Source organism: Corapipo altera, unplaced genomic scaffold (assembly GCF_003945725.1).
Source record: "Corapipo altera isolate COAL_440 unplaced genomic scaffold, ASM394572v1 78, whole genome shotgun sequence".
NCBI classification, from domain to species: domain Eukaryota; kingdom Metazoa; phylum Chordata; class Aves; order Passeriformes; family Pipridae; genus Corapipo; species Corapipo altera.
Window position 1 is genome coordinate 6,868,246 of NW_020884904.1, and position 144,179 is coordinate 7,012,424.

Consider the following 144,179-nt stretch of genomic DNA (forward strand, 5'->3'; position numbering starts at 1 on the left):
TTCCACCCTGCCTGCCCACAGCCAGAGGACACAAAGTATTACAACATTCTTGAGAATATCTGTTTATGTATATAATACATTCTTGAGAATATCTGTTTTACCTGTTTATCCCAGCTGCTAAGTTCCTGATCATTCGTCCTCAGGGAAAGGAGCTTTCAAGACCCTTCTTGTGTCCCTCAGCTCACATGAAGTCCCGTAGATTGTCACATTCCTAGGAAGATTCCCAGATCCCTTTACACTGGACAAATATGGCTTTGTGTAGTGTAAAATTTAAATACATACTGGCCTCTTGTGGGCTATGTTGTTACATCCTTTACAATGGCCTCAGCAGTTTGCCATTTTTGGAATAACAAAACAATAAAACTTCAAGCATGAGGTTAATAGGAATAAACCTTCTGTAGGTCAAAAGGATACCTTTTTATTTAAAAATAAACATTACCTTCTAGATTTTCTTGTGATTAATTTTGACACCATTTCTAAACTTTGTTCAAAAGCAGACTATTTAACAATTTACCAGTCTTGTTTTTCATATTAAAAACAAAACATGTGGGTCCAGGTTTCAAACAGTTAAACATCCAAGAAATCCTGCTGTGGTGTTCAAGTCATTCCCCAATGCTCCTTTCACACCTCCAGGCTTTAGTTTTTTTTATTTTATAGCTGCACATGCAGCAATTTTTATCATTTCCAAGTCCAGCCAGTTCATCCAGTTACTGAAGCAGAGATTAGGTGTTTTAGAAAATCAGTTCATAACTTTAGATTACAGAGGTAATTTTTCAATCAGTTCCCTTCCATTCCTTAATAAGTCAGTTTCTGTTACCTTTCTTCCTATGGAGAAGGACTTCATTCCCAATGTGCAAGGTACTTTCTCCAGGATGGAATGAATTACAGATCTCAGCCTGTGTATTTAGATCTCTTTCACTTTACTAGTGTTAATCACAGCAGTGCTGACATAGTGCAGGTACAGGAGATTGTTTTTCATGTACACAAGCCTATCCATTCTGAAGGACACAAACCACATATCTTGTTTGCCACAAAGGCTCAAAAATATAGTGGCAATTAACTGCTTAACTGCTCACATTTGATTTCTTTTTGGAGCAGAATACTGTTATCTATTCCATATTTATGTTAAATTCATTTGAAAAGGGAGTCTAGTGCAGTAGGCACTTGGGTTATGCTTTGCAAAACACAGGAACTTATAAACCCAAGGAACATAAAAATCTAGCCAAATTCCATAGGCTGATGGGAATGATTACAGGGGTAAATTCTAGAAAAAGCAATGGCCACCCAACCCTTCCACCCCCTCCAGGAACATATCACCTTTTTTGGATGATTTTAAGGGGATTTCTGCTAGTCTACAAAAGAAAGAGGTAGGTGAAAAGTTTCACAAAAAAACAAGGAAAAACATCCAGAGTTTGAAACATTGTCAACTTTTCCAGTGAGCAAAAAATACCACATACAGACAGCCAAAATAAACACATGCTGTAGTTCACAGGCTAAAGAAGGAATCCAGCAAGACAGACACTCTGCTCCCTTGCCTAGAAGCTCATGTTCTTATTAACACAGACCAAATCAGAAGTCTGTGGAAATGGGATTTGTCATGTTGTAAAGTGGATAAAGTATTATTAATTGCTTGTCTAATAAATGTATCAAGAAACCAACCTGCATTTACCTCTTCAGTATTCTAATTCAGCCAAAAGAGCCCGACTTAGAAATAGAGAAACCAAGTATCTGGGCTGAAAGTCGTATTTTCCCCAACAAAAACAAAACACTGCCAACCCAATTCAGTTCCTCCCACCTATTCAAACTGACTCAAAAACCAGGCACTGCCCTTCTACGTTCACTTCACAGGGCTCGTGAATCCTCCTTCATGCATCTGTTCTTACATCAGCTACCGTGGCACGTTGAGCAGGCGTCTGCTTATGCACACACACCACTGTGGGGAAAAACCAATGCACATGAATGAGAAGATCTTTCAGTTTTGGCCACACTGCCACACACAGGCCTCCAAAAGGGGAGGAGCGATTCTGAATGATCTCTTCATTACCTTTGCATCACTTGAGTGTTTGCTTTCTGTATTCCTCACAACAGCCTAAAGACCAAGAAGACAAGATTGGATGTAGTGAAATTAATTGTATCTGGTTTTCCTTCTTTTGAGATAGAAGGAGTCAAAACTAATTTACAGGAGGAGGTTTCTGTTGTGTTTTATTAGTTTTGACTTTATTCCTGACCGTCTTCTTTGTGTCCACTTCAGAGGCAAACAAACTAAACATGCAAAGGAGAAAGAGCAAAAGGATCTATGCAGGATTTTTCCCCTCTGGTCCCTGGAGAGAAGTATTGCCTTTGCCTTTCCAAAGGAAAGCAGACACCTTGCAGCTGCTATTGGGACTAGGGCAGTTCAGGTCAAACATAATAAGAAAACTTTGACTCAGTCAAATGCTACTGTTTCTAAAAGAAGAAACTCCTTTAGTAAGGTGCACATAGCTGCAGACTTCTGTCCCCAGAATTCTGGGACGACAAAGTAGGCAGAACAAGCTGAGCCCTCTGAAGACAGTCTAGCAAGACAGGCGACAGGCTCTCTCTAAGGGAAGAGACGATTTCTGGAAAACACAGGCTATCAATATATTGGATTAAAACTAGTGCAATACAGTAGCACATTTAATTCTATTTTAAGCTTAAGCAGCAACAGGCAGATAACAGATAAAACAGCAATAGGGAACACTGAAGTTGAGTAGCATGGTCCAGCAGAGAGAAATGGTCAGGAATTGCAATACCTGAATCCTTTGCCAGACTGTTTAAGCTTTATCTTCTCAAATGCTCTGAGCCATATTGCCAGCCCTGGTGCCAACACGGCTTTTAATTCTGAGTAAGTAATTCAGTCTTTCTCTTCATTCAGCTTCGCTATCAACTGAGTAAACCTGACACTGCTGCCCTGCTGGGAACTATATGGTACACAAGCTTGGGCAGATCTGATTGTAACCCCTTCTGTGACTTTCACACCAGGCCAAGAGAATGTAGCATCTGCTGTGTTCAGGTGCTGGAACCTGATCTGTGTCAGTGCTCAAAGGAGAGTGGACTTTTCTCTTTCCCTCCATGTAAGGAATTAACCTCTTTGAATATGTGAAATTCACTTTGAGACACTTGAAAATAACATTTGTGTTGCCTAGAGCATGTGACTGCCTGTACCTTATGCACAAAGCTGCAAATGCTGCTTTCATTCACATATTTCTTCTGTGCTTTTGAATGGAGCATTTTTTTTCCTTGCAGGACTCCTGAGCTGCCCTACATTATCCTAAGTTGATAATCACTCTTGCAGACACAGCAAATGTACATCTACAGACTTGGTAGAAGAAACAAGGTTATTCCCCATATATCTCAGAAAAAGTGCTTTGCTTTTTCTCCATAGCAAATCTATAAAACATACTTCATGTCAAAAATAGAGTGACATGGTTATGATTAACAAACTGTAGATTTATCATATCCCTTTGTTTAAACTGGCTTCCAGGGAAAGAGCACATGAAAACGTAATAGTTCAGGTCCACTTCTAAAACCTGCCAACTCACAACCAACAGACATACACTTTCTAAGGCCACCTATGCGCAAGCTGCATGATTTTTCCACTGAAGAGACAGCAGGGAAGTGACAAGAAGCAAGGTCTTGTTTAGTGATGTCTTCATTCTCAAGCTCATTTTGCAACTGCAAATTCACAGGTTAAGATTTTTCAAAGTAGATTAATTAGAGAGGAAAAGTCCAGAATAAACAGATACTTTTGAAAATCTTGCAAGGAATGCAGTTCTCTACTCTATATGACTGCTGGGTAGTTGACATTTCAGAAAAACTTGACCAAGTCATCTTTATCTTGATCCGTCAGGGAGTGAAATGTACTTTATCTGGGGACAGGTCTTATGCTCAAGTGCGTCTAAGTTTTTGTTTTTACATAACTCTGATATCTGCTGATCTCAGACTACCCACAAAAGGATGGAATGTGCCATTAGTCTGTTACCATGACAGAAGTATAAACAAGATAATAAAACTGCTTAAGTGTGATGACCAATGACCAAATGAACAGCGAAAAAGCAGGGCATTGAGCTGGGGTCTGCCCTGTTCACAAAGTGTGAAAAAGCTTATGAAACAGAAGAGATCACAGCTGGTTCTAAATAAAACCATCTCATGTTTGTTATATGCTTACCCACCTGCAGAGAGGAATTCAGTTCTCTGGGAAACAACTGTGTTGTAGGTATTAGTGCTGTAGTCTTCAGTTCACAGAGGCCTGGACAGTGAGCTGGAGAGGGTGGATGATGTATGCTTGGAATTTTCATTTAACAGAGAAAGAGTGCCCAATGAAAAGACAAGTCTAGCAAGACGCGTAGCTTAGCTTAGTTCCTATTGTCAGCTCGGTTTCAAACACACTGATTACAGAAGCAGCAGCCCCACTCATCTCAAGTGCTTGTGCACGGCCAGAGCTCCTTTCTGCTAATCTTAAGCGCTTCTTAAGACTACCTCTGCTGTCAGAAGATATCAGAACAGCTGATAAAAGGTCCTTCAGACCTCAAATTCTATTTAAAAAACAGTAAAGAAAAAAAGAGACAGAAATACGTTAATTATAATAAGGTCGAAGAGCAAATAGGAGGATTAGCTCCAAATCTGTTAGACAAAATAACGTTTCAAGAGGCATTTGAATATTTTGATCCTGGCAAGTGGTATGCTCTTGCCTGGTATGAGATGGCAGCAGTGCAACCCTCCTAACCAGACTGTGCAACTAGGCTGACATGTGCTTTGTAGCAGTGAATTGATGAAAAACAGTTAATTTATCAATTAACACTCTCTCAGGGCATTCCACACATGTAGAATGGGAGTGAACATCAGGCTGGATTTCCTTCAGTATAAATTTTTCACTTCTACTCAAGTCAGTGAAGCACTGCCAACTAACACCTGCTGAGGATCTGTGCAAGGACCTCAAGGTCAGTATCTTAGAGCCCTTCATACCTCATTTGCCATAAAGTTATTCTCCTCTAGAAAGTCTCCTTGTGCAGGAGGCAACTTACACATTGAACTTAGTTCCTGTATGCACACTCCTATAAATCATCCACAAATATTCTTTAGCAGATGCATGGGAAGCTGATGACAGAGCAAGTAATTTTATTCATTGAGCCAGTTTTGACACTGAAGGGCACTGAACAGCTGAAAATATTTATAAGGAGTTCCACTTACAATGTTATTTAGAACATCAGTGGTGGTTTTGTTATTTCTAAGGAGTGCTTAGATGTAATAGTGTTACCCCTTTGAAGAAATCAGTAGCAGTGGGGAGAATATAGCTATCAAGATTTACATAAAACTAACAGTCATGTTATGCTCAAAAGCTTAAGTTTATTGCTCTATTTAATGACTACCACCAGTATTTTAAAAAAGAATGCCAGTTCTTCCTGCTAGCTTCTCACTGAAGGAAATATTTTAAATACAGCAATAAAATCAAGAGGTTTAAAGATAACACATTTTGCCACACATTCATGCAAACCCTGCAGACAGGATTTTTACAGGTTCATGGATACAGAATAAACACAAAGATGTGTACTGAAATAATGGGAAACTTTCCCCACAGTGAAGAAGTTTTAGGCATAACATTTCGGGCCCTACCCTGCACCTGCTGACGTCAATGGCAAAACATCAGTGGGAGCAGGATCAGCCCTTATTGTTCTGAGAGCTGCTTTACCTTCTCCTGATTAGGAAGTGCAGTAAATTCGCAGAATCTCCTGCACTAATATAAGCAGTGGGTTTTGGTTATTGTTACAATAAAGAGAAGCAAAAATATTTTTAGTAGGTCATTACAGCTTCTATTCATAAAACAGTCACCTTTCATGTCAAGGATCCTGCATACCTCCATTTTTCTCTGCTCTTAATGAAGCACTTAAACACGTGCTTACCTGTAAGCATTAAACACAAAATACGGTCTTCACAGCCTGATTGAGTTCTGAAACAAAAAACCTGGGCAGCAGGCTGTATTACTGAAAAGGAAATACTGCTGCCTGGACTAGTGGTTAGAATGGGCTAATGATTGTCTAAATTTGGTTTGAGGGCAAATTTATCAAAAAGCAGCCAACAAGTTCAGATTGATTTTTTTTTTAAAGGTGCCTATAGAATTTGCATTAATTTTAATAAGCACTGGGCACCTGGTCACCTTCAAAGCTTTGAGAGACGTTTAAATTCATAGATTACAAGTGATTTTATTATTAGATTTTTAATAAATACGAACTCACAAAATTCCTCACCTGATTTTGAATCTCAGATTTCAGGGGAAATTGTATTCAGATTGTGATCTGACAGTGTAAAAATAGAAACTATTTGTAAAAATCAAATCTGTTTGCCAGATGACTGAAATGCCAAAATATTGACAAAGAAAAGGTAAAGTGTGAAGAATTTATGTTCAGATTTATTTCTACTATTTGTCTCATATTCAGCCAGCTGTCAAAGGTACTGGGGTATAGTGCTGGTAAGAATTCAAGGTAAGAATTTGACTCGCATAATTGAAATATTTTTTCCCCTTTAGTACTGATAACACTGGTGGTGGACTGCTTTAGAAAAAATAAACAAGCAAACATGATGTGTGAAACATCATTTCAATGTGAATCTACTTGAATCTTTCAATGCAGAGGCTCAGAAAGTTTACGATATACACAGTATTCGGTAATTTTATATGTAAAAACAATCAGAAAGAGGCAAAAAGTTACTTTCAAGCTTAGTCAACATACGGCACATTTCAGCATGACAATTTGAAAAGTTTCACACTGTATTTGGATATATTAGCAATGATCTTTTAAAAAGTAGCAAACCGAAGACAGTGGAATTTTTTCTGATTTTTTTTCTTGCTTTTGTTACAAATGAAGCTACTATTCTTATTTACAGTATAAATAAGCCTTTTTTGGTGAAGATTATGTCCTGTCACGTAGTTTAAGACAAGGTGTACCTCAGCTCTTAAATGTCAATGCAAACAAGAGCATAAAAGCAATATCAAAGTAAAATAATATATCTTTCCAGCTAAGACAACCAGGTTACCATGTGTCTCTTATCAGATCTGAAATATATCTGAATGCAGTCAAAAGTTCTCTTGGCTTTAGCCTTTAGGAATATAATGGATACTTATTCTTCTGCTGTTCTAGAAAGCTGTTTTCCGTACAAGCTCATGACATGATGGACAAATTGATACTGTTCACAAGTCTGGATCATTCCTCCCCTGAAAAGGAAAGAAAAAAAGGGGAGGGAAATAGCAGTCTTATTACATGCAAGCACACGAGGAAATAGCACAGCTAACGTAAAGCCTGTGCACCAAACCAAAGGTCTATTCCAAAGTTTCCTGAAATGGGTGAGGAGTGCCCCTTGATTGCAACTAGCTTGCAGTCTGACCTGGAGCTCCATTTTAAAAGTCTCTGTTAAGCTAGGAACAGAAGGCAGTGAGAAAAGGAATGGGCTTTATGTTCATTTTCCTTGTCAGAGGCCTTCATCCCATAAGGCAACATCATTGTCATTTACATTCATATTACCTGAGCACCTGCACTCCAATAACCACTTTAAACACCGTGAAAAGCAATCCCCATCCTAAAGCTCTAGAGAGAGAGATGGGAGCAGAGGAAATAAAGAGGGGAAGTAGCTTATCCAAGACTTCGCAGCTGTACTAGGGACTGAATTTGGGACTATAGAGAGCTAGGCCAGGCCAGTCCAGCCCAGACAACTGATACAAATTTCTCATTCTGCAATGAGGATTCTTCCCTCTGTGCCATCCCACATCATGCTTTTGGCAAGTTCACCAGGGAGCTCTAGGGATGGCTAGCAGGATTTTGGAACAGATAATGTAACTTTTCTAAAGTTACTCAGATTTGTAGCTGAGTTGACTGCTGGTGCACACCTTGATAGTAAAAGACTCCCAGCACAGTAATCTATTTTGGTTCAGCTTGTTTTTCAGCTTTTACTGTTCTCTTTAAAGCTGCAAAACTGAAAGGAAATGCAAGTAAGAGCAAAAACAGTTTGATTTTCCATGTATCATTAACCTGTGTGCTTCTGCAAGTAGTGTATTAAGCAACACATGGGCACTAGAGGGGGAGAAAGAAATGAACAAAAATAATCAGGATGAAGTTGTTAATTTTAAGCAGATTTAATAAACATTTAAAATTCTGCGAAGAATACCCCATCAAAGGTGATATGACCTCTTGGTAATGCATTAGAAAACAATTGAAACCCATGGTTCAAACTCACAAAAAGTGTATGCAGAATTGTGCCACCACTGGTGCTGTAGCACAGATCCTGGGGGCACTGTGCCAAAAGGAGGCTGAAATGACCAGTGGGGTTGAGCAACATGGGAACCTGTGGGTGAGCAGAGCCGTGTCAGTCTGAGGAAGTGCCTAAGTGGTGCATTCCCTCAGAAACCTTCACCAGAGGAAATTAATGAAAGTTCCTTCCTCTGAGCCAAATGGACAGCAGACACTCTCCTTGGGAACTGCCCTCTTCTGTGGGGTCCAGCTTCACAATTATGGGTCACGCAGTAACCACAGAAGTAAGGGGGAGCTGAGCGGGCAAGACGACATTCTCCTCCAGCCTCTTGCGCTTATTTTGTTAAGACACTCCTTGAAACAACAATGAGCAGGGAAGGGCAGGGACTCACACTCCAACTCTCATCAATCAGCAAAGGTGAAAAACACCCACTGTGTTTCCAAAAAATATATTTCCTAGCTGAGTATCTCTCCCCCCACCTGCTCTACTTAATACAAGCTCACAGTTGATCTATTTCCGAGTCCCTCTGTGCCGCACAGAGCATTGAAATACATCTACGTCAGTCTGTGACACACGAGGAACGTTAGTCATATCTGACAATTAATTCCCAAGCAATTCCATTAACAGTGGGGTTGCACCCTGAAGTTGTAGCAACACAGGTACTAAGGTGGTCATTGAATTTCAGACCACAGGAAATTATTTTCCTCTTTATCTGATTCCCTGCTATGTGATGGCTTCCTCCCTTCCCACACATATGCATGCCATGACATGTGCTTGCTGTCCAGGCTTTGGCACAGAATAGATGAATTATATTTTCACCCCCTTTTGCCACAGAAACCTTTCAAATCTGAGTTGCTTTGTGGGCAATGACAGCAAATGTCTCTCAGCACTGTGGGAAGGATGCAGGAATGATTACTTCCTCTCCTTAGTCATAATAGGTTATTTTAGGATCAGCTGTTGGCCACTGATACAAAGCCCAGTGCACAGGATTTTTCCAAGGGATCTGTGAGAGAATGAAAGGAAAGAAACACTTGTTCTCTCCCCACCCATGGCAACGTCAAAGGTTGTTCTTAGGGCTAATGTCAACCTCTATACTCCTGTGTGAACCAGTGAGGGGTATTCCTTTACACATCTACTCAGGTCTGCATGCAATCCTCTTTTCCTGTGTACCTGGTGACTCCTTCCCATTCACCCTGTTTTCTCTAGCCAGTAAATGACCAGGTAAGAGGAGGAGACAGAGACAGTCTTCCTTCCTGTAGCTGCTTAGACACTGTCTCATCATCTCATGCTACTTTTGAAGTCACATGGAGTTTTTGTGGGGGTTTAGTGAAAATGAGAGTGGATGGCAGCATGACTTCCAAGAGACTACGAGCCCTATTTTTCAGTCCTTGAAGAAATCATGCTATTCAGTAGGAAGGATGGTGATATGCTTTCTGTCTTGAGTATTTTAGCCCATAACATTTAAATGGCTTTTTTCTATCCCATTCCACTCCTGAGAGGTATGTGACAGCTACAGAGGTCCCTGCAGTCTTTCTTTCCCTCCATGGTGTCCTATAAGTGTGATTTCCCTTCTTCAGCCTCTAAAAATGACTGCCAGTTCTCCTCTGCCTCCCCCTTGTATTTTTAATTGGCTTTCTGTATCACACTCATTTGTAAGCAGGCATCTTCAACCTTAATTTGTATGGCTATTTTCCTGTGTAACATTAGTCACAGACACAAGATATTTCACATCCAGACAGATATTTCACTGGTCTGTGGATGATCAGCATTCACTATTCATATTCTGGTTTTCTTTTTCTCAAGAAGCCTTTCCTTGTCTGGTCTGAAATCCATTGAAATAGCCAAATCTCTAAGCCCCTGCAGGTCCTTGTCTATCAGAGCCTCAGCAGGGCAGCAAGCATTTCATTTTCTCCCTCCCACTGAGCATAATTTCTCCTCTGAAATAAAGTTCAGCGTGGGGTTGAGGTTCTTTTTTTCCCCTCAGAAAAATCTTTGGTATGTTTTTCGTGACATCTCTTCCCCCGACTACATTTATCATTATCATTAGAGAGAGCACTGAGACATGTTTTGATGGCACTTGAAACCAGTGGGAGAGGAAAAATAACATCTCTGGTGCAAAATTCAAGTCTGTTTACTTCATAATCAAACTCAAGGTGGTGTGTTAAGAAATGCTTAACTGGAAACTATTGAATTTGTGGGAAATTTTCACAGCTCCTTTCATATGCCTCCAAACACTTCAGATTGTCTCCGTCTCCAAGCAATGTCTCTCCCAACATGGCTCACAGCTCCCAGTATGTGAGACCAGTTTTATTTACTCCACCTGGGAGGAAAGTCGTGATCCATGGCTCTGAACAGAGCAGCAGAGATCTGTACAGCAGATCTGTACAGCAGATCTTCGAGCCTTTGCTTCTGTATGAATATGGGGCTAACTTCTCAGCTAGTAAAAGGCCATCCCTTGCTGCATGGAGATTTTGATGCAACTATGCAGATTTTGATGCCAGTTGTGAGTCTAGCTCAGTTCTATGGCTGTTCATTAGGTTTACTGTTCATAAAATAGGCAAAGATTACAAGTCAGAACAGTTTAGAACATGAAAACTTCCTTCAAGGACATTCTCTCTTGACCTCCACTTGCCTTTGTTTTTCTCCTCTTCCCATTTGTTTCTCTTTAAATAAAGGGAAATGTTACCATTTTTCTTCTTATTTTTCTGGAAAGGAAACAGGCTTTCTTACCTGTCTAACCGTAACTGGCAGGCTGTTCGCAATATGTCAACTATGCCCTCATTCTTCAGCTGTTTACAGCACACACTGGTTGCAATAAAGCAGCCAGTCCTCCCGATGCCTGCACTGAGGAAGGGAAAAGCAAAGAGAGGTGGTGGAGATGTCAGAATGACTTTGGAACTTCCTTGCTAAACAAGTACCATTAAACCAGTACAAACCCCATTATCCTTTTTGCCTCTCCAACCTTTGCCAGGTGAGCGCTTCCAGACAGAAAGCCCAAACTAGGAAAAGATACTAACTTCAGTGGGATAACACGATTAAGTGTGAGCCACTCATAGCAAAAGGGTGAACATTGAACATACAGTGCTAAAAATGGACTATTAGATACCACTTGACCCAATATGTTGTTGAACCTGCCATTGAACCATTGAAAAAAAGCAGTTAAACTGTATTTCTTAGTTAGATTTGGTTTGACAGCAACCCTTACTTTGAAGGCAAACTTTGCTCTGATATTCTTAATTCTAACAGCTTCTTTGAAAGTTATTTTCATTCACAAGTGCATCAAAAAATGTAACCCTTGGTTAAATTATGAGAGCTAGCAGCAATATAGTAAGTGTGATGCCATTTGCTGATCAGATCTACAATCTAGTAATTATCTGAATTAGAGCAGGATACAACAAATTTGCTAATAAAGAAATATGTTTGTCTTTCCTTTGTATCTGATTCAGTCCTTGGTTAATGACCAGAACTGAATTTATTCTCAAAGGCACAGTGCTGTAGAAGCTGTGAATTCTTCTTATCACCTAATAAACTAGCAGCAAATGCTGGAAGCCCTTCTTATCCATGAAATAATTAAGTGAGCACACTCAGGAATAATTACTTGACACAACAACAAGAAATCCTGCTTTCATTTACATTGTGAGAAAGTCATAATGCAAAACCACTGGCAACAAATGTACAAGAAACAGTGGAATTCATGGTTCACTGCTGCTCACAAGGTCCTTCATCTTCTAGTTGCCCATAACCAAACAGACCACAGCACAGAGCCAGAGCTCCTGACACATAGATTCCAGAGTGTTTTGGAAAGAAAGGGAAAACCACTCATTTTTAGACAAAGCAAACAGCACTGAGAGAGCACTTGTCCCAGGGGAAGCTGCAGGTCTCTCAGTGGTCCAGACAAGGTCATAATCCCTCCGAGACTGCACAAGGGTGGCACATTATCCACATAAAATACTTTATAATTCTTTCACCATGCCTCCTAGTAGTTATTTTCAAATAAAAGTACCCCATTTCTCCCCACATTATTACTTTGTCCTGAGGATGAACCTTACAAGAGGACAAAACAAATATGCATAGAAAGAGTGACATGGTGACCAGCAGCTTCACCTGCAGCAAATACCATAATGCTTCAAGGAGCTCTTATACAGTCACAGGTTTCCAAGGGCAAAGAGGACCTTCTTAAAAAACAGTTCTTATTTTTATCTGAACTCTTCCCAATTTGTTAACATCTGTTTAAAAACATAGGCAGAAAAACTGCACATGTGGTATCATACAAACTTTTTACTAGGGTTTACTCCATATTAGCCTATACATGGATCTTTGATGACACCAAGCTAACCAATCATTCATGTCAACAGGCTCTTTAAAAACATTCTCATTGTATAATATCCATTTACTATGGATTTTGGAGAGCAACCATCTGCTGTTTCCTAGAAAATTTTATGCAAAATGAAGTAAAATTCCTTACAAAAATCTATTTGGTAAAATGTATTTTATTGAAATTATGGAAGATTACCCTGGCAAGATAACTGCACCTCTTATCAGTCTTTCTGCTATTAACCTGAAATAACTGCTTTGACGACTGACTTGTAGTTTCGAAGTAATCACATTTAACCTTTCTAAGCACTGGCAAAACAGGACTTGCTTTTAGACCTCTGGAACTTCTCAAATTTTCCGAGAACTACATTCAACTACACTAAACTTTAATGGTTTAGAGTCTGTAAACCAACTTTTTAAAATACCCTTGGATGAAAATCATTCAGCATTTCTGATTTAATGACGGTCGGTAGTCGTTGCTTCATACACTCCCTAGTTAGCAGCACAGAAGAACATACTTCATCACATCTACAAGTGCTAAGTATATCATCCTACTTATTTCTGAAGACAGAAGTATCTATCTTCATCTATTTTTATTCTGCTCTGATTGATAATTACAATTTTCTCATCAGGCTTCAAACCACTGGAAGGATTTTGTTCCTTCCATACAAGAAGTTTTCATCTTTGCCAGGGCTTTTTACTGATACTTCAGTTTTACTATCAATTGCATAAATTTCCTGACTGTTGGATAGTACTTGCTGCAATCAGCTTTGCTGATTTGTCACTGTTTCATTTATGTGCTATACTTAAATTATTGTCTTTGGCCTAATAATGATTTTTTTTTTTAAAGCAAAGGAGGAATCTAAAAAAAGGGGGTTTGAAGTTTAAAGTTCAATATTTTTATTTTTCTGCTTGCATGTGTCTTCCTACTCAATTTCATCAAAACTATGTCAATCTTTGCAAACTTTGCCCTTTAAAGATCATTAAAGGCATATAATACTTGTAAGGAAAATGAAATGAAGGCATTCTTACAGGTAACTGAGCCTCCACCAGCTTCTGTGTTCATCTCAATCTGTATCCGAATGCAACACTGGGTAAATAGACAACTATTGTCATTAAATATTTGAAGTTGCAAGCATATTTCAGAAGCAGTTGGACAAGATCTCCAGTGTCTGACTTATGGCCTACATGATAGTATCTGCACTATGCCATGAAAAGAAGCCCTTAGAATTTATGTACAACACTTATTTACCTGCAGTGAACAATCACTGGGGCATTCTTCTCCTCTGCACTCTGCATGGCCTCTTCCACTTCCAGTACTAGCTGTAACAGAGGAGGGGCTTGATCTGGTGTCTTCTGGTCTGGCCAAGACGTGTACCAGTAATGTTTCAGGTTTCTGACTTCTTCTCCTTTCTGCAATCCAGTTAAGACAAACACCACAAAGTTTTAAAAGAACTTCTCGTTGTAAATTGATACTGAAACATGGCCTTCCCTTTCAGAGTGAGATGATTGAATCAATCTGCTGGAAAGACAACACAGCTGGATGCACACGGTCCAGGAGATTGCTGCAGAGCACTTTTTGACACAGGTGGTGGAAGAGACAAAGACGAGAGGTGTGCTGCTGGACTTTGTATTAACAAAGAGGGACTGGTTGGGCACATGAAGGTTGGGGGCAGCCTTGGCTGCAGTGACCAAGATAGGGTAGAATTCAGGATCCTGCTCAGAAGAAGCAAGGGCAGTAAGTAGGATTACAAGCCTGAACTTTAGGAGAGCTAACTTTGCTTTCTTCAAGAAATTAACTGGAGGAATCGCCTGGGTTAGAGCCCTAGAAGATGTAACCAATACAGCTGGTTAATATTCAAGGATCACTTCCTCAAAGCTCAAGATTGGTGCATTCTTCTGGGTAAGAAATCAAGCAAAAAGGGTGTCACCCCAATCTTAAAAAAGGGCAAAGAGGACCCAGGGAGCTACAGGCCAGTCAGCCTCAGCTCCATCCCCGGAAAGGTGATTGAATAGTTCACTCTGGATGTCATCTCTAAACACGAGGAGGAAAAGAAGGTTATCTGGAGTATTCAACATGAATTTACTGAGGGGTAATCACGCTTGACCAATCTGACAGCTTTCTGTGATGGTGTGACTGTCTGGGTAGATGAAGGGACAGCAGTGGACAGATGAAGGGACAGTGACTTTTGACACTGTCTCCCATAACATTCCCATAGGTAAGCTCAGGAAGCACGGGTTAGATGAGTCAACACTGATGTGGATTGAGAACTGACTGAACGGCAGAGCTCAGAGGGTTGTGAACAGTGTTGAAGAGTCAGCTGGAGGCCTGTAGCTAGCATTGTTCCCCAAAGGTCAGCACTGGGTCCAGTAGTGTTCATTTTACTCATCAATGACAGGGATAGAGTGTACCCTCAGTATGTTTGCTGGTGATACAAAACCAAGAGGAGTGGCTGATACACCAGAAGGCTGTGCTGCCATTCTGTGACACCTGGACAGGCTGGAGAGTTGGGCAGAGAGAAACTTGATGAAGTTCAACACAGGCAAGTACAAGGTCCTTCACCTGGGGAGGAATAACCCCTTGCACCAGCACAGGCTGGGGACTGACCTGCTGGGAAGCAGCTCTGTGGGGAAGGACCTGGGGGTCCTGGTGGACAACAATGCGTTGATGAGCCAGCAGTGTGCCCTTGGGACCAAGAAGGCCAAGGGTATCCTGAGGTGGATTAGGAAGAGTACTGACAGTGGGTTGTGGGGGTTGACCCTGCCCCAGCCTCAGTGAAGTCTCACCTGGAGTGCTGTGTCCAGTTCTGGGCTCCTCAGATCAAGGGAAACAAGGCACTGCTGGAGAGGGTCCAGTGGAAGGCCACAAAGATGATTAGGGCACTGGAGCACCCCACTGCTAAGGAAAGGCTGAGGGAGCTGGGCCTGTTTAGCCTGGAGAAGAGATGACTGAGAGAGGACCTTACTGATGTCTATAAGTATCTGAAGGGAGGGTGTTAGAAGGGTGGAGCCAGACTCTTTTCAGTAGTGCCCAACAACAGGATAAGGGGCAACAGGCACAACCTGAAAGATGTTCACATGGAATACAGGAAGTTCCATCTGAACATGAGGAAAACCTTTTTTACTTTAAGGGTGACAGAGCACTGGGACAAGCTGCCCAGAGAGGTTGTGGAGTCTCTTTCTTGGGAGATATTCAGAACTCACCTGGATGAAATCCCATGAAACCTGCTTCAGGTGAACCTGCTCTAGAGCAGGGGGCTTGAACTAGATGATCTTTAGTGGTCCCTTCCAACCCAACCATTATGTGAATGTTAATGGAGAGATCCATATTGGAAGCCACACAACACAGAAATCTGGACTTCAAATATCATGTCTGCATTTCAGTATACTGCCTTAAAAAAAAAAAAAATCCTCCCTCCTAAAGTATTCTGCTCTTTTAGTGCCAAGAGCCATGTGCAAAACACTCCAGGCAGTCTGTTCCCTCTTGACAGATTCATTCAGCAAAGCCAGAGCTGTGCTTGTGACATAATTGCTTTCATAATGTATTTGACAGACAGAGAGCCAGGAGCCATATCTCTGTCTCTGATAGCTAGATAAATAGATGAGGGAGAGAGATGGGAGCTTATTTTTCTATCTCTTCTGACAGACAGACTTACATCAGTTTCCTGTCAATTCTACTCTTCTCTTAGACACTGTGAGAAATTCAGAGACTCTATGGAAGGTTGGAATTGTCTCTAGCTGCAGTTCATGGCTTTTTCAGAGACACAAATTCTGATTCTCTGTCTCAGCATGGCTATGAAATAGCAAATATGCCATTTCCTTTTCCGAGTGCCAAGTAGCAGTGTGCGCTTCTGATTTTGTGTGTTCAAAGTGATCCTTCTGTCTGATTTCTAAAGGTGCAAAATAGTAACATGGTGCTCAGGCAACTGGCCTTAGCCTACAGCCATTACATAAGCCAGCTGGCACAGGGCTAAATAAATGTTTTCAAAAGGTCCAGGAACAGAAATGTTATCTTCCACAACCCTCCCTTCAACACAACGCTGTCTGAGTTGAAGAGGGGAGGGAAAAAAAAAAAAAGACAAATTTGGCTCTTCTAAAGAACAAGGCACAAAAACCTGAAAACAGTTTCTGTCATCTATATTCCCAAGTCCCTCCCTATGACTGTCAGTGACTGAATGTTAAGAGTGCTCTGTGACTGTGCCATTTTCCATCCTTCTCTTTGGTTGACAGAGCTTTTGCACAGCTTCACAGTGAATTAGATTGGGAAAGTGATCCAGTTAAATCTTTTTACTTTCTTGAGATGGATTAATTTTCAGATGGATTTATTGGTTTCCCCCTTTGGCTTACCACACAGTCATATAAATGCTTGTGAGGGAACATGGGAGAGATGGCACAAAGGTAGGAACAAGGGAGCTGGGCAACGGGAGGCTTGGCTTCATTGAGATGCTGTTCCATCTTACACTGGGTTTAAAATGCTCATTGAAGAACAGTCATAGGAACCTTAAAGCTACATCTAACTCACTTTAGGAAAAGAGAATCTTACTATTGTAGCACAAAGCCTGGCCTTAGGTTATTTACACTAATAAGAAAATATTTTGTTTAAGAGAGCATTACCAGTTATCATGAATAGTACTTGAGCTCAAGTAAATCCAATCAACACTCCTCTGAAACAGGAACATAGACAGTTGCACTTGAATGTGACTATGTGTGAGCCACAGAAGTTATGAACACCTGATTCTTAGCTCAGTTGTGAAAAATTATAATACAAATGTTGTCAATAACACAGAGAAAAAAGTAAAAGATGAAAGTCATCCGAAGAAAGACATGAATCACTACATAAAGTCGCTTAGTTGACAGCAATGGAAAACAGCCAAAGTTCTAATGATGAACTCTGGATGTCTTTAGTTTTGTCTACGGTGATAAAAGTTTTGTGCTTCTGCTTAGAGAATTCTAACTTTTGTGGTTCTGCTTTGACTTTAACAAAATATTCTCTATTGGTGGTTCCTTGAGACTGAGAAGACATAGGAACACTTAGGAGGAAGCAAAATTTAAGTGATGGTTTGAAGTCTACTATCACGTATGCTGTAGCTGAGGTCATGAATCAGTGACTAGGCACTGGTAGGTTTCTCTGAGAAGGGAAAACAAACCATGCCTATTGTCTGAGCTTTCTATAAATTCCTGAAGCTTGTCAAATCCTGTCCTCTATACTGAGAGAAGTATGACAGTCCACTCTGTAAAACATGAAGTAATCATATATTGCTGGTGGTGGTGTCGTATATTTCTGACCACTCCTGTTTAAGGGAAAACAGAAGTCTATTCATGGCTTCTCCAGTTTTCGCTACCAAGTCACTTAATGTACGCATGGTTTGGAGCTCCTACTCCACTATTGCTATTAAATGATAAATGTACAGCTCTAGGCAATGGTAACTTAACAAACGGAATCTTTATTTCAGCTTTAGAATTCAACAGTTCACATCCTGATGCTTGGGGTGGGGAGAAAGAGACATTGCCACACTAGTACTGAAAACAAAAAGCATTGTTTAACTCCGATGAAGCTGCAACTCTGCAACATGTCACTTCCCACTTGTCAGGGAGTGTGATTTTCTCCTTGCTGCCTTAGCCAAAAGCATGAGTGACAGACTTTCCACACTCCGAACATCCCAGACATGGGATATCATATGCTGGCTTTCTGCCTATTAGCATATGGCTGAAGAGACTTGAAACTGGTTGGATACAAGAAGAGTTTTTCCAGCTTGGAAAGAAATTGTGGTGTTATACTGAGGTCAGGGATAGATCTGGTAGATGAAAGATGTATGAAGTTTATGTAAATAGACTGTTCTCATTAAAACATGTAGCTCGATATTCTAGAACCTAGCAATGAAAACAGCTGTAAAATAGGACCCCGGTAGTTTAGACCAAGTAGTATCTAAGTACTTAGAAAATCAAACCCATGTTTAAGTTTTCTACCAACAAGATGACAGAATGGTTACTGGTCTATAAAAATACATATACAGTTAGTTGGAAAGACACTAATATTTAGAAATGTAAGAATGTTGTGGAGAAAATATTTTTAAGAGTCATCAACAGTTTTAGTGTCTTGGAGCAGAATGATCCCTTAAAGTATCTTTGAAGTCAAGTCAGACAAATTACTCAAAAAATAAATTAGCACAGTACCTATTGAAAGGGGTTTAGACTTAGGGAACAGAAGTGGTGCTACCATACCACTGACAAGTGCCAAGCAAACCAGTAGTCCCAGTGCTGAGAGAAACTGAAAATAGGTAAGCAAAATTAAAACATCTTTTGCTCAGTACTCAACTCCTCCAATTCTTGCTAGTAGCACAAGTCAACTTAAGTATAAACAGCTCAGTCTGACAGCATCCTAATAATGACCATAAAAAGACAAGAATATTTCTTAGGAGTCTACCCATACATATTACAAATTATGTAAGATACCATGCATGTTAAAAATTCCCTGTTAGTAATTAGTAGCCCTTTGCCCAAGTCCACGGCCCTATGAATAAACAAGCCTTTGAATTCCACGGAACATCACCACAGAGGTTGGTGTGTTACTCCACAAGTGCTGTCTGTAGTATGACTTGCAAAGGCTAGTAAGAAGCTCTCCGTGAACTACCACATCATTCTAAATTATCAGTGAACTCAGAGGACACAGGTACAGAATGAGTCACTGGTTTCTTACCAAGTGAACGCCATCCTGCTACAACTGGTCTGGTAGCTTTCAGACTGTACACATGCAGCCTAAATCTCTGACTGCTTATTTCATTGTAGTCTTCATATCAACGAGCCGAGCAAAGCTTCGACAACTTCAGCAATGAAAAGTGGTATTTGTACAGCAGTACACCTCACAGAAGATTTCTACATGACTCTCCATGAACATCTCAATGTATACGTTTAGATTTCTAAACTACTGTAAGCACATTGGAGTGATTTACCTTGAGGGTGATGAGCCTTAAACGGTAATCGTCTGCTTGTATGACTCTGTTAACTGTGATTTCTATGCCTTCATAGGTGACCTGTTCCTCTGGCCAATATTCTGTGCATTTCTGTGTGCAATATAAAATAAATCTAGTTAAGCAGGTATCAAGGGAGGTTCATTTTTGCTCCTCTGAAACTGGATACAGCACATGCATAGATGAATATGAATAAACTTTGTTTCTATAACAAGTACAAGTTTTCACTTTCTGAACAGGGACTACATTTCAGCTGATTTTTGCTGCACTTATAATAGCCTGATTGCTTGATTAAAAATGCACAAATCAAGTAATTACTAACCAAATCTTTTAAATACACACATCCTTATTTATCTTTGTGCGGCTGATGTGCATTTTGAAGGTTCATTAGGGAGACCAGTGGCAATGTGCTTGTGTTTTTGATTAATCCCTTTCTTAAGATAATAATGATTAGTATAATACACACTAGTTACCAATATGGAAACACAAAATACAGCTTTCCTATTTTTTTATAAAGACTCAGTGCTCTCTGAATATAAAATGATCATTTGCATAAGTTTTTGTATAAAATAACATGACTAGGAATGTTTTGGGAAACAGATTGCATATCAAAATCCACTCAAAAATGTCAGTGAGAATCTTTCAAAGCTAAGGAACTAAAAGGAAGCAATAGCAGTGAGAGATATAAGACTTCTACGTTTGATTTTGCCCAAAACCAGTCAGAGATGCAGCCAGCACAATCTGACAACTAGAGATTCAGAAACTATAGTCCAGTTGCAAATCCACTTTGTGGTACCAATATACTAAAGATAAGCTAAAAATCTGTAAGCACTCCCATCCTGTAAGGAGGACTAAAAAAGACTGGGTTTTGTATGCAGCTTCCTAGAACTGATCCATATGCAAAGGCAGAGACAGGCATTTCAAGATGGTGCACAAATTACTTCGTGTACAAGGAATGATGTGAACGAGGCAGAATCTGAGAAAAAGGCTCCCTTGTGATAATGCAAGAGGCAATCTTGTTATCACAGGAGAGTAGGTACCTACTATTCAACAAACTTCGGTAAAGATGATGCCTGTAAGATTCCTCTCTCACATAGCTGCACATAATCTTGAAGGAAGCAAGTTGAATCACTGTGCTCTCCCCCACCAAAAATAATCGTGCTTCAGGAGAAAGACTAACATCAGAAAAGTACCTTGCAAAGTTATTGAGTAAAAATTTTTGTGTAGGAGAATCAGTGTTCCATCTGCACGGTGCCTCAGTTAATAACCCACTGGGAGTGGGGCCCACTGTGTCTCTGCAAAGTTATTTACGCAGATTGTGTTTTTTCTCATAAACTGCAGAATCCACTGTAAAAATTGTCAAGAGCTCCAGCAGCTATCAATAGCACAGACATCGCTCTGCTTAAAGGAGTGGAGTAAGATGGCCCACTCATTTCTGTGGGCTGTCTGTCAGTTCAGATTGGAAGTGACAGAGGGCTGAGGTACAGAGCTTTTAATACTCACATTAGTGAAGTCATTGCACTGAGGAGGAATGCAAAGCTCCTCTTATGAGCATCACTGCTGAACAAAGGTTTTGGCTTTGAATCTAGGTACTTCTGAATCCTGTTATTCATATTTTAATATATATGTTATGGAAATAGGAAATTAATATAGAAGTCATTTACATGACAAGACCCTGTATTTATGGATGAGATTCCTGACACCATTTAATTTTTGACACAAAAGGTATCAGAAAAGACTCAGCAGCTCTGTTGTGACATATAGGCTGTAGCAAGCTCCAGTTACGTGGTGCATCAGTACTGCAGCACACTGCTTCCCAAGACTGATAGGAGGGGTAAAATACTTGGCCAGTACGCTTAAGAGGCAGTTCAGACATAAAAGTTATTTTGCATTCATGGTATCCAATCTTGCCATGAAAACTATAATGGAAGAACTTATCACCAGGTATGTCATTCAGGATCAGTATTTCCTCTTTAAATACTGAAAGTCCTCAAAAGATTCTAGTACACTTTGTCACGACATTTTAACATCCTACATGCCAGAAACTGGGAACTTAGATCAACAAGCAAGTTATTACTTCAGTGCTGCTGCTCAGACACAGGCATATGCAAGCTTAAAAATGTTAGTGAAAACAAAACTTTTAGATCAGCAGCATACTATATTTTGCATCAGCAATGCCTTGACAGTACATGTCCAATCAGCCAGCTATAATAACTGAACATTTTTCACTTGCAAAGCATGATAATTTTGTGTCCGTCTTGTTCATGTTTTTTTTTTTCAGCACAGTTCAAGGTTAAATTTATTTACTTTATAACTGTGAAAAGCTAAAGGTTTGTGCACGTGCCTGGTTATGGGCACTAAGCTTCCAGCAAGCAGGTAAGCCGTTATAACTCTGTGTGTATGCTGGATGTATGCCCATATACTTGGGTTTCTAAATATCTAAAGCCTCTTCTCCAAAGGAAACTCTCTCGCCTAAATAGTAATGGGTTCTCAAGGACAAGCTTGACATATACTGCTGCTGCAGTTTAAGAAACAACATTTGGATAACTCCACTACACATTGCTGCTAGTGGTGAGGGAAGATGCAGAGCACAACACATGCCCAGACCACTTTCTCACATCTTACACTGCCAATAAAGGCAGATGTAAGCTCAGCTACGCGTCTGTGAGCTGAAGCCCATGCACATAGTTCTTGCAACTCTGCCACGGGGCAAATATTTCAGCAGGTAAGTAATGAACAGCTGGAGGGCAGCAGTATTTTAAACTGAAAAAAAAATAAATTGCTTTAGGTGGATTAGAAGAAACACAATAACAATTTAATTTCTGGAAGTAGGTGACAAATAGACAATTTCAGCATTTCAGTATTTTAAAAACATTTCCTACGTGCACTCAGGAAAAGTTCCTCCACATCCAAGTCAGTTCTAATTGTTGATTGCTATAACTAGCATTTTTTCAGAAATCAGGTACAGCTTCAATGAAATGTGCATATAGATGCCAAATCATAATAAATGCAAGATAAAGCAGCAGCAACTCTACTTATTGAAGATATTCGACCTTAGTAGTTATGGGCTACTGTTGTTTTTGATTCCTTTACAGAAAACTTCAAAGACTGCCTGCAAATAGAGCTGGGTTAGGAGAGGTTTCAGGTCAGCTGAGAGATGAAAATGGCAAAACCAGCAGTAGGCTGAGTCAGGCAGCAAAACAGGACTTACAGTAAATGGAACTGAAAGAGAAGCCCACATCTTCTTTGAGCCCAAAGAATTTAATGCTGGCTCTGATTGCACAGGCCATTGAACTAACTTCTATTTGCTGGCTTAGTGTCTATGTCGAAAATATCTACTAGCGTACGGTTAAAAATCAGACTAAATGTAACACCATTACCTCATTCATCTCTTCTATATTGGTAATCATGACAATGATGGGAGAACGCTCTTGCCACACCATTCTCCAGAAGTCAGTGACAGTATTAACTATCGGTCCCTGAGTAGCAATATATACCTTTTCCTCTCCTCCATAGCCCTGCCAACAAAACAACAAGAGATCAATTTTAACAGAGATGTCCACCACAATCTTGAAGGTTTGGTCTTTAAAACAGAGAGCTATACTGGTTGAAATGGCATCAGTTTTGCGGCATCAGTTCTCCTCTCCATCTCTCTCCTGAATACGTGTACATGGAGTGAAGGCACAGTATGGACTCACGTAATTCCAGCAAAGAGTGTCCAACAGCCTTGTGGTGACTCTGGCTAGGTCAAAGCCTTATTCAGGCTGATTATCCAGTGCCTTGGTTAGGCCAGCTGACAAGGAATTTGCATCAAGAACTGCAGAAGTATGTTTCTGTCTGGTCTGAATCTGTACAGGTGCACTTTGAGATTTGGTTTTCAGCTAATGTAAGCAGGAGAGAAGAGCAATCAGATCAGCTAGGATGCCTTTAAAAGCCAGTGAATGTTGCAATTCTATTTACATCAACAGCAGCTGACAGAGGCTAGGCAGACACATCGGACTACTGAGCTCTTACCCTGATGTAGTTAGCATTGATGTAAGAGCTGAGGGGATCGTCCTGATCAGCTGAGGTAAGGCACACTCTGCTGTGAGGATCTGAAAGGTGTAAAGAGATAAGTAAGAATTTATCAGTTCCTCAGAGGAAAGAGACACACAAGATTATTTTGTACAGTGAGAAATTTACACGCACTCATGGCCATCACAACAGATGTCAGTGGCCTTGGAAAATTCCCATGTTAAAAAGTTACCACAAAAAAAAAAAAAAAAGCAAAGGATGGTTGGGGTAATTTGCCTTCTTCTGATAGTTTCCCCCCCTCTCTGAAGGCTGCTTAATTGGTCCTGTAGCAGAGTCAGTGTCTCAGTGTGACCACGGAAAAGCAGTCTTCTGCTTCAGGAAATTATTTCTTAGTATGTTAGGTCAACAGACTCATTCTGGCCTGAAAGACTTTTGAAATATTGTTTGTGAAATGACAGCAAACAGCTTTTCTCCCAAACCATAAGCACGCATTTCTTGTGCCCAGGCAAGCCAGATGACAATAACTCTTTTCCTGTTTCATCTTGCAATGAACCAAACTCCAAGATGTACTATTAACAAATATAACGGTAAAAGAGAAATTAAAGAATATTAACAGTCTCTTGTACTCTAAATCTCTCCAGTACTTGAGTCTCCTTCATTGAGGCTGTTTATGAAGCATTATTCTTGTTCTAATAAGATGACAAAAGAAAACATTATTTCACTTGAGCAGCTCAGTCCAACTCCCGCTGAAGTCAATGGCTGTTGCAATGATTTCAATGCAAACTGACACAGGCCCACATTTATGCTCTTTCACCAGTGCTACACAGTGTGTTACAATTGATAAGAAACAGCCTACTGCTGACAGAGGCCTCAGCAAAGAGCAACAGTGTATATCACCAGGATAATATTAAAACCAAACCGAAGATGACTTTTTCATAAGAAAATTCAGCCTGCTTAGAAACCAGACAAAAAAATATGTAAAAATTGTGCTTTACCCAATATCATATTAAGGACCGATCACACAGTAATTTCTACAGTACTACAAACACACACTCAGCATGAAACACTGTCCTCAGAGGGACCAGATTCATGTTTATTGGAATCCTTGACTTTGAAGCATAAAGTGAATGTTTAGTTCTCCTTGCTACCCACTTTACCACCAGCGCTAAGCCTTTTGAAATAGAGGTAGTAGGATAAGAGCAAACACTGCTCTCTTCCTTCCTCAGTAATATCAAGCCATCCTTTGGCCCCAGCCAGGGACAAAGTTGCACAGAGGTTACAAGTTTTCAAATTCATTCATAAAAAATACTCAGATCATAATTACCCTGGGATAAGGTTGTTCACCCTTAGAGAGATGGTAGGGTAGAAACCAGTTAGCTGAGATGGAGAGGTCAAAGTGACAACACTAGCTGCTAGCAGATATCCATGTCGCTGAGATGAAGCTTGCAGCAATTAGCCCACTGAGTGATCACTTTTAATAAAATATGGTAGTGGGCCATACTTAGTCATTTGATTACAATTCTGGAACAGTGTTTTCAAAATGGCAGCAATTCTGATGGCTCAGTTTAAACATCAAATATCACACATTTAAAATGGATCCTTCTCTCAAAGTACACATTAGATACCAAATTCAGAATACACAGATTACTTAGAAATCTGGCACTTGGGACATCTGAAATCATCAGCCACTTTTGCAATCTTCCCTTTCCAGCAAAAACAGTGAACTAATACTTGAAAAATTCACCTCAGTCATTAGCACAGCAACAGCGAAAGGTGGTTGAATGTTTTTATACTTCTTGTCTAAGGTATGAGTAAAGTCATCAGAAGCACTGCACACACTGAGCTGCAGCTACTGGAGTTTAAAGACAGATTAAAAAAATATCTTTTGAAACCATTTCCAGTCCAGGTTCATTGACTGAAATGTTAGGTATTTTTGACTTCTCTGCACTTATCTTTGTTAACCTGGCATTGAACCTTTTGGACTTTGCAAAAACAGTTACCATGGCTACTGGTGGCATCTTCCAGCAATGACTCAGAGCAAAAAAAGAGGCATGACATCCAATCGTTTCACTTTTCAAAATAACTTTAAGTATGAGAGAGGGGAAAATGATGACACTTGCAAAACTTCGTACCAAAATGCTTCTCAAAATTCCTATTCCTAGCTACAAATAAAATTAGTGTAATAGAAAAGAAAAATATTATTATTTTCTGTGTCATCTCAATGCCATCAGGCTCGTTCTCTATATTCTCAGTCTGCATTTGAGGCATGATTCTGAGAAAACGTTGGCAAGGAAAATAACATTGCTAGAGTTTAGTCCTTCTAAAGGAGTTTCAAAGAAACCACTAAGTAACATCTGAATGAACAGCAAGATCTTAGATAGAATTTTTAAGCAGTGCCAAATGATGCAATTCTAATAACTTAAAAGCCAAAGATTCAGGGAAAATCAGCAGCACTTAGATTCTTCATGCTCTGTACCTCTTTGCAAATTTGATTTATACTTTGAAGCCAGGTTCCTGCTTCATAAACATGACCTTTGGACGATACACTTCATGAAAAGCCCTCCAGCATGTGGAATAAACCACCCTACCTGAGTGACTTAAAAGAACAAACTTACTCGGGAGAATTGTTTTGTAGCGATTCTTACGCACTAAGCCTGGAATATCATATTCCTTTGGGTCAACAAAGTTCATTGGAATTTCCTGTTAAAAAAACAAACAAACAAAAAACCAAACAACAAAAATCACAAAAACATAAAAGACAGTAGGTGGTATTATTAGATTCACAAGAGGAATAAAAATCCCAAGCCCATTATGTCCTCACTGTGAGGGAGCAAAAATGATGAAGTTAACTGAGACATACGGTACAGTACTTCTAGCAATTTATCACCAAAGTATGATTGATGTTTCCTTTTACTGTCACTGGCTTTTTTTTCTGAAATCCTTAATATGAAAACACTTTTAGTGCCTAATTCATTGACTAACATGTGAGACAGCGTTATGTTCACTCCTAATACTATTAGAATTGCATTGCAAGTGTAGGCACAGAACTAAGCAAAAGGTGCTACTCAAGACACTGCTCCAAGAGCGATGGACCTCAGACACCATCCTTTCTGACTCACATTATTCCTCTCAGAGAGTGGAAGTCAATAATTTGGCTAGGGACTCACACCAGCAACATGTTATGGCATGTTGGCATATTGACCTGTCTCTATGGAGCTGGGGGAGCGTGACTGGTTTTGCTCATCATGCTGTCAAGCTCCATGGAGAAGGTCAGCAAATGGGTATTCAGGGATTACCTGCTCTCTACACTGCTGGTGCAAAGAACACACAAAGGTGGAGGGGTTTTGTAGTCTCCACTGCACATCTACTGCAATAAGCAGACAGTGCCAGGCAGAAACAAATGGGAACCTTCCACCAATTGTAGTCAGTAGGCGTGGGATGGGAAGAGATGTGTTAACCAGACTCAGTAGAGATATGGCTCATGGGAACTTGGAAGAAGAGCTGGTCCTCCCACCAGCTGCACACCGCATTTGAGACACCACTGCTGGACACAGTGGTAACAGCAATCAGGGTTGAGCAAGACAAGCCTCACTCTGGGAAAAAAAAATTAAGATGAGCAGATCTATGGACTACAGAAACATGGAATCGTTAAGATTGGAAATGACCTCTAAGATCATCGAGTCCAACCGTTCACCTAGCACCTGCATGGTCCCTTCTAAGCCATGCCCTTAAGCCTCACATCCTCATGTCTTTGAACACTTTCAGGGATGGTGATTCCACCGCTTCCTTGGGCAGCCTGTTAGAGTGTCTGAGCAACTTTCAGTGAGTAAATTTTTCCTAATATTCAATTTAAACCTGCCCTGGTGCAGCTTGAGGCCAATTCTGGAACCTTAGAAGACTATCTGTTCTCTCTCTCTCACACAGTACTGAGAATACTGTTGGGTTTAACCAGAGGCAATTAATGATAAAAACCATTTTGTTGAAGTACTTTTGTATCGATTTGGAGACCTGCATGGGAACAAAACCTTCATATTTTCTCAATTGTTACTTGGTTTTTAGTCACTCCAAACTCTTTCTGAGCAAAGCCCCATGATCTCGTTTTTGGGTCTTAAGTCATTCACTGTTCAAGCCAATTCGTGGTGAAATCAACAGGACTTCTATTTGAATAAAAATTCTAAATCTTGTAAGAATTTCAGGATTTAGCCCTGCAAATTTCCCCTCTGACTTTTCTTCCAAAGTGAAACAGAGCCGCTTGCTTCATCATGGATCTGGACTTTGAAAACCAAGCAGGTTAGACAGATTGAAAATACACAATGCAGAGCTGGCTGATGATAACTGTTTCATTAAAAAAAAAGAAAACTAGTTTACAGTATTTAATTACAGAAATGGCACTTTAATTACACTGCATTTTTATCTGTGCTTTTTCAGTTTTCATTAAAGAATGAAAATAACTTTGGATAGTTTGACTGCTAAGTGATTCTATGAACAGGAAAAAACTAATTCCAAATCTCTTAGAGAAATGAAGCATATTTTTTCCTCCTTCTAACATTATTTTCTTTGCTTGAAAGCTACAGTGTACCTCAGAGACTGATGAAACCGTATGTGGACCAGTTCAGCAGTCAGTTCACACACTAAGTGAAAATTTCCTCCCTAAAACAGGAATAGATGTTTTACCTTGAAAGAATCAGGGCATGCCTACAAAAAAGCTGCTTTTTTTCAACTTGGACAGCACTAAGTGAATTAAGGACCACAGATACCCGGTGTTCTATTTTAAAAGAGAAGCCCCGACCATACCTCTTTCTTGTAAAGAGAAAAACACCCTGAAATCGCACAAGGAGGGAGGACAGCAGGTGATACTCAGTGTTACTCCTTCCCTTTTAGACTCTTACAGGTCATGAAGAGGACAGCCTGAAAGGGCTGTTATGTTGTCAGACAATCTTCCTCCTGCTCTGCTGAGATTCCATGCTTAAGAGAATATTTGACTTCGCAGTATTAACTTCAGTAGCTCTTGATCGCATGCCCTGCAACACCTCAGTACGCAGTCTGTGCCCTGGTTACCTCCCATCTTGAGCAGGAATTTACAACCCTGTCTGGCAGACTTAATACAGCCACTGCAGCATTTTGCATACTACTGTTTTTGTCAGGTATAATAAACATGACAAACATGACAATCCCTATCTCATGGACATCCAAGTAAGTAGGGAACAGACTCAATAGCATTTAAAGATCTAAAAAGCTACAGTACTTGCTACACCAAAACGTATCTGACCTTTGTCCTAAACTACTCAGAAATCCAATTTTCAACTGCTTGTTTCATTTGTGTAAGTATATTTTCCCAAAATGAGGCAAAGAATCTTTCTGCCAAAGCATCAATGGATACAGTGAGCCAAGAAAACATATTTCAAAATCCTAAAAGCAATTGACAGACAAGCTTACAACTAGTAAATAATAGCCCTGTGTTAACCAGAGAACATTGAGTAGCTCCACATCAAGCATTAAGCAGTAAAGAGGGTGGATTAGGGGGGTTGGGCACTGGAAGAGGCACAATAGAGAAGTGGTCACAGCACCAAGCCTGACAGAGTTCAAGAAGCATTTGGACAATACTCTCGGGCACATGGTGTGATTCTTGGGGATGGTTCTGTGCAGGGCTAAGCATTGGAATCAACGATCCCTGTGGGTCCCTTCTAACTCAGCATACTCTGTGATTCTGTAATTTCATCCCTAGAGCAATTCCAGACACATTTCAAAAAGTTATGCCTACAGAAAACATGGCTTTTCTTCTGCACTCTAGTGAAAACTTTGATTTTTTTTTTTTAATAAAAAAGTAGCATGCCAGCAGCAAAAACCCAAAAACTTGTGAAAAATAAGATTTGCTGTTGTCATTGCCAGAACTAATTCTCTAGTTTTGAAGTGACAATATCAATGAAAGCTTTCAGATATTGTCATTCCAAGGGATGACAAATTTCAGAATTGCATTAAATGCTTGACTGGTGGAAGTGGAGTTTGTATGCACTACTTTTAGACTTGTATAAAATAATAGCAAGGTTCATAGGAGAGAGACATCATCTAATTTGTATTGATGCTCCTAAAAGAGAGAAGTCAGATACTCACAAAGAACTCTGCCTGGAGTATGAAAGAATCCAGTGCTTTCTTGTGCAGTTCCTCTTCAGTAAGAATATTTGATGCCGTCTGGAGGTATTCTCGGGCTGACTGTTCTCGTGGTGACATGACATAGCCAAAGCCTTGCTCAGAACAGCCTGGGGTACACATATCCAGTGTGAGTGAAACATTTGAACCTCTCCTGCAAAAACAGAGCAGTCAAAGTTTGCTTACAACAGAACAGAGTGACCCACCACTGTCAGTAATGGACGCAGTCCCAATGACAGATTAACAACTTCAGAAAAGCACCCAGCTGGTTCTCATGGGTACGGTTTGGTCACTGACTGTAAAAAATGGGTGATGCTTCTTGTGTAGACAAGACCAGAAGATGATTTTGTGCACTGAAACATGAAGGCCAACACTTTGATTGGTGGGGTAAGATCCTGGGATAAACTACCAGTTCAACATCAATAAAGATGTGAAAAGCCAACCACTGCAGCAAACAATTTTTATGTCTGAAAAATTTTCTTTCCACAAATTTACATAATGAGAAGGTTAAAATGAAGGTCCCGATATTTTAACAGTTACATTGAAAACCGAGATACTGTCCAGTTTAGAATTTTTAGTGGCTTTATTGTAAGTTAGCCACACAACAAAAAAACCCCCTCAAAATGCCTACATTGTTTATTGAGTACAGTTTTAATGTATTTCTGAGCTTCTGCCAATCTCACATATCATAGACAAAAGTAAGATTCAAAAGGCATCAGTGAATCTATATTTAAATATCTTTAACATAAAAATAAAGTCACACAATATGATGACTACTAGATAAGTGTTCTATACATCCACACAGTAAACCTATTTTTGATGAATCTCAACTGGTAAAATCTATTTAGGAGGTGTGTGCAGGAGCTGTTGAAAAATCACATTACCAGCTCATGAAGAAGATCACGGAAGTTGTTACTTGGGTCACAGCCCTTTCCTGGATTTAGGAGTTTTTCCAAAAGAATGTGCAGCCAGCCTCCTGCTATGATTCACAGCCATGGGGAAATGATTTGGAATGAAACATGACCACTAATGGCAGACATCAAATCTTTAGTTATATCTTTCAAAGGATTTTGACCTTACCTCCCTGTGCTATTAAACAGCTACCACATTTCTCCCCAGAAACAGATGCATGATAATGAATGCTTTTAGTTCTTTCAAGGTAGAAGAGGTTACATACATGAATAGCTCTTCATCATGAGGAAATGAGATTTCTTCTTTAACAACATTCAGTGTGTTTGAATTTAACTACTGACTACACCTCTAATGGAATAGGTAGTCAAAGAATGAGAGGGAAGTAAGACAGAGAAGCAGAATGGATTCCAAAGAGGGACAGGTAGCTAATTTAACACAACACCAAACAAAGGTAAAGTGTCCAATGCTTAATGTAAATGAAATTTGCCAGGGCACAGCTTAAACCTGAAATGATGTCTGTCTTCTCAAGCATACGTGTATGTTGAAAACAAGTTTATTTTACATCTTAAGTGTACACATAGTACACATTCTACCTAGTGTGAGAATTCCAAGCAAATGCTTTATTTTTCCCACCTCTAGTTCTTTGACAGGTTTTTAATTGTAATTCTTTACTTTACCAAATCGTTTACTCCCCAGTTGATATTCCCTAACTCTCTCAATACAGTGAGTATCTTCCCTGCAGGCTAGCAGTCACCTGAGAAGAAATGTCAGCATCTTTATAATGACTGAAATGGAATGAATCAAGGATAGTGAAGAACACAAATAATTCATGCTTTTCAAGCCCAATCTTGCCATAATGAAAGAAACAACAAAACTCACTGATAGCAGCAGGTTCAGGGACAAGCCCCAGAGGCTACTGCAATCTCATGTTAAAGGTAGAATATAGCAATAAAAGATAGGAAATTTTAGGACAAATGTTATAATAACATATAAAGTGAGAAAAAACATTCTAAGCTTATGGAGTGCAAACTGAAAGCCTCTTCTGTAACATCCCTTTTACTGTGTCCTGTGGAGATTTGGAAACTCAGCATCATACTCCTTAAAATCCAAGTTCTGCCCTTTGTTTTAAGTTTTAGGTATGAGAATTAACTATGGTTAGCAATCCAATTAAGCCTGAAAACCTAGAAATAAAGAAAGGTGATACTCTGCCATGTTGGGTCTTTCAGTAGCCTCGTTCTTATTTATAACATCATCACCTTTTCAGAATTTCTTCACAGGAATTCTTTCATCAAGACCTTTTTCTGATTTCACTAATAAAATGGAAAGAACACAAATCAGAAAAAAAAAAAATCTTCCTTTTATCTTGAAACTGCCTTTTACCAGCTGTGAATCTCTCTGAGAAGTTCCACTGCTCTGACAGTTCAAGCAGTGAACACCAGCTCACCTTGACATTTCATTACTGGGTTAATTTGAAACAAATTCATTTACTTTTGGACTAACTCATTTATACAAGAATTATTGCAGATGACCACTCCTCCTATGGTGTTCTTTTGGAGAACTCTCCTCCAGTGTGAGTGACATAAAAAAAATCTACAAGATCCTCCTCTTTCAGAGGTTGAAGTTTTCACCGCCTTATGGTGGATTTCATTCTACACAGTTGCCATAATGAGGAATGGCAAAAGCCTGATGAAACACAAAGAGATATATTCAAAAGAAAGAAATGATGCTTTAGAATAGCACTTGTTGACAGCTGCCTAGAAACTGTATGTTTTTTTTTAGCTAATATGCTTATATTTATGACTGGACTGAGAACAAGACAGGAAACAACTAAAAACATATATATATATGTAATAAAGCAGGCGTTTGACTTTAAACCCCATTTTAAAGTGACATTCACAAAGGCAATAAAGCTTCCTGGTTTGCATAGAACTCCTAAATCCACAAATTCTGGGACCAGACTTTCCCCTATTAGCCAAATCTACCCTACCTTTCTTGCAAGCCCACGGATTTAACCGTTAGAGTAGCTGGATCTGTCTCCGCTTTAATGTCCATTACGCAGTCAAAGACCGGAGTCTCCGGTACGGGATCCAAATCTAGGAAGTCATCCTCATTTTTATCCTCTGTCCACTCTGAGTACGTGAATGAAGGCTGCCGGCTCACAGATTGGCGTCTGTCCTCTTGTAGCGGGAAGGGGGGGTCTGGTCGGGCTCTGAGTAGATGCCAAAACTAAAGGAAACAAACATTTAAAAAAGCCTTCTGCTTGTTGCCAGCCTTTCCATACAGCCCAGAGGATGGGTCTTCAGGGTAGTATCCCAGTTCACTATAATGTATTAGAATTGGAGAGTACTGAAGAGGACAGGAATGTTCCATGCAGGAGTAGCTTTGTGGTGCATGCTATAAGGATTCACATCTACCCATTCAAACCTGCTTTCAGCCACAGAGGTTTCCACAGAGCTGGCCAGGCTTAACTCGGGGATACAGTAGAAGTGGAATGTGCTTGTGATCATCATATGCAAGCCAACGTGATATCACTGTCCTTTTGTTCAGTTTCTTATCCTTCCTAGGCTTGTTTACAAAATAAAAATTCATTGTAATATTCTACAAATCATACCTCTCCTGACTTAATGTGTTTCCATCTAAAATTTACAGGTGGCCGAGTTAAGAAAAGTAAATATAATTGGACTGAACAACTTTGATAACTTGGCACTATACCCAAAATTTATATATAAATCCATCATTTTTAAAAAGACCTCAGTTTTGATGTACCTGCTTCAGAGGCTCAGAATACCCTTATCAGTTTTTGGCAAAGACTGTTTTATAATCTAATTATCTGATTTGAACATGGTATAAATATTAAATAATAAATCTTGTGAAGGAAAATAAATGTAATATTAAAGGTTATGTTACAAATAAATGAAAGGTTTGAAATGGCATGAAGCTAAGAAATTTCTGCAACATATTGGTTTGCATAGATGCTGTGGTAGGCTATATGATTTGGAAATCAGATCAGTAGATTATTTAAATCCTTCACACAGGTCTCAGTTTAAAAATTTCAAGCCCAGTTGTGGACTCCAGGATCTGCAACCTTAGGCCAGCTTCATCCATCTAGCATTGAACTAGGAGTAGCATCACTTGAAATAAATGTCATACAAACTGTAACTGTACTGTCATGAATCCTTTTGAGGCTAAGAACAGGTCTTATTTTTCCAAAATAAAACCTCTTCTGTCCTTTTCTTACATGGTTTTTAAACGAACAGTTGAATTTGGAAAACGTGCCACTAAAGGTCAAATTTCTTTCTCTTCCTAGGCTGGTAAAGCACATTAGCCTATATAGGATTTGAAAGAACAGTTTTCTTGTGCCTGTCTTATTTTCATGTACTTTCATTTCTCTGAGCCTAAAGAATGAAAGGAAGTGAAGCAAGTTTTAATTTCTGTCCATATCTAGCTTTAGCCAATGTTAGACTCTCACAAAGCAGCAGTATTTATTTGAAAGTTACAAAATGCTTTTTTTGTTTCAATTAATCAGAGTACACAGGAATTACAAAAGCAAACATAGGAACACCATTACTAGACTTTTATTTTACACAAACTCAAGGCCAAGTCTGAACTGGGCCTGTCCTACATTCTTGGCCTGTTATATGACAAGCAAGAAGCTGGAGGTTCTATTTTCATTCCTCGACTACTAGAGTTTGGCAATTCCACGTGGCACTATCCATGATTCTTACCCATACTGCAAGACTGTGATAGCTGAGCAGGGATCAATAACTCTGTACTGCTGGAGAGTGTTGCTGTACCAAAATCAATGCTCGTGCTGAGGGCTAAGAGTAAAGTCTAGGTACCAATTCTCTGTTACAGATTCTAGGACTGGTATGGTCACACAGGGCTGATTCTACTGGTGATTCAACCCACTACAAATCTAAAGGAACAGAAAGTTCCCCCTAGAAACAAAACATCTTTTCTTTACATTGAAAGAAGTGTGTGGCAAATAAGGAGCTGCCCAAGACACTGGAAGAAATTAAGTTATACTTAAAAGTGACAAGGTTACAATAAATAATGAAAAACTACTCTGAAAACCTACTCAGAAAAACAGTTCAATGCTGGTTCTCTGCAGGTGCCTGAGTGTTAACACATTATTTTATGAGACAGAAGACAGACATCATCACTAATACAAGCCTCAAGCAGTCTATCCAGCCTTTTGTTTTCACCGTGATTACTAAACCACCCAACACATTCTGGTACCTGGGTGCTTCAAACGTTAACTGATGTCTGCTCTCCTGAAACATTTGCTCTACATGTATTAGAGTTACAAATTCCCCAATACAGGAATGAACTGGACTTCAGCACGTGCGCAGACCAGACAGGTATCACTTCTGAAAATCCGCTTAACCACATTTCTCACCCTTGCTACATGGCCCAACAGTTACTGTTCTGCATTAAGGCAACAAAATACCCATATAAACAGGCACATTTTCTCCCTTTCCTAGGGAAGTGCTAAAGTAGTACTGTAGATTACCATAGTTGCTGAATAAAAACAAAAATGCATAAACTGCTTTTCACTGGTTTGTGTTTAGTACATATCCCGGGGGGTTACAGGCCAATCAGTTTCACCTCAATGCCCGATGGAGCATTGAGGAGCATCCTGGAAACTATGTTAAAGCATATGGAAAATGAGGAGGTAATTGGTGACAGCCAACAGGGTTTCACTAAGTGCAAATTGTGTCTGACAAATCTGGCAGCCTTCCAGAGTAGGATTACAGTGACGGTGGGTAAGGGAAGTGCGACTGACATCATCTACCTGGACTTGTGCAATGCACTGTCCTGCATGACATCCTTGCCTCTAAATTGGAGACGCATGGATTTGATGAATGGACCACTTGGTGGACAAGGAAGTGGCTGGATGGTCACACTCAAAGAGTTGTGGTCAACGACTCGATATCCAGGTGTAGACCGGTGATGAGTGGCGTTTTTCAGGGGTCAGTACTGAGACCAGCATCGTTTAATGTATTTGTTGTTGACACGGACAGTGGGACAGTCTTCACTCTCGGCAAGGTTGAAGACGACACCAAGCTGTGTGGTGCAGTTGACACACCGGAGGGAAGGGATGCCATCCAGAGGGACCTGGATAGACTTTAGAGATAGGCCCACATGAACCTCATCAAGTTCAGTAAGGCCAAATGCAAGGTTCTGCATGTGTGTCAGGACAATCCCAAGCAAAAACACAGTCCAGGGGATGAATGGACTGATAGCAGGTCTGCCAAGAAGGACATGGGGGTGCAGTTGATGAGAAGTTCAATATAACCCAGCAATGTGCACTTTTAGCCCGGAAAAAAATCAACCTTATCATGGGCTGCATCGAAAATAGCGTGACCAGCAGGCTGGGGGAGGTGGTTCTCTGCCCTCCACTCTCATGAGATCCCACCTGGAGTACTGTGTCCAGCTCTAGGGCCCCCAGCATAAGAAAGACATGGATCTGTTGGAACAATTCCAGAGGAGGCCATGAAGTTGATCAAAGGGCTGGAGCACCACTCCTACAAAAAGAGGTTGAGAAAGTTGGGGCTATTCAGCCTTGAGAAGACGAGGCTCCAGGGAGACCTTAGAGCAGCCTTCCAGTAGCTAAAGGGGGCTTACAAGAAAGCTGGAGATGGACATTTTACAAGGGTATGTAATTATAGGACAAGAGGCAATGGCTTCAGACTGAAAGAAGGCAGGTTTAGATCAGATATTAGGAAGAAATTCTTTACTATGGGGGTGGCGAGGCATTGGAACAGGTTGCCCAGAGGAGGTGTGGATGCACCATCCCTGGAAATGTTCAAGATCAGGGTGGATGAGGCTCCGAGCAACCTGGTCCTGTGGAAGGTGTCCCTTCCCATGGTTGGGGAGTTGGAACAAGAGGGTCCTTGAGGTCCTTTACAACAGAAACCATTCTATAATTCCACGTAAATCAGAGTGGGACTGGTGTATCAGGTCCATCTATAAAGAGAGAAGGGTACATTTGGGAAAGAAAGATTTGATTATGAAGGCACTCCTTAAAGTAAAAGACCCCTCCAAGGTGCCTTCTAGGCAGTACATTGCTTAAAATCCATTTTAGAGGAGGAATGAGAAAGAGAGAGAGATATGACTCAGTCGAGAGTCATAGGAAAAATAAAGAAAAAAAAGGGAAAGATAAAGAAAACTATCTTCATGCAACTATCTGTTGTTCACCAGACTGGGATTCTAGAAACTCTTCCTGGTTCAATCATTATTTTCAATGTTCTGCTAATGACTATTTTATACCTTATTCCCTTCTTGTTAGAAGCAGATGTTTGCAAATTGCAAAGCAGCATGACCTGAGATATCTGAGAGTAAGGTAACAGGTAGACAGGAATGGACAAGGCTCATGTGCTCTCTCTCCTTCCTAATGTCCACATTAGAGAGAAAACATTGGCTAAGATGGACCATTGGTCTGAACTCACAGGACGTTTCTTTTACCCTGCTGCCTTGTGACTTATTCAGAGAGTCAGGTGACATAGCGTGTGACATTCGTGCCTCTACTCCAGCCAGAAGACTGTTAGCACAGACCACATGAACACAAACCAGTGCAAACTTGACTACAGGAAACTGTTATAAAACTCTTTTCTTTACAAAAGTTTTAGCCAACACTTAAAAATGGGCCAAAATCTGCTCTCATCTACACTAGTATTCATGTTCATCTGCAAGGAATTCAAATGTAAAGCAGTTAAAACTGAGATCAGAATTTTTGGGCACACAGAGCTTTCACTCTGTTACCTTCTGTGTTAAGAAGGGGTCAGTAATAAATGTTTCCATCCACTGAGAAACAGTTGAATATGCAGAAAAATCACACCCCTCCTATTCAGATTTTCAGCTCAGAATGTTTTGCTGCAAAATTACGTGGAACTCATAAAGTTCTTGAGAATTCTTAGATATCTCCATCTTTTTAAGTTTAATATTTGCAATTACAGAGTCATCAGAACTTTATTTTTGAGGATAAAATCAATCTGAATAAGGAATAGCAGCATCAAAAAAGTAGAAAATTGCATAAACCCTCCTAACTTCCTTGCCTGCATCAATGATCACAATAATGGAGAAATTAACTATAATTACTTTGTCTTGTGAATGGTTTTTAGAAAGTACATTCAGCTGACGCATTAAACGGAAGATTTTGCCAGTGTGCTGCCTCTGAGTGAACTTAACCATGGCATATAATATGACATACTTTCTAGCAGGGAGTGTGGCCAGTAAATCAAAGGAGGTGTTCCCCTTGTCTTGGCACTGACACAGCTGCACCTTGAATTCTGTTTACAAATTTTGGTCCTCCAGTTTGAGACAGATATGAAAAAACTGGAGTGGGGCCAGTAGAAGGTTGCAAAAGAGGTCAGGGGTGCAGAGTACAGCACCTTTGAAGAAGGTGGAGGGAATTGGGCTTGTTCAGCCTAGCAAAGAGGAGGCTCTTTTTCGTAGTGGCAGCTGATACCACAAGGGACAATGGCCACAAACTGCACAAATTCAGCTCAGACATTTAACTTTGTGAAATTCACATCAGACACTAGGAAAAAATTCTTCCCCAAAACTGCTGTACAACTCCTTCCATGAAGGTTTTCAAAACCTGTGTAGAAATATGCATCTAACTGAGTGTTGGCAACAGCCCTGCTTCAAGCAGGATGTTAGACTAGCAAGCTCAAGAGGTCCCTTCCCACCAACAGTCCCATAATTCTATAATGTACTTCATTGTACTGTGCATCACTCAAACAGCATATCAATAGTACAGCTTCAGCTTCCTGAGCTACCCGAGGGTGCACTTCTGTAAGGACAGGAGGTGATGCTCTACCTGTATCTTCAGTAACTGCATTCCCACTCTAAGAGAACAGCATACAGGGGTATGGAAAGCCACATTCAATTAGAGCTCCCTAAAAAGAGAGAATTTTTCATAGTTTTCCGTATCTACCACACAGCTTTGTGCCAGTTACACAATCAGTGGAGAAACATGATATTCTCCTCCTGTTCCCAAACAGCTGATAGCTAACTAGGTTAATTGTAGTCATGCCACTAAGCTTGTTCTGCAGCTGGGGTCTTGGTCTACATCTACAAGTGCTTTACATTCAGTATTACACTGATGTTCTGGAACAGCTCCACTGAAGTCAATGGATTAAGGTTCTATTACTGGACAACATCCCTTCTATTTAAGTGCAAATTTTTTGCCCATCTGTGGATGGAAAGAATAAAAACCATCAGTGTGATCCTCAATTAATCAAGAAACCGAGTAAGGTTAAGTGGTTCCTCTACATAAAGCAAGCAGATAGTTATATAGAAATAGCCCCAAAAATGTTGCTTTACAATCAACTTGGGTATAACACCAACAACTTCAGGTAAATTAGACATCTTATAAAAACTCATTGAAAAAGGGCATGAATATAGTTTGCACAGTATCATAACTTACCAGAGATCCTACAAATAGCAGTCCTAGAGAAGCTAAAGACAGCAGGATGTATGATACCACAATGCTCCCAATTGTAGTCAGGTTCTGTGAAACAACAGAATAGACAACGACTCATGAAATATTTAGGGACACAGTATAGTGTCTGCATGCATGTTCTTGGCAAACTGTGTATTATTTCCCATGAATATTTAGTCATACCATATTCACCTGTGGAAAAGCCACCACTACCAGAAAAAATGCCAGGCTTTGGAGAAGACTGAAACTGAAACCATCTCCAAGCCCCATCAACTCAGAAAGTCTAAACCCCAGGTTTTGCTCTGAAGGCAAAAAAGAATTCTGCTTCCTAACCTCATGCATTGCCAAAACTGAGATCTGGACCCACAATTCAGTTTTGCAGCCTGGACCCAACACTTCATTGCTGCAGTCAGTGCAATTTTATACTTTGGCAAAGGGCTTTGAACGAAGTTTAGTACTGTTCCCGTGTTTAGAGGTCCTTACATAAAATCCAGCCACAGAAGACTTTTCTCTGTTTTATACACATTCTGTGAAATACCATCAGGTTAATTCACACCACTGGAAGTGAAATTAATTCCAGTGTCTTAGCCATATTTAAGTAGTTTATAGTTTGGCCTATTCTCAGTAGTAGGTGCAAAATTCAGTTCTAATGGGCTTCAGTGGTCAAGGAACTGTACTCTGTTTCTGTCCCACTAGTACAGCTAAAGAAAAAGGTGGAGTTAAGAGCTTCCATTTGCTTATTTTAATGACAGAAGATTTCTTTGCCTTTACTGTTTTCAAGTCTAAATTTGCATGATAAACAGTGCTATAATAAACAGTCCTCAAAAATATGCATGAACATCTGCACAGTCATACTTGGGATGTTCTTGTAGTGTGTTCTAGGAATCAGTTTCCTCCATGCTGAATAATTATTTAAAGCCAAAATCACACAAATCAGTGATTTTCTGTAAGGAACAACAATTTGTTAATGATTCAGCCACTACAAATAAGACACAGGTAGTAGTCCATGAAGAGCTCTGTGCATAATAAATCCAATAGCAAAAGGGCAAAGAAAAAGTGCTTCTTTTGAAAAAAAAAAACGCAAAAGAGCAAGCGACATGCAGCTCATAAACATTGCTAAGAGGAAACAAAAAACAGTCGTCACTTTATTTCAGTCACAAGAGGCACAGAATCAGATTTTTTATTTGTACTGCATAGCCTCTGCTACAAAGATTATGTACAATGAATCTAAGCATTCTGATAACAAATATATTTCATCTGATTTTTGAAAGTAGCTGTTCACTATTTAATTAAGGTTCTGTCCACACTAGAAAAATCTGCACTGGGTATAATTACCACTAATTTATCAGATGAATCATTCTGGTGTACGTGTCATTATGTCATGGTGAGAAGCCAAGCAGTTTTACTGGTATAGCTTTGTAGATATAATTGAACCTGTACACCTAGTACACTTGAAATACATTTACTGCATAGAGGTATGTTCTAAACACTCAACAAAAATAGATTTTTGTGACTGAGTATGTTGTGATTTGCACCTTTTATATGAGTTGATCCATTCTTCCAGAATTAAGGCTTCTATTCATCCTAATAAATGAAGTTCCAGCTCTCCCTTTACTGTGAACTAAACCTTAGTGGGTTGGATTCTTATTGCTTGCTTCATTTGCAATTATTAGCACATTACAAAAAAATCTGCTGTGCTGACCTAACATCATAGCCAAAAATTCAGCACTATATGTCAAAGATAAAATATTGATCTGTTTTCAGAAAACTCTTTTAACCTTCTCAGGACAGACACACAATACATGTGTATTACACTTTTAATCAGAAGAGATATTAGAAGCACCATCCAAGGCTACTGACATCAACTACATAATCAGAGAGGAGTACAGGGACTTACCTCCCCTTGATCTGACAAAACCTGTTTAAATGGGGTAAGCAAGTACGAGAGCAGGTCAAAGGCATTCTGAGCTGCTGGGATGGTCCCATAAGTGCTGTACCACAGCATCATGCAGAGAAGCTGTGCAATCAATCAGAAAAGACATAATGAGCACCTCTCATTATACATTTCCATTTCAAGACTGCATAATTAGCTAATTTAGTTAGCATTGATTTCATCTTGATTATCATTTTTGCTTTAAAAAGTCAGGTATTTTCTAGGCTGTAGCTTAACAAGAATAAGAAGACTGAAGGCTACATGCTCAGTCACTATTAATTAGATATGCATCACTGAGTTATGCAGGCTTACTCTGATCCACACTAGAAAAAGGACTGCCCAGGTGTACATTGAAAGAGCACCAGATTCCTCTGACTTCTGAACTCTTCTAGATCAGAACTGGTAATTCAATGAAATTACTGTGTTATTAAAAGACTATTAAGACCTCTCTGAAATCTCTCACAAATAAGCAATGTTCGCATAGACATCACTATAAATAGACACATACACACAAACATACATGCATGGGAACTTTTCATTTGAACCACTTTTGGGTGCTGCGCACACCAGAGGTAACATAAGACTACAGAAGCAATGATGTTATACTTAATATACTCACAGAGAGGTATAATCTCATCTCCGACTGTGAAGGGCACACCACAACTTTACTGGGATACACCTCCTGATCCACTTGATAACAAAATGGGTATTTACCCCCATACATACCAGCTACAGAAAATGGATTTTGTGGGAGATCAGTCATTGGGCAAAGGAGGCATTTGCAGTGAGGCAGTAAATGGGATGGGAGTCTGGGACATCAAAACGCAGGGGCTGTTCGCAAGGCAAAGAGGTGGCTGCAGAAATGAGAGGACTGCACCTATGTCCACTGCTACATCTACAACAAATGAGGAGGAGACCTCCCAAGCCAACACAGCTTAGAAGGAGGGTCCCAGCATTTCAAAGCTATGGCAAACTGCCTTACCAGTATCTGTGAGAGGACAAACAGATACATGCTGTCTCCAGGCATTAATCCATTCCATCGGGGCGGCCAACCAAGCACTGCTGTTTTCTGAGAGGTTTTCAGGGACTGCTCCTTTCTGTTCAGCTCTCCTTGCTGTCCTTCAGCTTCATCCATCGACTCCATAACAGCTGGACTGGAACAACCTTCACGTGAAAATGACATGTGCAGGGGATGAATAGTGTGTGACCCTGCAGGCACCGCGGGGGCTGCGAGGGCTATTGTTTTCCTGGAGAGGATGGTTACCTCTCAGTTCCGCATCAGTAAGTGCAGCTCAGGATTGTGAGCGTCACACTCGATTAGTGCAGCTTTATTCACCTGCCTTCGTCAGAAAAAAGTGAGTGTGGGTGGATAAATTATTTTCCCTTTCTTTCCGGAGGTGCGGATTCTGGGCTTTGTTGTTAATAAATTCTCATCTACATTGCTGCACCTTTTCATTTTTACTTTTTAAAAGAAACTATCTGTGCTATTGCCTAGCTACACACTTCCCAGCTAAATGGTAGCACAGAACCCATTTTGTCCCTTCCTGCCTCAATTTCTCTCTTTACCCTTATTTGTCTACTTTGTCTAATTTGATTATAAATTTCTGAGGTAGAGATTGTTTCATGTTATGAGTCTGAATAGTGCTCAAGGGCTCTAGGTTTTGGCTGAGCATCCTAAGGCACTAATAAAATAGACTTTATTCTAATAACCTACTTCTTGGATGAATTCATACTCAAGAGCTATTTAATAATGTTGTAATGCTATTCTGTTTGGTGGAAATAACTGCTGGAGTGGCTAGTCCCTCAGTAACAATATTTTGAACAGAGTTTCTGTAGATATAAACTAATTTGTAAGCTAAAAGGAGTGAAAGATCAGACCCACTTGATGTAAGTATTACTGATTCACATTTTTCTACATAAGGAAAGCCTCAAGGTTGCCCTGTGTACAGCACTGCAGCCTTAAGCCTAAGACAGCACCTGTGTCCCAGAGAAAGGCCACATCATTGGTCCTTCCCTGGTTTCAGAGAATCACAGAACATGCTGGGTTGGAAGGGACCCACAAGGATCATCGAGTCCAACTCCTGACCCAGAGCAGGACCCTCCCCAGAGTCACACCATGTGCCTGAGGGCACCATCCAAACACTTCTTGAACTCTGTCAGGCTTGGTGCTGTGACCACTTCTCTGGGGAGCCTGTTCCAGTGCCCAACCACCTTCTGGGTAAAGAACCTTTTCCTAATATCCAACCTAAACCATTTGTTGAGGTCAAGTTTCTAAAAAAAGTTCTTTTCAACATACAGTTCTCTAAATGTCTCACAACAGTAACTCTAGGTCAGATAAGGACCCATAAAGTAACCACAGCTCTAATCAGACAAATGAAACATAAGGACCTGTGTATCAGCTGAGGGTCTCACCACAGTAAGAATTCATGAAAATATCCCATTCTGATTTCTATAATAGAAAAATGTGAGAGTAGGTAGGAACACGAGATGTTTATTCCCACTCTGCTACTGTTCTCCCTCCCCTCACTGAAACAAACCTTAGGACATCCATGTCTGCACATGAGAACAAGGTGCTTAGAAAAAACTGATAGCTTCATCTGCAAGGTTCTGCATTCCCACAGCTGCCCAGTAACAAGAGGGTCACCACCGGGTAATGACTGGGGAGACCCAGAGACACAAGAAGGTGCATCTACAGTGTACTACCAGGTGTTTCCCCAAGAGCTCAAGGTTACTGGCTTCTCATTTTCAAAATGTTCATGTCAGTTCATGATGAGTAATGGCCTCAGTAAGGCATCCTGGGTATAACCAGTTGTATGTAACTATTTCATTGTCTTTGCACAGATATTTCTCAGGAAACATGGAGAATGCGCACCTAAATAGACATAAACCCATGTATCTCATACCAGAGGTACACGCTGAAATCACCCATTTGCCAAGGCCAGGTTGAATGGGGCCCTGAGCAACCTGCTCTAGCAGAAAGTGCCCCTACTCATGGCAGGGCAGTTGGGACTAGACAACCTTTCAGGTCCCTTTCAACCAAAACCATTCTATGAAGGAGTCATTAATTTTTTTAAACACTACCAACATTTTATGTTAAATACAGGTCAATAAAACAGGGAAAAATATGGAATTAGAGGTAAAATCACAAGTATCAACAATCCCACCCTTCACTTTCACCAATGTGTCTTTTAATGCTGTCTTTTAATCACTTGAAAACAATGCTTTTCAAAGGAAAAGCAGAAAGTTTCTGGAATACTGCTCAAGAGATCATGGGAGCTCTACCTCTCAGTCCTTCAGGTTTCCAACCAGTGATCTACAGTCCTTGACAAACATCTCCAAGAAACTCAGAGAGGACAGACACAGTCCTTGGTGTCCAGGGACACTGACCATACATTTAACACCTGACTTCTGATACCACACTACATAGAGCTGGACTCAGAAGTTCTCCAGGAGGACAACACAGCAGCCACATTAAGCAGCCACAGTTAAGGCTGCCTAAATGCTTTAAATGCTGACCTTTTTTTTTATTTCTATAATGTGCCAAATCTTAACAGTTAAAGTTGCACATTTTCAAGCTTCTAAACTGCTTCATGTCTCACTGGATTCAAATAAGAATTGAGATGAAAATACTTGTTAATGATTGCCAATTTTTTTCCCCGCTATTTTTGTGTTTATGCTCTGTGTTTTGGAACAGGAATTTGAAATTTAGCAGGGACAGAATCTTGATGGTAGAAATTATTTTTGTCATCCCTGCAGAGAGACATGCACCTGTGGCTGAGAACTAAACATTCAGAAATATCTGTTTACATATAGTTTATTATTGTTTGCTCCTAAAGCCTCTAGCCTTCTATTTTCACTAAACATATTTTAAGTTCTACTTCTCTTTTATCTGCATGAAATAATACAACTCTGTCCCTAAGAATGGTTAATGAACATATTTACTGTTTTTCCAAATTCTGATGACTTCCTTTCTTGGATACTCCTCCCTAAAGCTCAAGATAAAATATACGCATGCAGAACTAAAATATCTTTGGGAAGACAATCCAACAAGAAGTCAGGGAATGCAGATTTCAAGCTCAGCTTTCAATTGTTTTTTATAAGTCATAATATTTCATATTTCAGAAGATTTCTTTTAACTGACCAAAGGCTCATTCACCTGCCTTATGTAGTAGGTAAACAGAATTTGTTTCATATCTGTAACAGCCTGAGATTTTACAAGGTCATTTGTGTCTAGGCTGGAAACAAAATCCTGACTCTAACATGACAATATGAAGGCCACTTAACCACATGCTCTCTGGAACAAAGATGTCAAAGTTAGGGGACTGCTCCGTGTCTGTAACCATGGGGATCTATGCCTCTCCACAGCCCAGAAGTCCAATTCCTGGAATTCCACTGTTGTACAGTATCATCTGTACAATCGGAGGAGTCAAATTCTCCTTCTTATGACTGCCCTATATGAAAGACAATAGATTACTTCTACTTTCAATTATTTCCACTACGTAAAGTCCTGGTCTATGGACCTGGGAGCCCAGGATTCCCGCTCTGCTGAATTGAAACTGTTATGAACAGGTATTTGCACTAATACAAGAAAAGACAAGAGGGACAAGAACCAAAATACCGGAGAACTGCCTGTATTCATATGTATAAAGGAACTGATTAAGATACATGTCTTGGATATATGAAGAAAAAGGCCTATATTAATTAAAGTTCACTCAAACATTTGCTCTTTCAAATCCTAAAAGATTAGATTCTAACAAACATAATGATTCCCACCTAGGGTTCTGTATTGATTTAACTATGTCAGATTTAAACAATACTGCAATTGCCACTCACTCTTCATCTTGCAATCCTATATTCCTATATTATTTGCCCTAATGGGGCTTGGATTCTTTCAGTGCGCAGATGAGGTAATAAAAGAGTGAGACATCAGTAAAGCTTTCTTGTCCCAAGGTGAATGCGAAGGTCTGGAGAGAGCTGGCAAGGATGACTACATCAAGAGTGAATCGTGCCTCTCCTCTGTTAGTGATTTGACTGACAGTTAAATGTAACATCCATGTGATATCCTCTTCTATTCCTGCATCATGAAAATTGGGATTCAGGTTCCACAAATACTTCTGCTTTGGTGCAGGACTATGGTTGCTAGAAGAAAAAAACCCTTTGGCAGAAGAATTAAAAAGGTCTCTGACATCTGTAGCAGCCATATGGCTTGTTAAAGCAACCAGACATTTCAAAACAGCACCATAAACTTAACCTCATCCTTGCTGTTCAGGGTAAGGAACTTTCTGGATCATGCCAGGGATCCATTAATCCTGTATTCCTTTCTTAAATGTTGCCACCAATACAAGCTACCAAAAATACAAGGAACAATGCTTTGCTATGGAATAATACATAGGGAAACATCTTTCTCCACTCAGGAGGTAAAAGCTGGCTTCTGTAACTCTGAAAATGGCCGTTTTAAAACCCCTGTGTCTCCATATCTTTGATTTTCTGACTTTATATGTGGGTACATAAAAGGCAGAGGAATGAAACAACACCTATATGCACTCTCAGAAAAACAAGTGCTTAGAGTACCAGGCTTAACTGAAATGTTAAAAGGCACTGTAGCAATGTCAACAAACCTCACAGTAACAAACATGCCACGATCCCATCAAATCCTGCTGTGGGTGAGGCATTAGCAGCTCTGGAACTCAACTGATTCATACTTAAAGCCTTCAGTGAAAAACAAAACAAAACAAAAAACAAGTCCCCAGAACCGCACATCGTGGCTGTTATTTCCTAATGAAATTAACACTTTAAAAGGAACTTGTGTCCTCTTTTGTGTATGGCTGCTAATGCTCACGGAATTGACACAACTCCATTGGCAGACTTAATTTAATAATGTATTTTTGAGCAACAGACTTGTTTCTCATCAAAATTGTTTTTATAACAGAAATAAAATATACCCCAGCAATGACAATATAGTGCTCTACAGTTATTAGACATTTATGTACATCCATCACACTGCCCCTGTGGAGGATTGGATGGTACTGCTTCTTCACTGAGAAATATAGATTTTGTCAGTGGTGGCTGCCTCTTCACTGGGGGTGGAATCCCCAGGCTTTGTGAATTACCTGCCAGACGCGCAAAACGAGGGAAAACCAGGCCTCACCTGTTCTGCCAACTCTCAAGCTGTAGCAGTCAACACACCACAGATACTCAGCTGCATTGTCCCACGACCGTTTAGGGTGTATAGAGATACATATCCCTCTGAACCTATCTTCATGATGGCTGTGAGTGGCAAGAATTTATAGGAATGGACCACAGCATAAAAGCATCACAAAGCATGAACACACCAGCCAAACTTCACATCCGTCAAGATTACCAACACTTCACACCAGAATCATAAATACATGTATAGCTTTTAGATCTTCAGATATCAAAAGACAACTGCCCACTGAAATCACTGTCTCCAATTTCCATCTAACTGCTAGGGAGACCTGCTATTGATGACAGAACAGTAGATGAATGTACACTACTGATATGGAGCTGCAAGTGCTTCTTTTGACATGCACCTAAACTGCATAAGCAGGACACAGCCCTTGGCATCACAGTTCACATATCTGGTCAATACCTTGTTAAAAACACACATCATAGGACATCCTGATTGCAGGCAACTCCAGGTACTGGCAAGACACACCAAAGCTGAATGAGTTGCCTCAGAGTGCACATGAACAAAAGGCAGCTTGTGCTGGAGGGTAAATAAAGCTTTAGGAGAAAGGTAACGTATGAGAAAACATTCTTTTCTTTGCTTGCCACTGCAGAATGATAAGGATGGAAACCAAGTAATTAGCTTCCTTTTGCACTGCAGTGGCATGGGAGGAAGTGGGTAAGAGGAAGAGGACCTTTCACACTTGGATAGCAACCACAACTTGTGTATTTTTTCCTCATTCTGCAGGAAACCAACTCATGGATCACTATTTTATAATTCTGAAACTTCTACTGAACTTCTTTATAATCTGCAATCTAATGTATTAGGTAGTAAACATGACAGAAGCTGCATCATTACTGTTTACAGACAGACAAAATTCACCACCAAGCTAAGTTTGTTTCTTCTTGATGCTCTCTTCACTCATAACTCACCTGTTAAGTTATGTCAAAAATTACACTAAAGACTTAATGATCTGTGTTGAAAGTGGGAAATGTTGGAAGCAGGGAATGTTTTTGCTGTTATCCTAAGAATGCATCTCCTCCATTATTAATTTTTTTGACCTTTCTGATCATGACAACTGTTACTGTGCTTAATCCCTGACCTGCTCTGTTTACAAGAGTTCAATACAATTATGTTTTCCAAATGGCTGAATAGAATACTGCTCAGGAGGAGAGCACCTAGTCCTTAAAAGTATCCAGATTAAGAGCTGCAAAGAAAAATATTCACAGATGCACCCTACAGCTACCTACTACTGGCTGACTGGAGATAGAAGGGATTTACAACAATGTAATAGCTTCAATACTTCCAATTTCACTCTGGATAAAGTCCAAGTTTTAGCTGCCAAGAACTTGTGTTTGGTAGATCTTGCATTTGTAATGCAAAACCACATAGAGAGCTACTTCAGGAGGTATCAAACAGTTTAATTCAAGCACTAGCAACAACCCCGAGAGATCCCTGTATCTCACTACATTTACCACTAAACACAGCCAGGCACCAAAGCAATTCTAAAATCAGTTTGATATCTAACTGGAAGCCAGTTAGATCAAACCAGTGGTCCTTTGTAGGACTGCAAACTGTAACTGCAGATTTCAGTGACCCCTGTGTAACAGAATTTAAAGAAGAAATAAGCCTGGGATACCATCAATTTAAGTAAGAGGTCCAAGAAACTGGAATTACCCTCTCTGACACATTAGAGGAATGGAAGCCTCTTCAGTCTACATGACCAGCAACCTAGTTATCAGTATCCTATATTACTTAATCTGAGATGAATTTCAGCTTACAATGCTTTTAGTTTGCACTAAGTGTATCTACCCTGGACTGTAAGAACAAGCTGGGCCAAGCTAGAGGTATTTATAGCTACGTGGAGAACAACTGAAATTCATAACATTTAAGGATTGCATTTGGGAAAGCTGAATATTTTCACTAAAATGATCACACTGGAAGTAGCCAAGAATATTTGTATTTCATTCACTCTAATTCCTGGATTGATATGCCCATCAAGAGGAATTCAGCTGCTCAACAGCTCTCAAGTGACATTGTTTCAGGCTCTCTGAAGATTTGAGAGAACACCACCTCATTCTTGCTTTTTTTGCACGTGTGTGTTGGGAAAACTGTGACAATGATGCACATTACAGCTTTAAAACTCAGCTTTTAGTAAGTACAATCACTGATATAAAATGTCTACCTGCTGTTGACTAGTCAGAGAAAATCTACTTCAATTCTCCTTTCTGAAGGACAGTCACTGAAACTGCTAATAAAACAACTTCTTGTATCATTACAGAACTGCTTAGAAATGGTCTTTCCCTCACCAGGGAAGGTTAATTTACCCTTGTGCAACTGAGGATAACACACAAATATTAATTCTCCTTCTCACTTGCTTTGTCCATGAGTGGCTGCTAGCATACCTAAATCCAGCAGCCTCCTTCTGAGGAAGACAAACGTTTTCTGTGGAGTTTTTTGAACAACCATGCAGAGAGGAAAAGGGGTGTCACCTACTAGCCAGGAAAACTACTGGAGACTTGCACTTTTAAAGCTCAAGTGGTAGAATCTGGCTGCTGCTTAAGCCAAACTTTGATTACCAAAAGGGAAAAACACATCAAGAGAAAAAGAAAGCAAGGAATAAAATCATGTATAAAATCTGTGAGCAAGACAGGCAGTGGGATCAAGGTCTATGTATTTCTAGCCTAATGCTTTTCCCCTTTCCCTGGCAAAACAAACTCAAAGAAGAAACTTTCCTCTCTACTTGAAATAAGTTCTACTGAAAAAATTTCACCGTGCTGGTGGGACACACAGCTCCATCTGTAAGTGGCCTGTTCTCATCTCTGAGGGAACAGGAACCTGATGCCAGTGTGCGAGGAGAATAGTTGCCTTTCCACTCAGCAGCTCCCTGATGAACTGCTGAGTCACACATTTTCTCTGCATTCATTTCACACTGCTCCCACTCAGTCCACCTGCCACTTCATCTGGGGTGGGTGGGAGGAGAGAAAGAGGTGAAGTCAAAAAAATGTTCATGTTCACCCAGGACCATTATTATGATACCGCAGGGTCACATATAAAAGCAAGCCTGCAAGCTGCTAGAGAGGAATGGAGAAGAGAAATATCAGATTGCAAGACAAACTGCCTCCCCCTACTCTTCAACAAGAGAAGACTGGCCAGCAAAGAAGTTGCAAACCTCATCTGATTCCCAATCAGTCACTGATGTTATGTGCTTGCTGATATGTTCTGAGAATTTAGGGTACAGATGAGGCCTTGAGGTTTTCCCTCTTTTCTGTGATTTATAAGAGCTTTCAAGTTGTTATGATTTTTTCAAAAGTCCAACAGGTACTGTGTAGTAACTGTTTGGCTGCCACAATGATAAGTGAAAATACCATCTGGATAGATTCCAGTTCCTAAGGGCATCTTCAGCTGAGTTGCTGCAGTGGAAATGTCCACCAGCTCCAACCTTCATCATTTGAGAAGATGAAGAAAAAAATTTTAGCCATTTTCTTGTAGGATCCATAAAACTCAAGCATAACAGGAATCAACATATCCTAATACCTATTAAATTCCTGCACAGAAAAGGGAGTCTGCTATCAATGGCAAGAAATATATTTATCATGGTTACAGAGGGTCCAGATTACTCTTAGGTTGGACTGTACATATAGAAACATACATTTAACTAAATTACCAAGGTAGTATTTTTTCTGTGATTAGATTTCTGGACAGTACAGTTTATAAGCCATGAAAAAAATGTCCAGGAGGTTCCTAATTTATTAAATCAATGTCTGAAAAAACACCTCTGAAACTAACTTTCCTACTAAACCAGGACAACTGTGATTAACTTTCAGACGAATTTTTTACCTACTGCTAGTCTTAGCATTCACTAGAAAAACCAAGGGCTTGTTAGGAGCTAAATAAGGATTTGTTTTATTAAGCAGAATTAGTGATTCAAAAAGTAAGCCCTGTGAGAAACAATCTGTTCTTAGGTAATGTTCAGTTTTGCTTCTTAGTGATTCTGGTGCAAATCTGTTTGATTGAAAACGTGCTTGTGCTCTGTAAACCTGATGCAAAGATAAAACCCAGTCTCAGAGAGTTTAATGACACAGCATTAACATGCCTTTTTATATCAACCCCCCCCCCCCCCCCCCCCCCCCCAGTGAGTGAGTGGTCTTGCTTAAGAAATAATTCATGAAAAAATGATAACTGAAGAGGAAAAGAAATATGGGAAAGAAAAAAGAAAAACTCAAAATCTTCTCAAATTCCCTTGTCTCCATACAGTTTTCTTTTTTTTTTTCCCCCAAATAATCAAAAGAATTTGCAAAAGGCAATTTTATAAGACAGGACTGGTATATGAAGTCATTCCTGAAGGGGGAAGGATGCAGCCTGACACCAGAGACAGTTTCACTGAAGTTTGTGTATGGGAGACTTCATTTGAGCTGTCATCTAACTCTTCCTGTCTGGAAGAAACAAGATGTTCCAGACAGCACCCCTCCCAGACCCGGAATCCCACACAGTGTTATAGACTGCTTTATAATATACCTAACCCACTTTAGTGCGTTAGTAAAGTAACTTACCTAATCATCTCACCAAATCTCTAGTCCATAATAACTCATATGAAACAGAGCTGCAAGGGAGGAGCAGCTCAGGATACACCCAGCTGACACCACTCCGAATCAGGGGTAAGCCTCACTTGGATTGGGAGTGAGAAGAAACAAAATCCTCAGGCTCTCTGCTCTAGAAAAACAGCAAAGATGAACTGCTAGGAGCCACCAGAAGCAGTAAGGGACTGTCAGATAAAGCAACCATATGGGAAGTATATGGGAGCCACTGTACCATCTGTAGGGTCTGAATGCTGGTGTCCAACACTCATTATAAACTGCTATGTTTCTACTAATAAGGGGGGAGTTGCTCTTAATTTCCGATGCAAGGCTAGTTATGCCCTTATCCACATCTAAATCATACTCCCACTGCTAAATCAAATACACAAGAGGTTTATTCTCAATGGCTCTCCTAATGCTTACAGGTCTTAAACACAAGATGTGTTGTTAAGCAGTGTCCTTTTTCCTTTTCTCCTGTGAAACGTCAAGTTAAAGGATATGCCATTTCTCATGGCAGCTAGGGCCCCTTGAGCAGTGTTTGCTTTGAAACAAAATATTAAATACGGTGTCAAAGTACGGCTCTTAAGTGAGCACAGACCCTCAACGGGCAGAGACAGTGAATATTAACTTGTATCACACCCACGCATATTAGCATTTGCCACCTTTCAATCAGGGCTCTGTTCAAAGCTTCTTTGGTTTGGTTTTAGTTTGGTTTTGCTTTTATTTTTTTTTTTTTTTTTGTGTAAGGCTCTTTCCTCCCTTCCTACTAACCCCCTTACAGGAGGTACATCTGGTTACCACTTAACAATTAGATTCAATTTTTAAAAATTGGGTTTTTTAAAATAAAGAATACATTTCTTTGTTATATTGTTTTCTTCAGTGAACATTTTCAAGTGCCTGGTGACAACTTGGAGGTGCCTTGAGCCTTTATAAACAGAATACTAGTTGAGTTTCAGTGGAGTTGCTTGTCCCAAATTAATTCCAGGCTGAAAACTTCCTTTTAACACTGAAAATAGAAACCCAAAAAGCAGCTCTGTAATTCCACAGTTGAAGAGGTAAGGCTTTGACTGCTCATGAATCAGCCTTGCACAGGCAACACAGCCAGGGACAACTGTCAGCAGCACAACAATGCAGATCGAAATGTACAGGCTTGAACTCTCTGAAACAGGATAACCAACTCTCCTCTTCCAAACCCTAATTATAATTGTTGTGCCTTTAGTCTTTAACTGCAGGATATACTTAAACATGCCTGAATGCCTAATCAGAAAATAGCAATAATTTAAACAGTCAAATGGCCTCTGCAATACAAGAGTGACTCTGAAAATTAAAAGAAACGAGCACATTCTGGTATCATACACTTTTGAAAGTGTTTACTACTCATACTACCATAATCTAAACTGGTGTTAGCACATTGGTACTGTTGACAAAAAAAAAAAAAAAAAAGGCATATTTCTCCTGATAAATGAGTAACTTCTACAGCTGTAATGCTAATACCACTGTGTGTTTCTAATTTCACCTCACTGACTTACTAGCCTGGCATTCTGTAGGTATTAGATCCGCTTTCTGCTCTGGTGAATGAGAAGGTTTGCACCTTGAAGCAGATGGGTGATACGCTGGCTTCCTGCCAGGTTCAAATGTGAACATTTTGATGTCATTCATTTGGGAATAGCCTGCTTTACTAAGTGACTCAAATCTTATGCCCTGGAGCCTTCACCAAAAACATTTAGGAAAGCCACTACCACATTCAATGTTTATTTCAAAGACATTCTCTTTCCTGAGCAAAGTAAATTATATCAAGACCAGCCTCAACAATCATCTTCAGTCACAAACCTGATACATGTCCCAAGGGTACTATGCCAAGTATAAAAGCATTTCACTTTCTTTCATGCATTTAAAAAGGCTATGCTTGCAGTGCTTTGCTTCCTCAGAAAGCAGCAGCCTCAGACACTATAACTTAGGCTTCAGAATAAGCACTTGTACAGCTAGGGCATGGACATCCAGAAACAGGACATCCACACTCAATTTTATCTCCTTATTAGAGCCCTATTTCCATCCAGGGCTACTGCATTAATGCAAACCCTGCACAATTAAATATCATTGCTTCCAGTTCAGTGCTTTGCTACTCCTGTAACTGCAGTCCCTTCACGTTAGGGGCATTCTTAGGTTAATAAAATGCGGTAAACATAACAGTTTCAACCTCTCCTTCTCCCTAGCTATCCATACAGGAGCACAAAAAGGGAACAGTGCATGTAGGAGGTGGTAACAGTCCACTTCGTTTACCTGTGCCTAGTCTATCTGGGTTCCTATACTCTGCTTCTCAACATGGATACACAGCCTTAAATAGTAAACTAAGAAAAAAACAGAAAGCAACAGCTTGTCTTCTCATCCTCTTCCCAGTGAGGAAATATGCACTGAGCAATGTTTTGTCTAGATAGAGAAGCAGACATGCACAAGTTGTTACGGATCTCTGTCAGAGAAGGTGAGACAAAAAGGCACAGGCTGGTGATGAGCTTTGCAATTATTCTGGGAGGATTCTGCATGACTTGCCTGCAGTCCTGAGCTTCGCTCTACAAAACAATCCAAAGAAACAAACCTCTAATGGACACAGGTATCCCAAGGCTCTGCTTGACCTGAGGTGACTCTTATACCACAGAGCCTCATGCTGAGTTACCTTAGCAAGAGCTGACATTAATCAACAGGTCTCCAAGGTGGGAAGCAACCACCTTTTGGATCCTGCATCAGCATAGCTTTTCTACTTCTAGCGCCACAGTAAAACTGGGATCACAGTTAGCCTAGGGGTTTTCATTCTGTACTCCAGCAAATACTGCAGAAATGCTTTTTTATACCTTAATCCTAGACCTTTCTGGAGAAGACTTGAATATGATCTGATGTTGCATGGAAGCACATGGCAGGTATGCTGCCTCTGTGGGAGGCACAGCTGACAAGGAGGCACACTTAAAACCTCCCATTGCTAGAGGTATAAAAGGTCTCACAGTATCTCCTACTCTGAGGATGAAAAGACAAGTTACTTTACCTCCTCGACTATGCAACATAAATTTTAAAAACATTGTTGTCTCTGATCTGGATTGAAGCATTTCTTTCTTTTCAGAAGCTCCTAATTTCATAACATTTATAATTCAGATCACCACAAAGGCACCAAACATATCCTTATGACTCCTAGTTGCCCCACTGTTTTGTCTCCATGTTGAAGCACACTGAGTATGTAATATATTTTCAAATATGAGTAGTCAATTACTTTCCATAGCATGCTCTTTATGAAGGGTGGTATCAATGGGAAGCAAGATTTCATCCACAGAGCTATATTTCTGCTATGCTACCCAGAACACTTCATCTGCATTAACAGGAGATGCCAAGTGCCTCATACCAAGTCGCTTCCCACACTTTACTTCATGTGAAGAACAAAGTACTGAGTAATCTTGTAAATCTCATTCTTAGCTTCTAAGGACCAGAGCAGCGCTTTCAAACCACCCCACCTCTGTCTTCCTCCACATTACTTGAAAATTCTAATAGAGATTTTTTTCTTTGCACCCCTCAACTCCCATTGATGACTGTGTACAACAAACTTGCTTGGTCCTTTCCAGAAGGGTTTGTGTGGCAAAGTTTTGGTAGCAGACTGTGGGGGGGCTACAGGGGTGGCTTCTTTGAGAAGCTGCCAGAAGCATCCCCATGTCCGACAGAGCCAATGCCAGCCAGCTCCAAACCAGACCCACTGCTGGGCCAATCACATGGTAGTAGCACCTCTGTGATAACATATTTAAGAAGGAAAAGAAATTATGGCACAGAAGTAAATGTGGCCAGGGAAGAGAGAAGTGAGAATATGTGAAAGGAATAGCCTTGTAGACACCAAGGTCAGTCCAGAAGGAAGGGGAAGAAGTGCTCCAGGTGCTGGAGCAGAGATTCCCCTCCAGCCCACAGTGCAGACTATGGTGTAGGAACTGTGCCCCTGCAGCCTATGTTGGTCCACAGGGGTATAGATAGCCTTGGGAGGACCTCACACCAGAGCAGGTAGATGCCCAGAAGAAGGTTGTGACTCTGTGAGAAGCCTGTGCTGAAGCAAGCTCCTGGCAGAGACCTGCAGACACATGGAGAGAGGAGCCCATGCTGGAGTAGGTTTGGTGGCAGGACTTGTGACCCTGCACGCTTGAGCCTGTTTCTGAAGGACCATATTCTCTGGAAGGGACCCACACTGGAGCAGTTAGTGAAGAACTGTAGGCTGTGGAAGAACTGCATTGGAGAAGTTCATGGAGGACTGTCTCCCATGGGAGGACCCCATGCTGGAACAGGGCAAGGACTCCTCTCCCTGAGGAGGAAGAAGTGGCAGAAACAGCATGTGATAAACTGACTGTAACCCCCGTTCCCTATCTCCCTGAATCGCTGTAGGGGAGGAGGTAGAGAATCAGAAATGAAGTTAAAACCAGGATGGAGGGCAGGGTGAGGGGAAAGAGTTTTTAATATTTGATTTACTACTCATTATCCTGATGATTTTGATTGGTAATAAATTTCCGCAAGTCAAGTCCGTTTTGCCTGTGACAGTAACTGGTGAGCGATCTTTCCCTGTCCTTGTGTCAACTCATGAGCCTTTTGTTATGTTTTCTCTCCCCTATCCCGTTGCGGAGGGGTGTGACAGAGTAGCTTTGGTGGGGATCTGGCCTCCAGGTAGGGTCAAACCACCACAATAGCCTTAATTATGTTGCGAAGATCGTAAGAAGAGACAAGAGCATTTTATGCATGGCCCAGGTAGATCTGTTTCAGATATGCTGAACAGAGGCACAAAAGACAAAAGATGAAGCAAGGCAGTATCAAGTCCTATTTTTGAGGGATACCTATAACATAGTTCATCCTTTCATCTCTACAGATCTTGAAATGATCTTACCGGCTGAACGGACATAGCATCATCGAACCTACATGTGCATCCAATAGAAATAGCACTTCAGTGGCATGCAGAAAAATCTCAAGAACAAAGGAAGCTTCACCTTAGAGCTGTTGCAAAAGCCTTTTTCCCTACAGAAAATAACACAGGCTCTTCAATGTCCTGGCAAAGGACATTCAGAACCTGTCAGTACCAGTGAGCACAAAGGATGCTAAAAGGGGCCATTTTGAGAGCCCCTGAACAAACATGACAGAAAGAAAAATGACCTATTCTGAAAAAGCTTTCTGTATTTTTCTTTGTCTCCCACTGAAGGCATACAAAATGGAAGGCATTTAGTGTCTCTCAAGAGTGCCATCCCTCTTCTCAAAAGGCTGTAAAATTGGTCAAATGAAACTTTTACCTATTTCAGCAGAAATGTTGCCTGCGCAAGGAAGTTGGGACCAAGCCTTGCAGTCTAACCACCTCCCGTTCTATTTCTGCGCTCAGAAGTAAGAGACCATATTAACATACACGGAGGGAAGGTAAAGGCATACAAACTGCTAAAGACTTTGCAAGGCAGCAACTTGGGACTGTCATTTGAAGGTCAGTCTCCAACATACAGTATTTATCTACCTATTGTCCAACAACTTGAGTAGAAAGGACTTTTAACAGAACATGTTAGTTAATTAAATCCAGAACATTAATAGGTTTCTCATAACACTGTGGCATTTTATCCATGAAAAGCAATTAAAAAATGGTTCTATTTAAAAGTGGTAATAGCTGTAGTCTTTGAACATATGCTTAATGAATAAATCTGTTAGGAAAAAAGGCTTGTGTGTATTGGAGGGGGGTAGTATGTTTGTTCTCACTTAAAGCGTGCCATGATGGCAATCATCAACAGCAAATGGCATCTATTGTTGGGACTAAATAAAATTTCATTTGGCCAGTTACTTTCAGGTGAAATTGCATTTTTCTTTTAAATAACACATTCTTTTAGCTAAACAGCTGAGTTTAAAATAAAGCAATACCAGATGCATGTCATTAACGACACGGATAAGCATTCATGCTCTTTCATAGGTGCAAAGAACCACAATACAGTACTATCCTGGCTGCCTGCTACCACAGCATGGGGTGTAGCACACAGAAAGCCAGCAGCCTACAGTGAAGAGGCATTCAGATCCCATGGGGAGAACAGTCTAACAACCCAGTGCTACCACATATCATGGTGGTGGGTGCAATTTAAGGGATGAAATTATATAGAATACAGTGCAACGCAAAATCTGAACAGAATAGACTATGAAGAACTTAGAAGACAACCAGAAAGCTATGATGAAAAAAGCACATGAGAACAAACTGAATTTGCTGGGCTTCCATTTGCATGAGCAGGTGGATAAGTTTAACGAGCTGGTAGATTTATTTGTGAAATTAAAATGTCAATTCCTTGCATTGGGAAGTAAGTATGAAAAATATCTACAGTTGAGCCATAGCTGGCTGAGTATTTTTAAAGGAAGCTTGACAGATGTTGTGAAAATGCACCATTAAACAATAAATGTGTCAGTATTTACTCAACTCCTCTTCTGTCCTCCCAAAAAGTATTTCTCATGGCGTGCCCAAATCTCTCCTTTATCTGCTTAATCTGAGAGTTTAAGATCCTCAGTTACACTCTGAGTGCTCCTAAGGAAGGCTCACCAAGGCAGACTCCCCTTTCTGTTCTTTCCTTCAGTAACATGCTTGAATATGGCTATTTTTGGCAACATGGCCAGATCTCAATTGGAAGGTGCATTTTGTGGTGAAAGAGCCATGGGGAACTCCCAAGTTGCATTCAACGATATTTCCTGGTGCAACACACTGCATTTGAAAAATCTAACAAATCTAACAGGTGAGACCATGCCATGATCATCTCTGACAACTCTTTTCAAGTAGAAGGGTTGGGAGACTGCTCCTCACTGCTTTTGGACAGTTGAGCATGAGTCAACGCCTGCTCTCCATCCTTTGTTACCTTGCCAATCCTTGCAGTCCCTCCTCTTTAAGAACTCTCCCTTGTGAAGACACAGAACAGGCCCAGATTACCAAAGATCAGAGATCATGTATAGGTGGAAAGAGACAAGAAGATGCACAAATATAAAGCAGGTCTCAGGTTCCCAAGACTTCTTTTCCAAGACAGAACAGTGATACAATGAAGAAAACATTCCGCCATTAAACCCTCTAATTCTTGAGGATGGTATTCCCCAACAATTCAGCTCCTAATGTTATCCATATTGAGCTACTTTGCTTATTGAGGTTTCTTGCATTTCCCCATGGGGATGTCACCAGCAGATGTAAGGAAAGCATGAAACCACAATCCACAAACTGGTAAGGCAGAGGTCAAGAAGGCATGAAACAGTAGAAGTTTGAAATGCTGTGATGACATTAGACTTCCAAAGGGTGGTTTGCTTCAACTAAAATAAGTTTATAAAACTGCCACAGACACACACTTATCATCAAGGTTCTGCTCTCAAAAATGACTAGTTGTTTTACCAGGCTGATTTTCAGCTTATTTCAGCTTGCAGTTATGCAATTGATTTGTCCATTAATTAATCAGTTAGTCCACCAATCCAAACACTGACCATGAGGCATTCCTAAAATTTAGTATGTGACAACATGCCCAGTTCAAAATATTGCACTGTTCTGGGTCTCACATCCATGAAATAGACTCTCTGGCATTTTTGACTTACGAAATATCTGCTCTAATGCATTAAACCAGGCCCTATAAAACCACTCTCGTCAGTTAAGCTCCATAATGGACTTGCGGTAACAAACAGAGAAAGGAGAAGACAAAATACAGGTGACAAAAGAAGGTCTGACTATGCTTGAGAATAATGGAAATAAGAATATCTAATAAGAGATGAAAGAAGGAAAATAAATACAAGGCCACAGAAGAGAAGCCCACAGGAGGAGGAGGAGGAGTGTGAAAGCCTGACAGAAGCACTGAGTGGAGACTAAAAACAGCATCTGGCAATAGCTCAAATGAAACAAGGTAGCATATGCAAGAAGTACAGTACACTGAAAACTTCCTCCCTCTTGGGGATTAAATAACCTCAGAGTTAGGGTAGACAGTCTACCCTCCCTCTCCTGAGGAATATCTTGCTCTAAACTTTGAAACAGAAAAAATGTCTAGTTAAACTTCCCAATTTCAACTGTGAACTCTTAATGGAACATTTCAAAGGCAAAGCTGCAGAAGTCAGATATTGATTTTGATTCATTTTTCTAGTGGGAAACATGATGGTGGATATCTTCTCCCCAGCTCATTTAGGGCATCAAGAGGCCAAATTTTCAAAAGCCCCAATACAGCCAGATAAGACTGTGGTTCTGTAGAAACAACTTTAATTGTTCTTCAAAAGATGGGCTAAGTTTCATTTTCAAAAGCAGTTTAACATACAGAATTCCTTTCACACTGAAAGACAGAGACACAATACTGCAGAGTTGCTTTTGAAACTCAGACTGACACAGTTTTCAAACTGCTGCCTGCCATGTGCTTTTGCTTCCTTTAATTGCATGTCTGTGGATACAGCACACATGTGTCTATTGTCACTCACAATTAAGAAAACACAGGTGCAGTTGTGAGAACATCAAACTCTACATACTGGGCAGTGTGAGAACAGTCCATCATTCCAAACCTTAAACTGCAATGACGTTTATGATATTTGTACCTGCACAAAAGCTGAGAAAGTCTCACATGGGGAAGTATCACAGTGCTAGCCAGGGCCTAATAGAACTCGACAGAATAGTCCTGTCAGCTCTCACAGGGGCAGAACATGGCCTTACAGGTAGACATGCCAAGCCAAGCAATGCCATTTCAGGGAATATCCCACCATGTCCCACCTGTTTTTTAACATGGTGCATGTGCATAGGTTGCCACATCTGAGTGCACAGCTCCATCTGACTGCACAGCAGGAACAAACCACAGTTCTTCACCTCTATGACCATCTGGAGCAGGGTTGTACCAGAGTTTGATGTTGTGCTTCTCAAGTCCATATGCCTATATTTCCTTCAGCAGAAACCAAGAAATAAAAAGACAAAGACGATGCCCTCGAGACCTCACTCTAACAAAGAGCATGTGATTAGATTTATCTTCTGTCACAGTCCCTATTCCTGAAGATCAAGCTTAAAAGGCAGGAGCTACACAGAGAGGCAAGAGCAGAGCAAACTGTCCTAATATGAATGGTGAAAGGAGGACTGACAGAAGAGTCCTGAATAATCATTGCAGGAGACTGACAGACCAGAAATACTATTTTGCTGCCTGTGTAGTAGCAGAGACACAGTAGAATGTACTTTTACTTTGAATTTAGGACCCCAATCTTCCTAGGGACTGACAGAAGCTGTAAAATAACCAAACTCCGTGATCTACTTTTGAAATACAGCTGCCCACTTCTGCTAGGACTCCTGAATCATACCTTATTAAGTATGCCCCATGTCAGTATGTGCTCATGATTGTCAATAAATCTTTAAAGTTTTCAAGTAACATTCTTGTATTAAGGTTCAAAGACTGAAACCGAAACAAATAATTGGTGTGATCAAATGAATGTGAATGTGAGGCCAAACTCAGGTGCGTTCCACTTCAGTTGGTTATTTTATCATTGCAAGCACAGTACTGACTCATCAAGCAAATAAGAGGCAGCTCCATCTTATCAATTTGGAAAAAAACCCCAAATCATTCTGTCACTGCAACTCAAAATGCAGTGCATATCTGGGAAAGAAAGACACATGATGGAATGCACCTGGAGGAAAACAGATGTACATCCTCTTGGAAAGCAAGGAAAGACTCACAGCTGCTGGAGAAGCAGCAGCACAGTGGTTAGAATAACTGTGCAGGGGAAACCCAAATCACAAGCTGGAGCTTTGCACCAAAACACTGTGGTAGATCAGCTTGTGTATGTCTTTTACTTGGGCTGCTAGATTGTAGACAGCAGACACCACTTCATAGCACACCATTACAAACTGCTGTATTCAGAAACCTGCATGCTCTAACCTGGTTGATGTGGCCTGCTAAGACTTCTGAAGTTCCAGGGAAATCTCTGCAGCAGTTTATAATTTGACAATGCATACTTCACCAATACTAAGCTGTCAGCATTGCCAGAGACCAGCTGGTCACTGTTTTCTAGTTACAGTGACATGATGAATGGCAATCTCTCCATGGTGACCTAGAAAGGTACTTAGCGACACAGAGATCCAGGACGTATCTGCAAATGGATTCTGTTGTCTTTTCATGCAGGATGCCTGAAAGGTGACCAAAAATTTCAACTTTCACTGGAATTTCAGTGGCAAGTAAACAATCAGTTCTCTTAAATGCCTCATAAAATCCCAATCTGAATAACAGAGTCTTATCTTTGCTATTCAATGATAAGATATTGTGACTGCTGTGCTGGACTAACGGTGCTGGCAGAGGAATAAACATACAGCAGGGGACAGCATCAACAGGTTCAAGTCTTTAAATTACAAATGCATGTTTACCAAAGTTATACCTCCTACTTAATGTGAAGCAAGATAACCATTTTATGCAGCATCAAGTCATTTGCCCCCTGTCCAGCCTGAGAAAGGATCAAGTACAAGAAGAATTAACAAAAAAAAACCCCAAACCAACAAAAAACTACCTAAGAACTTAACCAGCACTTCATTAAGGTATGATAATACTGAAAAAAACTGTACTAAAACTGTACTAAACCAATAAGGACCATAGAACTAAAAGTGGCACATGATAATTCAGCAAATAGATACTTGTCAAAAAGAATAGACTGATTTTTAATTTAACTCTTTTGAAATCAGGGTCCCTGTGAATGTCCAGTTGTACACTGTAGATACAGTGTACCTTGGCGCTGCAAACTGCCATGCCCTCTTCATCTCTCTGATTCTTAAATGCTGCTAAGAGACAGATTTCCACCAGTTTTATTTTCTTTAGTGTTTTGTGTACACATTGCAGAATAAACTTGCTTTAATAAAGCTTTAACTGAAAGAATTTCGCTTCAAAATGCCAACCCGAGTGCACACTCCTTCAAAAATAGCATGTTAATTTTTCCTCATCCCCACAGACTCATGTGACCTCTTTTATCTGTATCCTGTTTTCCACCCGCACAAGAGCAGCTCATTACTATGTTGTGCAGCTACAGCAAAACTTTTCAATCCTCAGCAACAGCATCTAGTTTTAATTTCACTCTGCATACTTTTTGCTTCATACACTATGTTGGATGTGAGCATGTGAACATTAGGCAGTTCTGTGAAATAAACAGCCTTTCAGTTACTTAAAATGACTGTTTTCCAATCTAGTATATCATTTTATGGTTTCACCATCCCTATTTGTTGGCTGGTATAAACACAACAGTTTTTCAAGGTATCTTTCAGAATTTGAAGTTGCCCTCCAACCCACCCTAATCAAGCTGTGCCTTAGAAGCTTCTCACTAGTTCCCATACCCTGCCATGGAAACAACAAGATTTTCTTTGTATGATTTTTATTGATTACTCAACTTAGGAACTACAAAAAAACCTTTGGCCACATTATATATAACATTTTATACAATAGCGAAGTGTATTAGTGTGTTTGTGACAGCTCAACTGAATGATACCGTTTTGATTAGTCAGATTTGAAACAAGGAACAGTCTACAGTCCTGTGACAATGCCTGGACAACAACTTTTACTTCAAACATTTATTAGAGCATCTTCCATCAGCTTTAAAGACAGAGATTTGCATTTTATACACCTGAGCATTCCCTCAAATTAGTGTCAGTGATACTTTCTAAGCATCTTCGCCAAAACCAGTCTGTTCAGCCACCTCAGACTGAGGCCTTTACAGGGTACGTTTTCAGCAAGCACACTTGCCAGGGGCAGCCTACACACACAGCACGTTACCAGTGCTTCCATGCTGGTGCTATCATGTTAACAAGAAGGCAAGTGCATGACCTTCAGTTCACATTCAGCTGGAAAGTTTTAGCAGAAGTCTTTTTGTTGGAACTATTCCACTTCAGTGTCACATGATAAATGATTGTCGATCTTTTCTTTCTGCCCTCCCACATAAGGGTTGTTCCAGGCTAAGCTATTCTGCAAGGCAGAACTACCCACGCCTTCTTCTGCAATAAAAACAACTGTTTGAAAAACTTCCCTTTGTATTGCCCACATATAAAGAGTAAGCCAGTATCACTGCTGGATTAAAGATCCTTTCCATGAACAACCTTCAAGCTCTGTGCATGAACACATGGTTCATAGGAAGTGAAACATGAAAGACCTCTGAATATCCTCATTATCCATAAGGATCATATATTGGATTTATAGCACATAAATTACTTTTTCCTAACTACCCAGTTCCAAAACAGGATCTGTGTGTGGTTTCTATGTAAATGGACGGAACAAATTCACTCATGGTTTAACTCCATACTTTTAACTTAATTTTACTACAAATTTCAGTGCAGGGATAAATTTGATAAACTCTGCAAAGCGATTTCTGAATTCATTATTTTGTATAACCAGTAGAACTGTGTTTACATCTTGCTTTGAAATCAATATAGTCTATGACTACAAGGGTCAGGTAGCATAAAACATTGTGGTTTTACTTCTGTCAAACTATCAAGGATAAGTTTGTGAGGCAAAAAGTGTGTGGTTGTCATTTACTGTATATTTGTACATATTCTACCATAATGAAGCTTCCAATCATTTGGCACACTTACACACCACCTCAATGAAAACTTAAATAACACCGATGTTTTATGGCCTAGGTTTAACAGTGGCCTCAAGGGCTCTGGATAACGTGTAAAAAACACCAAAAAGTGTAAAATACTAACATGACTCTCTTAGCTTATAGAAAAGAAAGTGCATCCTTTCTACCATCAAATGAACAGCAAGCACTGACTGTTATTTGGCCAAAGCTGACCACTTATATCTAAATTTGTAAAGAGAATGTGAATTTCCAGGAGGAATATCTATAGGTTACCTGAAGCTTTTCAGGATTCTTACATTAGTAATGAAAGATCACAGCTCATAAAGGGTTTTTAAAAAGTAAAGCATACAGCATGTGGAATAAACCCATTCACCTTACAGCTTATTTGCATACAGAACAATGCTTTCAGCATCCTCTTTTCATAAACTAGGCCTCCCTCACAGTGTGGAGTTTTGATACCAAAGGCCCCCTCACATCCAGCTGAACAGGCTTCTCTACCATAAAAACAACCACAAACTGCAACAGTCTTCAAGATGGTATGAAAGGCTGGTCCAGGGCAACATTAACTGTAACCAGTAAATAAATCCACTAACCAATAAAAAGAAAAAAGGTTTATATACACTGGATACATGATTCAAAGTACAAAGCCTTGCTCCAAGAGCCCTCACTGTGCAGACAGGAAACACTTTCCTGTAAGAGACAGAGTATATTTAGAAAAAAGTCCAGAATTGGAAACACCCACTTCCTTGATGACTAAACAAAACTAATTTACTTACTGTTTACCACAAATAAATAAATTTTTTAAAAGTGTTTGAGACAGCTATGGACTGGATTTAAAAGGACTTTCTAAGGAGCTTTTAGGAGACAAAGGCTCAATCCTCTAGGCTTCCTTAGAAATCTGAGCTAGAAAGAATTTCCTACACATCAAGTAGGCAATGGAGGTAAAATGGACCCCTTGAATGACATAAGAACCACAGCTAAACTAAAATATACACTCCACTATGAAAAGATCTAGCAAAAGCGACATTTCACGCTAACTGGGCATTGAAAAACATTTAAAACTTGCAATGATTTTTCCTTTTCTTTTTTTTCCTTGTTTCTTTCTTTCTTCAAGAAAATTTGGACAAGTTCTGAAACAGTGTATGAGTGTATTTTTCATCTGTACTAAAGGTATAATATGATATATCTCATCCTCCTTGCCTTACTTACCATCTGACTTGCACTCAGTTCTTTCAGTCACATAGTAGCTTGGTTCCAATGTCTGCTCCAGGACAGATGGTCCTCTGGGATTATCATTTACGTCCTTCATGCACTAGAATCCTGAAGAATAAGTGAAAAATTGAAGCTTTAACACTATCAGATGTCTAAGAACCATTCAGGGCTTTTACACACAATTTGTCATGACAATAAATTCTAAAAGACCATGATGTGATGTTCATCCATAAAGAAAATGTCAAGCCACTGATGTGTGGGGTGAGGTCAAACATGGAAGGGAGATGAAATGTGTTCCTGTATTGTTACTGATACCATTGCTTTTGCTTATTCCCTGCTTACAGGAACTGGAATCTGTCTGAAACCTTCCAGGTATCCAAAGGGTATGTGCCATAAAGTCTTTTAGTGTTTAAGGAAAAGGAAGCAATCCATAAGCTAAACTCTCTTAGGAGCCGCCTGCACCATACAGAAAAAGCCTTCACCTGAAATCATAACACCCCATTTCACTAAAATCTCAGAGAGGGCTTAAAGGTTTGTGAGTACAAGAAAAACCCCTTACTACTTATTTGTGAAGGACTGTTGAATGTGTCATACTCACTAAGCAGCGGGGCTAACTGAATACATAATTTGGAAACAGTCCATCACAGCCTCAGAGACTGTGTGTCCAACACACCACTCAAAGCATGGCAAAGGCAAGGGTAAAGAGGGTCATGCAGGCACATAGAGAGAAACTGACCTCTAGCAAACTGCAAGGACCTTTTCCTTCTTCACTCATTCAGCTAAGGGAGGGGCCAGAGATGCATTTTTTGTCCAGATTATGAAGTGCTCTGCCTTCAAGGCTTATGTGATTTGTCATCTACTTCTAAAGGACCTCACACTGCAAATATCAGGCCAGTTCATTCACAGTCTCATCTGAAGTCCACAGACCTGATACAACTCTTTGAAAAAAATCACCTCATCCTGTATAGCCCATCCTAGCACTAAGCCATCCTCTGGTAACCAGGACAAGGGATTACTAAGTAAAAGGATGAAACTGGCTGTAAAGGCCTGGATACATGCTGTCTCTTTCACTTGTAATACAAACATAGTATGGAAGAACTATGTAGGTCCAAGAATAAGAATTACTGTCTGTGTACACAATGTGTGTCAAAATGTAATCTAGAAGTTATTCTTAAAACCAGAAAAAATAAGCATAAAGCATACAGATGGTATTTATACTTTTATAGGCACTTAGAAACACCTCTCCCTCCTCCACAGGAAAATATGACAACCAATTATTTTCAGCTAGATGTTTTTATTAAGTTTGTTTTCTGATGTGACTTCTTCAGTCAAAGCTCAAAACCAGAAAAGATGTCTTGCAGGAAAGACCCAAAGGGAGTCACCCTTCTTTTACAGAGCAAGTGCCATTAAAAATAACTAACAAGTACCGTAGAAAGATGGTGTGGATAGTTCTGAGTATACCATCAGCACCCCCACTGCTCCTCAAACTTGTCAATGACACAATCAACAGTTCCGTGCAACAGCTCCCGAGAAACAGGCTTTGCAGCGCACTCACTCCACTCCAGCAGAATGGCCACGAGGTGTGGAACCAAGAAGTAACTGGAGTTAATAAGGGACTGCCACTGGATAAAAGGAATTGATACCTCTTGGCTCACTACTGAAGGCCAAATTGTATCCCAAAACTATATCAAGTGATCTAATAAAGGATGCTATACCTCCTTACACAGCTCTCCTTACGCTACCTTTTTGTGACACAAAGGGCTCTGATATCTGAACAGGTTGCCCCAGCATAAAACGTTATTACTTCCGTTAAGTGGAAATGTAATTAACTCTGCATACTCTCAGTCCAATGTGAATAGAAGATAGTTAAAATTCAAGCCAGAAGTGCTTAGTGCTTTCACAAAAGCAGACTAAGAACGTGTACACACAGGAGCTGTGGTTCAGCTAACACAAGGTGACTTGACCACACTCTCAGTTTTTAACATAAAGCTGTTTGCAATGACAATAGCCCCAAATGGTGTTCTTTGACCTTCCGTAGTGCCTGTGGTTCACCACAGCATACAAATGCTAGTATAAAACTGTTTTCTTTAAACCCAGTGTGCAAAGAACTTGGTATCACGTCATTTCCAGAGAGGTCAAATGAATATGAACAACTGTTGGAGCTCTGTACTCTTCTAGAGAGTTATCTCTTCGTAAGATATATGCTACTGTTGCAGTCTGCATTCAGTACAGGTGCCTTGCTAGAGAATTCTTTTCTCTACACTGACTCCAAAGTCAAACATTTCTCCTCTACTTCCTCTTTCCCCGTCATATAACTTAGGGAGAAGTGTGGTTTTACACTGTTGAAGGAAATAAGCCCATCTACTGCCTAACATGACTCAATTTCTGTCTCTCCAATAGCATAAGAATGATCAAAAGAAAATACCACTAAAGCAAGGACAGTTAGGAATAACTCCCGCCTCTGAAAATGCATAAAGGTTTATTCTCAATTAACTTAAACCTTGCAGTTATTATCAATGCAAAACTGATGTGAAAACAATATTCAGATCTGGCAGCATTTTACACCTACTTTACAGTGATGTCAAAGACATACTTCCATCTGCCCATGACTACAAGGAAAACTGTGAAGGCCAAGTAGTTTTACTCACCTTAAACAGTAAAGGCAATACAACTGCACGACCTTCCTTTTAAAACTCCTGCGTGCCCTTTGTTATTCTGACACGAGCAGCTAAAACTAGTTACAGGAGCACTTACTCATGTGCATAAGTGCCAGCAAAATCAGGCTTCAAGTTAAGGGAAGATTTCAGCACCTAATTTTGCACTGTGTGAAAACTCTAGAGGATGTGCCACAGAGGACTGAAAAGCAATTACAAAACTTCTAGTAGAAAGTACTCCGAAGCACATTCAGACTATTTCATGGAAGCAACAGGAACTTTACCTTGTGCTTTGAATGAGGAAAATCCCATGTTTTTAAGCTACTGAACTAATTTTTGCTGAAAACAATGACATGATCTGCCCAGATCCAGGCAAAAAATTGTACACACAGTTATATGGATATATATCCTGGCACTGACAAGAGTGGCATAGTGGGTTAATGTACAGGAGCATCATCACAGAAGAGTAATGCAAATCCAGATGGTGGAACACAAAACCATAAAATAGTTTATTGCTACTGTCCACTTTTTCCCTGTTCTGGGAAGGACATAGAATCTCTCCCAAGGAACATAACACATTCAGGCAATCTGTAGTGATGTCGTAAGATGTTCCCTCACTCCATCTACAACCCCCAGTCAGACAAGACTATTTGCCTGAAAAGGGACTACATGGAGCCACACACTCTCCTTTAGTCCTTACATTCCCTTTTCTCTCTCTTGAGAACAGACAAGCTGGAAGACTGGGCCAAGTCTCCTGGGGCAGAGGAGCAGAAACATGTTATTAAAATAAAATGCGCACATTAGTGGTTTCTGTCTTGGGATCTGAAGACCAAGTTTAATTAACCACCTTAGTGGAAAGCACAGTTTATGTAATGTAGACTATCCGTGGTCTGTCACTCCAGTCATTCCACACAACCCCTTCTAACTGCTAGTCCACAAAATAGCAATTTTTACTGGCAAAAATATTGTAACTAGGATGAGAGATCTAGATGCCAACTTACAGAGAGATCAAGAAAGAAGAAACAGGTGCTTAAAATAGAGTAAATAGAGACTAATCCACACTACACAGGGTATTAAATAGCTCTGTAAGGGAAATACGGCTTTGTTACTTCTTGAACTCATAAAAATTAGCTTGTCATCAGACTTACTCAGTGCTAAATGGATGCTGATGGATTCTGCTACTGTCAATGAGAGAGTGTCCTGGAAAACATCTGAGGACTTTGGTCTTTATCTGCATTCTGAGACTCTGCTTTCTGCAATATTGTATGTTTGTGAGATGTTAATGAAAAGCATTATAAACTTGGAGAATTTTTAGTTCTGGGAACAACAGAGGTCTGTCCATTGAATTCTTGATCATCTGGTTGTCAGGCCACAGAACTGTAATGCAGCAGTTTGAGAGTCTGTTTTTGGTTTACTGTTTCTCCATTTTCTTAAGATTCAGATCAAGACACTGTCTAAATTCTGCATATATAGAGTTCTTAGCTCAGTGGGTCCTTAATATTTCTTGGAGAATTTAAATGAGTCCACTGTCCAAACCATCAACACTTAAGGTTCGCTTCATATTGAGTTTAAGATGATCTAACCTTACACTTCAGCAGAGAGGGGTTTGTTTCATCCTATTCACTTTCCTCTACTGCATCATATCCCTCTGTCTCCCCTATCTATGCAGCAAAAAGGCTGCTGCTTCAGCTTAAGAACTGACAGAAAACTAATTAATTTGGGGGGTGGATTAGACATCACTGGAGGAACGAAAAGGAGATGCTCTTCAGTGGAAGCTCACTGCTAGATTAAATGCTAAGGTAAACTGCACTCTGCTTACAGGGATTTACAGGACATCCCTGGGTGTTCAGCTCAATAGTATCTACATGTACATTTTAAAACTATAGCTAAGCAAGTACCAAATGAAATTCAACTCATTTATTAGAGCATACTAATTTTTGTGAGTACATCACACCAATGTTATCAAAGAAAGTGAGATCAAATCTCAGCCAGGACAGTTGAATACAAAACTTTCCAACAGCATTTCCACTGGAAAAAATTTTCACTCTTCTAAAAAAGTGTTTTCCAGCCATTAAAAAACAGTAAACTCAGATAATTACACATGATATGCACAGCTATCTTAGTGAACATTTATAGCAATTGCTTGAAATTCTGATGTCACTCACAATAGATATATCAGCTGGTAGTTTTAAAAACTTGATTGTATATTAAAAACTATGACCAATATTGTTTTCTGTGCATAGAGATAAACATCCTGCTCAAAGATCTGAACTCCTATTTAAAAACAAAACCAAACATTAAGAATAAAAAGCACTCAGTATGGTTCTGAGACACATATGTGGCTGCATTGCATATTCCCTGCCTACACTGACAGTGTGGGAGCTGTTAGTCATCTAATGCGCATATTTGCTTGGCACGATGCCTTTACTTTCATATGCAGGCAAGGAAGATGATCACCAGTTTATTGTATCCTTACATCTTCGTTGCATTTCATCAAGCATGACCAGGCCCCCCCAACTCAAACTACAGGGTGTTAGGAGTCAGACCAGCTCAAAGTGAAGCCCAAGGCCAGGGAGTTTGTTAAGCACATCTGTAAAGACAAGGGTGACATTTATATTCATGCTGTTTAGACACATTTTCTGGTGGGACCCAACAACATGTTTACTTAAGAATAAGGACCTTTTAGGTAGTAGAGGCCGAGTAGTTTTGCTTTCAACCCTAGTGCAGATCCTTTTACTATTTTCAAGGACATTAGAGGTTCTCGAGTTGACTTGCTTTAACTGTTCTGCTCTGCTTCCATTTTGGAAGGACTTGGAACAGAACCTGGATTTAGTTTTCAAGTAAGGCTGTCATAAAACCTCCTTGACCCAACTACAGCAGGATCAGACATACCCCATCATTCTGGTATCCCATAAAAACCATACAAAACATATACAAGAGAGGTGTGCCTTGTTAGTGTAATGTTGATGGTGAAATCTGAAGAGGAAAGGAAGCAGAATTTTCAGGTGCCTCAATGTCAGACTTTGAAGGAATCAGTCTGGGCATTTCCCCTCCCAATGGCCTTGAATGCTGCAAATTAGTATTTTACTATGAGGTATTTCATGGTGCAACCTGTTTTGTACAGAATTAAAGCACCAGAGCAAGTGACACACAAGGGAAGGAGTGTTTTGAGTGGAGGTAGCTCATGCTGTTTCTTAGATGCCTCGGTGGTGAAACCACCTCAAGCTGACTGCTGTACTTATGTCAAGAAGAAGTCTCATACTGCCCTCTCCACTGCAGAAACTGGCAAGGCCAGCCTTCAAGGGCAATCTGGAGCTACCTTGCAGGACCTCTTTAAACCCCTTCCTTATTCTAAGTGCCTTTGGCAGTATGGGCTGCCATGTCTGCTGGTTTAGACCCAAATGTGCACAAGGTTAGATTTCTGAGGACTGCAGTGCTTTCATGTAATGTCTGCTGACTGCACTCAGAGTGTTCATATCTAGGTGAAGAAAACAGTCTTTGACAAGCAGGAATTCAGAATAGGTAAGATCTGGTTTGATATAGTGGAGCTCTGTCTTTAAATTCTATGACGGTAAGGCAGAAGAAATATGTGGGAAGCATCCACAATAATCAACTATCTCAAGTTAATTAGCAATTAATTTAGTGAGTTACTAAAGTCTAGCAAAGATGAATCCTGAGAGATTCTGGTCACAGTTACCCTGATGTAAATCTAGATTAACTCCTAGAGAGAACATCAATCTCCATGACAGTTACTTCAGATTTACATCCAGCTATTCTGAATTTGTGCACTTGTTTTCACAGCCGTGTGGGAGATCTGTCTCAACACAAATCAGCTCTGCTCTCCTGCAGATTCTGCAAGGTACATAGAGTTACATTTCTGTAAAAATCCAACCTCAGTGAAATGGGGAAATTAAATTCCCCACTCTGATGAAACCTAAGACTCCCATATAACAGACAAAAGCTCTGCTACAGAGCCTGCCACTACCAGTGGTCACAATATCCCCCTTAGTTCTCAGTCTTCATGCAGTAACGATAATTCCCTCTCACTGGATTTCACAAAGCACAACAGCAAGTATTGAAATTACTACAATCTTTTGCCTAGGACTCCTAAGAGTATTAAGAATATCTGATCCACAGAGTGCACAGTTTGGAGTCCAGTCTTACAACCCTAGCAAAATCCACATAATCTTTCAAGGTCATCTTTCTAAGAGGCTAAAGAGGGGTAGACACCTTCTGGCCATTAACACATGTGATATACACTGCAGCTGCATCAAAGAAATTTGATATGAAAAAAGGAGTTATTGTTCTGCCACATGGCCCTTCACCCTTTTACCAATTTTATTCAGCTCTGCATCCACCTCTCTACACAGCCATCAATTTCCCCTTTCTTTTTCTCTAAACTAACCACTGGATAAAATGATGTAATGCCCATTCCCACCCACATGCATTTCAATACAAGTGGTACAGCCCTGGTCATGGAATTCTAAGCTAATCAGATAAGGTGCATGCTGGTCTGCGTGCTTCTGGGTGATCCAGAGTACAGGTCATAAGTAACAAAGAGCAAAAACATATAATGGGTAATATACAAATGCAAGTACTTAAGTTTGAATTCAAAATATGTCCAGAGAGCTTGCGAAATGGTTTGTGGAAACATGAACAAACACCTAGAGTCGCTTTGGCTAGATGGTTTAAGATCACATTAAGAACTTGCATCAAACTCAGTCACGTGAGGATTTTATTAAACAAACATAAATTTCTCTATACCAGCCTTACTCTGAAAGAACTGGGCACATTCCTACCCCCGTCCCACTGGCAACTATGTTTGCACTGCAGATTCTAACTGCCTCACCTATTTTTATCCTTTGCAGGAACTGAGTAAAGGTAGTCAAAACTGTCATGGTTCCCAGCATTCATTCAGTTCAAAAGGTTTAAGTCAAGTACATCCACAAGTCAGTCAACCCACAGCAGAAAACACAGAAGAAAAATATCATCACTAAATAACCTTTGGTTTTCAGTAGTACTCTACAATTAAAAAAAAAAAAAGCTATTTTTGAAGCTAATGTTAAATTGGGGGGAGGGAGGGTAGCATATTTTCAATTTATAAAATTGCTTGAAAAGGGACAGTTGTTTTTAGAGTGAAGCATTTTAAACGACCCACTAACTCATTTACTCTCTCTTAAAAAAAAAAAGGAAAAGGAAAAAAGAGCTAGATTTTTATAAGAAATATTGGTTCTCACTTAAGTATTTAAATGAAGTGGCTGGAAGGTATTTGGCAAGCAACAAATTTAGGGTGGTTGATCTCAGATGATATTTTATATACGAAGGCCAGGGTCTTACAGGTAGAACTCTCCAGAACTATTTACCATTTGTGAATTTGTCTACAAATGATGTCACAGTATAGAAGGATGAGTATTTTAAGAATAACTATTCCAGCATGACTATGTCAGTACATGAAGTTATTTAGAAAGTTATTGCACAATGATGCTGTATGGATAATGTGTAAGTAGTGCAGAATATTGTATCATATTACAATAAAAACAATTCAACACTTTTCTGCGATGAAGCAAAATAATCTAGTCTCCAGATGCACCAAGAACTAAGTAAATCCCACAACAACCTATAATGCTTATCTCAACCTCCATGAAGTTACTGAACAGAAACAAAGATAGAATTACACAGAAATCTCAGACACCTTTTCTGAACTTAACTGAGCTTCACCAACAGGTGAGATAGGAATTCAACTGGTTACTGACAGCTGGGCACGAACATCCTGCTTAATTTCTAGAAGAGTAAGTGGACACAAAGCAATCTTTCTTTTTACTGTTTGACCAGCTGACTCATCCTCATTCCTAAAGTACAGCATGAAAGCAAAGTAAAACAGAATCTCTCACATTGTCAGAATCAAAATTGTTTTCTATAGTAGCAAGAGACAGACTAAAACCAAAATGTGATGCCAATTCACAAACTGCCATTAAATTTCCAGGAACCCAGTCCACCAAAGAGCATACTGCACCCTATGGAGTCCTTAATGAATACTGTCACATTTGCAATAGGCTAGTTAAGGTTGTGTCAGCATTTACGTTATAAATCCCTCATTATATGTTAGCAAAACATTCCTGAAGCTTACTGAAACATGATACACAGGATTCCAGTCTGGAAGGGAGGTAGTGAGAAAATGTTAGTACCACAGTAGATTGGATTTCATGTTTTAATTTAAAAATACAAAAAAGAGAAGCTTTGAACCATTTCAAGTTCCAAAGGCAGAGAACATTTTGGCAGGCATTTAAGGTTGAATCCTGGAGGTGGTAAGAGCCCTTGACTCTAATCTCAGTGGACATATGAGTTGCCAGCATCCCCCCAAAGAATGAGGGATCACCAGTGCCTGCGGACATGTTTGTACCGATGGGCATTACAGCTCGTAGCTGTTTCTGTGGTCTGGATCACAGCCCGTCTATACTTTCTCTGTTATTCTGTGTTTAAAGAGTGTGATCCTTCTTTCATCACAAGGCTGAAGATATCTACACTCCAGGGTCTGGAAGATAAGCACTATAAACTTGCAAACATGATGAAATATACAGTACATATAAGAGCTTTATGAACACAATATACTTTGCATTAGATGGACGATTACTTTCCCCTGGATGTTTGTATGTGGTGTATTTCACGATATCGGCATTGTTTTTATAACTACAAAACATATTGTATCCAATTTGGGATTCCTACCGCTTCCAACCCCACCAGTTGGAGCAGAGTGCATGCTTCTGAATTCTAGTTCTTGGAAATGGATTGCAGTAGTGGGGAGAGGAAGCAGCATTAGACATCAATAAGAAAATAGGCAGAGCAGACAGAGGCACTTCATGCCCATCCAAGTCTGCATTAAATGGTCTCAGAACTCAAGTAAGGCCAGTAAGGTTAAAAATAAGGATGGTAAGCTCATAGTAAAGCCAGTAAGAGTTTCCAGTACCAAATGGAGGTGCACTGGTTGACTGCTTGCATTCTTTGCTGTCCTGAGTGCCTCTAAATGTCCTGTGATACACCACTTTGTATCCTTCAGTATTCCTGTTACCTTCATAATATGCATATACCTGCATATATGCCCAAGAATGACCTTCAGCGCCTCAGGCCTTGGCTGCAGCCAGGTCTGTCCCACCTGTGAACCCCAGCCAACCCACAGTGGGGCATGCAAGGATCCCCCTTTTATCCTGTCTCATGCATTGTGGCTGTGTGACAGGTGACAGCACACTGGTATCAGGGCTTCAGGGCCATGCCACAGCCTCCCCTGCTTGTTGTTGGGTTTTTTTGGTGTTGTTTGTGGGTTTTTTTGTTTGTGTTTTTTTTGTTGTTGTTTTTGTTTTTGGTTTTTTTTGGTTGTTGTTGTTGTTTTGGGCTTTTTTTGACTCGCAGCTCAGTATTCAAGCACCTATCCCTTGAAAAAAAAGCAGTATGGCTCTCGTAGAGTCCAGGTTGTAGCTCAGGAGGCAGTGGCAACCTCCTATGACTTTTCTTGGAAAGGAAGTTAGATATAACAGCTCAAATCCTAGGTCAGGACTCAGCAGCTCACCACCCTGTCCGATATAAGACTTCTCACATTAGGACAGTATTGTCTTAATTTTACTAAATTGTATTAAGTATTTGGATATTACAAACTACCAGAGGGCCATGTAAACATGCACATGAAACATTACCACTTTTGAAAAGCACACCACATTTGAAAAACTTATCTGTTCACAACATACTAACATTAAGACCCTGTAAGTCAACAATTGACACTTATCCTGACTAGCAATTACTGATGAGAAACCACAACGTACCTCAGAACCTGTGTGTTTCACACACTGTTGTCTCACCAGCATAAACCATGGTGAGCCTGACCTTCATGAAAAACTTCCCTCTTTCTACAAATAGGCAGAGTTTACTGACATAGTAAATTAATCTTATGGAGGATTCAATCAGAAGGCAGACAACCCTCCAGAAAGAACAGTTTTCTTGTTTCCAAATGGTATCTTCCTGTTTGCTAAACAGCCGCCTTCTCAGGTTAAACTGACCCACTGATCTTGGGGTGCCACACATATCTGAAGGGAGCAGAACTGGTTATCCCAAAAGAATGAATGCACCATATCAAACCATCAGTGTATCACTACTGTATCCATTTAGCCTATTGCTGCCACAGCCTTAAAAATTAATGAGTTCTTCAGGGAATATACAGACATAATGCTCAAAGCAAAAGAAGCTGCTGCCAATACTGTTTTCCTCTTCCCTAGACACCACTTCAAATCAAAACAGAAGAGCAGCTTTTGCCTCCTAGCTGAGTATCAGGATCCTTTCAGACAGAAAAAAAATACCTATGGCCTGTGTGGACAGGCCTTGCAATTTCCCAACTTGCCAGCCAACACCACCTAGTCTGACCTTGTTCCCTCTGCCACCTGTGGGATTTCTGCTACCAAAGTTAAACATGAAGAGAAACTAAGCTTCATTTTGGGGTAACTTCTGAAGTTATCTTGGTTCAAGTTTTATGAAGATGTTAAACCTTGCTTAGAAATTATGACCTGCATACCACTAAAAGGGGTGCTTACTTTCTCCAGCTCTAGCACTGACTTGGTTTCTCACTTTTCCTTTTCTGTGCAGTAGTTAACAATACACCCACAGATATGATATGGCATATACACAGAAACACAGGTCAGCAAAGTCGTTTATGTAAGACCCCTTCTTTAAGGAAACATCTCACATAAAAGGGAACATCAGCAGATGGGGCCCTGCTACTCCATCATACTCTTCAAATGCGAAAGCCTGGCAGGTGCAGAGGGGGAAAGGAACAATCAGTCTCTCACCCTTTCCAACTCTTGCTTTTCATGGCACCAATGCACACAAAAGACACAAAAGAGAAACAGCTTCTTTTGCTTTCCAATCCCTTTGCTTCCCCAAAACCACTCCACACATTAACCAGTGTCACTGAGAACAGTCTGCCAGAAAAAGGTTTAGAAATCCTCAAACAAAATGCATTAAGCATTCAGAATTATCATCAATTAACAGCTCCAGAACAACGCACGAGGGATTAGTGCAGCAGAGGAGCTTTGAAATTTACACTGATCTAAGGTCTGAGACCAATTCTTGAGCAACAGGAAAAAAAAATACTTCTCTAGGACAAAGGACCAATACCATGCAAATCACTTTGATTAGCAAGCAAGGCTTCATCTAGCCTGACATGTTAGCAGGATCTCATATTTCTGCTCATCTTTACCTCTGGGAACTTAGGAAGCATCAGCTCCTAAAAAAAAGAAAACTGGCAATCACAACCAGGTAAATGCAATGCTTAAGTTCAATATTCCAGGAAACTGGCCTAAAAATGGCTGGACGGATTAATGTGGCATTTCCAGGACCAGTACATCAAGATGATATTTCCAAATACCTGCTGTGTTCTCAGAATCAGAATGATGTCCACAGCAATCAGTTGCAAAAGAGTAAGAAACCAGAAGCAAATTACATTCATGTATCCTGTAGTGGTGGCCATCAGATCGTTTCAGCCCATGATAAAGCCCCTCACAAACAAGGGATTCTATAGCTGCTGGAAAGAAGCCGCTTCTTTCATAATTGGACAATACCAATATAAATCAGTAGCTGCTAATCTGACAGGATGTAGTGGAGAGGGAGGTTTCTACTTCCCTGGTTTGAAGCCTTTGTGGCAGAGGGTTACTCAGCTTTCTGAGAGGAAGGGAAACACACAGCTAGAGGAGCTGACACTTGGACTGGAGAGCTGATGGACACAGATGGACAGGGCGAAAGCCATGCAGAGAGTAGCAGAGATTGGTACCACCTGGAAAAAAAAAAGTAAGGAAGAAAAGCTTGCAGACACAGATAGGAAACTCTGTATTCCAAACTGGAATAAACATCCGGCTTCAAGGACAGACAGTAAATTAGCTCAGAGATTTACTCTCAGTTTTTACTTCTGTTCAGCATCAACAACCAAGGGAGTAAGCTGGATGCCTTAATAAAGCAAATTCCCAAATGACAGCAGATGCTATTCCAGCTAGCTTTGGACTGCCTTCTCTGCCCAGCGTAATCAGCAATCGCATAGGCACAGCTTTACAAATCCCAGGCCACCAGACAAACACCAACAGGCTGTGAGAGAACACAGTGAAGCCAGAGTTAGCGTGAGCAGAACTTTTAAGCAAGTTTGCCAAGCAGAATAGAATCTTTTTCTACATCTTGAATGCACAGACAGTGGGCTCTTCTGTCCAAACACTGGAACCAGCATCATGACTGAATCAGTATCTTACAATTGGCACAATTTTTTGGGTTAAAAATCCCCTTTATTAAAGTTAATAAGTGTAACCTTAAAGTCATGCCCAGGACTAACACAAAGCAACAGTTCTCAATTTAAACTACTGCAAACTAATATAATGCAATCTAATGCACTCAAGGATAACAGATTGAAAATTGATGTTCTGAGCTGCACACGCTACACTGCAAATAAAACTCTGTTGCTTTAATTGCTGGTTCTCTCATCACTACATAACTTTAGACCACTGAATCTCCATTTGTGATCTGCTGCCCACTGGCAACAGAGAGAACTGTGGCAAGTGGTCAAAACTACATCCAAGATCTACAGTGTTTCCAGTCAGGAGTCTGAGGGATTAGGGTGCCAGAGAGCACACAGGAAATTTAAAGGGATGATGTTTTTCCTAAAAAATTCAGGTCATACACTGTTGTACATGATGCATAAAGCTCAAAAAAGTTAAAAGAGCAAATGGCAGTGCCTGTTTCAGGGACAAAATACATAATTAAGAAATTTGGGATGTTAGCAAATGTACATAGCATGAAGAACATTACACATGCTTGCAGTAATTTACCACAAAGAACAGAGTAGCATCTGAAAACATGGCTTAAGACAATAAGTAATGGGCTAAATACACATAGCATTTGGGCACTCAGCTCCTTGCGTATGTCAGGACAAGTCAGGCACCATGTAAGTATAAGAGAAGTCCTCCTCTAATTTAAAAGAAAATATTAACTTTTTTAATTATGTGACCATTCTAAACAGGCTCTGAAGATGCAAAAGCAATCACCAGCAGAATAAAATAGCCATTATATGTTTTTTAGTCATAGGATTTGTTACAGTAATTCTTGAAGCTCCCAGCAGTTTCATAACAAAGTAGTCACATCTGCAGTTTCACAGAAATTGTCATGTCTGTGCCAACATTTCATCTCACAAATGTTTGCAGGCTGTGATTTCCATGTTTGGAAGAGGACTGAAACAAGTCAACTACTTAAATTATTCCACCTCTCTGGCTTGCTATTCTCAGACTTAAGGAGCAAAGGCTTCAGTCAGTGTAATGGAATGGTGGCAGTGATCTCCACTGGCAAGGGAGGCTCTGCTCCTAAAGGAGACAGCTACAGCCAAGCTCCAGGCTGGTAATATACACTGCAACTGATACTGAAAATGAGGGAACAGATGCTGTTGGAGTACCAAATGGAAGACATTCTGGGAAAGAAATAACCCAAATCTAGCCGTACTCAACCAGTCAAAGTACAGGAAGGAAGCAGGAAGTCTCTGTTTCCAGAAGTAAAAAGGACTATGCAGAACTATCAGAAAAAAAAATGTACTGCCTGATGAATAAAATGGATTTTTGCTCCCAGAATCTCTGGATGATGCTGAAAAAAAACACGTACTAAGCATAATTTATTTACCTATATTATAAAAAACAAACACAAACAAACAAACCAACCCCCAGAAAACAAACAGCAAGTGTAATGCAGTAAATTCAAAACTGGTATCACATATCCAAGGGAATGATTCAAATAATATCTCTGATAAAACAAGTACTCTCTTAGGGAGGCTGAATCAAGATGCTTAGCTTTCTTCTAGTGTCCTAACCTAAACATTATGACCTAAATCTTGCAAGAGCAGAGCAAAATGAAATCTCAAGCCCATATGGATTCTCACTACCATTAGAAGGCCTGCAATGGTTTGCCTTCTGTACTATTTTATGAGAGTATAGACCTAAATTTTAAATAGCCCAAACTTTGTTCAAGCCCAGGACACCAGTATGAGCTGCAAAATTTTATTACTGATTGAGAAACATGGAATGCATCCAGGGAGATCCAGTGACCTGCCTTTTGAATAGGCAGCTACTCAATTGTAAGAACAGGTCTCCAGAGCAACTGTGTGGAAAATCTGCTGTTTGTGTTGTCACCAGAGCTGTCACCTACAACTGTCCACCTACAACCCATGGACTGCTTGTCACAACCCTATTTTCAGAAACCAGCCAGGATCAGTGAGCAGGTTCAATAGACTGTTCTTGTCCCTTGTACTTCTCTCAACCAAAGAAGAAACTTCTCAAGTCCTTGTTCTCCCCATCCCCTTAATGTTCATTTAACAACTGTCATTCTACACAAGCGAAGTAAAGCTGTGGTCTGGGCAAGCTGGTGGGTGGCACGACTGGGGCTACAAAAAGCAAGGTAGCTGTTTGTTTAGCTTTTTTAACTCTACCTCCCCAAAAAACACAAAGCTTGTTATACCAGTGGAGCCTTCCCCTTAACTTGCAGTCACCTCCATCTAAAAAAGTCTGCAATGCTGTTGGTTGCTACAAGTCTCCTGCCATTAAAACAGCAGGAAGAGAAAGAAGGTAGTAATAGGAATGACCTGCTTTTACAGACTGCAAGTCATCTATTATGAAAATGGTTATTATTTATAGCAACTGGGAGATACAATTCAGAAAAAATACCCTCACTGTGCAAATTTCTGAGCTTTTTTCCCCCAGAAGTTTTGGTTATTCAATGATATCTGAAAATGTTCTCTGCGTCTTTACAAAACGGCAGCATTTTTTTTTTCTAACAAACTCTAAGATACTATTAGAGGATTACATCTCTGGTATTACAAACAGAATATGGTCTCCCACTGAAGGGGAGTAGCAACTATCTACAGGGAAAAAGGAAACATTTCTCTCAGGGTATAAACCACAAGGACCATTATTTTCTGGAGTGTGGAATTAAGGAAAAAAAGAGATACAACCTCATTTTGAAAGTGAGGTATACATTGGTCCAAATGAATTCAATATCTAAATTCATCTAAGTGGCCTCTGCTAAAAGGTGAAATCAGAAAGGAATTAAGCTATGCATGAAACAATAAGTAGTATGCTGTAGTTTCAATAATGAAAGAAGGTATGTACAACCTTAATATTACTAAATATAAATGGTCCTGTTCAGTCTTCAAGGATGTGAAAGTTTCGAGTTTCTGCTTCTAAGAATGTCAGAAACAACAGAGGTAGATTACTAAAAAACAAATAATTAAATAACTGAAGGTGACCAAAATATCACAAATTATATCTCCTGAATAAAAACATTCTTTTAGAAAAGATTTTCTATTTAGATTTAGGTTCAATCGCAATTTTAGAATATATTTTATCTCACCAGCACTGAATTTGTTATGTCTTTTGACTCTCCTTTACAATGACTTCATAGGCTGATGTGGTCCCAGAGGGCAAATAACTGCCAATTACTTCAGAGCTTGATGTGAGAAACATAACTTATACCTTGTGTATTACAAAGTAAATCTAAACTGCTCACTGATTTTTAGCAAAATTTCTACAATTCTGAAAGGACTATTTCCTACAAGCATCTTTGCTGTTTTGCATCAATAGTCCCCACTGTTCCACATCTGCTCCTCCTCTGCCATTTATTTAAAACAATTTTATACTTTACTCACTTAACTTTACAGACTAGTGCTATTCTTATACCAGTTTTCAACATCTAATTCTTAAGAGCACATAATGAAAGTTATCTTTACCTGTATCCCTTGCATTTGAGTAAATGTATATACATCTCCAGACACACAGAACTCATGGGGTATAGGGACGTGGTGATTTCTAGGTATAATTCTGATTTCATGAACATACATTTCAAGAAGTAACAAATGTCTGTCATTTTCTGCTGCAGTAGTTATGCTGCATCATTACCTGAAGAAACAGCTGTAAATGCAAAGTATTCACAGAATCACAGAATATGCTGGGTTGGAAGGTACCCATAAGGATCATCGAGTTCAGCTCCTGGCCCTGCACAGGACCATCTCCAAGAGTCACACCATGTGTCCGGGAGTATCATCCAAAGACTTCTTGAACTCTGTCAGGCTTGGTGCTGTGATCACTTCCCTGGGGAGCCTGTTCCAGTGCCCAACCACCCTCTGGGTGAAGACCCTTTTCCTAATATCCAACCTAAACCTCCCCTGACACAACTTCAGGCCATTTCCTTGGGTCCTGTCACTGGTCACCACAGAGGAGAGATCAGTGTCTATTCTTCTAAACAGAAAGTATGCTGTTCACTATACATATACTGAATAAACAAAGGAGTGCATATGTAAGAGAATATTTAACCTTAAATTCTCATATTGGTTTCACAGATGAAAATGCATATCTTTGCCAAAGCACGTGTACTTTGAAGATCTTTGGGCTCTTGTTATACCTCTACTTGCATTGTTATTGGGCTCCTTTTGTTGTTTTATTCTCCTTTAACTTTAGATTTCATTTCACCAACTCCTGGAATAGTAATTTTAATCTAAGGATCTGTCTACACAGAATAGTCACTCTGAATATTGAGGCATATATACATTCACAGCCTGTTTCAGTAAGAGGCATGCATGCATGGAAAATAAGCTTGGTGCACTAATGTTAGCAAATTTCCATATGTAAATTAGCCCTCCATCTCTCAGTGACATACATCCATCTCCTTCATCTCTCAGGGTACTGTAGGAATGCAAGCCGGCATTTGGTAACAGCCTACTTACAAATAGAAACACACTTTGCAAGATTCTTTCTGCATTTATTGCTTCTTACAAGTACTGTGTAATGAAGGTGAAAGGAAACGGAAGACAGAGATAAGGTTCTTCCACTTTTTGAAAGGGAAAAATCTAAGTCCACTGGACTTGCCCACTATATATCCACTGATTTCTTCCCCCCAGGGCAGTGATCAATCACTCATCTGCCAAGGATGGTGGTGGGTTTTGTATTTAACATTGGGGCTACAACTGTGCAATGTATTTCAAGGTGTCATATGCAGTGTTAGCATCCAAGACACCTAGTCCACTCTAGTGATCTCTTCAGTGAAATAGTTCTCTTCTAGTTCTTCAGTGAAATAACTCCTTGTAAAGTCAAGGACATCTAGTCCTCCTTAAGACTTACAATTTCAGACTAGACTATGGTGCCATCTTATGCTGTCAGTGTCTGCCAGGAACTCTGGAGTTCTATCCTCCATCAGCTTCTTTAAGGAACATTCTTATCTTGCACAAAACTGCTGTCTTCAGAGTCCTGAGTGCTCATCAGCACTATTAATGAAACATGAGCTGTGGACAAACGAGTGGTAGAACAATTCTAGTGATATATGAATTACATTTGAATGATTTTTTAAAAGCAATGTAATTAAGACTAGCTGTGTCATAGCTTATGCAGGTTGATGAAGCAGTGGATGCACACAGACATCAGTTTGGAGAGTGACATGTTAGCTGTGGGTGTGACAGTGGGCATAACTAGCAAGGAGCAGGCTCTGCACACTGCAGGGATTAGTACCTTCTCACTGAAGCTTTCAAAACCTGTCTGAAACTATGCCTCATCTAGAAGTACCAAGTTTGCACACATAGTATTATGAAGATAGTTTCCATGCTAAACACATGCATGCACATAAAAGATATTGCATGCAGTTTTCACTCATTCTAGCACTCACTGCTATTTGAGCTCAGCCTCAGGTATTCTTTTCTAAAAGATGGCCTAAGTGGCTTTATTATATTGTCAAGTGGTTGTCAAGGCTAGTCTGAAGGTGTTTATCTGATGATAGATAAGGGAGGTCGCAATCTCCTGTAACTTAATCAAGTTGCTTATACCTAAAAGGTGAGTTTGCATCAAACACAAAAGTTCCCATTAGCAAATACAGTTGTGTCCAGAGGTCAGAATTGCTATAAGAATACAGAAGGTTGCACTATCTAGATGTTATCCCATAAACATTGTAGTGAAACACAGTATGAAGTAGTTATGATACTGAATCACAAAGAAACAAGAAGCAATTTTTTTATGCTAGAGGTCCAACTCTTAAAAATACTAAATATTTTTGGCAGCTACCCATGACCTTAAACCAGGGTCAGACTTTACTTTCTATTACACCTATCTCTTGGAGCTGCAAACAGGGATTTGAGCCTGACAAACAAGTTAGGAAAGGCTTCTCCTGCTCCAAACAGGTTAGGAGTCAGGTTACATGTAGCAGGTCACCAAATAAGGAAGGGTGAAAAGGAAAAAAGACACAAACCAATAACATACCACTTACTGTCATTCTAGATGGTCACAAATCAGGACTCTTACAACACAGGAGCTTGAATTTGATTTCTAACAAGCAGATTATTACTATACTAGCTCTTTAAAATGTTGCTCAAAATCACAGGACAAGTTGGTTCCATAGAATTAAGGGAGGAGTCTGAAAAGAGCATGAGCTCGATTGTGAGATAAAAAATCCTGTCACCTTCCAGAGATATTCAAAACCATCGCCTTTCCTAAATATCAGGGCTTACTTGTTATATGGTAGCACACATACATATAGCACACACATACTCTGCATCTCTTCTGGTCTTATTCTGCTAAAGATGCTTTAGTACAAATCAACGCTTCAGTTCTTAAATTTCACTTGCACGTTTTGTTTGCAGGAAGTCTCAAATATTCTCTAAAGTAGAAACACTTTATCTCTGAAAACTAAAGATAAACTCTATAATCATCAGTTTAAAGCAAGAATCCATTCCTTATCATAGGTTGAATCTTGGGTCACAGCAGTCACATTTTGCTTTGTGTGGCCCACACAGGATAAGAAGCAAACCGAAAAAGAACTGTGAAACTGTGAGAGCAAAATTCTCAGTCATTTTAGTGAACCTGGGATTCTGTTATGCACCTTTTAAAAAGCTACAAGTCAGAAAGGCTGTTCTACAAAAGCCTGCAGGGCTCTAGTCTCTGCTGCCTCTTCTGCCTTTTGACTCAACATCCCACAGGACAGAGTGATTTGGTTAGGCAACTAACAAGCAACCAAACCTGGCAAAACTACCTGACTTCTGGCAAGGATTGTTTTGTGGACAACTGCAAGGTAAACCCAAGCAAATGGAATTCTTCAATGCAGTTTGTTAGGCAAATTTAGTAATTTTATTCTTGGAACAAAGATTTCCTAATTGTAATTCCCTTTATTGAACAAACTTAACTTCCCTATCTCATCTCTTCTGTTGACAAGCCCAAAACAGAGCTATATGGCTGACTGTTTTAGACAGAGGCAGAAAGTCAAAACAGAGGGTTTTATTCTGCTGTACTGCAAATCAGTGTAATTACTAGTGCTGCAGCAACATCTGCCTTTCCAGATACTGAGAAAGCAGATACTGGAAAGCGTCCTGCTACATAATGGAACTTTGAGATCCAGAAAACAAAATAGATGCTTGTAAAAACTTCTCATCTTTTCCCCACTCTGCCTTTTTTTTTTTTTTAAGCATAAACTGCACAATAGAAAACAGCCCTTCCATTTCAAGCCAGTTTAGGTACTTAGAAGTTGTATGTGCTTATTTCCTTTTGTGCTTTGTACATTAACAATATTGATACCAAAAGATGCATGTTATAATTGTTCAGATTTGCATTATTTTAAGTGTATTCTGACATTTATCACACTAAATTGTTACTGAATTGATAGTTTTGCTATTTAAAGGCTCCTGTTCTAGTTTTACATGCAAGACATCCAGTTGGCAACTCTTTCTGCAGTGGAGTAACAAATATTTTAAAGTTTATCGCTTAAGCCATAACAATGCTTAATAAGCAGTAAAAAAACTCCTACAAACCAATGACAAAATACTACAAAGAATAATGTCTGTTCAATTATAACAAAGTGAATAAAACCAATGTGATGTGCTTACCTTTCTGCACATACCTACTGAAAATGTTTGGACTTGTTATATGCAAATATAAAGTAAGAGTTCTAGTGTCCATTTTATTAACATTGAAGTAACGAGCTAAATTTTCTCTCTCAATGGGCACATATTGAGCCCCTGAACAATCCTTGGCTTTTGACATACAACCCTAATTCAAATATATCAATAAAAACATTGGCAAAAATCATTACATTCTGCTACTCCAAAGGAACAAACTGGAAATGTAAGGCAAACAGTGAGAAAATTCACTTCAGATATTCTACACACTAAAATTCCGCACTCTGTCATGTACCACACAACTTCTGAAACCAATGTGTACCCTGGGTCTGTCCAAGACTGGAACCTGAGCCATTAACTGCATAATTCATACAACAAAGAATTTATCATATCAAACTGACTAACACTGTGATCAAATAAAAAAAAAATTTGCTTCCTCAGTATATACGACATGAAATAAAAAAAGAGGGTAACGCAGCCACGTTTCTTCTGAATCTGTAATGTATTGCTCTGACACAAGCAGAGAATCGGATCATCAGCTGCAAATCTTTGCCGATCAGGTAGCAGCCACAGAGCTGGATCCGAACCTTGGCAACTTTGTAAAAAGAGCTTAACCTACCAAATTTCTTTTTTCCTTTCTAACATAATGCAATAATCACAGTCTCACCAAAACGTAATTGAATAACTCACAGGGCACACGTGAATTGTCTTCTGTTCCACCCATAACTCCACCAAAATCCAGCTGCACACAAGTCTCCAGCTTCCCAGCACTTTATTACCTACCACGGCAACTATCCCGCTCTCAGCACTGCCATCTAGTAGAAAGCGGCAGCGTACCACGGGCTGCCTGGAACATCAGCTCTCACACAGCAGTATTCCCGGAAAGCATCGCAAAGCTGTTGCTGCTGCTAAAATTTTAACTGCAGCCGGTTGTTAACTATCGACTGTGCCGGTTTGAAAGCAGCCTCCCCCTAATCTTCCCACCCCTTCGCAAGCAAGATCCGCTAAGCGCGTACACCGGGGTCTGCTCCGCGTATCTTGGCGTTCTTTGGTGGGGGAAAACGGGAGAAAACCCCCGGCCCTGTGCACGCCGCCACCGCGCCCCGGGCCCTGCGCCCGGCGGGCAGCGGGAGAGCGGAGCGGGCGCCTCGGGTGTGCGGCCACCCCCCAACCCTGCCCGCGGGAGCGGCAACGCGAACGCACCGCCGGCTGCTCCCCCCCCGGCCCCAGCTCCTCGCCCGGCAGCCCCTCCCGCGCACCGCCCGGGCTGATGCGGCTCGCCCACCTCCAAAACCCGTCCTTCCCCGGGGGACCGGGCTGCCGCTGTTGCATCTCTCTCCGTGCAGCAGGACGAAATAGGAAGCGGCTGCAGGAAAAGCCAAGCAAGGGAGACCTGTCCCGCCCGCCGCCCCCGCCGCCCGGAGGCGCAGCCCCCGGCGTGCAGCCGCCCCCCGCAGCCCCGGGAGCGGCCGCCGCAGCACGACACAGCCTTGCCTTGCCTTACCTCGCCGCCCCGGCTCCGGGGATGCGCCGCCGCTGCCTCCGGTGCCCGCCCCCACCTGCGCCGTCCCTCCCAGCCCGGCGCTCAGGTGCGGAGGGAGCACAAAGGCAGCGCCGCCCGCTGCGACGCGGGGAGGGGAGCGGTGGGTCTTTCCTCCCGCGCCGAGCCCCCAGCCCCGCTGCACCGCACCGCTGGCAGCCGCCCGCTCCGCTCCCCTCCCCTGCCGGTACCGAGCGCCAGCCCACCTCAGCCCGCTGCGGGGCCGCCCCCCGCCCGGAGCCGTTCCACTTGCCCCGAGCCGCCCCTCAGAACCCCCTCACCAGCTCCCCCAGTGCCGCGGTTGGTGCCGGCACTACGGAGCGCCCTTCAGCCCCGGGAAGTTCCCCAGCCCCGGGGGGAGATAAGTGGGACACACCGCCCCACGTACCCACCCGCCTTTGACACCCACTGGGCTCGTCTCTCTCCCACGCCGCCCCCGCAGCCCCCGGCAGACAGGTACGGGCAGCCCCCCCAGCGCCGGGGGCACCGGCCCCTCCGCCAGACAGGGCGACTGTCGCCCCCCGCCCCGTCGCCACTGAGTGTGTGTGTGTGTGTGTGTGTGTGTATGTGTATGTGTGTCTGTGTGTGTGTGTGTGTGTGTGTGCCGGGGGGGGACAGGTGACGAGCGGCAGGAAAGAGCCGTTCTCACTCCAAGCAGGAAGGTCTGTAGTGCAAAACCGCTCCCGCCTTTCCCCCCCCCCCCCGTCTCTGCAGATGCCCCCGGGAAGGGCTGCGAGGCTGGCAGCGACAACAGCCGCCCCCTCCCCCGGGAAAGCTGTTCTCCCTCCTTCTCCCTCGCTCGCCTTCTTTTCAGCTCGGCCGCTTGACTGACAGGGAGCCTTCCAGCGGCCGCCCACGCGCGCTCCCGTTTCCCCTCAGCCGGAGAGGGAGATGGCGAAGGAGAAAGCATGAATGAAACAGGCAGGCAGCGGGCGGGAGCAGCCGGGCCAGCCCCCGGGCGGGCCAGGGCCGCTGCCGCAGTGCTGCGCCGGGGGCGAGGGCCCCGCGCTCGGCCCGAGTGGGTGATGAGCTGGCGGGCAGCGATGGGGACCCCCCGGCCCCGCTGCCGCTCCTCAGCGTGGGTTGCCGGCGACCACAGACTGCGAGCGGCACCCCCAGCATCTCCTCTCAGAGGTTGCCCACAGGCCCTTTGAAGACACTGCTATACCTGCTCTGGCGTTTGTTCCCTCAGGTGAATGGTTGTTGCCTTCTCACGCCAGAGCCATGACTCTGGCCTTATACGTAGGCATCTGTAAACTCACTTTACTCCACCAAAGGCAACCCATTTTATACTGTAAAAAACCAGCACCTAATAGCTGGACTAGGACTTTTGGCCGGAAGTAATAGAAGGGAGAAAGTGATCTCAAAGATTGCTTTAAGACCACTTGGTTTTCCCAGTGATTAGTTGGTACTGCAGGATAGCCTTGTAGTCCTTTTCCCCCTAGGATCAGTTGTCCCACAAATGGTTGTGACTTGTTAAACACATATTTCACAATCTCTGGCTGGAGACCAGAGGTTTTCCCAGTGCTTTGGCATGATTATTGCTGAGTTTGGTTTGTGGTGTTAGTTGTAGTAGCCTAGCTTACTGGAGAGTCAAAGGATTAAATGTTCAGGTGATGGGGGCCTCCTAGGTCTGTGAAATTACCTTAATGTCCCTTCACTGAAGGTCAGTAATTCATTAAAGTTCATTAATATTTTATGCATTTTCTTAACTTTATCTATTGAAATCCTTGATTAGAAAACCCAATAGTATTTATCTATTTAAATCTCACACAATTTAAATTGAGCAGGACATTTTCTACTTCTGAATATGCATGGAATATTTTGTTATATGCTGCTAGATACATTGCATGCTGCACTTGAGACAAATCTGCATTTGCAGTTACATAATCAATAAACATGGGATTTCATCCCATGAATCTAGAATCAGATTCTGAGCTGTTTTAAATCAGTATGCCTCCACAAATTTAATGCCTGCCAGAAAATTTGTATCAGCTAAAATTTTAACCTCTGAATTTAAAAAAGCTCTTTTGGATTCATATGATGAGAAGTGTCTTAGTAACTTCATTTTTAAAATTTTGCATTTCTGAAAACTGAGTGCACAATAAAACATTGTCAAGCCTTTTGCTATAAAATAACAAATGTATTGTTATAATTTAGATAGGTCAGTTCAATTCTTTATCTATTTGTTTTATAAGGCTCTTATATTTGTGCTAATAGTTCAACATGACTCACCTACAGTATATATCACTGCCACAGCTGTTGTAAACCTTCTTCTGAGTCAGAGAATGACTTTATGACCCAGAATTCTGGCAGTGAGTACTATCCTAGCGATTTTCCCAATTAAAAGAGAACTCGAGCTGGTATCAGTGCAGGGTGAGTCAGAGTTTGATGTAAGAGACAAAAGCTAGACTCATCACTTACTACTGGACTAGCCTAGTATCCTCTTCCCTTCCAAAAGTCAGTGTCATAAAAACCTGGAATGAGCTTGTCATGGGACCTCCTTTTAGAGTTCAGAAAGACTGCAGTGGACCACGGAATTAGTTCTCCTTGGTCCCAAATGATCCTAGTTGCTGTACCAGACATCTATTGCTCATTGCTGTGGAGTGCACTGTAGCTTTGCAGGAGTGTGGGGCCAGCAGCAGCAAATAGCTGAGAGCAACAGGGCTTCTCTGTTTTATTCTGAGAAACCATTTTGCTTCTTGGGCTTACCAAAGTGCAGGAGGTGTGACATTAAAATCATGGGTGCTGCCACATGTGGTTCTCTGAAGGTTTTTAGCTGAAAAGCATCCCAAATCTACCTGAACTGATTTTGAATAACAAAATTTGGATACCCTGTACTCTGCCAACCGCTCACTGCAGAGAACATGCCAGAATAGGTCAAACAGCTACTCTGTTAAAATTATATCAGAAGAAAAGGGGCCGTATTTTGGGATTGAGTATATGGCTGAGCCATGAGGGCACGATGAGCTTGAGTTAGGTTGGTGGCAATCTGGGTTTGTTCTGGTGTTTTGTCACCCTGACACAATTAGGAAGGGTTTAAGTGTGAGATTGTGGTGAGGCTAACATCACACATGGGGCGGAGTGTGAAGGTTAGAGATTCAGTGACCAGTGAGCTGAGTTTGTTGCCAGCTATGCCAGGGACTTCAGTGTTGACTGTGGCAGCAGCTCTCTCCTAGGCAGACAGAGGTTGCTGACTTAGGGTTACAGCTGGGATCAGGGTTGAACTTTGGGTGAAGCACGGCTGGTGAGCTGAGTTTGAAGTAGTGTTCAGAAGGTGCTACCTGCATAAGTTTTGGGCACCCACTGAAATAGTTGTGGAGCAGAGGCTATAGGTGAATTTTGTATAAAAGTTTAATCTTGCTTAGAGTGAGGCACTTGTACTAAGCTGTGTCTGAGGCAACTGTTAAGGATTCTGGGTAAGGGTTAAGGTGGGAATAGCTACACATGTGTAATATTTGAAGCTGATACACCGCTGTGTTTGCGTCCTTGTTGATGCTCAATGTCCATTTGATTTCATGGCCCAGGAAGTCATTGAAAAATCTAATCCATCTGGTTTCTAAATGGCTTTGGGTTTTATTTCCCATTTGACCTGGTGGGCCTGGGACCCGTTAGACCTTGGTCGACCTGCTGGAAAGCAGCTCTATGGAGAAGAACCTGGGGGTCCTGGTGGACAACAAGCTGCCCATGAGCCAGCAGTGTGCCCTTGTGGCCAATGAGATCCTGGGGTGCATTAGGAAGAGCATTGCCAGCAGGTCACAGGGGGTGATCCTGCCCCTCTACTCAGTTGTGGTGAGGCCTCACCTGTAGTACTGTTTCCAGTTCTGGGTTCCTCAGTACAAGAGAAACATGGAGCTCTTGGAACAGGTCCAGTGGAGGGCAACAAAGATAATGAACAACCTGGAACATGTCTCTCTACAGGCTGAGGGAGTTGGGTCTGTTCAGCCTTGAGAAGAGGTGACTGAGAGGGGACTCGTCAATGTGTATAAGTATCTGGAGGGAGGGTGTCGGGAGGATGGAGCCAGGCTCTTCTCAGTAGTGCCAAGCAATAGGACAAGAGGCAACAGGCAAAAATGGATGCACAGGAAGTTTCACCTGAGTATGGGGAAGAACTTCTTTACTGTTTGGGTGACCACATCCTGTAACAGATTGTCCAGAGAGGTTGTGCAGTCTCCCTCACTGGAGAACTGTCTGGACACAATTCTGTGCAAAGTGCTCTAGGATGATCCTGCTTGAGCAGGGTGGTGGGACCAGGTGACCCACTGTGGTCACTTCCAACCTGACCCATTCTGGGATTCTGTGATTCTGCAACTTCCAAATGCTTGCAGCAAAGAGCAGTCAGGCCCTCACAACATGGGTTTTTTTGGGTGAAATTCCTGTTAATAGATGAGGAATGTGGGTTGAGGCTTCTCTCTGGAACTGTCTTTGATACAGATTATATATATATTTTTAAACCTCAGGTTCCTAGATGCAAATCAGCCTTCTGAAGGTAAAAGTCAGTAAAGATTTTAGTTTTATGACAAAATAGACATACTGAGGTCAAAATATTACCTGACATGCACTTGTGAGGTTGTTTCCTTCCCCTGCATTTTTCATCTGCAGCAGAACAGCTGATGTGCATAAGCAACCACCACTTTACACCAACCCAGTTCTCCTTAGACATAACAGCAAACCTTATTGAATCACAGGTACCATTACAAGTGATCTTTGTGGGTTTTTTTGAGGATCTGTGGCTGAGAGAGTAGGAACAGCTTGCTGCAGCAAAAGTCCTCTCCAAACACCAAGGTGACACCCTCACTGAAAAACACTGAACTGTTCAGCTGTAGCTCTCATGCTTCTTGTTGCCATTCAGTTGCTCTTTTCAAAAACAGAACTAGGGACTCATGGACAACATAGGTGGTAAAGCAACACAGTCCCTAGTGGACTTGCATGATCTTGGGGGAAAGTATCAAAGTGACAGTTAATAAATAATGCAACAGCTCTGGGTCTCAATTCTGGATGGCTCAGTTCTTGCAAATTAGCCAAACCTGCTGCATTAATCTCCCCATGTCGATACATATGGGCCACATCCTTTTTTTTTTTTTTTTTTTTTTTCCATTTTGCAGTGTAAGGAAAGGATTCATACTGCTTTCAGTGGGAAGAGTCCAGTGGAACCTGGCAGGCTTTTAAATTTCTTTTCACTCTCTTGGTTACTTCAGCCTATGTCTTCTTTTAAACAGGATGGATCTTGTGCAAAGATGGTTGAATGGGCTCAAGAATGGGCTTACCAAAGGCAAACCGTACCTAACCAGTGTGATTATCTTCTGTGATGAAAAATTTACTTCAGGGAACAAGAGGAAAGCCAAAGATGTTGCTTACCTTGCCATTACCAAGGCTTTTGACTTAGTCTCCTTTAGCATCCTTTTAGACAACTGGGGAAGTATGGAATAACAAGTGAGTTGCAAGGCGGGTGAAAAATTCGCTGAGCCCCAGGGCTGGAGGGGTAGTGGTCAACAATTCAAAATTTATCTGGTGAGTTGTTACTAATGATGTTCCTCTGGGGCTGTTGCTGTCTAACATTAATATCAATGACACACACAAGGGGACAGACTACACCCTCATTTCCAAATGAAACCACATTAGGGCTGCTGTTTGTGGTTCAGAGGTTGTCAAAAAGCTAAGGAACGGGCTGACAGAAACTTCATGATGTTCTGAGGCAAATGTAAAGTTTTGTGCAAACTCTTGTATTTTTGTACTGTACTTTTTGTATTGATGGAGTAATTCTATGTGATAGAACAAGACGGGGACTGTCTGGCCAACAGAGCGGCTTTGCAGAAAAGGATATGGGAATTCCAATGTATGACAAGTTGAACCTGAGTCAGAAGTGTGCCCTTACAGCAATGAAGGTAAGCTGCATACTAGGTTATGCTAGTAACAGCATATTTGCTATGTTGGAGGAAGGGATCTCTCCATTCTGTGACATACTTGTGAGCCTGCATCAGGAGTTCTGAGCTTCCCTATACAAGAGAGAGATTAAAAAACTGGAGACAGTTTTGTTGGAGGAGCACCTGCAGAGAGGTTGAAAGCACTGAGGTTTGGTTTTTTGTTTTGTTTTGTTTTGAAATCTGGATAAGAGAAGGCAAAGGGAGGATCATAGCACTGTCTTCACCTACCTAATAGCAAATAACAAAGACAAAATTGGACTCTGCATAGCAGAGAGAAATAAGTGCTCTTAAGTTGTAGGAAGAGCTATATTCTGACCTGATAAAAGGAAATTGTGACTACTTTCACAGTGAATCTGATTAAAAACTGTCACAGGCTTCACAGAGTGATTGTGTTATCTCCATACTTGGTGGTACTCAGAACTCAACTGGACAATGCCCTGAACAACCTCACTTAACTTTCAATTTGGTCTTGCTTTTAGTAGGAACTGGACCAGATGACCTCCAGTGGTCCTATTCAAACTGAATTATTCTATGGATTTAGAGGGAATCTTTGCAGTTAGCCTTTGAAAATGACTCTGTATGTATGCTGATTTTCCCAAAAGGTGAAGGCAAAGAAGAAGGAAGAACTGTATGAAAAAAGTGAAATAAACCAGTCGGGTAGTAAGTACTGAAAAGGGGCTACAATAGAAACTTTATGGCCAACTTTATGGCCAGAAGCTCTAGGAAGAGCCTGTGCAGTGAATTCTGGTAAGAGGAGGAAGGAAATGCATATGAACCATCTGCAGGAACTGACTTGGGTTGGTGTGGAAACATTTTGTTAAAGAGGCAGAATGCAAGGAGTTTTGTATAAAATGTTACCTGCTTCGTTGACCTCTTTGATTTGTAGTACCTTCCATGTCTTTCTATCTGACCACTTTTCTTATTTCTGTATGCATGATATAAATCCAGATAGCTTTATTGAAATGAACAGAGCCACGTCAGATTTGTTTGGGTTAAATATGAAATTAAAACTATAGGGTTGTTTTCATACAGTAAACTTGGTAGGAGCATAAGGGACAAATGCAACCTAAAATAGCATTTAGGAAATATATATAGCAAAATGAACAAACAATATGCAGTGAGTCATGTCCAGCGGTTCTTGCAGTGAAAGAAAGAGGAGCTTCTCTGAGCAAACTAGCTGGGACTAGCTTTTACTTACCTGAAGCTGGAGCTACCCTCTGGGTACAGCATTTTGGCAGTGCCTGTTTGCCCTGTAGCAACGGGGTGTGCTGGCCCCAGAGCAAGGTACCACTTTGTGTTCACAGCAGTCAGACTGATGGTAACAGAGAATCTGAACCAATTTCTGAATTTGCAGCACTCAGAAGCACTCAGGAAGATGAATCGTGTGCATCCTGAGTCACAGTGTTTTCTTGAGTCCTGCTGGCTGCTTCAGCTCTCTTGTCCCATAACAGCTGAGTGTGACACATCTCTGCACTTAGCTAGTACCCCCTGAGGCCAGTGGATCCCTTTGTGGGTGCAGAGCACTCTCTGGGCAGAGGTTATTACAAGACAGGACCATGGACAATCACGCACTGAGAGACCCTGTACAGGTTAGCAAAGAAATCTTCTAGCACAGAAAAGTAAACACGATTTAGAATCTGGTTAGCCTGGCAGATGAAGACCAAGAACTGCCATTTTACACATGGCCAAAGGCTGTACTGGAGTATGTCCTATGGTCATGACACGTGCCACTGACTTAGTTACAACAGTTTTACTCTTACCTGCCTGCTATGCAGACTAACCTTATAAGCTGGTGGTACAGCTGCTCTGAAACTACCTATACTAAGGTGGAAGGGAGCAGCACAGGGCAGCTTTGCTTTTATGAGCTTTGAAACCATGAAGACAGATAGAATTGGCCAGGCTGGGTGGCAGGAGTTTGGCCATCTCTATTAAATATAAAACTCAACACACAGCAGTGAGAAGGGGCTCTGATGACACTATTTCAGCTTTGTTCTCATGGTAACCATTATGTCATCAGGATACCATGGTTACTGTAATACTCCTTATATTTCAAATGTTAAAAGAGGCAGAAGGAGGAAAAAAAACTTTCCCCAAAGTTGAGAAAGAGATGTGTTTATTCAGAATTGAGTAGTCATAAGGAAGGATTAACCAGCAGTTATTAATACTTCATGAAAAAGCCCTCTTGAAACCATGAAGAATTGTTTTAATTAGTATTTACTGTTTCTTACTGTTTCTGCTGCTGTCCCTGCCACCATATGGTGCGTGTCCTGGGGTTTCCCCTCTCTCAGTTTGTGTCACCAGCAGCTATTTTGATAAACACACATCGAAGAAGGCTAATGTGGTCAGATTCAAAACTTTGGAAGGATAATTTTGGATTTAGTTATAAACCTCATTTTACACAAATGTCAGAAATAAAAAAATCCAAAAGTATAAGATTGGGACTGTGAGGTCATCTTACTTTAGAGGTTTAAGGAAAGCAAAGGAAGTCTTGGCTTGGATGCTTTCAAGATGCTGAAGCATATGGCTCAGAGGAAATCAGAATAGCAGCTTGCTATTCCTTTTTTGAGGACAAAAAGTATACTGGTGGAACAGTGCTTTCAGGGGATCATGCCTCCAGACCTCAACGAGTACAGCATGAAAGATACCTTTGCAGGAGAGAACAAGTGCTCTGGTACTGTGAGAATGTACAATTTTGAAAATGGTCCGATAATAAAGATGTGGAGGAGCTTTAGAACATTGTATCTGTGAGTCTGAGAAGGAACAGAAATAGACAGACTATGCATATATTTTCAAAAGCAGCTGGTGTTTGTGGGACTTTTGGTATTAGTAACTGTTCAACTTGAGACTGCTTAAGGAAATCGCTGGGTATTCCACACATTGTCAGTATCAGGTCCTGGCAGGTAGATCCAGACAGAATCCACAAATGCAATGCATTTAAAATTTCAAATTCACTTTTTGGAACTCTTGTGAGTTCAGGATTGCTCAGTTGGTGCAAGGCTGATTTTGAAATCAGGTAGGAAAAAAAAATAATGAAATATTAGGTATTAAGAATTGATGGGGAAATTTCAAAATCAAACCAATTTTGTTAGCTTCTGTATTGCCTGATATTATCACCTGTATTGTTCTTCCTCCATTTTCCCCTAATACTTGTTGTCACTGATTAAAACATCTTTTTCTAAATTGGATAGTAAATTTCTGAGGCCAGGATTGTAGTTTTCTACACCAAGTCATAATAAAGCATGTGAGACTCTTAGTAAAGCGTGAAACTGCATGAGCTGGATTTTACATGATAAAACAGAAATGCAATCCATTGAAAAGTACAGTATGTCACATATATGTATTTATGTATATCTACTCACAGCCCATGAAATATTCTTTATTATCCAATAAGAAAAAGGACCAGTGGCTGCTGTGAAAACCTAACTGTGAAGAAATCAATGAGATGTGTACAGTCAACTCTAAAGTGTTGACCTTTAATGCATGTCAAGCTTCCCAAAGCATTAAAGTATCCCACTTATCCCTAGATTCATTTGACCTTTGCAGGATCTCTTCTGTCCACTTCTAACATTCAAAACATTGGCTCTGCATGCATTTTTCTTTCATGCTGTTGCATATTTTGCATACAAATAGTCAAATCACAAATGTTTTGGCAAAAATAACAGCAATCACCATATAAAAATCACCAATAAAAATCCATAGTCTAGCTTCAGCTGCTGTGATTCCAGAGGGAATGGAGGGGGGTAAAAGCCCAAGTCCAAAAGGAAAGGCTGCTGCTGTAGAGAATATTCCTCTTGACTATAAAAATTTCCATGCCAGCAAACAGCTAGCGATGTTTCTAGCAAATTCCCTCTCTCTAGATTAAACAATCAGCTGCCCTTTCTTAATGTTCACTGTAGCCTAGCTCATTTTGTACATCTGTTGTAGTCTTGCAAATATTAGTAAACAAGCCTTTCACAGCATGCGTTGCTGCTAAGCAGCACTGATAGACACTTGAGACAGCTGAAATCTATATAGCTGAGTGTGGCTAAAGATTTTTACCTGTTTGTCTGTCTGATTTAATAGTCCTCTTGCTCCAGAATGAAGAAAATTAATGTAAAATATCATCCTTGGAAGCAGAAGTAGAAGCAAGTACATCTGGTCCAAGAGTACCATAGAAAAACGTTTCATAGAAAGTATCTTCTGACTTGAAATAGTCCTACCAAAGTCAGAAATACTTGAAAACATAGGATTTCAGGCAATTCATTGAGAAAATGGTAACTTCAGTGATACTTCTCAAGCTTTCCATGTGTCTGTGATAAATAAATATCCTCTGCTATTGAAGTTTATTCATTGCCAGTATATAGCAGCAGTTATGGCTGCACAGAGACACGTATATGAATATGTATATGATATATATGAATAATGGTAACCTTGAGGGATGGCAGGCCAAAATACCAAACTGAGGAAATCAAACTGATTAGGGCCTTATGATCAATACCTTGAGCAGAGATAAATTGGTATCATATTTCTGGGAGATCACCACAATAGAAACTAACTTTTTTGGTTTCGATAGTATCTTGATGTCTTAAAAAATGCTTTTTAGTATATATAGGTAAAAGACAAGATTTGTCTCTGGTTTAATTAGGTTTCAGGGCTAAGAATTTTAATTGGTATGTCATGGCAGGTAACCTAAAGACAAGATATATATCCCTTTGCTGAAAATAACTTGATCAAGAAACCAAGGACCTTCATATTGTATGTAGTCATCAGAAGCTGACATATGCTCTGCAAGACTGCTTTGTCTGGCACCTGAAGCTGTTGTCAAGCTTTTTCTTTGAATTTTTCTAGTTGGTATTCGTTCCCAGTCTCGTTGTCACTTAGCATTACTGAACTGCCAGCACCAGCACCCTTTCTTTCTGCCTGTTGTGTCAAAGCTTAGCTCACCAGGCAGTGCTCAAAAGTTACTCCAAACTGTGACATGTAGGGGCTTGTGAGTTAAATTTTCCCCATTTGAAAAGTATTAAAAAAACTCCAACTAAATAGCAATAGCCTATGTCAGGTAAAAGTTTTCTAGTGCAGCTGGCATTTTTCTACTCCATTTGCAGTAGATGAAAATAATCATTTTTCTAGAATGCTATTTATAGAATATGTGCAGGAACCCATTGTTAATGTCGTGTCTTCTCAATAGATACATGTATCTTTAATTCTTAGCCTGTTTGTGCCATTACACAAATTTTCTGCACAAATAACCATAATATAGCCTAACTTACTTATAGTTGAAAAAAATAATATAGAGAGTATAAATATACACTTTCAGAAATACTCGATTTGAGCCTGCTTTACTTAAACTAACTATTGGGAGTAGCTGTCTTTGCAAAGCCTTATTGCTATTGCTTAACAGTACTGTCTACCGTGCAATTTATTACCTCTCTACATACAAAACATGAATGCTGTTAAAGTTTATATACTTCAAGAAACAGAATTTTAATTTTCTGTAATAACCGTTTGAGCAATAACTAAGCAATTTCCATTATTTAGTGCTTGGGAAAGCACACCAGTTGGTGTGTGTGATACTCACAGTAGGAGTAATGACATAGGATCCATATGGCATTTCAGCATAGAATTCAGCAAGAGAAACTGAAAGGTCATCCAAACTTAAACTGCAGTGTGAGCTTCATCTTAAGGAAAAAAAATACTTACCTGTGGCCAACTGTTATATCACTATATAGAGTGATATAACATCTATATCCCTACCCTCTATCTGTATTTCTACTCTGTTGTTTTATCTTCCTAAAATAAAGCAGGAGTGGACTGTCACAGGCCTGAGGAGGAGGAGCAAGTAAGAAGTAAATGGGTATTATTAAAGAAAGCAAGTGTACTTACTCCAAGCAATACAGCTCTGACAGTTGCTGGTTGTGCTGGTTTGGGCGGGGAGGGAGTTAATTTTCTTCACAGTAATTGGTCTGGGGCTGTGTTTTGGATTTGTGCTGCAAACAGTGTTGAAAATACAGGGATGTTTTCTTTACTGCTGAGCAGTGCTTGTACAGAGACAAGGCCTTTTCTGCCTCTCACCCCACCGCACCAGCGAGGAGATTGGGAGTGCAGAAGAACCTGGGAGGGGACATCGTCAAGACAGCTGATCCCACCTGACCAGAGGGATATTCCTTACAATATGGCATCAGGCTCAGTATACAAAGCTGGCGAAAAAGAAGGAAGGAGGGGATGTCTGGAGTGATAGTGTTTGCCTTCATTGGTGACCATTACATGTGATGGAGCCCTGCTGTCCTGGGGATGGCTGAACACGTGCTTGTCCGTGGGAAGGGATGAATCAATTCCTTGCTTTGCTTTGCTTGCACACACAGCTTTTGCCTTACCTAAAGAACTGTCTTTATTTCAACCCAAGGGTTTTCTTACTTTTAGCCTTATGATTCTGTCCCCCATCCTGCTGGTGGGGCAGTGAGGGAGCAGCTCACTAGTGTCTAGTTGAGGGCTGGAGCTGAACCACAATACTGATGTTCGCATTTCATGATATTGTGATGACGTGACCACATGGGGTCAGGTAAAGAGTTTTCAAATGAAAGTGGTTAAGACTGTGGCACTGAAGAGGGTAAGAATGTGGATTTTCTTTTCTTTTCCTTTCTTTCATGTAGTCTTTATAAACATTTTGTGTAAAACATATACAGAGGTAGTATTCAGAGCAAACTGGACTATTGCTCTGTTTCTGAATGCCAATAGTTACACTTCATCTCTTCATCTATTTTCCATATAAAACAACATCATTAGAACAAAGCAATAAACAAGCTTGGTTCTGTGACTACTGGTCATTAGTGCCTATTGCCAAGTGCTACTTTGTCAGGGAAATGGAGTCTGCTTAATTGAAAGTGTGCTGTTGAAAACAGCTTTGATTTTACCTGGCTTTTTAATACCCACCTGGTAGCTTGGTACTGTAGGAGAAAAGGGAGGGATTCGTTTTTGTACTGTACCTCTCAACTATTACTTTCTGAAAAAAGTCTCCCTCTGGCTGGAGTTGTCAAAGGGACAAGCTGCAGACTCTGTCTCTGGAGATGTAGCCTGACTTTCCTGTAGTGCCACCCAATTCCTATGAAGACTTAGATAAATGGCAAAGAGTGCTTAATGACTCAGTGTGCTCTCAGGCTTCACCAGAGATGGCCCACGCACTGTGACTTTACTAAGAGTGGAGTGGATGGTACATGAGGGAAGAAAAAGACCTCACAGCCTGAGGACTCTGTCTTGTTCCTGGTCTGGAGGGTTGAGATAGGACATTGTCTGACGGGACTGCAGTACTGGTTTGTGTATTAAAGTCATTGAAGATTCAAATATATCAGCAACTCTAGCTGAAGTAATAGGAAAATTCTTTCTAAACCTAAATGATAGGTCAAGACTATCAAGTACTGGAGTTTCTTGAATTCTTCAGAGCTTACTTTACTTTGAACTTTTGTAATTTATTTAAATGGTATGGCTGTGCACAAAGCTGCCTTACTGCCTCCTTAACCTCTTGCCCCCAGGCCTAACTTCAAAGGGGCTATTCTGAACTCATACCTACATATATTTGACTTAGTATATAAAACAAATATGCTCAAAAGTCACACTTGATGGCAGAAGCCAGGGCAATTATTTTGGAAGCTGATGCAAGTTATGTCCGCTTGTATCCAGAGTACACTGAGTCTTAAAAGGCCTAAAGTTTGATTTTAATCTTTCCATGTTCTTCACGTGGCTGCCTACAGCTGTTTGAATGCAAATAGCTATTGGAACAGTTCAACAGTTGAGAAACAGAAGAGTCAAGAATAAGTTCCTGTTTATTTGCTAAAGTATCAACTTAAAGCTCCCTTTCCAGTTTTCATTGCAATGTGAGGGTGAGACACTTGCCTAAAGCAGTACTGAGACATGAGTAGATCCATATTTCAAAGTCCATTCTATCTGAGATCCATTTTGTTTGTTAAATTTACACTACTTTAAACCGTTCATTTAAATTTCAATTCTCTGGACATTAACTGTTTTACAACATGGAAGTCCTGTCTGTATTTATTGATGCAATGTCCCTGAGAGCAGGAGAGAAACAAAAGTGTGACCATTTGAATTTAATGCCACCCAGGAATCAAGCTATCTAGTATCTCTCTTGTTGATTCAGAGTAGTAACACATATCACTAATATATTGTATACACACACAGAAGTAACTCAGGAGATGCTCTTGCTTGTGTTATTACTCACTTCCCATTTCTAACTCAAGAATGTGTTAGTAAGAGTGTTACACAAACTGTTGATACTGTTTTAACAAGAAATGTAGTACAATGCATCGTAGGAGTATGGAGTGATACAATTTTCCTCTGTGGGCTGGAGAAAGTATTTTTTTAAGTATTCACATTACACAGACTATATATGATTAGTCTAGTTGTTGTTAATTGCAGGTGTTCTAACACCCACTTTCTCCTGTTATATGGTTTTTCATGGCTGGCATCATCATTTAATCATTACAGCAGTGGACAGAAAGCCAGAATTCCTGGCTCCTGAGAGTGATTTGGGTGATTTACTGGTTTTTTGTCCTTGAGTCAGTCAGAGCTCAGTCTCTTTATGCCTCCATCTTTCCATCTAAAAGCAGAAGTAATCTTGAGTTTCATTTACTTATGTCTAGGATTCTTCCCCACTCTCTGCAGTAAAAGAGCAAATAAATGTAAGCATTTTATTCCACACAAAAGTCTGGTATTTGAAAATTTGTGTTTATCAGGAATGGGGCCAAACATGATAATATTGATATGCTTTCCTTTCTGTGGGCTGAAAAGTTACAATAAGTGCTGATTAGGAAATGGAGGCCTCAGATATTTCTGTAGTCCCAAAGTGAATTGGCTGTATTATGTTTCCTGAACTTTTGATTTTTTATTTGAATTCAGTTTATTTGTCTCTGCATTTGACTTATCTGCATGTCATGAGAATTATTCATGATTGTCATGCAAACCCAGTGGGTTTCTATAAGCTGCCTAGGGTCAGGTGAGTCCCAGGGCATACTGGTAATTGCCCTACCTTGTGCCTTTTCAGTATTAACAGGAGAACTCAGCTGGGACTGAAGGGAAAAAAGCACAAGGCAGCTGTACTGAAGATCATATGTGCAAATTGACATTGATGTGACTTGGAACCATTCCAGTTTGGCTCAAAAACCTGAAGTTTATTGGTGAGAAGAAGCAAAGTCCAGGGCTCTTGGCATCAGGAAACTGAAGCAATCCCTTAATCTACCATGTTCATGCGAGTGATGTCAGGGTGAAATCTAATAGAATATGTGACAGGACAAATGTGAGAATGCAACATATTCAAGAACAGTGCTAACATGAGTTTCGAAATATGGATAGGGTGAAATGGTTGCACCTTGTGAGGAAAAGAATAGTTAACATAAAATTCCAGAAGTCTGTATTTCTGTCACGGGCATAAGTGGTTCATGATACTTGAAGCTACTCTATATTTTTACCTGGAAAATCCCTTTCCAAACCTAAATCAATGACTTTAGCAAACTCTCCCCATCCTCCTGAGGTGGATTTGGTCATGAGTTGAGACGTTTATATATAGGTCTAATGGGAGTAAATTCAGTGAACCTTCACACTGTCCAAATATTTACCAACATGCCAAATGCAGAGACATTTCAAAAAGCTTGCTTAGAATACACAGAACCTACAGAAACCAATCTAGACCTTCTAGAAAATTAACATCTAAGGAGACTATGAACTAGGACATGATTTTTGAAGAAAATACTAGCATATTTTCTTACAGTAAAAGGTTTAGTTTTTAGCTGCGAACTCAACCTCAGGAAGGAAAAAAATTGCAACTGGAGTGCCTGGGATTTCACTGGGATATATTTGAAAATGGGTTCTGAATTCCTATCTCCTCTCTGAGTAGGGCTGTAATTCTGTATACTGAGGCACTCTGAGCTCTAAGTGACCCCACCAGTGGGGTGTTCTAAAACCTCCTGTTTTGTTCTGCCTGCATCTAAATGTCACCTCTTCCTCTGAAAGCCAGTTAAGATACTTTAGGAATACTCTCTCAAGGCAGCTGTCACCTCCTGAGTGAAAACAACAGCCTCCATGAATGGCACTGAGTGATTAGAAAAGCCTCAGAAGGAGAGGGAGGGTGGAAAGGCATTTGTCAATGTTTTTTGGTTTTGGTTTTGTTTTTTTCCAGTGACATTAATGTGTATGGTTGCATCCTGTGTGTGAATGTTATTTTACTAAAGCAGAGACTGTGAAGCTGCTGTATTTTATCGCTGGCACCTTTAGGAGCATGAGCAAGAGAGAAGACCAGGTGAAGAATTTTCGTATGGAGTTGTCTATATGTGTGATCAATGATGAGCAAATTACTGGATCTTTCCAGGTCAGAAATTTTGAGAAGCTCTTCAGTCATCAAGAAAAATTACTGTTGATTGTTTTAATTTGCATAGATAAACCACATTCGGGATGTTCTCGAGACCTGCTCAGTTTTGGTCAGACTGCTTGACCTGGGAATTTCTACCCTGTATTTTTGCAGAATTCCCCAATCTGTTGTGATTAGAGGAGCTGGCAAATTCTAGGGCTTTTGGAAACATGGCTACTTCTTAGTGCATGGGCTTTTTTTTCATCCTGGAGGTCTGGATATTTCTCTTTTATATTACTCTCTCAGTTTTGATGTGGGCTCTAAGCAAAAGTTACTGCTGTGTGTCTACTGGTTTTGTCTTTCTGTTATGCTGTGCTTTTAAATAATCATCAGGACTGCCTAGGGCACAGGATGGGCACCTTTCCCATCTGGTTTTATAAGCATAAATAAATACTTATAGAAAAGACAGCTGTGGCAGTTACCCCTCTTCTCTGATAGATCTCTCTTCAAAGCTGTGGATCAAAAGCACATTGCAAATATTCAGCAGCAGGGACCATGGCTCTTGAGTACTGGCACAGAAGAATCACATGTGAACTTCTAAGCCTGCATAAGTAACCTTCCAAAATGCAGGTTGAGAAAATAATAAACACACTTATCTTGCCAGCAGGGAAAGAAAGTGCCTCCTGTCACTCAGAGCAACTCTCTGAGGCATTGCAGTCATGTATGGAAGCTGATGGAGGCCTGTGTGAGGCCTGCTACCTTCAGAAATATGACAGAAATTCAAGTCTGCTTTCACTGAGACATTAGAAATGGCACTGCAGAGACTCAAGAGATCTAAATTAAAATTCCATCTCTGACACAGACCTTTGGAGTGTACTAGAAAATTACCATCTCCCTCAGTTCCTTCTGTTAAGAAAAAAGGATGATAATATTTTTTATTCTCTATCTTGTATCAGAGCATCAGACTGAGGCCATTTCTCACTAAATAGATGTCTTGGAACCCCAGCCTTCATGGGGTAGCTAAGCAATAAAAGTAGAAGTAAAAATAGTTGTAAGTAGGGAAAATAAATTATTTCTAACACCTTGAAATTAGTGTAGGATGTGCTGGTATGGCTTTTATATATTAAATAAGAATTTCTCTATTTATGAAGACAGGTGAGCTTTTATTTAACAGTATAAAACTTACCTGGGAGAAACAGAAGTAAATAGACTTGACTGTAGAAAACTAATTTCTTCATATAAAACTAAGGTCAGAAGAGAGAATTTTATAACTGCAAATGCTAACAAAACAACTCAAAACAGCTCATCCATTATCCTGTCTTTAAGCCCAGTGGTAGATTGGTAAGGGGAATTGTCATAAACCTCTAAATTTTACTCTTGTTCTCCAAACGTTGTTCTTTTTGTTTCCAAATCTCATTTCAGTATGTCTTTGGGTGTCAAAGGTTGAATGCAACATCTGCTGCTGTCCTGAAACTACATCTCTGGTTAGTAATATTAACTTTGTTTCCTTAAACTTGGTTACTAAAACTGGTGTTTTACAGTAGAGAATATATCTCTTTCCCAACCAATACTCATCACCAGCATGGACTAAACAAGCCAGCTTCTTCACTTTCTGTCTGTCCATCTGTAAAGAGCATTCCTTAAAAAACAATAATCTTCTTAGGCAGAATTTTGCAATGACATAAATAAGTGTTTGAGGCAGTACAGGACAACAGATAAGCAGACTGGTGTTCTAAGTGCGGAATCCCACACTGACTAAAGGGTTTCTCACCCTGAGTGACTGAGGAAAGGGAAAGGCAAAGGAAACTGCAGTTACTCCGCAGCTCCATAGATGTCACCAGCTTTTCGCTCTAGCCTTACCCAGACGTTTTGCTTCGTACCTATCTCCCTCCAGCCATTCATTTTGTAGCCCCAGAGGGACTGTTGTTTGGATGATGAAATACTGCAGAGTACAAATTAAGAGCTGCCAGCAGTGAGCTGTGCCTGGACAGGAGATACAAAATGGAACATGTAAACAGTAACACAGTACTTTTTCAATTACATCTTAAGCAAACATATTTACCAGGAGTCAGAGAACAGTGTGAACTTCGTCTTAGATATTGAGAGCTAAATCATTATGGCACTTCCTGAGCTTTGTTTAAAAGGATTTATGAAGGTTATTTGCAACATTTTGCCTTCTCCTGGAATTCTCATGTAAAAATCCAAAACACATCATTTCCGTTCACATAACACCCACAGCAGGCATGCACTGTTCTTTTGGAGCTGGGAACTTGTCTGCAAAATGGCAAGGGCAGTTCCACAAAGGAAAAAAGAAATAGTACAGAAGGAAAATTACCCTCTTACACCCTCACAGACAGTGACTTAGGTGCCAATTTCAGATAAGGAGCCAAAGGTGTGAAGATAGGGCAAGGTAGGGAGGGTAACAGAGAACAAGGAGGAGGATTTGCTTGTTAAAGTGAATTTTTTGGAGCATAAAGTAACCTCTTTAATTAACAACTCAATCTGGATGAGAGATTGAGTTGTTAATTAAAGAGCAACACCCAGATATTTCAGATTTCAGTCCCAAGTGGAGCAGCTGCAGTGGAGAGGGCAGCTGTGCATTATCCGTGCTCCTGTCCCACCACACATACCTTGGCTTGGTGGTACTGGGGGTCTACTGATTCCTGAAGTCAGACCCCTGCTTAGGGCTCTGAGCACTGCTGATCTCTGATACATCAGGAGGGAAACGCTGTAGGAGAGTGCTGTTGTGTTCACTGGAAGATGCAGATGGATTGAGGGCAGGTTTACTCTACAGTGTTTGGCTCGAGTAGTTGCTGTCTGGAGGCATGGGGAGGAAGGCACCCTGATGTAACAATACTTTCAGAGAAGCTCCTTTAGTCTTTGCACAACAAGTATCTGCAAGGTGCTTTGCCAGCAGAGCTAGAGCTTGGCCATTGCTCCTGGAGGCAAGCCCTGGCCAAACACTCACCAGTCCCAGCAAAGCGTTTTGACACAGGCTTTGTTCAATCCTTCATGAGACTTATTTTCAAGACTGCCCCAAAGAGTGGTACTTTCCCAGCTTGAAGTTTAGCACAGGGAGCAGGATGGAGAGATCAGAGACTGAGGTTAGGAGAGGGGCAGGCCATGGCAGAGGGGCAGTAGGCTCTGGCTGCTGGGATCCTGGGGCTGGAGGTTTGTCCATGAGATCATGGAGCTGGCTAGTCCGTAGTCATCCATCTAGGGAGGATACTATGAGCAGGACAGTGTTTTCTCTTGGATTTTCAAGAAATAGACTAGTGAGGAGAAATACTAAGGAGAAATACTAAAAAACAACATATGCTTTCTTCAGGATCCTATTTTTTAAACTTAAATATATTTAAAAGCTTTGTTAGTAAACGATCCTCAAGAATTGGAAAATACATATTAGTTCAGCTGGTAATGACACTGCAGACACTACACTGTTAATAAGTAATCAGCATTTTTCATACCATACCTTTTACCTTTGGATGGAGGGCCATCCCCTAATCTGATATACAAGGGTATACTTGAGTGCAAGATCACCATCAGTGCTGTTGCTGTGAATTTATGTTGGTGTAATAGAAAGTAGAATTTGTTCCTAAGAGGGAGGCAGTGAAAAATGAACATATACTATAATTCCCCAAGTGGTAGATTTTCATATTATTTATGTTCATTCATGATTTCAGTCTTGGAGATTGAATTAATTTCAGATCCCCTACCACCTGACCCAAAACAAAAAGGAGACAGCTGTGTTTGTTACTGCTTGGTAATACATTTTTCCAGGAAAACACAGCTTAGACTCGACTCTGCTGAAATAGCTGGCTGTTGTTTGTGCTTTACAAAGTGCACCACTAATTGAAAAGAGAATGAGTATCTGCCTACCCCAGGGAACATAACATTTAACTTTGGTGCAGTGCAAGAACGTGTCAAAAATGGGTTTGGGACAATGTTTTAAAATCCTGTTCAATGTAAAAGAGGTGGTAAAACTAGAAGAGTACTGTGAGGAAATGCTTGGTTTGGTTTGTTGTTTGAAGCAGAACAAAACACACTGTTCAAGAAAAGGGGCAATGACCCAAGAGAGTGCAAGTGTTCAGGCAGGATTAGAACTTATGAAAGCAGAAGAGTCCACTTACTCCAGCACTATGTAAAATAGGGAACAAAAGTGGGCTCATTCACCATATTGGCCATAGCACATGACGTCATTCCTGAATGACATTGATTATGTAGATCTATGTCTGATCTCAAAATTTGAAAAACAAAAAAACCACTAATAATTTGGGACCTAAAGCTGAGGTTTTGGAAGGAGTCAGCTTTACCTGAACACCAGCACTGATAGGCTGGGTCCTGTGATGGCAGGGGGAAGTGTTCTAGCCTGCTCTGCTGCAATCAGTCCTTTGAGGATTCAGACAGTAAAGAAGTATTCTTTTCTGCTGACCTCTGAAGGTGGAAGGCAGCAGAGATCCCAAATAGCTTTAGTTGTTTTACACAGGGGGCAGAATGGCACAGTGACTTTTGGATGGACAAAGTGCTTGTTCACTCTGTTCTCTTGCATACAGTCCAGTAAGGTGTCTTGGGACTATTCTGGACTACTCCTTTCTGAACAGGATAGTTCCTTTTTTTATGTGCAGTGATGCTTGGAGATGGAGATGAGCACATATATGTATGGGAAACTCACAAATATTCATACTCCTCTACAGATTTAAATGGCAGAAGAAAGTAAGCTTTTCTTTTATTTCAAGAAACAGAGTTCTGGTCTATTCTTCTCATGCAACTTCCTAATGAGCAGACAATAAGACTGTTATATACTTTTGTAATGAATAGATTATGTGGTTGAAAAAGGAAGCATTAGTTATGCCAATTGTGAATTATAGCACAGTTTTAATTCAAGTAAGGGGAAATCCACATGAATATCCACTGCATTAATCAAGACGAGATGCAATGCAATGAATACTGAATGAATAATAATGACACACCAAGAATAAAATGTCACAGTTTAAAAATATTATATCTTACCTCTTCCAGACCATCAGAATTAATTGAAACAGTAGAAAATCTTATGGCCAGTGGCATGTTCATTGTTGTTAAATCTAGCCCATTTATCAAAAGCTGGTTCATCTACACTTGGTACAAAACTCAGCTGATGAAGTTCTCCAAATCAGTTTTGTCAGTTGCCAGTTACAGGAGCACGGGCCCATCTTCGTTGGATATTTTTGTGCTGCAGTTCACTAGAGGTAAATGTATGTGTCTGAAAACATATAGACAAACATTTACAAACTATATTAGTTGCTTGGAGAGACATATATGTCTTTTTTTATAAGAAAATATTTTAAATTAGCTCACAGGTTTTGCCATCTGGAAGAGATGATGTGTCAATGAATCTTTGTTATTACTATTATTTATTTTGAACTTTCAAAGTTGTACTTTATTGCAAAAAGAGGCAAATTCTACCTGAATGACTTTTGTCCATCTCCTGAAAGTTGGCTGGAATCTTAACCAGCAGAAATGCAATAGTAAAACCAAAGTGTTGTGGTCATGGATTTTGCCTGGATATTAGTCTTGAACTTGGTTATCCAAAATCACGATGCAGAGCAAAGGTACTCATTCCAAAAAAAAAGGAAGATAATTCACTTGTGTTATAACCAGTTTAGATGAGGTAATGTGAATTTCAAATGATGTGGTTATACCAGTAGATGAGTTACCAAAAATCCCCTTTGAATCCTGCATTGCAACTGTTTACACCAGAAGCTTGGTTTGTGCACCACTTGCTAAACAATAGTGCAGGGCCCAGTTCTCCTTTTATTTACTCTGGACTGCTACAGATTAATAAAATTAAGAGCCAGATTGAATAGTATGTTCTCTAATCATAGACTTCAGACTGGTGTCCTTGCAATGAGCTTTGTGTGTCTCACTAAAACACAGCCTGCACAAAGCAGGCATCTAGTCTGGGCTCAGAAACAGAGAATCTGCTGCTTTCCCTGCTAGTCTGTTCCAATGGTTAGTCACTGTCACTCTTAAAAATGTGTTACTTATTTCCCATCTGGCATCCAGATATGGGAATGGATGTCAGAATAGCTCTTCTGACTTTAATCTGCTACTCCTGATGAGAGGAGAAACAGGCCTGAGATCTGTTTGCTCCTGATCCGGAATTGGAGAGCCTGTTAGTGGTACAGGTCTGAGCACTTGGTGCCATCTATTCCAGTCAGCAGGCTGGGATGTTCGTTACTGTCTTATTACTTTCTTCTGTTTGTTCCACTAAGTGAGCATTTATCCACTGACTCAGCCCTTACATGACTGCACTACCCACTCCTTTTTCCCCCTTTCTCACCCAGTGGAAAATTGTTGCAAAGTACAGTGATGCAGTGTCTGCCATTTCCACAAGCAGGGCAGGAGTTCATAACAAGTTATTCTGACTCTTTGCAACACACATGTGCATGTGCACATGAAAACACGAGTAAACCCACTCAGAATCTGTCTCAGAAACTCCTGCTGAAAGCTGCCAGTTATCCCACACTGAGGTAAGCTTGCTTTTGGTCTTTTAAAGGTCAAATCTACCCTGTTACAGAGGGTCTGAAAGTCAGCACTTGACAAACCAGACAGTTGCTAGAGAGCGATAAAATTTTAATTTTGGATCAATAATGGTATATGAAAGTGCCTAGGTAACAATTTTAACACTTCTACTACAATGTGATTTTGCAGTGTCGCTGCTAATCTTGTAATGACATCGCCACCTGGTGCCTGCTGCATCATATACCAAACTGCAGGAAACGCTGTGTTTCTATGGCAATTTCTGCAGCAGATGCTGTGGGCTTGATGTAAAATACAGGGCTTAAAAGGCTTCTTGTGAGAAGGGCAGGATGAGCACAGTTGATACCAAAATGCCTGGGTGCCTGATGATTCTGGAATGTGCTGGTTGCCACAGTCCTCACTGGCATTAGTCAAGCCAGTATAACCCTGTAGTTTAGTGCAGTGGTGGGTCTGCTGGGAAACACTGAGGTGGTGGCTGCACCCCCTGTTAGCACTGTGCAATACAAGAGGTGCTGCAGATCAATGTATTGACAATACCTTTTCACCCTCTTCATCCCAGTGTCCAGGAAAACTCCTCTTTTTTGAACACTCTTCTAAAGCAGAAGAGCTCCTTTTCATTTATATGGCTTTGGTGTGGGAGGGGCATTGAACCGAGAGCCGGCTTCTGCTTCCCTTAAAGTGGGTTTGTTCTTGATCATGGGGGAAGTTCCACAGGGTTCCAGAGCTGGGATTTACCTTTGCTATACTGCACACATAATGAAGGATGGAGGAGACAGGCCTTCAGGACAGCTGATAGTAGAGCATTGTCACTCTCTAGATATGCTGGACAGATAACAACTACAGTCTGATTTTACTTTATAATTTTATTTCATGTCTTAGGATCACCTCCTTGTAGGTTCAATCCAGAGAAAGCTCCATTTCCATGCTCTAATATGTTGTGAAGCCTGCATCCACACCAGCTTGGCTGAAGGGGTCTGTGCTGCTGTGACAAGCAGTTCTGTTCCTTCTGAGTCAAGAGAGTCCTGGAATGGCCTCTTTCTCACATCCTTTCTGCACATTGTCTTGAAGGGAATACTTTTGGACAACACTCGGACACCATCCCATGCTGTGCTGAGCTGCAGAGTTTCACAATTGCCTCACTGTGCAGAGGGGAACCGGGAACTTCGCCACAACCATTTCCTAAGTTCCTTACACTGTGCTGTGGTTTTCAAGAGCTTTTGTGTCCTAGGCCAAGCGGAGGTGCCAGCTCACCCTTCTACCCTAAAATGCACGCTTCAGGCAGGAGAAATGTTCCCCTGTGTGCTGTCACCACCAAAAGCATGGGCAGTGTTAGGCCATATGATGTCATGAGGGGGATGAGCAGGGCAGTGGGGTGGGCTGGTTGCTAGTGGCAGGGAAAGGTGGAGCAGCTAGGAAGCCTGGAGGAGCAAAAAGTCCTGGAGCCCTATGACTTTTTATAGTGGATTTTCTCCTGCCAGAGAAGAATGAGTTAAATCAAGGTATAGAATGAGGAAGGCTGAACAAAGCAGTGGGTGCTAGAGTGGAGAGATTAAGTTGGGGCAGATGGCAATCCTCAGAGAGGATTTCCAGGATCTGCTCCTGAAAACAGTGCTTGATTCTTCACATCCTCCATTCTCCTTTCCCTCACAGAGTATGCAGAAGAGGAGTAGCACCACCTACCTCCACCAACACCTTTTCAGGATCTCTATTGCCTGGCTGTCATACCAGGCATGGTCTGTCCATGGATGCAGGCAGACCGTACTTCCAGATGCTGATTACCATGTTCTTAACAATTACTCTTCTCATTCTTCAACATACTCCAGGTAGAGGAACTGCACTTCTGGGTCTTTCTATGCTTGGTCCTGGAGATGCACTCTTACCTGTGTAGGTGATCCCTCCAAATATTAAGAAAAGGTGAGGATTGGATTCACCTCCAATAATTTCTTTATGCTTTATCCTGAGTAGATGTCAGTGCTCAGCACTTCCTCTTTTCCTGCAGCCTTTGTTCTTCAGCACTCCACAAGCAACTCTGTCCCACCTCACAGGGCCTGTATTCTGAAGAACACACCAGTTAGGGCACTAAGTAAGAATCAATGACCCTACCTGGTCCCCAGCCCTAAATTTTTGATGTACTAAGTACTTGCAGATTTGGCTGACTTTGGAGCTGCTATGGTTCAGGAGTTTGGCCACCAGTCTTCCAATGAATAAACCAACAAAGCTACCCAGACCTGAGCTCACGTTCATCAGCCAAGCGAAGGGAATTAGTCATATTGACACCAGATGAGAATCCGGCCCTAAAATATCTGTAAGACAAAGAATGGAAAACACGGAAAGCTTTCATAGATATTCTATTTAATGTTTTGTAAACTTTCCTGCTATGTTGCTAGGGGGATTTTAACACATCAACGTATTTAAAATAGATCTCAGTGAGATGTTTGTAATTGGAGCCAATTCGTCCTCCACCCTGAACTTCCTTATTGTTCCTGTCACCGTTTCATCTCTCTCCTCTCTGTAAAAGACCTTCTTGCTGACCCACTTCCTGCCCCTGTAGCAGTACTAGGAACTGCACAAGGAATCCTTGTTTTAATGCACTTAGACGCTGACATTGCATTTTCAGCCAGCCAGGCTTCATCTGGAGAGTAGAGTTCTTGCGTTTCCTGATGTGAGTCAGTTGTGAGGAAAGTGTTTAACCTTTTTGTCAAAGGTTAAACATATAAAAGGGGAATGTGAAGCCCTTGTATTCCTGTTGTTGCCACATTAAAGAGAGCAGTTTTCACAGCTAAGCTAAATCCTACTTTTCTGGAGGGATATTTCTTTCTGTATCTAATTCAAAGCTGCAGTTTACTGCACTTGTTAAGGAAGGTGTATGTTTGAACAGGACTATAAGACAAGGTCATTCATTGGCTGGTTTCCATTGGTGTCTTTGATTTAACTAATCCTCTTTGCCTTTCTTAATGGATTTGAAGAGGCTTGGACAGGCATTTGTATTAAGTAAGCCAATCAGAATTTTTTAAATGGTCCATTCCTATAAAATATAAAGAACTTCAAAGAAAAATAAACAGCTTGAAAGTAAAAGAGTTTGTCACTACTTGTTCTTACTGATGCTACATTATTTTAATCCATTTTTCTCCACTGCTTGGCTGACTATACTGATTTCTTACCTGTAATTACCAAGACTGGTGACTTAGCTATGTTATCTACAATAACATACCTCTTCCCACTGCCTAAATACTTAATGGCATACTCTTGTCATGATCCAGATGACTCTGTCAAAGAGCTCATTCCAATTTTACACTGTGTGTTGGCTGCTTCTGTCCTTTGTGAAGCATAGGAACACAAACCTATTTTTGTTTAGAGATAATTCCACAGGTGACCTGCAGGTTGTTCTGCACCAATTGCACCACTGACAATTTGTTGATTATCTTTATGGCTGGGTCTGAAATACCCCATTGTAATCAACTGACTATGATTGTCCAGTGAGTTTGCAAATGAACCAGGAACAGAGTCTACGGTAACCAGTAACTGCAGGTTTGCTCTTGAATCTCTGTTGCTCAAGGCCTCCGTTTCAGCAGATAATTAGATTTTTGTTCCCTGCTCTGGGTTCTTCTGCAGCTCTCTAGGATTATGTCAAAAGCTCCACACAACAGTTTTTCTGGGCTGGAAAGATAGAGTCTTGAAAGGGAAAAGGGTATAAACAAAAGATAAAGGATAAAGAAAAATTAGAAACGTCATTCCCAAGGGAGTGTTCTTGACAATCTGTTAACTTTGCATTGGCGGGTTCATAACTACTTCCAGAAAAATGTCACAAACTCTTAGCAGAGCAGCTTGAACCTCTGCTGCTGAATTGAAGGAAATTTGTTCTAAAGAAAATACATCACATGAAGTTAACTCACAATACAGGATCAGCCAAAAACAACACCACGGAACAGGAATTCCTTCATTTTAACAATGCCATAATCTCATTGCAGGCTAAGCAGTAACATTAGAAACTGCACATATAACACTTTCCCTTACAGTTGAAATTCGGCAGTGGTGACTTTAAAAAAAATTCCTAAAAACAATCTCAATCTTCAGCCTGGATACATTTGTTTGACTAAGAGGATTTGTGAGTTAACCACTTACAAAATCCACTCAGTGTATTGTTAAGATTCCTATGTTTTATTCCAGGCATATATGTAAGGTGTTATTCAAAATACATTGTAAAATAGTTCAAAGAGGACACTGTGAGTGCTGCATGACCTGTGGAGGAGAGCTGATTTTCCCTTGCTCTATTATGTACTCATCACTGTAGTTCTACCTCCTTCAGTAAAGCAAACTCAATCTGACCGTGCTTTCCCTAATTACATCACTTTCATTGAAAGGACAAAAGTAACCACTGTGAATCCTGCTGTCGAAAACCCAGGCACTACCTTCCACAGTTTTTGATTTACATTACAGTTAAGTGCTGTTTCACTCCAAAAACTAATTCCTTGCAAAGTTAGGGTAAAAGAGCTCTGTGTGAGTACTTCCTGTGCTCTGGAATTAGTGGTGGTACAACATGAAGGCAGACATAGCACAGAGCAGTTGCATGGTCACTGCCATGGCTCCTGGCCTGCAGTCGTAGCTATGTCCTCCTCTATGCTCCTGTATGGAAGGATTTTGAGGAACAGACCTGATTGCAGATCAGTAGGACAAATACAGGCACACGAGAGCTCTTGCTGTTTACCTGCTACAGAAGGAATCACTGCACCAACACATGCAAATCCTGCACGTTGCTTCTCTGAACCTCCTGTACCTCCATGTCTCTGAGGCTCCAATAGAATCATAGATGGTTTGGGTTGGAAGGGACCCTAAAGACAGATCATCCAGTTCCAACCCCCCTGCCATGGGCAGGGACACCTTCCACTAGACCAGGTTGCTCAGAGCTCCATCTAACCTGGCCTTTAACACTTCCAGGGATGGGGCATATATAACAGTAATCCAGGCATGTACCCGGGCTGGAATTTGTTCCGTCTAACTGAATGTCTGAATTAGGAGGGTAGTAACTCCAGTCACTGTCTGTTAATTGTTCAAGATGTCATGAATCTATGTCTACAACATAGATTCTGTGATTTTAGCAGGTCTTCTGGGCAAGAGACCAGTGAGGAGCAAGAACAGGCTGTTTGTTTGAGCAGGGATCTTTTCTGCCTTTCTTCCACCCTACTTAGATCGTCCCACTGCCTAACCAGATCCTGAGATATTGGACAAAAAAAACCACCAAAACCCAAACAAGACAACTAAAAAGGGTTCCAAAGGTATTTTTCTTCTGTAAATCTCAGATTTGTAGAAATCTGGTTCAGGCATCTCAAAGATAGAAAGTTGCTGGAATGATAGAAAGTTGGGGTGTATACTAGGGAAGGGAAAAACAGGATGGTAAAATCCACGCTGTTATTTCTTCTAGGACAAGAGACTTCACAGGGAGACAAGTCTGTTTGAAACAAAGTGATTACTTCTGCTGCTATCACTTGGAACAGTGCAGGCAGTATCAGAGCCTCTACCTTCATTCAGCTTAAATAATAATTCAATCTTTTTGTTCACAGCATCTGTACATCCTCCTGTGTTTAGCCATAGAATAGTAAAACCCTGTGCATATTTGTCAGTGATACAGATGTTTTTTCCTTATAGACACAGGACAGTTTCTAATCTATTTCAGATAGAAAGATTAATTGGAACTGAATTTGAAATGAGAGAACCTGGGCTCATTTCCCAATTCTACTGTGTACATCTTGCAGTCTTGGGCAAATCTTAGCTCTGTCTGTTCTGAGCTATTTGGGGCAGGCACTTTCTCATTTTCTATCCATATATGCAGCGTTTAGCACAAAGGGGACTGCAGCCACTCATGAGTAACCAGTAACAGATGGTTATAAGTTGTCAGTGTGACTAGGTATTCCCACTCTGATAATTTTTGTAGCAATTTTCTCCTTTTAAGAAATCTTGCAAATGGGCCAAAACTGGAGATATGTGAAAGAAAAATTAAATGCAGGAGTCCTTTTTCAAAATATCTCTTTTTCAGCTCTAAAATACAGAAAAGACTTTTCACTGTGGGAACAGAGACACATTGGACATACTGGCAAAGTCCTGCTAAAGCCGAATGTCAATGCTGTGCTTAGTTAAATCCATGGTAAGCTTGTCTTTTTGGCTTCCATAAATGGAGTAAAGAACTCTTTTGGGACAGATATTTCCTTAATCTCTTACTTGCATTCACTCAGATGAGCTTTTCACAATTAGAAGTTTCCCCATTTGGCAGTACTTCTGCATTGTCACAGGCAGAGATGACATAATGAACTACTCTTACGCATTTTCTTGAGCTCTTCTGAGTAAAAATAGTGACCCTCAGCTTTAATCTCCAGAACTTCGCGTCTCGGTGCAGCTATTCTGATGGCGAGGGTGAGCAGATCTGGCTAAAGCAGGAAACAGATGCATCCTCTTATTCTTAACATAAATTTTTGGGGTTTATTTTTTGGTTAGCTGCAGTCCTAATCTCAGTTTTGATCGAGTGCAGAGGAAAAGAGTAATTAGTGAAGTATTAGTGTTATTATTATTTCCTGACATTAACTCTCCTGCTACTTGTCCATCCTTTTTTCAGGCCCAGCAAAATGGTGTGTGGCTTTAACAGCTGAAGAGCTTTTTTTATTGCTCGTCCCTCTCTGTACTCTGAAGTTCACTCTACTGAGCTACGTGGGTGGTAAGTGCCTTAGAACAATATAGCTTAAGCAGGAAGTGGAATATGTTTTATTAGTGTAGTTTTTGTAGTGGAAGAACTGTTTTCCACTTTTTTTCATCTGCATAGCAGATACAAATATAGTTTATAACAACTACATTATTGTATAGCAACATATAATAACTAATTTCTATTAATATGATTATTTGATTTTAAAATTAATGAGTCAATTTTTAACATGACTCCGAATGAGTTAAAATTGCAATTTGGCTTAAGCTAGGCACAAAAAGAGAGGAGTTGATTTACCGAACATCACAGCCAGGATACCAGTCCCTTATCTTTTGAAGGTGAGACCTACAGCTAAGCACAGAAGTTTCTTCCTCCCTGTTGCCTTCCATGAGCATGAGTTCCTCAGCATTTCTGACACCTCTTTACTTACCCTATTGTAAGAAGCATAATCCTTTTGTCATTTGTTGTGCAGCAGGCTGTACAAGCACATCCTTCCCTCCTAACATCTGGTCTGGACAGATACTCCAGGGACCATGAGGAGATGCAGAGTGGGTTTTTTTCCCTCTCCCTCTTTCTCTGTCTTTTTTTCAGCTATTACATAATAGTTGATTTTTTGGCAGTTGTAGTGATCCCTGGTGAAAAGTTTTAGTTCCCTAAGCAGTAACGATAGTACTTCAGACCATATTGCAAATATTTATGTAATTTTTTTATACAAACCTGTTGTATGTATACCTTTTTAATTACCGTGGTCATTGTTCTCAGTATATCATAAATCTACAGTGTAAGATAGTTATGAAAAGATATTCCTCCTGTATATTTTATCTTCTTAAGAACCAGAAATATATTTTGAAGGCAGGGTTTTCTAAGAAACGACAGGCTTTTATTTAAAGCATCTCTGCGTTCAAGCAGAGATAATCATTCAAGAGGCAATCTAGTCCATTTCCATAAAGGGACTTCAGACCTTTCTTCATCATATTAAATTGTCTTTCATTGTGATCCGCTGCTTTTAATTTATTTTGACATTTTATTTAAACCTACAATTACGGGTTAGAATCATTATGGCCACTGAGGCATATTCAGTTTTGAGGCAAGTTGGTGAAAATCAAGGAAACAGAGCGATCATATGTGCTTACAACATTTCTGGATGTTTACCTTCCAGCATCAGGGCCAAACACAAGTAACTGCTCTACAAACGGGCTGGGAGCTCCAGCCTACATGTGGCAAAGTGAGAAGTGCACAACTCTACAGCTGTTTTTGTGCAGTGCAGCAACAGCCTTCCCTGGGAGGAGGCACTGTGACTACCAGCTGTTTCTTTCACAGGGTAAGTGGGTATTCCTCTCTCTTAGGCATCTGCTTGAGCAGTGGTGAAACACGAGGGGTAGCTGAAAAATAGGACACAACATTGGATCATCATCATTTCTTAGACTGTTGAACAGGAAAGGAAACCACTCTCACACTGGCATGCATTTTGTTATGTTCATTGCTCAGAGATCTATTGCAACTCCTAGTTAATCCTTTCAATCTCTTCTGTCCCCATGAAAACCTTGGATAGAAGAGAATAATGACATAATATCACAGAGTCGTCAAGATGGCAAAATACCTCTAATATCATGAAATCCAACTATTAACCCAGCACCACTGTGTTCACTACTAAATCATGTCCCCAAGTGCCACACCCACATGTTTTTTGAACACTTGTTACCTGGGAGAAGTAACTGACCCCCACCTGGCTACAGCCTCCTTTCAGGAAGTCGTGGAGAGTGATAAGGTCTCCCCTGAGCTTCCTTTGCTCCAGGCTGAACAATCCAGCTCCCTCAGCTGCTCCTTACAGGACTTGTGCTCCAGGCCTGTCACCAGCTCTGTTGCCCTTCTCTGGACATGTTCCAGCACCTCAATGTCTTTCTTGCAGCGAGGGGCCTAAAACTGGACACAGGATTCATGGTGTGGCCTCATCAGTGCTGAGTACAGGGGGGAAATCACTGCCCTAGCCCTGTTGGTCACACGGTTTCTGATCCAAGCCAGGATGCCACTGGCCCTCTTGGCCAGCTGGACACACTGCTGGCTCATGTTCAGCTGCTGTCCACCAACGCCCTCAGGTCCTCTTCCACTGGCCGGCTTTCCAGACGCTCTTCCCCCTGTAGCACTGCATGTGGTTGTTGTAGGATACAAGTTGCTATATTTTCTGGCACTGGCCAGAGGGTTATTCTATGCAGTGTCCCCATTTCTTCTTCCTTGTTTTCTATAGGAATATTGATTATGGCAAACAATGCTGATTTCAAACTGAAACTACCAAAGGAAGCTTCTATGCAAATCAGTGTGTTTAAAACCAAATCCAAAATAGTTCTCAACGGAAACTGTTCAGTTAATCCAAGTATTTTAGTTTAGATTACTAAACTAAATCCACCTAAACTGATTTAGGGAACCCATCCAGAGGACCTGCCCATTTTTGCAGCCATAGTTTTGTAGAGGAACTCTGATCCTTTAGACAAGACACTTCTAAGAGAGACAAAATTTTTGTGATCAAAATGTGCCTTTTTGTTTTCTATAAGATTGTAACACTCACAGCATGCTTAGTATTTTGGGGGTGTGATAACATGATGCATATTGGAAAGGCCTCATGTTACATCATTTTTGGTGATTGAAAGTAAAAATTTTTGAAATGGGTGGAGAAACAATTGTTACCCTGCCACCCTGAAATGATAAATGCTTTGAAAACTCCCAGAATGATATTGAAGTGCCTAAAAAGTAAATATTTATTCTGCACACAAATCTTTTAGATCTGTCAGTAGCTGAATTTGATTATTTTCATGTTGGTTTCTATTATTTGACTGGGTATTTGCAGACAGATGGCCTCTTATAGTGTTAATAAAAACAACTTATGTAGAATGATTGGGCTGTATAGTAATTGGGGAAATACTGAGGATTAGGAAAGAGGATAGCCTGCCAAAACCTAGTGTCTGTTTATACACATTTAATTCCTTCTTATAGCAAATTAAGCTTTTCTTCTTCAGGCATGTTCAGTTATTCTGATCAAGTAAGGCTAGAGTTTGGTATACAAAGGAATTGAGGTTTATAGGTCAAACTCATCTTCCTGTGATGTTTCTCTGGTATAACAAAGAAAAGTATATTTTTGAGTTTGATTTTAATAGCCAAAATCTGTGTACTTTTGAATCTGTGTCAGCAAATCTCTGAAATGATATGAACTCCAAATGATGCAAGAAAAGATGGGAAGGAACTAAGCTGTGAATAGACCTAACCAAAGGCAACTGAATTTCTGTTCCCAAACAATTTTTTTTCACTGTGTATTGCTCTCCTAGTCTTCCTTTTGCTTTGTACTGTAGCATCCATAGAACTTCTGTTTGTTTAAGATCTTCTTATATCACAACTGTCACCCACTCCTGTGTAGTAAAAATGTAAATAAGGAAAGTTTAACAAATAATCAAACCAGTTAAAACTTTGTTACAAAATCAGCACAAATATTTGGTGAACTTTACCAAGATGTAATGTTTTAAATTTGTTGAGAATATATGACATGAAAAAAACACCTCTGCTTTTTCAATAGTGCCATCAGCTTCTCCCCCTCTTCCCTCTCTTTGCTTGAAAGAAAAATACGACCAGCTTTCTCTCCTTTAGGTTTTTATATGGGTCTTGAATGAATATGCAAAATTTAGCCTATAAGCATGAAGCATTTTGAAACACTCATAGACCAGTGAGCTGCAGCAGGGGAAACAGAGAAGCCTCCCCAAACCTACTGTGGCAAAGAATTCTAACAGCTAGAACTGTGGGGGAACTGAAAGTCAGATTCTTCCTTCCTGATCACAGAGATTTGCAATGTGGCTGTCTACACCTGAGCTAGTTCTCCACATATCCTTAAACACCAATACAGAGAAAGAGGCACTTTTAGGATGGTGTCTGCCCAGCTGCTTGTGTCAGATGAACTGCACTGTACCAACCAAGTAGCCTTTTATCTCTCTGGACAGTTGAAGGAATCTGCAGTGACTATTCAGACATAGCTACCCCCACTGCAGGTACCTTTGCTTGGTCATTTGCATCCCACCCCAGTTGCCTGCTGGTTGATGGTGGTTCTGAATCCCACATCATATTGATGCTTGTGCTGGAGCAGACTGGTCTTTCCCCTCTTGGCTGTTGATGCCGAGACAGAACACATCCTGTGATGAAAGGAAAGCATGCACAATGCAGTTCAAAGTGGCAAAACTGTTTGCTGAGCTGGCAGGAAATTTAATTTAGCACATGGGACTTTATGTTGTAAAGATTAAATGTTCTTATTCAGATGAGAATGAAAGCCTTTTGATTGCCTTATCAACTGAAACATGTGTAGGGCTTCCAGTAACGGGACTATAAAAGCACTGATATACTTGTGCACTTTACAAAGGTCTTCCTAGTCCTTCCTCTTTCTCCTCTGAAAATGGTTTAGCTAAGACAGGATGATTGCCTGTACTACTGGCATAACCTCACCTAGTTTGCAGTTTATCATATTACTGATCCAATTTCAGCTCAACAGTGTCAAATGGGTGGGGTGCAGACAAGGGAATATGAGGTCAGGGCAGGCTGAGAAGCTCCCTCTCTCTTGCTTTTTAGTTTCTGTTTCCCTAACATTCTCCAGGCTTTCATCAAATGATTCTGGTATTTGTGAGTCTGAATTAACTTTTGAAGAAAGAAACATCTATATTTTGATTCTTGGTGAATTGTGTTCTTTGTCACAAAAAGTATCAATGTCAGGGTCTAACCATGTAGATATGATACAAATGACTATATTTTTACATCCTAGAACTCTGAGCTGCAGATTGGATGCTGCAGAAAACCTGGTGGAAAGACCCTGGGAAACCATTACTACATGCTTAACATGCTGTTCTTCTCTTCTTTTATTCCCTAGGGTGCTGCTATTGGCCATTGTCATTTCTAGGATATCAGGCTAACAGGAGGTTAGATATCATCTCTCAGGCCTCACTTCCTGCAGAACACAAACACCTGCCACTGTAGCAGAGCTGTCACTTATTTGCCTGGTTGAGTTCCAGTGTGGCCAGTCCTACCAATCTTCCTAAATCCCAAGCAACACAGCCCTCAGGTGGCACGCCATGATGCCTGGGATAGCAAGCCTGCCTGGCTTCATGTTTAAAGGCAGGGAGTCCACTGGTGGGACAGTATACTCAAGCAAGGCCAACACCAGCAATGCTTGTGAGACTGAAGAGCAGCCAAGTTGCCCCTTGGGCAGAAACAGAACTCCCACTCACAGAGATCCTCTGGGGTCCTGTGACAAGTGGTGTGAGTGTCTGTGCTCAGGGGCTCAAAATCCTCTTCCTGCCGCTACCAAAGTGTGCTTATGTAGTAAGGATCTGCATAATGTTACTGCAGTAAAAGCTCATAGAGGAAGATAACACAGAATTTTCTAAACAGCCTATTAATCAGACAATATTAGTAATATTTATAAGAGTATTAAGAATAGATATGTAATTTCCAGTTTTCATAAGAGCTCAAACCACTTTTAGGGTGCTTTATGAAGTCAGTCTGACATAATTTTCCTGGTGGGAAGTTAGAGCAGCCTTTATAGGCAACACAGAGAAAGCTGAGTGATCTGCCTTACAGTTTAGAAGATCAATAGATCCCTGTGTTCAGGGATCCTGATGTTAAAAGAAGAAACTTCTTGTTTATATGCTGCCTTGGCCTATTAGCCTTGCTTGTTACTAGTAAAAGTTCTTTCAGAGCGCTCTGAGTGATCAGTCTAGAACAATTTTCCATAATCAACAAAAGCATTAGATAAAAAGAAAAAAAAAAGAGAAGAAAAAAAAGCCTCTTGAAGTCTGCATTTCTACAGGCAATGTGTCTTTGGATATGAATTTCAAAATGGGTAGAAATACTTGGCATGGAAATTAATACTAAATGGAAATAATAAAAAAAAAGCATCAGGAAATATTCTTAGCTTATCAGTTCTATGGGTGTATTAGCAACTTAGATGAGAATAGTTTTCATGATGAAAAGTTAACTGTGCATGTTTCTGAACTGTTATTGCAAAATAAGAGGAAGGGGGAAGTTTAATAACTACTGTTTTGGGTTGGGCTCTTTTCTGTGCTTTTACATATCTTTTAACAGCTGCGGGCAGGGGAGCATGGAGAGGACGTTTCTGTTCTCAAATGGAAAAAAATAACCTTCAGAAATTTTCATTGGACAATATTCAAAAACTAAGTGCATCTAAATTTTTCCCCAGGCAAGAGGCCATTTTATTAAAAGACAAATTGTGGGAACCACCCAAACAGACACAAATTTTCAGGAATTTTTTTAAGTTTGTTTTAACATAGTCTTGATTTACACACCTAACCTATTGGTGTAGTTCTACAGCACTGCATGAACAACTTTTAAATAATGAGAAAAATCAGTTAGTAAAACAATATTTTAGAAGAAGGTCAACATTTTACAAATGTGAATATCAAGTTATGTTACTAAATGTTTAGGATTTGCCTCCTACAGAGGAATATATTGCTTTTTCATAAGTTCTGGACATATGCAAGTCTCATTGGAGGTCAGAACAGATGCTAAATTGAGAGTCAAATTATTTTTCTAGAAACATATATATGGATTCTGAGGTACAGGTTTTCTTTCTAGAATGTGCAAATCAATGCTAGCTAGGCTCCTAATGCATTTTGGCCTTCTAAAAATCTTTCCTTATGGACTCGGACCTTTAATATGTAAATTCAAAGTCAGCCTTGCTCAAGAGTCCACATTGTTGCTATGTCCCCATCAGAGCTGATAGGGACTGGTGTGAAATGTTTAGCAAAAATCTAGTGTAGGCAAATATCCAGCCAGAGAGGCTCATTCTTGCATTTTTGGGAAGCACCTCGAGACACCAGTGCAGTAGCGTGCTCAGTTTGTGTTATGCTCCAAGCCCAGTTGAAGCCCTGCTGCCTTCAATGAACTGCTTAAATGTTGCAAGTTACAGAGCTGAGAGAACTCTGCCAGATCAGAGGACAAACAGTGCAAACATTCAAATACTGGCCAACTGGAGCTTTTTTCCTACACAGTGGGACCCTCTGCTCCAGCTTTGATTCTTTCTTTACCATCCTGTGTCATACCACCTCTTCAGTTCCGAGAGTCTCCCCGGAAAGCATCAGATCTCTTTAGTGACTGAATTAGCTGTTTGTTTGCCTTATGGGTAGATTTGAAGGACTGTGTAATGGGACTGGGCTGATGTTTCCACAGTCTTCCTGAGAAGCTCTCCTTTGCATTATTTGGTGCAACATAAGGTTCTTAAGTTTTATAAAGGTTACTTATGGACACTGGGTTTTTTGCTAATTCTTGCTAATTTCAGCTGTCTGGGGCTGACTCCAACTCTCTGCCTTGGCTGACCTCTTGTGAAGAGGAAGCAGGATGATCCCTTTGGTTTTCTTCACAACTGGTCTCCAGAGGAGAAATTCACAATGCAATCTGCAGTGCCCTGCATTGCAATTTCCTCCTGATGCCCTCTTCCATCCTCTTTACCGTAAATTGCAAGGATTTCATTTTGCTGGAAGCCTCCCTTGGCATCTACCTGTACATGTAGGAGATGGCACTATTTTCACATCGCTCCCTCCAGACCTGAGTTTGGCTATGGAGACTTTGAACAGGCTGAAGAACAGTGGAGGATGGGTACAGTTGTAAAAATTGCTCAAAGCAAGGAAGTCAGATGTGCAAGAAAGACCAACAGCAGCATCACAGTGTCAGCACTAGTGAGTCATCTCCCTGTATGAACCAAGCACAATAGTGACACTACCCAGCAGTGATCCAGAAGACTAGGCCACTGCCTTCCTTGCAAATAAGTAGTTTATTTTTCACCCTCTGTAAGATAAAGGTCTTTTTTTTCTTTAGGCTAATGAAACTACTCTCTGTTTACTGAGTTCAGTTCCATTGAAGCAACTTGTGTGTATTATATCACAACTGAGCCCCTTGGTATTTAGGCAATGGGAAAAAATTCAGATGAGCAAATCGTGTTGTATGACTCAGCAGACATAGTCTCAGTTTCTGGCTCTCACACAATCTCTTTCTGCAACCTTGGGCCAGCTACTTAATCACTTACTGTGCCATCTCTAGAAAACTCCCCTTACCCGTGTCTCCTATTCTATCCATCACCTCTTTATTGCAAATGTTATCCTACATATTTGTATAACGCTTACCAGCAAAGAAACCTTGCTCCTCGGAATCCCTAAGCATCACTGGAATTAAGAGTAATATCTGAGTAATCAAACCAATCAAAATTTCCTTATTTCAACCTACAGCTCTTTAACATGTCCTCTGGATGTCCTCCAAAAACTGCCAGACTAGAAACTAAAGCATTAATAAGAACATATCTCCTGTCATGGAGTTTGGCTACAGGTTCCAGAAATAGGGAACTTTCAATGCTGAAAGACTGAGCACAGATGCCATGCTGGCAGGGAACAAGAACGCAAAGTGAGAATTGGAGCCATGAGCTGCTTGGCAGTTGCTGCAAAGAGTGAAGCTCTATATATTCACTATAAGATTCTCTGTCTCATTTTCTTCCTGCCAGAGTATTGTGGTAGAACCCAGAAAACAAGCTTTCTTGCCTCCCTATGTGTGTCATGCTTAGAGTTATTAGGAGATACTTTTCCCAGGGTTTTGCCTCCTATAAGACATGCCCAGGCACAGATCAAGGAAAGGGAAGGTGAAATACTTCCTAAAGAGTTGCCTTCAGAGATGTTACAACATATGAGATACCTCTATACTTGTATCACTAGTAAGCACATTACCATGTAACTGAGGAGTAGCTCTGAAGTTCAGGAAAATCTGACAGTAGCCAAGAAGAAATAAATGCTGAAGAAGGGGCTAAATGAGAGAAGACATTTATATATCCACCAGCCTTCCTTTTCAATCAGTTCCAGGTGGACCCAGTTTTGCCACTCGTAGGCAACTAGGTGGAACTGGTCTCTTTTGGCAGTACCCAAAGGCCTTGTTAAGTGTTTGCATGGCAGTAGCTCCCTGTTTGCTCTACTCTCACAAGCAGCTTTTCTGTATTAAGCCAGGGGATTTTTCAGCACTGCAATGTCTCCTGCAGCGTGAGGGCGCTCTCAGAATCTCCCAGCAGCAGTCTCCTAAGCTGAGTGGGATAATTCTGCTTAGGGGGTAGCCCAGGGTTTTGTAAAGGAGACAAGAGGCTAGTACAATCTTTCCAGAGTCCTGCTTCAGTTGGAGAGAGATTTCTGTGGTCTGTTATGAAGTGCTGGATGTTTACATTTCGCTTTTCCTGTCGGAAGAAATAGATCTGGCAAACAGCCAGTAAGCTATTTCTGGAAAACTACTTTCCTGGTAATTAAAAGCACCTGGGCAGACTTTCCTTGTCCAAACAGCACTGTCTAGCCAAGGCAGGCCTTTAGGGTCAGAGTTTTGGGCACTGAACAGCTTTAACAGGAACACAGGAATTCAAAGAGTTCCGTCTTTACCTTCTGCATCTTGAATGTCGATTTGCAATCCAAGTTAAAGATGACAAAGGACTGTAAGTTTGTGACCTCTAAAGTGTCAAAAGCTCCTCATACCCCAGACTTTCATTCTGGCTCTGCCAGGTGTTCAGAGACCATGAAATGAACATGTAAATCATGTGTTCTTTGCCCTTTTTGCCCCACCCCTCCCACCTTCTGGGTGATGATCCTTTGGGGAGTTTTTGGATCATGTTTCCAGGATCCAATCATATTTTATTTTAAATAAAAGCTTGGACTCTTTCCTGCTTTTGATACAAATGCTTCCTTACTGGGTTTACTAGTCAATAGGTGTCTCTCAGGTGCCTACCTGATGTCATCTGAGGAGGGAATGGGGATTGGCAGGACATCCTGAGAGCAAGTTTATCTGTTGACTAACAGCTCTCTTCCAGTTTATGCTGCCACAGCCTAGATGAGGCAGTAAAGCTCACATGACTAAAGCAAGTTCTGTAGCTGGTGGGATACAAGGAAGGAATATGGCCCACATTTGTGGATAAACGAGTTATAGAAGTAATAGGACATGTACTGCAGTCTTCTGTGTCCAGAAAAGGAGAGCTGAGGAACGAGGGGAGAGAAAATACAGTCTACTTGGCAACTACCCTCTAGAAAGGAATAACACCACCACTGACTGCTAAATAAATTTCCCACCTCTTCTGTTTTTCTGCTATAGCTATTACTTTTCTTCTGCCTATGCATCCATTAACCTCAGCCCATACAGTGCCCCAAGGTCCAGTGAGGTAAGAAAGTTGAGTTCACGCACCAGAAAAGTAAGTTCATACAAGAAAGGGAGGAATTACTGCACCAAATCTTAAATCCTCTAAAGAAAAATCCAAATTATTTCTCTTAACTATAAGGCTTGTTTAGGAAACCAAAAATTTTAATGAGCATGCAGACAGCAATCAAGATTAATCCTCCTGTGTCTTGAGACCTGGACAAGCCAAAGCCTGAGGACCTCTTGAGAAGGACAGCAGCAAACAGAAGTTTTGATAATTAATCAGAATCTCTTGGTTACTCAGATCAACATATTCATGGTTTTAACTTTAATTTTGAATCTTCTACCTTTAGACAAAGAATTGTTCCATACTGGAGAGACATCCTTCCTGTAGAATCAGAGCTGGCTTACAGACTAGGTAAGATTGATGCTGCAACCAGTCATTTAAATTGGATCATATTTATCTCACCAAATCATATATAAATAGTAAAAGCAACATCAAGTTCTGGTGCCGAAAGAATATGCTTCCTAGAAGAGAAACTTAATCAGTTTTATTCCCTAGATTAATTTAGTATGCTGGATATAGGAAATGAATTAATTGTGCAAATGCTCCATTATGATTCCCTCTGATAATCACTAAGAAGCATAAGCACATCCTCCATTATCTCCTGCTTTCCTGAACTACAGGGATTAGAAATCTTATAAAAGGACATACTGCTATGAAATGAAAAGACAACTACTTGCCTGGGACCCAGCCAAAGCTGGTCAAATCATTGTGGTAGACGGGCATGGCAAGTACTCTCACAACAATGATTTTTTTTCCCAGTATCTGTCATTGAATGTCGCTCTTAGAGTGCATTAGCACAAAGAAGCCAGTTACTGGGAATGAAGAGCTTAGTCCTATCAGAAAGCCTCAGCACTGTCTGCTTTGTGGAAGATGACAGTAGTCTGACAGAAAACCCATGCGTTATGTTTATGGCCTCTTCTGCAGTGCTTGCAGCCATAGACTAAGTCCTACCTCTACTTAGACTGATGGTACAGCAGCAGCAATGTTCCTTCAAAAAGAAAAAAAATAGTTTCAATGTTTCCTTGCTTTTCACCTCCTGATTTCATGTTCTAGACAGTTCGTTTTATTCCTGATCAGATGCTTTAAAAATCTCTGTTTCCTTGCTTTGGTGTCACCTGGAGGTATGAATGTCATGGAGAAAAAAGGCAGTAATTCTCTGCCATGCCCTTGATATCTGTTTCCCCCCTCACCCTATTCTCTTCCTGTTTCCATTCTGCCCAGCCACTGCTATTTCTTGCCAAAAAGTAGTGGTTTTACAGTGACACACTTAATTTGAGCAACTGTGCTGCTGTAGAACCACATATAGTATATACTTGAAAGGAGTTAAGTGCTTAATCTCTCAACTAACAACAGAGGTGACAGGTACAGCTTCTTAGCCAGGACTCATGGGGACTAAAAGAGAGAGCAAAGCCACATCACCTCTGGCAGGGAATGTGGTCCACAGAGCCATTGCCTTCCTGCACTAATGTGCTTTGGAGTTATTCTGCTCTGCAGCAATGAGGAAGGAGGGCAAGTAGAGAAAGGAATGATTGCTTGTTTTCATATCCTGTAAAGCTGTTGCAACAGCGTATATCTGTATAGATGCATTTTGGGAAGTCCAGGATCTTTCAGAGAATGGAAGTTTTCCATTTTAAGAGAACAGATTATTCACCCAACCTTTTAAGCTGTCAGATGTAAAATTAACTTGGACTATTTCCTGGTGAGTGCCTATTGAAGCAGGTTGAATCTAATCCATCAGTTTTTAAAAGGTGCTGTACCTTCCACAGGAATTATTATTAGTTGTGGATGCAACTTCCTTTCCGTTTGGACTCTTGTTTTCTTGCGGAGCAGAAGTACTGTTCAAAACAGAAGCTGTTTAGCTGAGGAAATGCAGGTGGAAGCATTGCACATGGAAACTATTAATCCTAAGAGCAATATGCTGGTGTATCATTGCTGTTCTCATGCAAGAAGAACATGGGGGAACAGCAATAGCAAAGCTTCATCATTTGATGTGTAGCTTATTATTTCATTTACTAGAGTTTAGTGAGCACTAGCTTAAGAGCTTTTCCAACTAGCATCAGGAGGCTGTACAACAGCACTGACTGTTCAAGTGGTAGACAGAAGGGAGATAGATTTAAAAATAGGTATTTCAAAAAATGTTATCAAAAACCATAACATGGGATATTTGGAAAGGATGTAAGCAAGCTGTCATTGAGAGTTGAAAGGCCAGCATAAGAATTTGGCCAGCTAAGCCTCAGTAGGTCTAAAAGGATATTTAGGGCTGTGATGCCACAGTAAATAGCAGGCTGTTGCCAAAACATTATTTCCAGTCAGACAGGACAAGTAAATGAACAAAGATCAGAGCACATCACCAGGTATTAGAGTTGCAAGTGCAGGGATGCAAATTCAGAGCCAGAGAGTTCAGCCATGCTAGCTGGAATGTGAACTGATAATTTGTTTAGGTCAGCTTTTGTTTTCTTCCCAGGCAGATGTCTTCCTAGCCTTCTTGCCATCTTGCTGTTTAAGCTCAATTGCTATGTGTTGCTGCCTAGATGCTTGAAACCTTCCCAATTCAACCACAGTGGTTTGAGCACAATAAATAAGGACATGATATCCACCGAGAGGAGTCTTAGGATATCTTGCTGATCTAGGTCTCTCAGTGCTGGATATGAACACTCCAGGGATTCAGTCTCACTGCTTCCTTTTTGCCTTTTTACTTCCTGACAGTTTTTTTGCATACCTTTGTAAAAAGCAAGAGGTGTTTACCTTAAAGCAGGTATTTGTGCAGGAAAATACTGGTTATATGTAAAACAGGCCAGTTGTATTCCAGCCAGTAGTTTTATTGCTCAAATAACTGCTTCTCTCACTTTGTTACAGTATTGCCAAATGTAGATTGCTATGGAAATAATTCATGCTTCAGTACCACATGTGAAATGAGCACAACTTTTAGGGGCAATCTCTGCAATAGACCAAAAGTTAAGTGACCCTATAGATACTAATTAGTCTCCTAGGATATCCATAAATGGTCCTTTCCTGATGTAGTTGACATGCATCCTACTTGGAAGGATGCAATTTTTCATCATTTTTCCACATTATTATTTATTGGGGGGGGGGGGGGAATAAGCAAAACACGTTATAAAAGCCTAGCACTCAAACTGCACCCACCTGCCCCAATTTGTAATGTCAGAAGGGAAAAGGTGGCTCAGTCATTTTGTCATAAATTTCAACACATTTAATTTTTAACCTTTTAATTTGTTCTTTCTTTAATGGGTATCTGTCACTTTGAGATTTCAGCAGTCATCTGTGACTCTAGAATGATAATCCTTTGATGTGGAAATCGAGGTGCTGTTAGAGTATCAGTATTTTTGCAAGTGGTGTCACAACCATGATTTTTCTGATAAGTCTTAAAGTTTCTTAAGGCTTCAGTTCTTAAAAGGGGTAGGATGTGTTGTAGGAGATCACGGTAGATGGGACTTCTGGACAGCATAAGCTATCCAGCCACTCTGTTTTCCAATGCCCTTGACAGAGGTCCCCAGTCATACACACACCTGCTAGTTTGCATGAGACAGGTGATTTCACTCATTCACGAGAGCAGACTCAGCTCTGGTAATGTTTTGTAGTACCAATTTTAAAATTAGCTTGGTGTTATTTCATTTGGATTATATGGCATCATTTATGGGGCATAAATAGTGATTGAAAGTGATTCCACTGATATGTTGAGAAACATCTATGCATTTCTTTAGTGAGCTTGGAGACAAGAACAAAGAAATTGGCAGGTGGAGAAGGGGAAATGTTCCTGCCAGCTACACAGGCTGCCAGCTTTTGGTATTTCCCAGAATCCTGCCAGTCACTGTTTCCTGGCTCTAAATACCACCTCAGAGCTCTCTCTCCTATATGGGGCAGCTGAGCTATGGCTGTTCCCTTTGGTAATACTGCCTATACTGAGCATGGCTTTCCTCTTGCCCTTTCTTCGAGTCTGAATAAAACTGATGTATATTTATTGTGCAATAACCCTTTGCAACCCAAGACTGCAAAGTCTAGTGATTACACAGGACCTTGCATTTGAGACAGGCTGTAGGACCATGACTTCTTTCCTACTGCAACAGAGTCCATTCCTTTCTGTGTAGAAGATTACCTGTTTAAAAGGCTGGTGACTTAAATCACTTAAAAAATATTCTGTTGTGTCAGAGGCAGGTCAGGTGCTGTAGAATCACAGAATATCCTGAATTGGAAGGGACCCACAAAGACCATTGAAGTCCAACTCCTGGCCCTGCACAGAACCCCTAAAATCACACCATGTGCCTGAGAGCATTGTCCAAATGCTTCTTGAACTCTGTCAAGCTTGGTGCTGTGATCACTTCCCTGTGGAGCCTGTTCCAGTGCTCAACCTCTGGGTGAAGAACCTCTTTCTAATATCCAACCTAAACCTCCCCTGACACAACTTCAGGCCATTCCCTTGAGTGACCAGAGGGAAGAGATCAGTGCCTGCCCCTCTATTTCCTCTTGTTAGGAAGCTGTAGACCAGCAGGAGGTCTTCCCCCAGTCTTCTCTTCTCCAGGCTGAACAAGCCACATGACTTCAGCCACTCCTCATATGGCTTACCCTCTAGGCCCTTTAGCATCTTCATAGCCCTTCTTTGGAAGGGTAGCTTTATACCTTTCTTATATTGTGGCACCCAAAACTGCACACAGAACTTGAGGTGGGGCCGCACCAGTGCAGAGCAGTGCAGGACAATCACCTCCCTTGACCTGGCTGGTGATGCTCTGTCTAGTGCACCTCAGGACATGGTTGGCCCTCCCAGCTGCCAGGACACTGCTGACTCAGTGCTTTGGAGTGTGGCAGTCTGTGGGGTTTTAATGCATATTTTCCATTCAATTGTTATGTGAAAGATATCCTCCCACCCACATGCCTTCCCACACAAAGGAAGCTGGCCACTGAATGAACTTCATAGATGGAAAGTGTTACCCACCTCCAAGAAGTAGTTTTCAGTTACTGCACTTTGAAGTCTTTTTGAAAGTTGTGTAAAAAAAAAAATCGCCAACAAAAAGGCTTGTTCTCTGTTTGTTTTCTTTGCTGGCCATCAGCACATAAAAACTGTCTTTCTTCTCCCCCTCAGTCAAAAGAAAACCATCCCAAACCTGGCCTAACCAGAATTCAAGTTAACTTTCCTCTCATTGTAAAAAGTGACATGTTTTCTTTGAATATCCTGTCTATTTTACCCTCCATCTGAAAGATGGCTCTGCCCGCAGCTTGATGCATATCTAATTCTTTGTGAGGAATGAGAGAAAAAAAAATTAAAAATACTGTTTAGGAGTTAAAATACTACACAGCAATCCCTAGACAGTACCTCCTGCAGCTAAAGGCTGTGGAGAGCTTGTACCAGCAGAAACCAGGTTAGAACCACACCCAGCATCTGAAACCTTTCTGCATCACTTTTGATGGTAGGACCATCCCCAGATGTGATGTTTAGCCACTTTCTGCTTTGTCACCAAAGCTGCTGCTGAGGTTAGTGTAGTGTTTGCTGTAAATTCTTTGATTTCTGCCTGCAGATTGACACACAGGAAGGTCCTCAGCACTCACGAAGACATTCATCCCACTAACATTTCCAGGAGTGTAACATCTTTCCCATGGACTGCTCTGCTCTTAAGGAGGATTTCTCATTTACTGTGCTGTATTTCTTGTGTTCCTGATGAGCTCATGTAAAGAGACTGAACTGTGGGCTGTGATCTTCCATTTGAACTAACATATAAACAAAAATATATTTGTACAATTTTACATTCTCTTTTCTTACTACTTTTGTGTATATGTAAAGAAACCCCAACAAACCAAAACTAAAATCAAAGAATCCCTCTACTGTAAAGACCTTTAGTCAGTCTTTCTATTTCAAGGTTATTTAAAAGTATTAGAACTGCATTTGTTCCTGTGACAATGCCGTGCATTGTGTGCATGCACAATTTAGTTTATTCTCTGCTTATTCCTCTATTGCAATGTAAAAGGGGCTTGTAGTTCTGCTTTGTGAGTTGTTCCCAAAAGACTCATCTCTGGGTTCAGGGTACATGGAAGCCTGATGGGCTCTTTTATGGTCAGAAGTGGTGTAAAGAAGAGCCAGAGCAATGTCAACCAGAAGGAGCACTTTGGCCCCACGTACCTTCAGGGCACTGAGCAAGGCTGGACAGAACAGAAGTTCATTTGGCATTCTGTGTGTGTCACAGAGGTCCCATAATGACTGAAGGACTTCAAGGCAGCACTTCCTGGACCTCAGTCTGAAATCATAGCACAGAGTGCTTCCTCCCTTGCAAATCAGAATAGTAACTCATGCTGTTACATTTTACCTGTGTTGCTGAGGTAGCAAGCCAAAGGGCAGTCCACTTCTTTTATATATGCTGTATGCTTATACTTTGTACTGGTTTGGATGTTGCTGCTGTAAGCATCTAAGGAATGTGCTGCTAGCTCAGTCAGTGATGAATCCATCCAACCCAGTATCCTGTCTCCAGCAGTGACATTAGGAGATTCTGTTTAGGAAGTGCAAACAAATACGACTCCTATCTGAGTACCATTCCCAGCATCCAAAAGTCATAGACTCATCTCTGTCTTCTCCCTGTTTATGGACATGTTGTCCATGAATTTGTCTACCTTCTTTTTGGAACTGCTCATATTGTTTGCCTTTAAAACATGCCGTGACTACATATTTTACAAGCTCATATAAGAAAGTACTTTATTGTAACTGTTAAATGGGATTTACTGAACAAATTTTTCATTCATCTTATTTCCAGGGAGCCTTCTCCTCCCTTCATTGAAAATCCTCAGCTTTTTAAGGCTCCCTTGATAAGAGATACCTCTCCTCAGTGCATTATGTCCTTCTTGCAGTGCTGAGAAGCATGAGTCAGGATGTGGGTGCACCTGGGTTTTATGCATTGGCAAAACAATGCTCTCTGCATTGCTCTCAACACCCTTCCTGACAATGCTCAACAATTTGATGCTTCTGGCTGACACTGCACATTGAGGTGATGAATGAAACTGGGAATAACTAATGAGAACACACTATTGTGATCAAGGCTGGCTGGGGTATGCAGTTAAATATAGCTATATTTAACTTTTCCTTTTAAACCATTTTCTATTGCCAGTCTCAGTGAAAGACAAATATTATCAGCCAGGGTAACTGCTCCAAATTGGACAGCTTTGGGTCACTGTATTTTTGCAGTCTTCCCTTTTTCTCTGCCCAGAGCATTAGTAGTATACCTTATGGTGCAAACTAGAGCACCCATAAGTAATATGCCTGCATGTTCTTTCTGCATTTGTGTGCAGGGGCCCAAGGTGACTTTTAAGCTTAGGTCTCTTGTTCAAAAACTTGATTATAAGGATGTGGAAACACTTCTGATGCACCCTTTTGAAGAGGTTTTATGACTCAGATGCAAAAATTAACTTCCAGATGAAAGTATAGTAGAAGCTTTAGCCCAGGAGCAACACCTACCCAGTTTTATAACCCTGTCACACATATAGCTTTAATAAAAGCCTGTAGAATAAACAAAACTCAGCTATAGAAACAATAAGGCAATAGCAGTTGTAATTCAGGGAACTTCCAGCAGATTAGTAACAACCTGTGAAAAGCCTGTGGCCTGAAAGGCAACCTTGAGTCTCTAATTCCTAGGAAATTGTTTGTGTTGTGGTGGTTATTGCTGCTTAACAATTAACACCTGGAAGACTTAAAAAAATTTGGCTTTTAATTTCTCTTTTCCATTTTCAGCATGTGAAGTCTGATTCTGGCATGAATCACAGCTCTTTGAGATCCACCTCTTTCAGGAGGTCTGCACAGCTATCCGTGAACTAGAGCATCCTCTAAAGAGCTGAGACATTGATCCAAGGAAGCAATCAGGTACCTGTGTGATTCTTTCTCTGTGGAGCTCTCAAAATCAGAAAAGCTTTTTTGGAACATTCCTCCCAGAATTTTAAACAGTCTAGAGGACACAAACATTTCATCAGAATCTGTAAATAAAAAAAGAAAAAAGTTCAATTGCTACCAGGTTTTTTTCCTTCAATGAAATCAAATGGAAATTGCAATTCTATTTTATGTTGCAAAATATTTACACCTTTTAGTGCCTGATGTTTCTTGGCATTTTTTTCTCTTTCCTGTAGCCACTTTCAGCATATCTGAGTCTATTCAAATGTCAATGAATCTTCACAGCTCACTCCTTCCGTGCAGACAGAGTCCCTGATAAAGCACTTCTCCCACCCAAGAAATGTCTCTGGAAAGGAGTTAGTCCTTTCCTTGAGATCTGGTAACAGTCAGTCAGGGAGGTACCTGAAACAGTAACAAGCCTTCTATGCTCTGTGTGTGCCAGTTTAACCTACTGTGCATAAATCCTACTGATGGCACCGGTTATGCTTAACATTAAAGATACACAGTAATTTTATACTACAGTCCTAGAAATATTCTGCTTAGATATCTCTACAAGCAAATTTAATGCAGTCCTCAACTATTTTGGATGCTCTAGAAATGTGAGTGTGTTCCAGAACTTCATAGGTCTCCTGGTTCAGGTACTTGACACACAAGCAGTCATATGACATACACTCAGCCACAAGTGTTAATGAGAAAGTAATTAATCACAGATTCCATGTAGCTTGTATGTGAAAATCCTCACCAGTTATACCGGATCCAGACAGACTCGGTGTGGTGAAAGGAGTTTAGCTTCCTGTAATACCGATGTAGCTGCCCAGCTGCTCTCTGGAGCAACGAATTAACATAGAAATACAATGCCCTTCGCTGCTAAATTGGGTTCTGTGGCCTCTTAAGAAGAGAAGAATGAGTGAACTTGGGAGCCCAGGGATGTCTAGAGTCTGGGGATGGCAACATCAGTTTGGAGATACTCAGAAATTTGAACAGGTCAGAATCCCACTTCTTGCTCTCTCAGTGCATTTTCCAAGTTTTTTAAATTTATTGAATTTTTTTCTTTCAGGGCTGGCTGCCATTACTGCTTAACATCAGTGGAGAGATTCCCACTGAATTTCAAGGGCAACTGGATTAGTTACTGGTTTGTTGTACTGAAAAGGCATGCAATTAAAAAAGCTACCACATTGTTCTCACTGGGCCGGAGCCAAGGATGACCAAGTGTGCTTGCTCAAGTTCAGCTGTGCACTGTCACCCACGAAGGCAGTGGGTTGCGCTTAGGATGCAACCCAGACAATGGAACCCGGCCTGGCCAGAAGCTGCAGTTTGGCAGCTTAGACCCATTGGAGCTCTGACCAGGCACAGGGAACAGCTACAAGGGATTTCTTTTAGGAGTCAGAGCTGTAATTTCCAAATGATAGGTTTATGTCAGCACTGCAGCTGGTGAGACTTCTGTCAGCTGTGTGGTTTACCAGGAGGAATCTTCAGCTGGAAAACAATTCTCAGGTGCTTTGCACTGAATGGAAAGTGATGAAAAGGTGGTTTTAGTAATTCTTTTTGTATAGTGTTTATTGCCTCATTTATATACTCCCTAGCATTCAAAAAATACTTTTCTGAAGTAATTAATTATTTCCTACAAATCTTATTGATATGAAGGGGTGCCCTACACTGTTTAACTCCAGCTATAAGTCTCAACCTCCCAAACAGTAAGGTATCTATGTGCCTTCAGAGAACCATAGAACAGTTTGGGTTGGAAGGGACCTTTAAAGGTGATCTAGTTCAACTCCCCAGCGATAAGGAGCAACATCTTCATTGGGATGCTCAGAGCTCCGTACAACCTGACCTTTAATGTTTCCAGGGATGGTACATCTACAACTGCTCTGGGCAAGCTGTTCCAGTGATTCACCATGCTCACTGTAAAACTTTTCTTCCTTATATCAAGTCTGAATTGACTGTCTTTTAGTTTATAAAAATTACCTCTTGTCCTATCACAACAGGCTCTGCTAAAAAGTCTGTTCCCATCTTTCTTATAAACCCATTTTAAATACTGAAAGGCTGTAATATGGTCTCTCTGGAGTCTTCTCTTTTCCAGGCTGAACAACCCCAATGTCCTCATTCTTCTGAGTCTTCTCATGAACTCCTGTTGAAATAGTTGCTTCCTTAATGCTATGCATATGTTTTGAGGGCTCAGAAAAGACAGGGAAATTACAAACATGTGAGCTCAAAACTTCTGAGAAAATGACGACTGCCAGTGTTTCCGTAATTAAAGATATGCTCTGTAAACTGTCCCTGCCTCTCCTTTTCCTTTCTCCAAGATGAATGAAATGTGAAACAGCGTATTAAGCCTGGGAAGTAAGTTAAGGTTATACAACTAATTGCATTTGATGATGTCATGTCCCTGTTGATGACAAGGATAAAACATGTCCAAAACAGTGCCTAGAGAGGGAGAGAACATTTTGGGGGGGACTGCCTGGGGGGGACTGATGGTGCAACAAGCGGAGCCATTCACTGCAGCAAACCCACGATCCCCTCGGCCAGGTTCATTTGCCCCTTACCCCGCCGGGGGCCCTGTGCGGAGCGCTCCCGCCGGCGGAGGGGCGGCCGGGGCAGCCCCTGGGGCCGGGGTTAACCTCGTGTTATCGCCGACCCTCTCGCAGATCGCCCGCCCCGGGCATCGTCCGAGGGCCAGGGCGCTCCCCGCGCCGCCGCTCCCTCCGAGGGTGCGCACCGAGGCCGGGAAACTTTCGGAGGGAACCACTTCCTCGCCCGCCCTGCTGGGGGGGAGATGTCAGATGTCGGGCGGGAGAGAGGGAGGGGTGAAGGCGGGGAAGGGCCAGTCGCAGACCCTCCGCTCGCTGCAAGACGGCCATTTAAGCCCTGGGCGAGGAGCCGGCGGGAGAAGGCGAGAAGCGGCGGTGGAGGGAGGTGACCGGCCCGGCTCTCCAGCAGCCGCTGTCCCGCTCGCCCCCTCACTCCGCCCCGCTCACGGCTTCCCCCGCGGCTCCCGTCCCCCCGCCTTTCCTTGGGGCGGGCAGCGCTGGAGGGAGCGGCGGCGGGCGGGGCGCGGGGGAGGGCCGGGGCGCCGGGCGGTGCGGGGCGGCAGCCCGGCCATGTCTCCGGCGGAGGCGGCGTCGGGCTGAGCGGCCGTGCGCGCAGCGGGGAGCGCTCTCCGCCACCATGAGGCGGCTGCCGCTGCCCCTGCCCTGCCTCCTGCTGCTGCTGCTGCCGGCCGAGGTGAGACCGCCGTGCGGGAGGCGGGGGTCTGCCGCACCTGCCCCCGCCGGGGCTGCCCCCCTGCGCTGCGGGGAGCGGGCGGCCGGCGGGGCAGGTGTGCGGCCGGAGCTCGGGCTTTGTCCCGCAGCGGTGCCGCCCGGGGAGGGCAGGGGAGGCTGGGGGGGCTGCGGCGCTCACCTGGGGTGGGATCCCTGCGGCCTCGGCTTCCGCCGGTTCTCCCGCCTGTCCCCCCCGGGGTCTGAGCCCCTCCCGGCCGCAGCGGCGGGGATGTGGTAGGGTGAGACCCTGCGGTACATCCGCGTGGCCACTGTCGGGGAGTGAGGCTGCCCCGGTTGTTTACCCCGCTAAAAGCTGCCTTAGGTAGAATAGGGACGGCTCCCGTCTCCCCAGCGTTGTAGCCTGCCGTCCTCGTGTCGCTGCTGGTTAATTAGTAATAGGTTATTTGCGCATTGTCCGTGACGGTGGTGCACATCACCCGCTGGGTTACAGCCTTCAGGCTCAGTGTGGAGTTTCCACGGGAAAATCCTGCCCTTTGCGGAGTGAGCAGACCTGGCGATGCAAGGCAGCAGGAGGGCTTTGCCTGTACACTTGGGTTTGAGGCCCTGCTCTGTTCCCAGGTGTGTTTCAGGATGTTCTTCCAAGAACATTTTCAATGATGTAAGTCAGAATCGCTTGCCAGGTGACCCACTGACAGCGTGCTGGCATAGACTTTCACCCCGTACTTCTCTCAGCTGATAGATTCCTGGTGTTCCCGCAGGAACGCTTCATGGCTGCTGTGAATGCTAATGTTTTGGGGCTTCTTGAACTTTTGATTCCAGATGTACCTGCTTGGCCTCTCTGCCTCAACAGTTTCTGCTACAGAAGTGTGAATGTGTATTGGGATGGACCAAGGTGCTCAGTAATTTTTGGTAACAGTTCTGCCTGAGAGCTGCAGAACAGAACTGTACCACTGCTTTAGTTTAACTATTTTTTCCCCCTATCTTACACTGGTGCTGACTTGTAATTGGAACCAATGACTACTGTAAACCTTTGCTTCCTTCTCCTTTTGTGTCTTTCACTTTGAGGTACCTTGCAGTGTTTTGTAATTCCATCTCTGTTTGTTGTTGTAGCAAGCCTAGGCTTAAAAATATCTTCTAAATAAGAGCTGAAACTGAATTGGGTATCAAAGTACTCCAGCATTTTGGAAAAGCTCAGAGCAGGCCTGGATTGTCCTTGGGTATAGCCTTGCAGGATCTGTCTACCACGACCTCTATGGTTTGTAGTTTTTCTTCTCAAGCTGAATCTTGTGACATAATGATCTACTTCTAACATTTTCTAAGCCAAGGTCTTAATTGGTGTCTAGTATGATTAATAATAACATGAAAAAAAAATGGACCCTCTCCTCAATTTCATGTAGTTATATTTATGAACTCATCATCTCGGGACCCAGCTGCAGATCCTCGGGTAGGCCCTGTCATCCGCAATGGTATCGGAGCTCCCATCAACAGGAGGACACAGATCTGCAGATTCTGCTGTGGCTCGTAATTTTAGGTAGGAGCTCCCCAGCTCTTGGTGTCATTACTGAAAACTGAGAAGACAACAGTCTCATTTGTGACTTTAGGTGTACCTGTGAATGTGAAAGCTGATGCAAGGAAGTCTCCATTCACCAGACTTCTTAACTAGTGCTGATCAGCACCTGGTGAAGTTCTGAACATTAGGAGCACTTCCTTGATCTACACAGAGAAGTGGGGAGAAAGGCCCCTTAGGAGCTTTTTCCTTAGAGTAATAGGATGTAAACTGAGTCCTTGCTGATGGTGTGATTCTGCAAATCACTGATTTGAAATGACTAAATTTCCCTGTGTTCACTTACAGAAGGTAGGGTGGGATCACTCGTGTGAAAAGGTCATTTATATAGCCTGTAAGCAATAAGGATGCAGATAAAGCCTTGCTTGGATGGAATTCTGACTTTAAGCACTACAGTCTTGTTGTCTATTCCAAGATGCATTCACATGTCAGGATGTTCTCTGACAGGGAACACTTCTGTGCTTTGTGTTGGGTTCTTTGCATAGGCTAAGGCAGATATTGGAGTTGGCAGTTGTTGCTTGTGGTGTGGCATGTGCTCGGGTGCAGGGACGTGGCCTGGGACTACCTGATGAGGTATTTAGCTGGTGTAAGAAGATGACAGCAGCTGGCAGGACTGTCAGGCATGTGGCACGAGCTGGACTTTGTGTGTTGTCAGTAAGAACTATTGCGTCTTGTCTACAATCTCCCAGCCAGCCCCTGAGCAGAAAGGCGGCAAGTTGGATGGAAGTGGCTCTTGGCTGGATCTGGCCTCTGCACTGCCTTTCAGATGACTGTGGGGTCGGTGAGGGGACAGCAATCCTTACACAGACAGCACTGTCGGCCCAAATACACGCAAGGACTGGGAAGCAGCCCGAGCTATGGAACAACTGTGTCGTGGCAGATCTGGAGGGGTGTGACTGGCATATGATCTTTCTGTGGTGTCTTTTCCCCAAGGATAAGCATCTTCTGTATTTTTGATTAATTCCAACAGAGTGGGTAAAGTTGGAGTTGTTTAAAAGCAAACCTTGCTGTGTGTGTTTTTGTTGAGAATGATTATATTACTGATAATGACAACTAATGTCTACTACTAAAAGAGCAACAGACTTTTAAGCTCTGGTGTTTTTGTGCTTATTTTGGTGCTTAGAATTATAAATGCCTTTTATGTGGACCTAATAGCTTGTTCTTACAGCTTATTCCATGCAAAAAACTACTGATAATGTGTAAGTTGATTATATAGGATTATGACTTAATTACTGGTCTGAATTTCCAATTGAGGAGTTTAAATGAAGAACTGTCTTATCTTAAATGTGGGCTTGCCATGTGTCCATGTTGCATGAAAGATAACTTCTGCTATATATTGGTCATTATTAATCATCCTTAATCATTCTTGTTGATTATTCTCCTGTATAGTAGCCTAAATTTTAGTTGATGAAATTATTCTGGGTTATCTTCAGCACATGCAAGAAATACTTAATAGTAAGTACTATCTAACAAAAATATTTTGCAAATACTTTATGGTAGGTCTACATACAGCTCATTTAGAGGCTTTAAAAAGAATAAAGCTTTAGAAGTGTGAGGCTCCCTTGCTGGTACTGTAAGTACACTTCTGGGGTAAAACCTTTAATGGCCACTATTAGAAGCAAGGGTATGAGCATTGCTTATCTGGAGACCTGAGTAGGCCTGAACATACACAGCATAGGCCAGAAAGAGAAGCTGTAGCTGTGAACTGAGTGTGCTTGAGTCGGAGGAGCTTAGAAATATACTTTTCATCTGTCAGGACAAGTTATTTTTATATGATGACTGACAGTTGATGCTGAAGTGCAAGGGCTTTCATTTTTGTCTAAAACTGCAACACAGGTTAATTTCCTGTGCTTCTTTATGTTCCTCACAAAACCCCACAACACAAGCACCTTCTGCAGGGCTCAATAGATGCTTTGTTTCCAGCGTGGCATGGATGTGTGTAGTGCTTCCTTAGTGGCATAGGCTGGCTGCACATTGCAGCACACTCAGATGATTTCCAATACTTTGTGTCTCCAGCCAGCAACACAAAACAAAATATCTTCTTCTGCATGTTTGAGATCAGAATTCAGGCCCACAGTGGAAATGTTGCCTGTGCAAACAGACACGCTATTATTAGTACTTCCTCAATTATGTGAGCTACATGCAAGTCTTTGTTGAGAATTTTCATGGCATGTAATTTTTTTTCGTTGGAGCTTCTAAATATGAGCGAAATTGCTACTGTTTTAAAATCTTTGGTTGTTCATTGTATAGGGCATAATCCATATAATTTTAATCTATGCCTTTCCTTCTTGCTACTAGAATTACAGTGTATTGTAGAGTGAGCATTTTGACAATGTTAGAGAGTGGTTGGGGACTGGGAATTTGATGTTTGTAGGTATGAAGCCTATATCATGTTGTTTACTTGGGGTTTATGCTTGCCTGCTTGAAAGAAGATTCCCAATATGAGCCAAGGAGAGAGAAGCCATTAAAACAGTCAGTGGCTGCACATCTGGTTGTTAGCCTGATGTGACTGCTTTTAGTTAGACTCCAAAATTTGAATGTAAATAGTAGCTTGAACATCATGAAAGGCTACTGGAAGTGCAGGAGGAGCTATTTGAATTTTCTCTATCAGAGAGAGCCTACTTCTGTGTAGAAATGGGAGAGTGAAAGAGAACCTTACCTTAAATGGAGCTATCAGTAGGAAATTAATTTTCAGCAGGAGATGACTGTGCAGGGGAGGACTTTAATTGGTGGGGAGGAAGACAATGAAATGTAGGTGAGCATGTGCTAGTATGAAGTGATAGAAAACAAAGAGTGTTGGGAAAGAGTGATCAGGCATGTGCAGGAAGGGAAGAACAAAACAGATGCACTGCTCTGGAAGGCTGCACCAAGGCTTTTCTCTAAGTGCTTTCCAGCTGTTCCCAAATGTATCTGCACATAAACAGGCCCCCTGGGGCTATTAATCCAAAATTCCAGGAGAAAATCCAAGATTAAGTGGGAAAAGTATTTCTGTAATCCAAAAAAGAATGGACATGTATATGGGGTCCAACTAGAGCTAAATTGATAAATTTGTGGCTTCATTTAGTTGTCTTCTAGGCCATCTGTGGGCATCCAGTGGAAAAGGCAGGGGAAGATATGTCCATGTCCTTCCACAAATGTTGGTATTTGGCGCATCACTGAATGCAATTAGGGTTATTTTCCTACCATCACCAAGAAATTGGAGGAATCCCTTGATATTAGAAACCACACAGTCCAACCATCACTGTTCTCCTTCTGTGCTCTATGTGAAGATACCAAGGGCCCGCATGGGAAAGCCTCTTTATCCACTTGTAGCAATGCAATAGGAGAAAAGGTAACTGTGCTTTTAACTGCATCTCAGAATAGAAAGAATTGTACCTACAGCTATAAATGGAGGAAGGAATGATGCTGGTGTCTGCTGTGGTACCAGACCTGTGGGGTCTGGAACTGGCCTTGGCTTTACATGGTGCTTCAAACCCAGTTGGTATGTGTGGGGAAGAGGGCTAAAGCCTGTGTTTGACATGAGTACTACTGTAGGAGGAGAAGGGACTACTGTAAGGATCACCTTCAAACTCTCCTAGCCAATGCTTAGAAGTCCTTTTCTCTCCAGTGCTGCCTATCTGCTTGTTCTCAGTCTCCTTTTCCTATTCTTCTCTCGTACCTCCCATTTGTTTGGTACACATGGGACTTCTCTCATTGTTTTGTACAGTTTTAACCAAACTGAACAACTAAAAGAAATACCTAGTATGTCACTAGGAAGTTCCTAATGCATGCAAAGTTTTTGTTGTGTACTGCATCTGAGCTTCTATTTTAAGGTTGAGAATGTGGGAGTTTTCTTTACATGTAGGGTTGGGCGTTTTGTTTATTGGAAGGTCTTAATGGTTTTTTGGTTGATTGGTTTGGCTTTGTGGCGTGCAGGAGAATGCTGTCAACATAGTGTAGTACTATTTTCTGTGTACTCTGCACCATATGGGCCAGGGATTGAGTATAAGGAATAATTTGTGTGAACTTCACCCCTATTTCCCCCATTGAAGGTAAGAATTTTTTGCTTCTGAGACTGTAAAATCATCACGTAAAGACTTGAACATCAGGTCCAGAGCTTATTGTAAATTACAGTCTGTCTGTAGCCTGATAAGCAGATGCAGACTCTTAGTGTATCTGTGG

General features: G+C 41.1%; 2 protein-coding genes and 1 long non-coding RNA gene across 10 annotated transcripts in view; 1 reads left to right on the forward strand and 2 right to left on the reverse strand.

Annotated features, from left to right (window-relative positions):
* Positions 1-5,121: 5,121 nt before the first annotated feature.
* Positions 5,122-87,760, reverse strand: PTPN5 (protein tyrosine phosphatase, non-receptor type 5). Of its 4 annotated transcripts, none has more exons than XM_027651286.1 (14): positions 87,603-87,760; positions 65,519-65,629; positions 41,976-42,157; positions 40,958-41,077; positions 39,046-39,129; positions 32,599-32,837; positions 29,664-29,853; positions 26,168-26,252; positions 23,553-23,632; positions 22,919-23,056; positions 19,521-19,631; positions 13,823-13,983; positions 10,987-11,100; positions 5,122-7,225 (listed from the first exon to the last, which is right to left on the reverse strand). In XM_027651286.1, the coding sequence occupies exons 2-14, from the start codon at positions 65,616-65,618 to the stop codon at positions 7,132-7,134; spliced, it is 1,698 nt and encodes a 565-aa protein (XP_027507087.1). In that variant the 5' UTR covers positions 65,619-65,629; positions 87,603-87,760; the 3' UTR covers positions 5,122-7,131. The 4 variants fall into 4 exon arrangements, with proteins under 4 accessions (XP_027507087.1, XP_027507085.1, XP_027507088.1 ...); XM_027651284.1 differs by lacking the exon at positions 87,603-87,760 and adding an exon at positions 87,384-87,509; XM_027651287.1 differs by lacking the exon at positions 87,603-87,760 and adding an exon at positions 77,582-77,789.
* A 47,273-nt stretch (positions 87,761-135,033) lies between these two features.
* LOC113950885 lies at positions 135,034-138,862 on the reverse strand. Its single transcript, XR_003528925.1, has 2 exons — positions 138,633-138,862; positions 135,034-135,319 (listed from the first exon to the last, which is right to left on the reverse strand). It is a non-coding gene; the product is annotated as an uncharacterized LOC113950885 (long non-coding RNA).
* Positions 138,361-144,179, forward strand: part of PTPRJ (protein tyrosine phosphatase, receptor type J) — a 70,201-nt gene continuing 64,382 nt past the window's right edge. For 2 of the 5 annotated variants that reach the window (XM_027651254.1, XM_027651255.1), the window contains exon 1: positions 138,363-138,455. In XM_027651254.1, coding sequence (XP_027507055.1) covers positions 138,399-138,455 — 57 coding nt within the window. In that variant the 5' untranslated portion in view covers positions 138,363-138,398. Of the gene's footprint in view, positions 138,456-144,179 lie in introns of all 5 variants that reach the window. The other 3 variants (XM_027651256.1, XM_027651257.1, XM_027651253.1) reach the window with 3 other exon arrangements.

Coding starts and splice junctions, on each gene's coding strand:
- PTPN5 (XM_027651286.1), bottom strand. CDS start 65,618: ATGAAGGACGTAAATGATAATCCCAGAGGACCATCTGTCCTGGAGCAG. Junction 29,854..32,598: donor TCCGTGGGCTTGCAAGAAAG/GTAGGGTAGATT, acceptor CTGTTTTTGCAG/GAGAGGTTCAAATGTTTCAC. Junction 23,057..23,552: donor TCAATGCTAACTACATCAGG/GTAAGAGCTCAG, acceptor TTTTGTTGGCAG/GGCTATGGAGGAGAGGAAAA.